The sequence below is a fragment of the Chiloscyllium punctatum genome, chromosome 4, assembly GCF_047496795.1.
Source record: "Chiloscyllium punctatum isolate Juve2018m chromosome 4, sChiPun1.3, whole genome shotgun sequence".
NCBI classification, from domain to species: domain Eukaryota; kingdom Metazoa; phylum Chordata; class Chondrichthyes; order Orectolobiformes; family Hemiscylliidae; genus Chiloscyllium; species Chiloscyllium punctatum.
In genome coordinates, this window is record NC_092742.1 from 97,221,399 (window position 1) to 97,365,577 (window position 144,179).

Below are 144,179 nucleotides of genomic sequence, written 5' to 3' on the forward strand. Positions count from 1 at the left end.
TGTGGCTTTGGAACTTTGCTTCAGAAGTCATGGAGGGACTGTATTAAATATCTTTAGGCTAAACATAGATTAATTCCTGCTTTCAATGCAATCAGACATTTTTGAGGTAGATAGAAACTTGGATTTTGAAACATAATCAGGCCAGGCTTTATCTTATCAAGTGGCACAGTAGGTTGGAAGGCCTTGCACTGAATACTTATCTATTTGTTCTGAATTGGTTGCAGAATTTGGAATGTCCACATTTGATGCTTGGATTTATATTATGATCAGTCTAGTTGTTTTCTTATCCAGCTTTGTATAGCAGGTTAGTGTAACTGTGTGGTTTGCCAGTGAATTAAAAGGCAACTGTATTGTTTGGAGTAACGGAGCAAGACATGCTTACTTAATAGTATAAGTTAACAAAATACATTTTCACAGTAATCAGATAGTTATATGGCTTAGCACGACTCTCACTAACTGAACGCAATTTCCCCAGGTGCTTTATGATTTGACCTCATAGCTCAAGGATCATTAGTGCAGGGCCTTGCACTGACATAAAGTAACAACATGTAATCCTTTCCTTTAATTAAATGCCTTAATTGATTCATTCTGTAGAATGGATTGCTTTGAAGGGACCCAAAACAAAACCCTTCAGAAACTTGTTCAATGCAAGTTTTTTGAAAGGTCAGTGCATCACATTGAGTCAATAGTAACAGTTCAATATGTCCCAAGTGAAGAACACAATTTCATTTAAATGTGTGTCTTGTAGTCCTGTTGCCTTATAGATTTACCTACATATCAAAAGTTGCATTTTGTTTCAGGCTGTACTCCTTCATATTCAAATCACAACTATCCCTTCTGCTTAATTCATTGCTATTTCTCTTCCAGGTATGCCCACCTTGAATAAGTTTTGTTATTCTCCCCAAAAGGATTTCTGTTTTCACCTTTTTGGTTTTTTCACCTTGATGACTTTCTACCTTCCAACTAGTGTTGGATAAATTGTTTAAGAAAACACACTTTCACTATGACGTCTCTTTCCTCAGAGATTATTTCTGACTTGAAGAGTAATACCAGACTCTCCATTGGCATTCACAGGCCTGGGGAGATCTTTATTGTTCTGTATTTTTATCACTCACTCATGTCCACATAAGAACACCATTCATCTGGATTAGTGAAAGTAGGCCACCAAAACCATTACAGATTTCAAAGAACAGAATGATCCAAATGCCTACTTTAATTGTTACACGGTTCCAAAATGATTACTGAGTTTCTACTTCTGCAAATATATCAGGGAATATATTTTATGTAATGATGAATATTTCCAGAAGAAAACAAAATTTGATATCAGGATCCATTGCAGAAATGTTTAGCTCAATTCACAAGAACAAAAACCATTTTCTTATTTCTTTCTTTCTCTTCCAACAATGTTGGTTTATGGGAAACCAAATATAACAAACACACTTGCAAAACTTTGAGCTGAAAAGAACAATAGATTAGTGGTACCACGCACATAGTATATGTACTGCGATTGGAGTTGAAGCAGGCTCTTATGAAATTTCCTATGAAAGAAAGAGTGCAGAGAATGTCAAAAGCAATATTAATTAAGCGAAGAGATTGTGTAGTTAAATGGGTTGGTTTTTAACTTTTGCTTTCTAAACCTGCCTGTGAAAATTTCATGTCCAAGTCAGTGAATGCAGAGATTTGAACGGTACCAAACAGACTACTTGATAATCATGATTATGAGAACCACCTACTTCATATAATTCAACTTCTGCTGAACCAGTATGTGAATGGAAGTCTCAATTAAGATATCATCTATAGTTGTGAATTTGTTCCATTATTCTCTCAGCATCACAGCTGGCATTCTCTTCCCCAGTGAAAATTTAGCTTTTCCCACTTTTATCATGCCAATGACGAAAACAATAAAAAGTTAATGGTCCGCATTCAACCACCACCCCTCATGCCCCAACTTCTTAATTCATATTTCGTCACGTTCAACCCTCACCTCATTCACAACATATATTAATGATTTTGATGAGGGATTGAAATATAATGTCTTCACATTTGGTGATGACACAAACCTGGGTGCAAAGACAAACCATGAAGAGAATGCAGAGATGCTTCAGTGTGACTTGGACAAACTGAGTCTCTGGGCAAATACATGGTAGAATGTGAAGGCATCCATGTTGGTATGAAAAAGGCAGATTATTACCTGAATAGTGATACATCAGCAAAGGGGGAGGTGGAATGAAACTTGGATTTCCTTGTATACCAGTCACTGGAAGGAAGCGTGCAGGTTCAGCAAGCAGTAAAGAAGGCAATTTGCATTTTAGCATTTATAGAGAGAGGATTTGAATACAGGAGCAGGGATGTCTTGCTGCAGTTGTGCCAAGTCTCAATGACCACATCTGAAGTATTATGTGCAGTTTTAGTCTCCTTATAGGAACAGAACTAGACTATTCATCTGCTCAAACCTATTCCACCATTCAATGTGATAATGACTGATCTGTGGCCTAACTCCATATAACTGGTTTAATAACTTTTATTGACCCTGCTTGTGATCCATCAGGGTCACAATTTTGTGATAGTCAAATTAGAATATAATGAAACTTCTATTTTAGTGGCAATTCTTTAGTTCTTAGGATAAGGAACGGGCGGCATGATGGCACAGTGGTTAGCACTGCTGCCTCACAGCACCAAGAGATCCGGGTTCAATTCCCATCTCAGGTGACTCTCTGTGTCTGCATGGGTTTCCTCCAGGTGCCCCGGTTTCCTCCCACAATCCAAAAATGTGCAGGTTAGGTGAATTGGCCATACTAAATTGCCCGTAGTGTTAGGTAAAGGGGTAAAGGTAGGAGAATGAGTTTGGGTGGGTTGTGGGTCAGTGTGGACTTATTGGGCCGAAGGGCCTGTTCCCACACTGTTCGTTATCTAATCTAATCTAACACATCATCTAACTGTTTGACCAGAATCTAAATGCTAACTGTGCATGGTCAGGTTCACTCCGATGAGTCATAGTCTTCTCTGAGTTCTGAAATCATGGTGATAGGTCTTGAGTTGTCACCTTTGATATCTACAATGTACCTTCTTTTATATATTCTCACCCACTGCTCCTAACTGTTGATGTCACACCTCCCTAGCACAAGCCCTTCATAGTTCTGAGCTCATTTGTCCCAGGCTCATATATGCGGAGACATTTGTTTCCATGGTTCGTCTTATCAATTTTATATCACAGAATTTGAAGAAACTTTAGCATTAGCCATTTTCCTCAGTCAGCGATCTAGTTTCACAGTCCCTTTTAGAGCAAGCGGATTAACCTATCTTTGTGAAGTTAGCATTAGTTCCCATCATGCATCTTAAGCATCAATTATTAGCTATGGGGCCAGTTACCCATAAGACCACACTTTGCTGAGCAAAAATGTATTTGTCTTGAATTTAAAGTTAACAGCCAAGCTAGTATCAATTGCCATTTGTGGAAAAGAGTTCCAAATGTCTATCGACCCTTCGCGTGTAGATGTGCATCTCTCCTGAATGGTCTGGCCCTTCCACCTAGACACTGCCTCCTGGTTATAGAATCCCCCAACTAATGAAAATAATTCATCTTTATCTACCTTGCCTTTTCTTATTAATATCTTGAAGACTTCAATCAGATTGCTACTTGCTCTTCTAGATTCTAGGTAGAACAGGCCTAATTTCTATAATCTCTCCTCCTAACTCAAACCCTGAAATTCAGGTATCATTCTTGTAAACTAATGTATTCCCTCCCAGGCAAAGATATCCTTCCTAAGATGTGGTGGCCAGGTCTGCTCACAATACTCCAAGTTGGGACAAACCAAGGTTCCATATAAATGCAGCATAATTTCTGCATCATTGTGTCGTGTCTGCCAGATATAAAGGCCTGCATTCCATTAGCCTTCTTGATCATTATCTGAGGAAGGATGTTCTGGCTCTGGAAGATGTGCAATGAAGGTTTACCAGATTGATTTTTGGGATGTCAGTATTGGCGTATGCAGAGAGACTGGATCAGTTAATATTCACTGGAATTTAGAAGAATGACAGGGTACCTTGGAGAAACTTATGCATTTCTAACTGGACTAGTCAGGGTAAGTGCAGAAAGGGATCCCACCAATGTACTTAGAGTCCAGTTCCAGGAGGAGGAGAACTGTCTTCACCAGGCAATGGTGAGTTGTGGAATTCTCTATTACAGAAATTGATTGTGGCCAAAACATTGAATTGTTTGAAGAAGAAACCTTAGGGATAAAACACTCAAAGGGTATAAAGTGAAAGAAGGAAAAAGGTACTGATCAGCCATGATTATATTGAATGGAAGAGTAGGCTCAAAAGGCCAAATAACCTCTGCCTGTTATTGTTTTCCATGTTTCTATATTTCTGCAAGACCAGTTGCAATGCTTTAATGAATATTTTGTTACTATGCCAAACATTTGATTATTGACATCACCATCCTCTTAGTTTTGTGAACAAAATCTATGATCCTTCAAGTTCTCTTGAGCTTTATCATTAAAGGCACATTAGTCAATTGTTTAATTACCTCCTTTTCCCCCTTCTTCCAACTTACTTTGTGCATGAGACCAGCATCCAATTTTTTTCAGTCATAATCCCACTGTAAACTGCAAACCACCCCTACTTTAAGTATCACCCACATGCTGGCTAATACTCAAATGTAAGCCATCTACTGTAGGCTTTTCCTCTTTCCTTTCCAATGTGTTGTCATTCTGCTCTCCTCAAAAATGCCAGCTTGCATCCCTCTATTTTGGCATAATTCTGCCATCTCACCAAATCTCCTTCTCTCCGAAACCTAGATCAATCTTTGCTATGAATCAATCTTTGAGCATTCCAATGAAGTTTTTTGCCTCTATCTCAGCATAAAAAATGATCTTAATCACACCCACAAAGATGCTGAGTGTAACCGTAATTGAATGATTTTATCAATTATTATCTTCCAGGCACCTCTATGGTGTTTGATCATTTTCCCTTGTGTGTGTGCTAAAGCCCTTGCATCATGAGATGCTTGATCACCAATTTACAGCCAGAGAATTTGGTGTAATCCTTCCTCATCCTTGCATGACTTTCTCTGGAGTCATATGAATTTATCCTTTGACCACTCCTGTTTCTTATCTAATCCAAAGAATTATCACATTGACAAAATGTCAAGTTCCACTTGAATGTTAATGTTACACAATGTTATCCAGCTCTAATCACCACCATCACTCTGCCTACCTCTGAGTTGTCTGTCGATCTACCTGTCATCAAAACTCAAATCATATATAAATTCTCCTAATTAATTATTGGAAGGAAGAAGAAAGGTATTTTCCTCAGTCCCTCTGTAAACTCTGCTCCTACCCCACCAAAGTCATCCTACTTAATTAACTTGAAATAATTTTTTTGTGATTAGAGTTTTAGACACATGATCCACGAGCTCTACTTTCTAATAGCCAGGTAGAGAACTAGACAGTGAGGAAGGACAGAACAAAACTGAAGGATATGATTGGATACCACACAGGTAGAGATAGATAGATAGATAGATAGATAGATAGATAGATAGATAGATAGATAGATAGATAGATAGATAGATAGATACTGTACACAAAGTAGATGGATGGGTCAGTAGTTGTAAGTGTTATATACAGTCAGCAATGTACATGATTTATTTATTACTTGTAACGTATTCTAACCTAAATAAAACTTATGCTTACATAATTGTGGGGGGATCTGAAATGTTTAATTTTATTGTCGCCTTGTTTCTTGGAGAATGGGGATTGTTTGAAGAATGGATCATGATTGCAATGTCCTGAGTGGAAGAGGTTGAGCTGAATTATTCAGTATAAAGGGAATAATTGGGTCGCTAGGGTTAGACAATGGATATTTGGTTAAAATTAAATGATTGGAGATGGGCTTACAAGAAAGTCAAGAATATATTTTTTTCATAACCACAATAGAAATTCATCTTTTATGTCGCTGTTATCTTCAAAACAATGTGCTGAAACCATCCCACTTCCTAGGAAGTGGTCGAGGCTTTGGAGAAGGGAGGCGGTAATTGAGATGGCGGGGGTAGGGGCGGTGGTGAAACAGATGCAGACATGGAAACATAAGGAAATTGAGACAAAAAGAGCAGAGGAATAATCAAAACTATGAAGGCTACAAAGAAAGTACTTCCTCAACATTTCCATATGTATTGTCATGCTCAGGGTTCCTCACATAAAGAAAAACTTCTTGAAGTAAGCTGTGTCTCTGATAGAGAAATCTCAACCATACTTGTGAGAACCTGTTTGAATTTTCTGAACTGCCCAAGTAAGAATGAATAAAAGTGGTATTTTACTTTACTGGTACCCCTCTGCCAAGATGTCTTAAATATATTTGTATAGAGCGGCATTTAGTTTCATTTCTTAAACACAAACAGTGCAGTATTGATGGCATTTTATTGGAAGTGGATGAATCCACATTATCTGCAAAATATATGCACACCTCACTTTGCGATGCCAGAATGCTGTAAAATGATTTTACTTTTATTGCCTTTACTCGTAGGTCATTACACAATAGTTCTGTTTGAAGCTGCATTTGCTGTCTTTCTTAATGATTGCAATTCAAAGCTGCCTTGTTTTAAGACGTCGTGATGATAGAAAATACCTGTAATGTTCGGACCTTCCCATCATTGAGAAATAGTTGATTTATAGAGTGTGTCACCGACTAACTAGGCATCAAGCCTTGTTCCTTGCAACTTAAACGAGTAGAAGCAGTTAGTCATCAAATGTATCTGCTGCTGGTAGATTTATGCATTCGAATAATAGAGTCATAGAGATGTACAGCATGGAAACAGACCCTTCGGTCCAACCTGTCCATGCGGACCAGATATCCCACACCCAATCTCGTCCCACCTGCCAGCACTCGGCCCATATCCCTCCAAACCCTTCCTATTCATATACCCATCCAAAAGCCTCTTAAATGTTGCAATTGTACCAGCCTCCACCACATCCTCTGGCAGCTCATTCCATACACGTACCACCTTCTGTGTGAAAAAGTTGTCCCTTAGGTCTCTTTTATATCTTTCCCCTCTCACCATAAACTATGCCCTCTAGTTCTGGATTCCCCCACCCCAGGGAAAAAATCTTTGCCTATTTATCCTATCCATGCCCCTCATAATTTTATAAACCTCTATAAGGTCACCCCTCAGCCTCTGACGCTCTAGGGAAAACAGCCCCAGCCTGTACAGCCTCTCCGTGTAGCTCAGACCCTCCAACCCTGGCAATATCCTTGTAAATCTTTTCTGAACCCTTTCCAGTTTCACAACATCTTTCCGATAGGAAGGAGACCAGAATTGCACGTAATATTCCAACAGTGGCCTAACCAATGTCGTTTTAACACTCTTCCCAATGGCCTAGTTTAAGTAGTCAGATGGGTCGCCTTCAAATACCAAAGAGAAGCACTCGTTTAACCGTTGAGTTCGCAATTTACCGGGAAAGCGTTCGTGTCGAGAGCAGCGGGACTATGCTGTGCATTCAATATCCTTAAGGTCAAATGAGAATAAAGAACACGTTATAATTGATAAGTTCCCCTCTAGTGGACTCGATAGTGAGCGACCCTAGTTTAGCACAGAGATCAGGTTCCACCATTAAGAGGTGTGGAAAATAGGGGAGGGCTTGGTTGCTTTAAGATCAACAGGTGGGAGATGGGAGAGTTGAATTTCTGTTGAGAGAAAAGCGAAGCGAAAATTGTAACGTGAACAGATATTTATATCCGTTTCTGCTGCAAAGCGCAAATGAATTCACAACCGACATAATTTCCTCTTACGCACAAGGTGCTGAAAGTGTTAACCAATCACTTAATCCATCAATTAAATAATCAAAAGGAAATCCAGTATGGCTATCTGCTCATCGGTGCAATGGGGTCGAATAACTGAAACGTTTGGGTCGGATGTCTTTGCTGTGATTTAATAGCGTGATCATTTGTGGGGTTTTATTCGGGAGAGAGCTGGATATTTATTATTTTACCTGAATGAATCACCAATATTTGAGAGAGCAAATTAGACAGGGACCAAAGAAGGATGGGGGAAAGCAATAAAGTAAGTTTCTTCACACCGACATTCGGAATATTGTCAATCTCCAGAGTGATGCAAATTGAACAAATCGATGGTCACTCTTTGGTCCGGCGTCAGGAACTCTTGCTTATCTTGTGTGTTTTTTGGTCACTTTGTAAATACAGATCATCCCGTTGGTATGCACGAGCTCACTGTTGAATTTCCTTGTTACAAGCTCCCTGTGGAAAGTCTCGGTCCCCATTCTGGCGGGCATGTTCGTTGACAAGTAAATGGTCGTGTTTTCATTGCTGCAATGCACAAGCGTCTGTATAAGACCTGGGAAGAGCGAGGGGCTGTACACAATATCCGACCCGAGAATGAAATCGTAGTCGGAAGGGAAGTCATCCTGATCGGTGCCCCAATGAAGGGCACAGACGTTTGGATGATGTTTGGAGGCGTCTGGGATGTTAGCATTGACATTGTACTGTATTTGCTTCAAAACCTCTGGTACATCCGTAATGGTAACGTGTCCACCTGGAGAAAAGAAAACAAAGAAAGCAAGATCAGCAGTACCATCTGATCGTACTGAGTACAGGGTGCAAAATACATTGTGATTAGCGGGAGTGACTATAATAGCATTGGACTAGACATTCGAGTATGGTGTGGGCTTGCCCTAAAGGGGAGGGGGGTGGTGATATCCTGTTTGTATACTGTGGCGCAAAGGGGTTCTGGTAACCTCCACATTCCTGTCCTACAGAGTGTTACAAGGGGGCATAAATTTAAGGTGAAGGGTGGAAGGTATAGGGGAGATGTCAGGGGTGGGTTCTTTACCCAGAGAGTGGTGGGGGCATGGAATGCGCTGCCCGTGGGAGTGGTAGAGTCAGAATCATTGGCGACCTTTAAGCGGCATTTGGATAGGTACATGGATGGGTGCTTAATCTAGGTTAGAAGTTCGGCACAACATCGTGGGCCGAAGGGTCTGTTCTGTGCTGTATTGTTCTATGTTCTATGTTCTATGTTCTATATAGACGGGCTGCAATATTCAATAAGAATTGACATACGCGTCATAAAATGGAATCATTCCATGCACAAATATGATGAAAGGAAGCGACATCATTTCTCTGATTCGATCTGCTTCCTCTTAGGCCTGGGTGTTTGAGTACTTATTGTCCTTACTTTAAACTGACCAAATGGATATGACTTGATTAGAATCCCTACAGTGTGGGAACAGGCCCGTCGGCCCAACAAGTCCACACCGACCCTCCGAAAAGTAACCCAGCTAGACCCATTCCCCTACCCTATATTTAACCCTGATGAATGCACCTAACACTATGGCCAATTTAATAAGGCCAATTCACCTGGCGGTGCATCTTTGGGCTGTGGGAGGAAACCGGGGCACTTGGTGGAAACCCTCACAGTTATGCAAAATGTGCGAAGTCCACCCGCACAGTCGCCCCAGGCTGGAATTGAACCCGGGTCACTGGTACGGTAAGGTAGCAGTGCTAACCACTGAGCCATCGTGCCAGCTTGTGGCTGGTATATTCAGGCTTGTTGGCACTGTAAAAAAAAGACTTTAACATCATACTGGCAGAAGTATGTTGCCGACCATTTGGAACAGATTGACGCTAAAGTTGTTCTTCAAAGTTAGCACTGCTAACTAAGTAAGCACTGCTGGATACAACTCCCATGCGCATGTGTCGTGATAAAAGTCGCCAGAGTCTGACCAGTTAGAGAGAGAGCTTAGAGTGAGACGACTGTTGATGGTTTAACCTGAGGTTAACCTCGCCCTTAAGCGAGGAGGTTGAAAAAGACAGTCCTTCGTGGTAATCTCTGCCAGTGCATGAATTGAAGGCCTAATGAAGGGAGATTCTTCCAAGCTTGTATGCAGGCTACTAATTCCTTGCCTGGCGACTGAAGGATAGACCAGATCTAAAAGTTGAAGTTCTAAATTGGAGAAAGGCCAATTTTGACGGTATTAGGCAAGAACTTTCGAAAGCTGATTGGGGACTGATGTTCGCAGGTCAAGGGACAGCTGGAAAAAGGGAAGCCTTCCGAAATGAGATATGGAGAATCCAGAGAAAGTATATTACTGTTAGGGTGAAAGGAAAGGCTGGTAGGTATAGGGAATGCTGGATGACTAAAGAAATTGGGGGTTTGGTTAAGAAAAAGAACAAAGCATATGTCAGGTATAGACAGGATAGATCGAGTGAATCCTTAGAAGAGTATAAAGGCAGTACGAGTATACTTAAGAGGGAAATCAGGAGGGCAAAAAGGGGACATGAGATAGCTTTGGCAAATAGAATTAAGGAGAATCCAGAGGGTTTTTACAAATACGTTAAGGACAAAAGGGTAAGTAGGGAGAAAATAGGGTCCCTCAAAGATCAGCAAGGGGGCCTTTGTGTGGAGCTGCAGAAAATCGGGGAGATACTATATGAATATTTTGCATCAGTATTTACTGGGAAAAGGATATGGAAGATATAGACTGTAGAGAATTAGAGGGTGACACCTTGCAAAATGTCCAAATTACAGAGGAAGAAGTGCTGGATGTCTTGAAATGGACAAAGGTGGATAAATCCCCAGGACCCCAGGTGTACCCTAGAACTCTGTGGTAAGTTAGAGAAGTGATTGCTGGGCCTCTTGCTGAGATATTTGTATAATCAATAGTCACAGGTGAGGTGCTGGAAGACTGGAGGTTGGCTAACGTGGTACCACTGCTTGTAAGGAGAAGCTAGGGAACTACAGACCAGTGAGCCTGACATCAGTGCTCAGCAAGTTGTTGGAGAGAATTCTGAGGGACAGGATGTACATGTATTTGGAAAGGCAAGGACTGATTAGAGATAGTCAACATGGCTTTGTGCATGGGAAATCATGTCTCACAAACTTGATTGAGTGTTTTGAAGAAGTAACAAAGAGGATTGATGAGGGCAGAGTGGTTGATGTGATCTAGATGGACTTCAGTGAGGTGTTTGACAAGGTTCCCCATGGGAGACTGATTAACAAGGTTATATCTCACGGAATGCAGGGAGAACTAGCCATTTGGATACAGAACTGGCTCAAAGGTAGAAAACAGAGGGTAGTGGTGGAGGGTTGTTTTTCAGACTGGAGGACTGTGACCAGTGGAGTGCCACAAGGATCAGTGCTGAGTCCTCTACTTTTTGTCATTTACATAAATGATTTGGATGTGAGCATAAGAGGTAGAGTTATTAAGTTTGCAGGTGGAGGTATAGCGGAGGTATAGCGGACAGCGAAGAGGATTACCTCAGATTATAAAAGGATCTTGACCAGGTGGGCCAATGGGCTGCAAAGTGGCAGATGGAGTTTAATGCAGATAAATGTGAGTTGCTGCATTTCGGGAAAGCAAATCTTAACAGGTCATTTAGACTTAATGGTAAGGTCCTCGGGAGTGTTGCTGAGTGCAGGTTCATAGCTCCTTGAAAGTGGAGTCGCAGGTAGATAGGATAGTGAAGAAGATGTTTGGTATGCTTTCCTTTATTGGTCAGAGTATTGAGTACAGGGATTGGGAGGTCATGTTGCGGCTGTACAGGACATTAGTTAGGCCACTGTCAGAATATTGCATGCAATTCTGGTCTCCTTCCTATCGGAAAGATGTTGTGAAACTTGAAAGGATTCAGAAAAGATTTACAAGAATGTTGCCAGGGTTGGAGAATCTAAGCTGGTGTGGTAGAGGCTGAACAGGCTGGGGCTGTTTTCCCTGGAGCGTCAGAGGCTGAGGGCTGACATTATAGAGGCTGACAAAATTATGAGGGGCATGGATAGGGTAAATAGACAAAGTCTTTTCTCTGTGGTCAGAGAGTCCAGAACTAGAGGGCATAGGTTTAGGATGAGAGGGGAAAGATGTAAAAGAGACCTAAGGGGCAACTTTTTCACACAGGGTGTATTTCCATGCCATACATTTCTATGACTCTGTGACTGCACTGGCTATTGTGCTGGATCACATTGACCTATTTTTGGTTACTCTGGCATAAATGTCTCATTTCTGGACATGAATGTGAACTTGGAAACAAATCAATAGGAGCTTATCCCATCTGGATTCATCAAGAAGGACATGCTTTTGTGTACATTGAAGTGGCCTGTTACATGGCAGGGCAGCATTTTTTGTATAAAACAAAGAGCCGAGAATGCTGCAGACCATCTTTGTCATTAATTCTTAGGATGTGAGGGCGGTCATCCCCAAAATAGCTGTCAAGGAACTCTTCGTGATCCATCTTCCTAAACCTGCGTTCCAGGGGTGAAGGCAACCCCCAGAGTGGAAGGACATTTGGGAGCAGTGATGCTGACTGGAGTGCAACAGAATTCCCAAGTCAGGATGGTGTAATTATTAGAAAATAATATGTTGGCGCATATGTCTCCGTGCATCTGCTGCCCTTCTCCTTGTATGTAGTCGAGGATCTAGTGTTGGAAGATGCTGTCAGAGGAATCTTGTTCAGTCCCTGCTGTGCATCTCTTGCGGCTGGTAAACATAGCTGACTCAGTGCTGGTGGATGTGAATAGCATCTTGAATTTTCTCAGATACTCATTCATCTTGGAAAATGCAGAGCATTTTTCGCCATCTGGTGCTTTGTAAAAAGTGGAGAATCTTTGGGTAAGAGGGGTCAGGAGATGAATTACTCGCTCGAGATTTCAGAGCTTCCGATCTGCTCTTGCAGCTAGGTTTTTATCCGGTGGTTCCAATTAATTTCTGGTCAATATCAACCCCTTGAGGATTAGTGGGGGGAGATTAAGTGGTGGTAACTTATCAATTCTTATCACATTAAACGAAAAAAATACAAAGAGTGAAATAGATGAATGAAATGTTTATAAAATATCTGTTCAGCACTTTCTCCATTTCGCATTTTGCATTAATAATTCTCCATTATCACTCCCCATAGGATCAACGGTAAAATTAGTTGTTCTTTTCCATTTTAAGTATTTATACAAAGTCTATCATTTTTAAATGTCTATTTCACTTTGGTTCTCCCTTTTTTGAGTTGTCATTGCTGATTCTAAGTTCTATCTGCTCATTTGAAAGCAACCCATCATGATAGACTTTTTTTTGTCTTCAATTTGGTGATATCCTTAACTTTTTCAGTTCTGGGCAGATAGCGCATCCTTCTTTTTGTCCTCGCTGGAATGCATATTTGTTAAGTGCTACCTCTTCAAATATGCGTCACTGCATAAAATGGGCATGTGAATGCCTACTGTTGGAAAATGAAATCAAAGACTGATGCTTTCATGGGTGTGACGAGTGCTTCCTCAGAGGATGATACAATAAAAGGTGCAGCTGGTGGCAAACTTCTACAAACTAGTGCATTTGCAGTGGGTACAAAATAACTTTGTATTAAGAAATAACCTAACAGGATATACAGAGTTGCCATCTTCAGGAATAGTAGGCAAGTCCATTGAAACTCACAGACATGAGTTTACCTCTTCCTGACATGAGTTTACCTCTTCCTGCCTCCTTGACCACGACCTCACTTCCCATCACCAAACTACCAGCTTCCAGGTCATGCAAAACCTCATCACTTCAGGGGATCCCCGATCCACAGCCTCCAACCTCAAAGTCCCGGAACCTCACACCACCCAGTTCGACCTCTTACCCAAAATCCACAAACTTGATTGCCCCGGTCGAACCATTGTCTCTGCCTGCACCAGCCCCACCAAACGTATTTCCTCATATCTTGATACCGTCCTGCCCCCTCCCCATTGTCCCAGGAGCTCCCCACAAACATTCAGGCCACCACCCATGCCCTCCATTTCCTCCATGACTTTTGCTTTCCCGGCTCCCAATGCCTCATCTTTTCCATGAGATTCAGTCCCTTTACATGTTCATCTGCCATGGTGAAGATCTCCAAGCCCTCTGTTTCTTCCTCTCCCACTGATCCAGCCAGTTCCCCTCCATTGACACACTCATTTGATTAGCAGAACTGGACCTCACCCTCAACAATTTCTCCTTTGAATCTTCCCAATTCCTTCAGACCAAAAGGATAGCCATGGGCACCTGCATGGGCCCCAGCTATGCCAGTCTCTTCGTCAGATATGTGAAACAGTCCAACTTCCACAACGAAACTGTCACTTTTCCCCACCTTTTTCTCTGCTACATTGATGCCTGTATTGGCACCACCTCGTTCTCCCACGAGGAGGTTGAACAGTTCATCAATTTCACAAACATCTTGCAAGCTGACCTCAAGTTCACCTGGACCAAATCAGACACCTCAATCCCCTTCCTGGACCTCTCTGTCTCTATCTCTGGTGACTGACTCAACATGGACACATACTTCAGACCACATGACTCCCATACCTACCTGGACTACACATCTGCCCATCCACCCTCCTGTAAAAATATAATCCGTTACTCCCAATTCTTCCACCTCCAACATATCTGATCCCAGGAGGAGCAATTCCACTCCAGGACATCTCAGATTGCCTTCAATTTCAAGGACCACAATTTCCCCACCCATGTGATCAACAATGCCCTCCAGTGCATCTCCTCCACCTCTGGCACCTTCACCCTTGAACTCCACCCCTCTAACTGCAACAAGGACAGAAACCCCATGGTGCTCACCTTCCACCCCACTGGATACAACATATTATCCTCTGCCATTTCTGTCACCAATAATCAGACCTCACCATCAGAGATATATGTTCTTTTTAAATGTTATAGTTCTATCCTGTGGTTGTAACTGGCTCTGAAAGTGCATTATAGAAGCTTGCTAGCATGTCAGAGACTTACCCGCTTGAATCATAAAATGGCATCTAAGATATATAACGTGTCAACTTTGTGGTAAATAAAATTGATTATAAGCGTAGCTGTATTTATTATAAATAGTAACTTTGATATAGAAGACCAAATAGTTATAACAGCTCAACTGAAATGCAAAGCAACTGAAGAATAGAATTGATGCATAACTATTACCAGTAGATTGCAAGAAAGAATAAAAGAGACATAAGTTTGAATAGTTGTATTTGTCATATATACTATGACAACAAGGACTGTAATATTAATAATGTTTTAGGAATATGCATTAGTATAACTATCCATCGGAATTTTTGCACTGAATGGTAACTGTGTGGGGGTGGGGTTGGAGGGGTGGGGATGGAGGTGGGGGGAGGGGCAGCATGAAACCATGTCCAAGGCTAATCACAAAGAAAAGCCTCTATCAAGAGCATATCAGTCCTCATTTTTTGCATTTTATATTGCTGTTGCAGATGTTGTTCACATCAAAGGTGTAAATGAGCTAACTTACCCAGAAGTGCTGCCAAAATTCCCACAATTCCAGTACCAGAACCCAGTTCAAGCACCTTCTTCCCTTTAAAATCAAGCTTCTTATCCTGAAAGTATTGACAAAGTACAAGTGCCTGACAAAAGAAACACAAGTGTGCAAATCATAAGGATAGCATGGGAACAGGGAGACAAAATTAGCTGGTGGGATAGACATACTGTTAAAAGGATATTGAGGCAAGTTCATGTGGTAGTTCAAGCAGGATTGACAGTGTCATGCAGGAAGATGCAATATTACTTCAGAAGAGAGTGTGGGCTTTAGAAAAAAAATCAGTAAAAGAAAGGATAGCGTGCCCATCAGTTTTGTATCACAGCCGTCCTTATTGCATTTCCACAATTATTTATTTTTCACAGCCAGTTTCAATGTAACAGCAGGATAGTGGTTGTCATGAAGATGTGTTATCCAAGATGATAATTTTTAGCATTGACTGGATGTATGTACTGTGCATATACCTTGAACTTTTTTAATGAACACTTTACAAAGCAAACGACACTGATTACAGCAGAAGCAACATTGCATTCAAAAGGAACAGGCTGCCTGCATTTTCAGATAGATGATATATGACCCAGTTTACAGATAAAAAAAAGATATTGGATTTGTGGCCAAAATATCAACTCCCCCTCCCACTCTGCTGAGGACATGCAGGTCCTGGGCCTCTTCCACCACCACTCCCTCACCGCCCAACGCCTGGAGGAAGAACACTTCACCTTCTGCCTTGGGACACTTCAATCCCAGGGCATCAATGTGGGCTTCACCAGTTTCCTCATTTCCCCTCCCCCTACCTTACCTCAATCCCGACTTGCCAGGTCAGCACCACTGTCATGACATATCCTACCTGCCAATCTTCCTTCCTACCTATCTGCTCCACCCTCCTCTCCAACTATCACCCTCATCCCCACTTCCATCCACCTATTGAACTCTTGGCCACCTTCGCCCCAGCCCCAACCCCGTCCCATTTATCTCTCCACCCCGAAGGCTCCCAGCCTCATTCTTGATTAAAGGCTCCTGCCTTAAACATCGATTTTCCTGCTCCTTGGATGCTACCTGACCTGCTGTGCTTTTCCAGCACCACTCTAATCTTGACTCTGCTCTCCAGCATCTGCAGTCCTCACTTTTGCCAAAGTGTCTGTTTCCATGATATACACCTCTATGACTCTATGATCGTAAATGATGTAATTTGCTTTCACTTAGTGGCTTCCTTTGAAAGGAACTTGCCTGACTGCAGTGTAGTGCTTCTACAATGTTCCTTGCTTCTTATTGAGAGTTAACTGTTATTCACTTTGGGTAGACAATGCGAATAACATGCAAATGTAGGAAATATACAAAACACAGTGAAGTGCTACCTTAAAAATGCTTTGGCTAGTTACATTCAGCAAAATAGAATGTATCACAGATTGACAGTAGGTATGGTCACTTAGCACACAAACTATTCATGTCAGGATAATGTGTTGGATCTGTTATGACTAGTTAATGTTGTTTTTCTAAAGACAGCAGCATAGCTTTTACATTCTCATTTTTGGAATTCTCTCAATTGTGCAAGCAAAGTTTTCCAGTGAGTTTATAGCTCACAAACTTTAATAGGGTGGAGATTCAGGAAAGAAGTGCAAAGACTATTGCTCCTATGGCAAGTTATTCTAGCGGTGGCCATGACTACCTGGTCAGATCCACACCTCCCAACAACCCACCCTTCCCATCCTGGCACTTTCCCCTGCCACCACAAGAATTGCAAAACCTGCACCCACACCTGCCCCCTCACCTCCATCCAATGCCCCAAAGGAGCCTTCCACATCCATCAAAGTTTAACCTGCACATCCACCAATGTCATTTACTGTATCTGTTGCTCCTGATGTGGTCTTCTTTACATTGGGGAGACTGGATGCCATCTCGCAGAGCACTTCATGGAACATCTCCAGGACACCCACATTAATAAATCCCATCACCCCATGGCCCAACATTTCAATGCCCCTTCCTACTCTGCTAAGGACATGCAGGTCCTGGGCCTCTTTCACCGCACAATGCCTGGAGGAAGAATGCCTCATCTTCTGCTTTGGGACCCTTCAACCCCAGGGCATTATTGTGGACTTCACCAGTTTCCTCATTCACCCTCCCCCCACCTTACCCTAGTTCCAAAATGCCAGCTCAGCACCATCCTCATGACCGGCCCTACCTGCCAATCTTCCTTCCCACCTATCCACTCTACCCTCTTCTCTGACTATCACCTTTATTCCACCTCCATCCACCTAACAGACACATTGGTCCAACCCGTCCATGCCGACCAGCTATCCCAACTCAATCTAGTCCCACCTGCCAGCACCCGGCCCATATCCCTCCAAATCCTACCTATTCATGTACCCATCCAGATGCCTTTTAAATGTTGTAATTGTACCAGCCTCCCCCACTTCCTCTGTCAGCTCAGTCCATACACCACCCCCTTTGCATGGAAAAGATGCCCCTTACTTCCCTTTTATATCTTTCCCCTCTCACCCTAAACCTATGCCCTCTAGTTCTGGATTCCCCGACCCCAGAGAAAAGACTTTGTCTATTTATCCTATCCATGCCCCTCATAATTTTGCAAACCTCTATAAGGTCACCCCTCAGCCTCCACACTCCAGGGAAAACAGGCCGAGCCTATTCAATCTCTCCCTGTAGATCAAATCCTCCAACCCTGGCAATATCCTTGTAAACCTTTTCTGATCCTTTTTAAGTTTCACAAGATCCTTCCGATAGGAGGGAGACCAGAACTGCACACAATCTTCTAAGAGTTGCCTAACCAATGTCCTGTACAGCTGCAACATGACCTCCCAACTCCTTTACGCAATGCTCTGACCAATAAAAGAAAGCATACCAAACACCTTCACTATCCTATCTACCTGCGACTCCACTTTCAAGGAGCTATAAACCTCCACTCCAAGGTCTCTTATGTTAGCAGGATATTGAGCTACCAGCGCGATCGAAAAATCAAAGGTTTTCTTCCTACAATACAAAAACAGATTCTAGGAGACCACACGCTCAGCAGCAAAAATGCCATTCCATTTAGTTGCAAAACTGGCTTTTCCGGGTTGACGTCAGAGAACAATTAAAAATTCATCGAATTGCTTCGGGAGCACTCACATATAAGTCAGATGATCGCACAAGTGAAATCATTCTTTCCTCCCTCAAGATTTTTCAATCAAAACTGATTATATTTTCTCACATCTTTTCGATTTGCTGCGAACATGTTATTTTGAGGATTCTTCCTGCAGTTTTTGTAACCTAACTAGTAAACTGCAAGATCCACTTCGGGGGTATCAGGGGTCTCATGCATCCAACAGCATCAACAGAGCCATCGCTGTAACAAACCGGAATTCACGGGAGCGTTTTCAAATTGCCAAGGAGAAACAGACACATGTGGGACAAGAGATAGGGTTTCGGGTATATTTTAAAGATTGCAAAGGAGGACGGGCAGTGGAGTAGACAGGAAAATGATGATGGGTTTTTGTCCGAAACGTCGATTCTCATGCTCCTTGGATGCTTTTGTGCTTTTTCCAGCACCACACTCTTGACTCTAATTGTAGACCCTGGGGCTTTGGTGGCTGAACTCACCGCCATCACTCTGGAAGACTTCAAAAATCATGTACGCGCAACAGGCTCAATTGGGGACGTGTGGCTGAGGGCTTGGGGAGACAGAAAGATAGGCAAGGCTGTGCTGGGGCTCGAACACAACGATGAGGAGTACAGAAGGAGATATTTTTGTCACTTTAGGGTTGGTGCAAATGGTCCCAGGAAGCTATTCAACTGTGCACAACGGAATCTATCCTGAACAACATTTATGCTAGGGTCGGCTGCACCTCAAATGAGTACAGAAATGTTGTCGACTGTTTGCATTACACATATGTGCCATGTGTTGTGGTTAGCACTGCTGCCTCACAGCGCCAGAAACCCGCGTTCAATTGCCGTCTCGGGCAACTGTCTGTGTAGAGTCTGCACATTCTCCCCGTGTCTGCGTCGGTTTCCTCCCACAGTCCAAAGATGTGCAGCTTAGGTGACTTGGCCATGCTAAATTGCCCGTCGTGATAGGTGCATTAGTCAGGGGTAAATGTAGGGGAATGGGCCTGGGTGGGTTGCTCTTCGGAGGGTCGGCGTGGACCTGTTGGGCCGAAGGGCCTGTTTCCACACTGTCGGGAGTCTCATCTAATCTTAACAAGCAGTGCTCAGCAAAGCCGCGTTAAACACTCAAGTGGCGGAACAATCCGCTCCGGTTAGGGTACAGTGCCATTTTTGACTCAGAATCAGACCGGGCACTGACTCTGGAGGTTAGCACGAATCCAAACCAGCTGCTAGCTCCAGGCAGCATTACAGCGATCGTTTGCAGAGGGGTTGCAATAGGTCCAGAAGTTATGTTTCAAATTAAACAATCAATTTGCGCGAGGCCACTAGACTTACGGGTCCCCAGACGTAAGCAGAAAGGCCCAAGGAAGATCCTTTAAACATCGTGATCTTTAATGTGTGCCCGCAATACCGGTACACCTTCTCCTCCGCCCCCGTGTTGTTGTCTTCGGCGTTGCTCATGGTCTCTGATTTGAAAGAGATTCTTGTCAAATTGCCCAGCAGCTCCCTTTTCGTCCCAAAGATTAACCGGTTTCGACTCCAAGCGTTTATCTAGGAGTAAAGAAAGATGTGAGGTAGATTCGAATGCACTGTTGAATGGGGCTTGAAGGAGAACACAGCAAGAAAACCACAGCAAATCAAAGGGAATGGATGAACTGTCAAATCAGACAATCCAGACAACTCCAACGTTAGCCGTCGATCCCAGAGCAGGGCAGCATTTCATTGCTATAATTAACACTCCCGTGCCATCTACCATATGTGAATCTGAAAGGTATGGGTCCAATGTTTAAAGTGAAGAAAGCTACATGTAAAATATGCGTGCCATTGGCAAATTTCAGCAAGTTAATAGCGGAAAGGTAAACGCGTTTTGAATGTGCAAGTCGCTGCTATTGACCTCGACAGGGTTTGTAGATATTTTCTAACCAACCCATTTCAGCGATGTTATTACACACCACGGCAGCAGGCGGGACTTCGAGCCAGGCCTCCCTCAACCACTAGATTTGAATGGCTATATGTATCCAAATTGGCTCTGTACAGACTCTAATGAGTTCAACACATGTCCGTGTGGCCGTACAGACCTCTGTCGGAAATTAAAGCGAACAGCTTCACCAACCGCTCCCCATCTTGATCCGAACCGAATCCTAACCCATTTGCTCGACTGATCGTTGTTTTCAACTGCGGGCAGTACTCGGAAACTGGAGCTCACTGGGCGCATCACCTTTTAATACAGTCTCCACCTCCCCCGCCCCAGATTTCGTACACACCGAAAGTGTGTATTCCCCATTACCCCATTTAGGTCCCAGCAGAACGGGAGACGTAAAATGGAGCACAAACTCGGGTTTTAGAATCTTTAATCAATTGGAGGTGCACTGTGTTTGAATCCATATTCCCTCATTTCAAACGTGTTGCTGCTCAATCATTCATTGATATGTTTTTTGCTCCCCACCCCCATACCTTTCCTTCGAACACTACTTGCTCTTTGGAACATTGTTTTTTTGCTTCCCCTGCAGATTTGTTCGAGTGTAGCTCAACTATTCAAGGAAATTCATTAACCTGGACCTGAGCAACATTGTTCTTCCAGCTTTGAATATGCATTTTGTTTGTCACCTGGTAATCTCGACGATACAACGGCCTGTTGTTCCATCCATGATTTCGGCATGATGTAATTGTATTTCACGATCGGACTTGCTTACTTTTAAATATCAGGTGTACAGCTGTTCAATTGATCAATGTTAGGTTTTCAATTCACGGTTTCTCTTATGGTTTATATGCCACGGAGATTGTGGAGTCTCAAGAGCCTCAGGTCTCTCACATACGATTGTTCTTAGTTGACCAGCCCCTATCGTTTGAGCCACGGCGTCTCTGGGGCAAAATGAACAAAACAGCACATGGCGAACTTTGCAACAATTCGTACCACGCACGTAAAGGGACGCCACCGGTCTTTAACTGTCTTTGTCTCCGATCGAATATCCGGAACACACTGACCAGGGGATCACAAGAACAAGTACAGTCGTAGACATTCGCACCAGTTTGCAACAAGTCCATATTTCATAATCATAGAATCCCCTACAGTGTGGAAGCAGGCTATTCAGCCCATCGAGTCACGCCGACCCTCCTAAGACCTTCCCAACCAGGCCCACCCCCAACACTGTTCCGGTATTCCCGCATTTCCCATGGCTAATCGACATAGCAAAGCCATCGCTGGGCATTAAGGGCAATTCTTTGGACCTCAACCGGAATTCACCTCACCAAATCGCACCAGAATTTAAAAGGGCAAGTTTTGTGTTCACAATCGCAATGTCCCCCGAGGTGGCCAATGAGAAAGATAGAAGGGTGAACTGCGGCTAGCAAATCAACTGAATGTTTTTTTTGGTGTTGTTGCTGTTGTGGGCATTGGTCAATTTAAATATTCTTTATTAATAACCAAGGAACAATGCATTACCATGCAATGTAATCGATCAGTTGCTTCAGAATTCGCCCAACAGCACATTGTCAACTGATTTAACTATCTTTAACTCGCATACTAATTTTTACGCAGCTTTTTTTTGAGAAAACATTTTCAAATTTCTCGGGATACTGAAGGGTGACTAATATGAAATCAGTTCACTGCCCAGTTCTTTCCTTGCTCTGATTTAAAATAAAGTATCCATTCCAGGGATATCGCTCTCACTTACTAGGCCCACAGTTATTGGCCATCCCTAATGTCCCTGCAGAAGGCGAGCTGTGTCATTGAATAATTGCAGTCCTTGCAACGTACACTACTGTCCGAGATTTTGACCTGGAAAGCTGTTGAAACTGCAATCGTAAGCAAACTACTCCATCTCTGATCTTATGATGTAGGAAAAATGATTGATAAAGTAGCTGAAGGCGTTTGAATCTCGGACAGTTTCGTGAGAAAAAAAAATCCAGCAGCCATGCCCTATGCCATGCACAACTGTCCTAACCTTGAACAACTGTCCTAACATAACCACATTGGCTATGGCTGTAACAAGTGGAAAGACTCCCTCATGATTCCCATTTGAAGAAGAATCATATTGGACTCAAAATGTTAACATTGTTTCTCTCTCTCTCTGCAGATGCTGCCGGTCTTGCTATGTTTATGTTTATTTTTGCTGTTATCTCATTGACTCGGGTTTTGCTGGGCTGTCTTGTTGCCACACTCAAGGACATCTTGCCTTGATTGGGCATCCTTAGTGATGGTCACCCTCAGTTCCTCTCTTGAGCTCATCTCTTTTGTCCAAGGTTCGGCCATGGCTGTACTGAAGTTAGAAGCTGAGTGGACCTTGTGCAACCAGAATTTAGTGGAACCTAGCAGGTTGTTAGTGAGTAAGTGATGCTTGAAAGCACTTTCTATCATTTCCATTACTGTACTGATGGGGTATTGTCTGTCAGGTATGACTCAATGAGAATCAGTATATTCAGTAGCTCGCTGACGAGAATGTGGGAGAGTTCTTCTAATTTTGTTGCAATCCTCAAGATGTTAGGAAGGAGGACTCTGCAAGATGTCACAGAGGTGTACTCCAGTATCATGAGTGTTTCCTAGACAATGCTACTTCAGCTGGTTTCGTTCATTTGATCAGGCTATGTAGCAATTAAATGCAACTGATCTGTTAGGCCATTTCAGAATCAACCCAATTGCTATGGAGTCACATGTGGGCAATACCAGATGAGGACAACAGATTTCCTTTCCTGGAGGGCATTCGTGCACCAGACGGATTTTTACAGCAAGTCTCGTGTCAACATTGGAATTGCTTTCAATTTCAGAGTTACTTCACCATCTGCAGTGGTGCAATTTGAAGCCATGTTCCCAGTATACTAGTCTGGGATTCTGCTTTATTTACTCCATTGCCAGTATAACCACTCTATCCCCTCTCAGCTGCCAACTCTTGTTGTGCCACAATTGGCACTTCAGATGTTGCGAGGAGACTCCGATATTGCGTTACCAAATGGATGTTAGCTAGTGCCGCTCTAAGGATTAAAGAGGAATTTACAGCTTCTCAATTCAAAATCTGTCCATCCACCTTCGTGGCGCACCCGGTTATTTTTTTTTCTCTCTCTGCACAGGAGGAAGGCTTGTGGGAAGGCTGAATAAACTCCACTATGGACTGGGGGCCGGAAGGTGCTGGTGTGTGGAGGGTTTTAGGGGCGGGGGAAGTGATTGACGGTTAGATGGATGGCATTGCCGAGAAGCGTTTTACACTTTCAGCAGTTATGGCAAAACTGTATGCAGTCTGGACTATGGCAATGAACAATGGTGTGAAAATATTCCGCGCCTGACATCAGTCGCACCCGAACGTTTTGCATACACGTATCCCTGGATTCGTGTCGAAAATACAGTTACATGCAATTTCCAATCACGACCAGTGAACGTGGGTACAGTGCCCTTAATTTCCTGAGACTGGTTAATTAGCGGTTCCATGAAAATTTCCTTCAATAAATGCCTGCATCAAATCCCTTCCATAGATTAAATTAGTCCGAGAAGTCAAACGTCTGCATTGGATGCCTTGCATTTTAGCAAGACATAGATGTTCATAAAGTTATTTGAAGCAAAGACCTTTCACCAACCCGGCAAAGAGAAGAATGAGGAGCTAAGCTCCTGTCATCCAATATATGACACATTAGTCACGTGTGCTTAATTATGACTCCAGATGTAGCCTGTCCCAATGCTGTTCGCCAACTAAAATAAGGACTAGGCGCATCCTCAGGCACATGATCTCAATATTGGCATTCGTATACATGTACACTTATACTTCAATATTTTTCTGTATTACTGAGTGACTACATAAGGCAAAACTCATAATCAAACAAATTGTTGGTAATTTTATGTACTGAACTTCTTTGGTTCTTGAATGATGGTGCTGTATATGCTTATGAAGTAAATGAGCACATGTGTGCATTTACAAATTAGAAAGACAATTTACTCGAACATGTTGTTCGATCACTGCAGTAGCAGCTACACTTCTTAGCCAACGATTATAGTGAACTGTAAAGTGAATGGTCTGTACACTGCAGTTTACCAGCCGCCCATTCCGCCAGCTCCCATTGGGCTTCTATGAATAATATTCAAGTTTTATATATTAAACATTTATTTCCAAGAACTTAGAAGACTGTGAGTTGACCTAGTTGAAGCCAATTGAAGGATAGTAAGCGAATATTTCTCTTGGCGGGACAATCTGATCGCAATCACATAACAAAGAATTGAGTCCATTTAGGGCTGAGATTAGGAGAAGGTTCTTCACTCAAAAATTAGGGAAACTCTGGAACTGTCAATCCAGAGAGCCGTGGATGTTCTGACGTTGAATGCATTCAAAACAGTGGTCAATAGATTTGTGGACGCGAAAGAATGAAGGGAGGTGGGAGAGCGCTGGAAATGGAGTACAAGCAGTAGCTCGGGCTTTATCTGCTTAAATGGTGGACCAGGTTTGAAGAGCTAAATGTCCACTTCAGCTCCTGTTTCCTATGTTCTTCCAGACTAATGCTCCAAATATTTGGATATACAGTAGATAGAGTGTAGCTTGGCAAAACTTCTGTTATGTAAGATTGAAAGAAGTGAATGTTGCCCCAATATATCCTATTACACAAAATTGAGTACATTCACATGATTTTAGCATTTAGCACTCATAACATTGAAACAATTTTGAGCTGAGTATATTCAGTCGAGTTGGTGCAGAGAGATTCTGCAATCATGCTTTGCATTCAATTTCTGGTGATACCACGAGCAGGTAAACGCATCATTATAACAAAATAGAGCAATTGCAACATTTCCTACCGCTGTATTAAGCTACAAAAATATCTAATTAAAGTTGATTATCGACTATTGTAGCAACAATTAAAGCTGATCTCATACTGCTACCTAAGTTGTCTCCATTTTAAGTAACAATACAGAGATAAAATAGGGATTTTTTTTCTCCTATATTATACATAGATTTGGTCGGTCCTATGTGTTATTGACTTCACATAGGTTAATTTAATTTAAATCTAATATTTAGAACATCAAATGGAGAAGCAACAGTACTCAATGTTAAATCAGTGTAAAAATGCATTTATGGGCAACTCTTGCTACTGGGTTAAAACTAGTTTCATACCAACACATTTCTTATATTTCTGATATTTCTGGTGTGTTTCAAATTGCATTGGTGTATGTTTGAATGCAAGAAAACAGGATTATAAAAGAATGAAAGAGGTGGGTAAATAAATGACTATTTACCAGGAAAAGACACTTGATATCAAGAATTATTTTTAAATTTTGCATTGATCAGGACAAATGCAAGAATGTCATGTTTCAAAGGGAACAACAATTTATACATCATGAGAAAAGTGCTTAGTTTACCTCAAATAGCAATAGAAGAATGAAGCACCTTTGTCAATTTGAGCAGGAGGTTAAACAAATTGTTTCACACTGCCCCTATTTAGAAATAATGAGTAATTATTTTTAACCAACATGATGCATACATCAAGCCACCAGGCCTTTCAGTCTACCACAGAAATGAGTAATCTTTGCCAGTGTGATGTTATTTATGAAGACTATACATCCTCATACCATAGGTAGATCGTATCAAACAGCATGTCCTTCACAACAAACAGGCCACTCACTGCATTTAACTGGCACATGTTTACAAAACTCAGACAGAAGCATTCAACATGAGCTTAGGAGGCTGAGGTGTGACCTTACAGAGTTTTATAGAATCACGAGGACATAGGTAAAATGAATAGCAAATGTCTTTTTCTAGAGGCTATACATTTAAAGTGACAGTGTAAGAATTTGAAAGGAACCTGAGGGTCAACTTTTTCAGATACAGTAACGTCTATAAGAAACAAGCTGCCAGAAGAAGTGGTAGAGAAGAGTACAATTACAGCATTTTAAAGACATTTTGACAGGTACATGGATAGAAAAACTTTAAAGGCATAGTGGCTAAATGCGGAAAATAGGACTTGGTTAGTTTGGGGAACTTGGTCAGTTGTGCCAAAGGCTCTGTTTCTGTCCTTTTTGACTCCAAGACTCTACTACTCTATAGTATTGAATGTGATTTTGTGATTGTATAGTACTTACTGAACAGCTTCAAATATGCTATGATTTTCATTACCAATTTGAAATTCAGACAGACTTTTGATAGATGATGCACACAGTAATCTACATAAGGGTGGTATCAAGGTCTTAAGAGTTCGCCAGCAAGCAGGAAGGTGGTTTGAAGTGTATCCATTTCAATGCCAGGAGCATCTGGAATAAGGTGGGTGAACTTGCAGCATGGGTTGGTACCTGAGAATTGAATGTTGTGGTCATTTCAGAGACGTGGATAGAGCAGGGACAGGAATGGTTGTTGCAGCTTCTGGGATTTAGATGTTTCAGTAAGAACAGAGAAGATTGTAAAGTGGTTGAGGTATAGTATTGTTAGTCAATATTGTATTGTATTATATTATATTGTATTGTTATCATAGTATTATGATAGCACAAAGAATGTTTATGGACTCATCTACTGAGGTGGTGTGGGCTGAGGTTAGAAACAGAAAAGGAGATGACACCCTGTTGGAGTTTTCTAAAGGCCTCCGAATAGTTCCAGACATGTAGAGGAAAGGATAGCAAAGATAATTCTGGATAGGATTGAGAGTAACAGGATAATTGTTATGGGGGACTTTAACTTTCCAACTATTGACTGGAAATACTATAGTTTGAGTATTTTAGATGGGTCAGTTTTTGTCCAATGTGTGCAGGATGGTTTCCTGATACACTATGCAGACAAGCCAACAAGGGCGAGGCCACATTGGAATTGGTACTGGTTAATGAACCTGGCTAGGTGTTAAATTTGGAGGTGGGTGAGTACTTTGGTGATAGTGACCACAATTCGGTTATGTTTACTTTAGTGATAGAAAGGGGTAGGTATATACTATACGGCAACAGGTATTGATGGGGGAAAGGCAATTATGCTGCAATTAGGCAAGATTTCAAATACATAGGATGGGGAAGGAAACTGCAGGGGATGGGCGCAATTGAACTGTGGAGCTTATTTAAGGAACAGCGACTGTGTGTCCTTGATAAGTATGTACCTGTCAGGCAGGGAGGAAGTGGTTGAGTGAGGGAGCTGTGGTTACCTAAAGCGGTTGAAACTCTTATCAAGGAGAAGAAGAAGGCTTATGCTAAGATGAGACTAAAGGCTCAGTTCAGGCGCTTGAGAGTTACAGGTTAGCCAGGAAGGACTTAAAGAAGAGCCAGAGAGGACATGAGAAATTGTTGGCAGATAGGGTCAAGAAAAACCCTAAAGCTTCCTATATCGGGAATATCAGGCATAAAAGAATGACTAGAGAAAGATTAGGGCCAACAAGGATAGTAGTGGAAAGTTGTGCATGGAGTCTGAGGAGATACAGGAAGCACTAAATGAATATTTTATGTCAGTATTCACACTGGAAAAAGACAATGTTGTCGAGAAGAATACTGAGATACTGGTTACTAAACTAGATGGGATTGACATAAGCAAGGAGGAGGTGTTAGCAATTCTGCGAAGTGGGAAAATAGATAAGTCTTGTGGGCCAGATATGACTTATCCTAGGATTCTCTGGGAAGCCAGGGAGGAGGTTGCAGAAAGTTTGGCTGGAATCTTTATGCCATCATTGTCAACAGGAGTAGTGCCAAAAGACTGGAGAATAGCAAATGTTGTTCCGTTGTTCAAGAAGGGTAATAGAGACGATCCTGGTAATTATAGACAAGTGAGCCTTACTTACTAAGAAATAGGATTTATAATCATCTCGAGAGGAATAAGTTGATTAGAGATAGTCAACACGGTTTTGTGAGGGGGCGGTGGTGCTTGAGCCAAGTTCTTTGAGAAGGTGACCAAACAGGTGGATGAAGGCAAAGCAGTTGATGTCATGTATCTGGATTTCAGTAAGGCCTTTGATAAGGTTCCCCACAGTAAGCTATTGCACAAAATATGGAGGCATGGGGTTGTGGGTGATTTAGTGGTTTGGATCAGAAATTGGCTAGCTGTAAGAAGACAGAGAGTGGTGGTTGATGGGAAATGTTCATCCTGGAGTTCAGTTACTAGTGGTGTACCGCAAGGATCTGTTTTGGGGCCACTGCTGTTTGTCATTTTTGTAAATAACCTGGATGAGGGCACAGAAGGATGGGTTAGTAAATTTGTGGATGACTGTAAGGTCAGTGAAGTTGTGGATAGTGCTGAAGGGTGTTGCAGGTTACAAAGGGACATGCATAAGCTGCAGAGCTGGCCTGAGAGGTGGCAAATGGAGTTTAATGTGGAAAAATGGGAGCTGATTGACTTTGGAAGAAGCAACAGGAATAAAGAGTACTGGGTGACTGGTAAGATTCCTTGTAGTCTAGATGAGCAGAGAGATCTCAGTGTCCATGTGCATCTATTCCTGAATGTTGCCATGCAGGTTGATAGGGTTGTTAAGAAGACATACCATGTTTTTGCTTTTATTGGTAGAGGGATTGAGTTTCGGAGTCTTGAGGTCATGCTGCAGCTGCACAAAACTCTGGTGTGGCCGCATTTGGGGTACTGTGTATATTTTGGTCACTGCATTGCAGGAAGGATATGAAAGCTTTGGAAAGGGTGCAGAGGATATGTTGCCTGATATGGAGGGGAGGTCATATGAGGAAAGGCTGAGGGTCTTGAGGCTGTTTTCATTAGAGAGAAGAAGGTTGAGAGGTGACTTAATTGAGACATATAAGATAATCAGAAGGTTAGATGGGGTGGAAAGTGAGAGCCTTTTTCCTTGGATGGTGATGGTTAGCACAAGGGGACAAGGACTTTAAGTTGAAGAGTGATAGATATAGGACAGATGTCAGAGGTAGTTTCTTTACTCGAAGAATAGTAGGGGCATGGAGCGCACTGCCTGCAACAGCAGTAGATGCGCCAACCTTAAGGGCATTTAAATGGTAGTTGGATAAACATATGGATGATAATGGAATAGTGTTGGATAGATTGGTTCCACAGGTCAGTGCAACATTGAAGGCTGAAGGGCCTGTACTGCACTGTAATGTTATATGTTCTGTGTGTCCTCTGCAAGCAAACAGAACATGTCAGGCATTGTGCCTTCCTCAACTGAACAAAAATGTCATGATAAGCTGTTCCCTGGTGTGTTCCCCGATAAAACAACTTTAAAAAATTGAAGCCAACTAAACATTTTGGAAGTTAACTAAGATCTTGGGGCAATTCTTCGCTGGTGAATTGATCATGGTACTGATACTGGATTAGTGGTGCTGGAAGAGCACAGCAGTTCAGGCAGCATCCAACGAGCAGCGAAATCAACGTTTCGGGCAAAAGCAAACGTTGATTTCGCTGCTCGTTGGATGCTGCCTGAACTGCTGTGCTCTTCCAGCACCACTAATCCAGTATTTGATTTTCAGCATCTGCAGTCATTGTTTTTACCATGGTATGACTGAACCAATCACAGTAAATTTTCCAATGAATCAAGCAGCTTTTTGGTATGCTTTACAAATTATTATTACCTCTGAATTTTGATATTCTTGCATTTGTCCTAATAAATACGTGAAGAAACATTTTGGCAGCATTTCTCCTTTTTCAACTGCTGAAAAATAAAGACTTGCATTTATGCTTTCATTATTTTTTCATTATGTTTTCATTATTGCAGAATATCACAACATTCTTGGCAGTCAAATAATTACCTTCGAAAAACCTCATGTAGGAAACACGACAGATATTTTGCAAACAGCGAAGATTGGCATTTGGGGCAAATGATCTGATAATCTATTCCCTAATTTTGGTTAAGAGTTAAGTGTTTTTTTTAACCCCATACATTCTTCTCATATATCAGAAAGAACAGATCACTGTTCGATTTAATGAAAGGGGTACTTCTCTCAAAATGTCACTGAATGTCTGCTAGCTTTCTGGGGGCAAAATTGATGGTGAATTTCTGCATTAATTGCAATAATGGATCTGTGTTGCTTAAGTATTTGTTTGTGGTACTCCAAAAAATATCATTTTTTCATGAAAATGATGGAGCACATGTCCTGTGGCTGATCCTCTAGTTCAGCATACCATTTCCCAAAGACACTTCAATTCCCCATTCAATTGGTGTTAAAGTAAAAGTAAAGTACACATCAAACAAGTGTACACTTGTTATTGGCTCATATTTATTTAAGAATAATGAAATTTGCTTATTGTGTTGACAATGTCTACATATGACATGCAATTATTGATCAGCAAAATAATTAGTCCAAATGTATTCATACACTTTTCCTACACCCTTCCAGCAGAGCATTCTCTTTTATTATTTTAATTATGACTACACTTAATAAAATCAATACTCCTGTACCTGAAATAGCTTTCTGCTTTCAACTTTCTGTGCTGGTGTGAGCATCTAAATTTGTGAAAGCTTCTTCTTCCTCATTTGCTGACATCTTCATTAAAGCTCTTATCGATCACTCAGTCCCGGTACTTTCTATCAGTTCATTCTTTCCACATCCTGGGCACTTCTGTTCTTGTATGTAAGCTGCTTAAGGATAAGCTGACTTATTCATCAGGAAGGCATTACATTCTGAGCTTTTCAACTGCTTTGTTACAAATGTTTTCGCTTTCGTCAGCAAAACATGATATTCTACCCAAGGGACATTTTCGTGGTCAAATATGCTGGGGTGTTTGAATATGTCTGTTCTGATGGAAGTTGCCAGGGAAATGTCAGGGTATAAGCATGGTCAGGGAGTAGACTGCTGTAGCCTGCAAAGTGTTATGTGCTATTTCCCAATCCAGAAATCAAATACTGAAGGATCATGCCAACTGCATGTTAAACTTGGTGGGGTGTTTTATAGGATAAGACATAGGAGCAGAACTTGACTATTCAATCCATTGAGTCTGCTCTGCTATTTGATGAGATCAAGGGAGACCTGATAACCCCCAACTCAACACCCTTACCTTACCCCCATAAGTCATGAACATACTTTATCCCTCAGTCTAGATAGTCTTCTGTGGTAAACAATTCTTCGTACTCACTACCCTATAAGAGAAAACAAAAATCTTCATTATTACTGATTGAAATTGTTTATTCTGAGATTGTGCACTATGGTCCTAGACAAGGAGAAACAAACTTTCTCCATCTGCTTTGTCAACCCCCCAAGAAGGTTTACTCTTATTCTGTTAAACACCAATGGGAATAAACTTAACATTCACAACCTCTCCTCATAAGAAAATCTGTGCTGTCAGCCTAGTGAACTTTCTTCTGACTGCCTCTAATGCCAGTATATTTTTCCTTAGATGAAGGAACCTTAACTGTTCACAGTATTCCATGTGTGATCCAAGCACTGCCTTTCATAGTTTCAGCAAACCTTCTTATACTTATAGAGTCATAGAGTCCTACAGCACAGAGACAGCCCCTTCAGCCCAAGCTGGTCTATGCTGACCAAAATTTCCATCCACGCTAACCCCATTTACCTGCACTATCCATGTATTTGGCCAAATGGCCTTTTAAATGTTGTTAACGTATCTGCTTCAACCACTTCCTCTTGCAGCTCATTCCATATGCGTACTACCCTCTGTGTAAAAATGTGCCCCTCACATTCCCTTTTGGTCTTTCCCTTCTAACCTTAAACTGATGTCTTCTAATCATCAATACCCTAACCCTGGGAAAAAGACTGACTGCATTCACCCTATCTATGCCTCTCATGATCTTATACACTTCTGTACGATCCCCCCTCAGTCTCCCACACTCTAAAGAAAAAAAGTCCTCGCGTGTCCAACCTCTCCCTACAACTCAGACACTTGAGTCCTGGCAACATCTTTGCAAATTTCTTCTGCACTCTTTCCAGTTTAATAACATCCTTCTTATAGCAAGTTGACCAAAACTGAACACTCCAAGTGCGGCCTCCCCAATGTCATTTATAACTACAACAATAACTTCCTAACTTCTTCACTGTCCGACCTATTGTGACTCCACTTTCACAGAACCATACACCTGAACTCCAAGGTCCCTCTGTTCCACTACACACCTTAAGGCCCTACCATTCATCATGAAATTCCTACCTTGATTTGACTTTCCAAAATGCAAGACCTCACACTTATCTAAATTAAACTCCATTTGCCATTTCTGGGCCCACCTCCCTAGCTGATCAAGATTCTACTGCAATTTCTGGTAACCTTCCTCACTGTCCACGATACCATCTATTTTAGTGTCATCTGCAAACTTACTAACATGTCTTGTACTTTCTCATCCAAGTTATTGATATAGATAACAAACAACAATGGGCCCAGCACTGATCCCTGAGGTGTACCACTAGTCACAGGCCTCCATTGCTTCCTATCTTCAAGCCAATTGTGCATCTAATTGCCAGCTCCTACTGGATTCCATGTAATCTAAGCTTTCAGAGTAGCCTACTGTGCCTTTTGAAATAACCACCAACAGTCCATTTGCCTCCCTTTTTACCCACTACACTTGGATGTCAGCTTTTTGTGATTCACGCATGAATGCCCCTAAATTGATCTGTGCTGCACTTCCCTGCAGTATGCAACAATTTTTCACTGTGATGGGACACTTCCTAGCTTTGCTGCCCTCACCTGGATTGAATACATTCCTCAGTGATTAGTTAATCTGAGCAGCTTCAAACTCAACACTCGTGTCACAAATGTAAAGATTGTCCTGTAGTAATCCCTGGGAATAATTGCAGTGCAGAATTCCCATTATAGCTAAACATGCATCGTACTAGTACTCCTTGACCAGGACCTAGTAAACACTAGAAGCAGGTGAAGGGGTTCCGGGATCCAGGGGATGAGGGGTACAGAGTAGCGTGTTGGTGATGGCGTAACCACTTCCAATCACCCTCTTCTATCAGACACCATAAAGTGTTAAATGCATCCTGTGTTCATTTTCTTCAGCAGGACCAATTTACAACATTATAGCTGAGCACCTGAATGCCTCAATCATTCAGCCGATGGATGGTGGATGTTGGGGATAAGGGGTAGGTGCCATTCAGAAACTGCTGCTTCCTCAGGCCTACTCAGTGTAGCCATTAAATACCACTTTGGCAATGACAAGTTAATGCAAGCTGTGAAGTTATGGCATGCAAAGAATTGCTGAGTCCAGTGGGCCCTCGGGACGTGTGTAACAGCAGCTGAACTGGGAGTTGCTTGTTAATGATCGTTGAGCATGGTGAAAATACCAAGCAGAGATAAGTTCACGACTTCCACACAGCAGAATGTGTCAGCAGAGTTGACTTTACAACCAACTAAAATTACAAGGCCAAGCAGCCTTGACCTTTGGTCTTAGTATAATTAGGTTGTTTTATTTATTGCAACCCGAGCTGCTGCCTTGTTTATTTCTCTCTAATCTCAGAAATATATTTCCCTCTGCAGGTGGGCCATCTCTTCATTTCCATGTGTTTTAATCATTTAACATTGTACTTTCTTCATTTTGTCTGACTGAGAATTAATGAGGGAATGAAGAAAGTTGAAGAGAGAACAGGGTTTGAGCAAAAACATCAGACTCAATTGGAACCAGGCACCAGTATCGGGTAAATCGAGAGACATGTCGCTCGCTGCATTATTCAGAAATGTTGTCCTTCAGCAGACTGTGGTAAGAGAGGCCTAGGTTACACTCACTGATGAACATCCACTATTCATGTTTGGTATATTTAAGGCAGAAATTGATAAACCTATAAAATATAAAAGGAAATGATGATAATGTGAGGTAAAAGATCAGCCATGGTTTAGTTAAATAGCAAAGGAGGCTTGAGGGGTCAAGTAGCTAACTCCTTTCCTTCCCTTTCCTTGTTTTTACATTCATATGAATGAACAGTGAGCCACTAGCAGTGCACATCATGCTGTCTTTACCATACTGGTCACAGCTGCCTGCTCACACCTCAATGTTCATGGTTCATTATCCATATTCACTGCACACACCCACTGTCCAAAAAGCAAAGTCCACAGGTCATTCCACCTCACTTACTACACTACAGTGTTAACAGACCATTGTCTACAACTTAACAATCACACTCAACTGTCTATATTCCACTATTCACACTGCACTGATAACAACTCATTCTTCTGAACATAGGAGGTAGGAAAACAAGTAGGTCAGTTACCCCTCAAGTCTTCTTGGTTATTTAACTAGATCATGGTGACCTTCTTCCTACATATTTCAATGCATTAACCCCATTTCTCTTGCTATTTTAATTCCAAATATTTATTGATCTTTGTCTTCAGTATACCAAATAACTGGACATGCAATGATCTAAAGATTTATAACTCATGGATGAAAAGCTTCCTTCTCATCTCAGCTATAATCCACCAATGATTCTGAGACTGTGTCCTTCTCCCCTAAGCAAGGAAGCATCCTGCATCTATCCCTTTGAGCATTATAAAAATGTTTATGCTTCAATGAGATCACCTCTCATATTTTAAACTCTAAAGATTATAGGCTCAGTCTCTTCAGTTTGTTCTCCTGCATTAATCCAGCATCCCAGATATTAATCTAGAGATCTAATGCTGGACCTCCTTTATGGGATGGACATCCTTTCTTAGGGAGGGATACAACCAGAGAATTTCAACTGGAAGCAAGAAATCTTAACATCTGCACTCAAATCCTCCTAATTATTGTCAACCTGCCATTTGCCATCCCAATTTTTCACCTACATTATAGCTTACAGTGATTTATTAACATAGACTCCCAGGTCCCTTTGAACATTTTGAACTCTTTGAAAGTAAGTTTTTTCATACGCAAGTGAGGAAATTTGCATTATACACAACATGTGCCATGTGTTGGGGCAGCATGGTGGCTCAGTGGGCGGCACTGCTGCCTCACAGCACCAAGGACCTGAGTTCAGTTCCCACCTTGGGCAACTGTCTGTGTGAAATTTCCACATTCTCCCCATGTCTGTGTGGGTTTACTCTGGATGCTCTGGTTTCCGCCCACAGTCCAAAGATGTGCAGGTTAGGTGAATTGGCCATGCTAAATCGTCCATAGTGTTAAGTGCATTAGTCAGTGTGTGGGTTACTCTTTGGAGGGTTGGTGTGGAATTGTTGGGCCGAAGGGCCTGTTTCCATAATGTAGGGAATCTAATCTAATCATGTTCTACTTTTTTCCATTCGCATTGCTTCTTGAAATCCATTTGCAATCTCTTCATGTCCTTCTCACAACTGACATTCCCACCCAGCTTTGTGTACCAGTAGAATTTAAAATATTGCATTTGGTCTCCATATCCAAATCATTGATATAAGTCATGACTAGCAGGAGCCAATAACTGCTTTTATTGTGACACACTGCTAGTACTATGCTGCCAACCTCAAATTGATCGGTTTATTCAAGCTCTGCTTTCTATCTGTTTATCAATTCTCAATCCATACCAGCATATTATCCTTAGCCCATGTACTCTAATTATGCTTTCTAATCTACTGTTTATGAAATTATTAAAATCTTTCTGAATAACCAAAATGCATCACATCCACTAGTCCCTTATTATCTATTCAGCTAATCCTATCTTCAAACACTCCCAAAACGTTTGTCAAATAATGTTTTCCTTTGATTTATGATGACTCTGAATAGAATACCATTGTTGTCTAAGTATACAACTGTTACATGCTTAATAACAAATTCTATCATGTTCCCTCTTGCTGATGTCAAGTTAGTGGGTCTGTTGTTCCTCAGTTTTGTTATCAATCCTTTCTTAAACACTGGAGTTATATTTATTGTCTTCCCAAACTGAAAGAACTGCTCCAAAGTCTTTTGACTTTGGGAAGGTAAGCATCGCCTTGTCAACTTTCCCTACGGCTACCTATGGCAACAGTCTGGGAAGTGGATTTACCAATTTTTATCTCATTCAATCTTCCAATATGTTTTCTTTGTATAAAGTTACATTAACTTCTTTCAGTTTCTCATCCCTCACTAGTCTCTTGACCCTCTAGAATTCCTATTGTATTTTGTATCTCCCTCCATGAAAACACACAGAACTTGTTTAGTTTTTCTTCAATTTCTTTATTCTGTTAAAACTTTTCCTACCTCTGCCTGTATCTGTATTTACTTTTACTTATCGTTATCTTTTTATATGTCTACACAACCTTTTTTTCTGGATATCTTACTTTTATTTTCTTTATTAATTCCACATCATAATGTTCCTTTGTACAATTTACTGTAGTGTACTGATCTCATTATCTATTATTGGTGTTGTCTCTTTTTGCTTTTTGCCTACCCTTCCTAAATGTTTAATATAGTTGAACATTCAGTTCTTTGCGTCATGCATTCAACTCTCTAATCTTACTTACTTAGTGCCAGTTTTCTTGTGGTCAGGCAATAATCCAGTGAATATTACATTTGAGGTTTTAATTTACTACCTAGTTGCTCATACTCTCTAAACATAACTTCTTTTGTTTTGGATTCCCTACAGTGTGGAAACAGGCCCTTTGGCCCAACCAGTCCACACTGACCCTCCGACGAGTAACACATCCAGACCCATTTCCCTCTGACTAATGCACCTAACACTATGGGCAATTTAACATGGCCAATTCACCTCACCTGCACATCTTTGGATTGTGGGAAGAAACCAGAGCAGGCAGACACGGGGAGGATGTGCAAACTCCACACAGACAGTCACCCAAGGCTGGAATTGAACCCAGGTCCCTGGTGCTGTGAGGCAGCAGTGCTAACCACTGAGCCACTGTGCCACCCACAAACAAAATGGGCAACTTAGCATGGCCAATCCACCTGACCTGTACATTTTTGGACCTTCGGAGGAAATCCATACAAACACAGAGAGAATGTACAAACTCCACACAGCCAGTTGCCTGAGGTTGGAATCTAACCTGGGTCCTTGGCACTAAGAGACAGAAGTTTTAATCACTGAGCCATCGTGTCTAGTCCTGTTTGTCAGTTGTACCGATGCCTCCACCCACTGCAAATTTCTCTCTAGCCCAGAGCAATGTCCCAAGCCCTGACACTGGACAGGCACTATCACCTTCTTGTTCCTCACTCTTAGATGTGGGGAACTGTATCTTTCCTTTTGTATATATACTCTCCCCTAACACAACTACATGCCTTTGTTTTATTCAGTCATGTAATGTGAATGTTATTGGTTCAACTGGCATTTATTGTTCATCCCTAGTTGCCCCTTGTGATTGTGTTAATCAGATGTCTCCTTGAATCAGTATGCTGCAGGAACACCCAAAATGTACATAGGTGGGTAGTCCATGATTTTGACTTAGTTATGTTGAAGATGAGGTGATATATTTCCATGTGAGTATATTGACTGGCTTGGTGAGTAACTTGCAGTTGGTGATGCTCCATGTTTCTACTGCCTTGTCCTTCTTGAAGTTTGGGATAATTGGGTGTGGCATACTATCTCAGAGGCTTGGTGAATTTCTGCAGCCCATTTTGTTGATGGCACACTTTTCTGCAGTTGTGCTTTGGTAGTAGAGCGAAAGTGAAAGATTGTGGATGTGGTGACTGGTTCTAGATTATATGCATTCTCTCGAGTCCTTTTGGAGTCATGTTTATTCCTGCAAGTGGGAAATATTTCATCACATGCCCACCTAGTAAATGGTGCACAGCTTTTCAGGATGAGTTGTTAAGTTGCTAGTTGCAGGATTCCTAACCTCTGACCTGTTCTTGTAATGGCAGTATTTATGTATACAGCACAGTGTTCAGTTTTCATATATATTCAATACTTATATTGTTTACATATTTCCTAAATTATTTGCTATTTATTTATTATTATTTATCATTAGTAAAGTTCCATTTCTGGTCAATGGAATGTTGACGCTGGGGATTCAGCAATGGTAATACCACTGAATGAGAAGGGGTGATGGTTAGATTCTGTCTTGTTGGAGATGAGTGTTGCCTGCCACATATTTGGTGTGAATGCTACCTCCCATTCATCAGCCCAAGCCTCTGTATTGTTCAGGTCTTGCTGTATGTGGAGTGCTTCAGTATTCTCCAATGAGCCTTTCTCTATCAGAAATAGGGAGAGAAAGCCATTGATGGAAGAGTTGAGGAAGGTTGAGTCCAGCCATGCCCATGGGCTGAGACTATTGACCTCTAACAATCACAAATTTCTTGTTATGCTATAGATGCCTTCAAACAGTCCCAAATTGATTGGCTTCTTTCGACACATTTCACAATGGTTACATACCTGGCTGGTAGATCATGCAGTGTTTATTTATTTATATACGCGTGCAATCCATGTGACTCTTTAATTGAAAATGAACATGAAAGTAACTGAGAGGGAGTGCACTCTTTGGCTTGGCAGTTAGTTTTTGAGTGCTAAAAGGTGGTCCACTCCCTATAGTTCCCACTCTGCCTTTATTTTGTACCAAGTCACATTCCTCCATTCTTAACCATCACAATGAAACCAAATATCGTTACAAAATTAATTCAGCCATCTTGAAGGGAGTTGCACCAAAGTAGCTAATAGGGATATACGGTCTAGCGTTTTGGATCTAGTTGTTCAAAGCCACCAATAGCTCCACTGATGATAGGTAGAATTCCTATGGATAACCCTTTTGGTAAATTGTAGTAATAGATATGATGTGTTTTGGAAGTGCTGAAAGACCGTCTAATGGGTTTATCAGCGATAGGCAGCATGGTTTTGTACAGGAAAGGTATGACTTACAAACCTAGTAAAATTCTTTGAAGAGGTGACAAAGTTAATTGATGGGGGAAGGGATGTAGATGTCATATACATGGACTTTAATAAGGCATTTGATAAGGTTCCCCATGCTAGGCTGATGAAGAAGGTGAAGTCACATGGGGTCCAGGGTGTTCTCTCTAGATGGATAGAGAACTGGTTGGGCAACAGGAGACAGAGAGTAGTAGTGGAAGGGTGCTTCTCAAAATCAAGATCTGTGACCAGTGGTGTTCCGCAGGGATCCGTGCTGGAACCACTGTTGTTTGTGATATGCATAAATGATTTGGAGGAAAGTGTAGGTTGCCTCATTAGCAAGTTTGCAGAATACACTAAGATTGGTGGATTAGCAGATAGTGAAAGGGTCTGTCAGAGAATACAGCAGAATATAGATAGATTGGACACTTAGGCAGAGAAATGGCAGATGGAGTTCGACCAGACAAATGTGAGGTGATGCCTTTTGGAAGATGCAATTCCTGAGTGAACTGTACAGTAAATGGAAAAGTCCTGGGGAAAATTGGTGCACAGAGCAATCTGGATGTTCAGGTCCACTTTTTCCTGAAGGTGGCAACACAGGTCAGTAGAGTGGTCAAGAAGGCATAGCACATGCTTTCCTTCATTGGACAGAGTATTGAGTACAAGAGTTGGAAGGTCATGTTACACTTGTATAAGACTTTGGTTTGACCACATTTGGAATACAGCGTGCAGTCCTGGTCATCACATGACCAAAAGGATGTGGATGCTTTGGAGAGGGTGCAGAAGGGGTTTACCAGGATGTTGCCTGATATGGAGGTGCTAGCTATGAGGAGAGATTGAGTGGATTAGGATTATTTTCATTGGAAAGAAGGAGGTTGGGGAGGGGACCTGATTGAGGCCTACAAATTTATGAGTGGTGTAGACAGGGTGGATAGCGAGAAACCTTTTTCTCAGAATGGAGGACTCAATTACTCGGGGTCATAAGTTCAAAGAGAGAGGAGAAAAGTTTAGGGGAGATATATGTGGAAAGTTCTTCATGCAGAAGGTGCTTGGAATGCATTGCCAGCAGAGCTGGTAGGAGCAGGAATGATAGCGTCATTTAAGATGTATCTGGACAGATACATGAATGGGCAAGGAGCAAAGGAATACAGATCCTTTGAAAATAGGTGGCAGATTTAGATAGAGGATCTGGATCAGCACAGGCTTGGACGGCTGAAGGGCCTGTTCCTGTGCTGTAATGTTCTTTGTTCTTTGTTCTAATTTACAGGGCTAATATCAGGCCACTTAACATGGAACCTTTGGTCCATTGTGCCTATGTCAGTCCTCAAACACTTTGAGCACTTGGACTGTAGCCTTGTGTGCTATGGCATTTCAAGTGTTCATCTAAATATTCTTAAATATATTGAGGGTTTCTGCTTCTACCCACCCTTTCATCATTTCAGATGCCCACAACTCTGCAGGGGAGGGGGGGGTGGCATGTTTCTCTCTCAAATTCCCTCTAAAACTCCTGCTCCTTGTTTTAATGCATTGGAATTCATAATTGAACAATGTAGCATAGAAGACATCTTGGCAACGAGGTTGTGCAAAGGGACAAAGATGATGTTTTGAATAGGGTCTATCTCTACCTATCATTTACTCTTTCTTCCTGCCCACATCCTATCTCCTGCATAAAAACCAGATTTTTCATAGCTACCACCAGTTCTGAAGAAGGGTCAGACCTGCTGAGACTTTACAGCAATTTCTGTTTTAGGTTCTGATTTCCAGCATCCACATTTCTTTCAGATTTTGTTTTTGAATAGATCTCACAGCTTTTCCATTCCATTTTCTATTGCCTTTCAGCAATTGCCACGAATTTTTAGGCAATCATGGGCAGAACTGCGGTCGGGTGTCTGCCACTCAGTAAACTTTCATTGAACATTGAGGCTTGAAATTATCTCTCTCCTCATGCATAAATTGTACAAAGCAACATTGTAGGTCAACAGGCCTTTTCATCCTTTGCATATGCTTGATGTCTTCTTTTTTTCATCATACGCAAGTCTCTGTCCCATCACAAAATGGAGGGGATTGGACATGGGAGGTGCTTTCAACATACCATTAACATCTATGGTGACATGCACCATTCCTAACATATCTTCCTGGAAAACTGCTTTCTTTTAAGGTAACTTCTCAATGCTTTGCAAGGACCATATATGTGCCACCTTTTCAACATGAACTTTGTTCATCAAACTACCTACTCTTTGGTGAAATGAAACAAATTGATGTGACAGGAGTTATTTGCAGGAGCTATACTCTACATCACCACTTGCCTACTGCTTACATCAAGTAAATAGGGGATCATTTCACAATTAATTGTGAATACTGGTGAACTACAAGCTTTCCTCCAATCAACAGAATAATCTCAGACTTCATTGCTCTATTTCTATTTCTATATATAAACAGCTTTCTGTCTTAGCACAGATCTAATTTCATTAGGTAGTCTGAATGAACTGCAACTCAGCTGACCTTTGTTCTTTGAAGCTGACATCTTCAACATTATCAAACCATTGAACACAAAATGAGTATTGAGCACGGTTTTGGTGCCAGATATCATTTTGACAGCATGCCTGTCCTGGGAATCCAGCCTATCTATCTTGAGGGATACTTTGATGGCCTACCTCATGTTTTTATTAGCAATGACACTTTGAAAAAAATAAACTAATTTCAAACTTTGGCTAATGCGACTACAATTGTCGATAACTTTCTTTCCATTGATCTTTTGACCATTCTAATGACAGCTTTGATGATCACAATGACTACCTGTATTTCACTGGAGAGTGGGAGTTTGGGGGATATCTTGCCTTACATGGCATAAAACAATTTCTGATTATGTCTGAGTAAATCGAACATACAAACAAGTAATCCTTTTACCTGGTAATTTCTTGGAAACTTCCTCTGCGTTGGGGCCAGCAGTGGTTCCCACCTTCTGAACAGCTATGGGTAATATTACACTTCGGCAGGAGCTCAGATCGGTCAACCAGCTTGTCAAATTTTCTTTTCGTTATTTACAGAAATTTTTTTTGTGTAGAGATGAGAAGTTGAGTTAAATGTAACATTCTGAGGGTATCATTTCAGCTACAAAAGAACAGTGTATCCACCTTTGCTAAATATATTTCAGAAGGTAACATTGAACTAACAGGGGTCAGTGGATATAGAATGATAGGATATAATGTTTCATTGAGAATGGATCTGCATATAGCTATTTATAGGATTTCCATGCAAAAAACCTCATTTGTCTTCTGTTAATGGCTTATATGATTAATACTATGACCGATCAGATATAGATTAAAAAACCCTAATACACAAGATTGCATGAAATTGAGTTCTGCTAAATCTTTAAACTGACCTCATTGTCATTGTCATTGTTATGCCGAAACAGATGAGAAGACGAATTGAAACAAAGTGACTCTATGTAACACAGTACTAGTGTCTTATCCAGTATGTATTCTCGTTAGAGTCAAAAAATAGATAATGTTATTGCAGCGCTGCAGTTTACTCACATGGACATCTGAGCTTGTACAGGTTTTTTTTAGGCAGTTTATTTATGGCTACCTCAAGGCCAAATTAGGTATCACAGTGCACGCAAGGAGACAACACACACTCCAAAGTGATTTCTGCCTTAAGGCAATAATATTGCAAGTACCAAGAGGAATTAAAATGAATAATTCTGCTTTTCACTGTTGTATATGGCTGTGAACAGGTAATTTGCTGGATGTTTATTGTTTCTGAGTGCATGCTATCTGCGCTCTTCTGAATGGGTTTATCCAACGTCATGTAAAGAAAATTATCCAGACGTTTGACGAGTGGCAGGCACAAGGTAGGCAAGCTTTCTGTCCTGTAATCAAAGCGACATAATTTACAACTCTTCATGAATGTCCGCTGCATATGGTGTTGAAGTTATTGAGGAGCCGCACAAGGATTATTTCAGGCACTGATAGATAGCTAAGTTGTTTGAAGGTGAACTTGTTAGTCAAGTTCCAAACTATATATCAACCTCTTGTAAGTATGTAGTTTGCAATTTAATCCTAGCAGAGATATATTGTAAGATGATTGACCCATTGGTTTAATTTGCTCGTTTAAATAAATATGGATAATTTACAGAATCGAAATTTGATTCCAGTTATGCTGTCTCTTGTACTAAAATGTGTACCAATTGAATCAATGTTAAATTAAAATATAGTAAAGGTGACCCGCTGAAGGGGTCAATCCATCTCATTGTGTCTGTACCAATGAAAGATTTCTCCAATTTATCCCACCTTCCAGCTTTTGGGTCATAGCCTATAGACTACGGTACACTAGTCATGAATCTAAGACCTTATTTTCTAACATGATAAGCGTTTCTGCCTCCATCAATGTCTCTGACACTGAATTCACACCTCCCACTCCACTCCAAGGGAACTGTTCTCTAATCTTTCTCTTAATCAATATCAGTCTATTGCCTCTGTTAATTCAGCTCTTAAGCTAAGGGAAACAGGTCCCTCTTATTGAATCTGCATCTCAATTATACTCCCCAAGCCTCCTGTATTCCCAAAAAAGGTTCAGCCGAGACAATGTTTCTTCAAAACTGACATTCACCATTCCTAACGACATCATTGCAAATTTCCTCTGTGCTCTCTTTAGTGATATCATATCTTCGAATAATGAGCTAACCACATATATGCACATTACCTTAGCTGCAGTCTAACTAGTATTTAACATGATTCGAGCATAACCTCTCTGCTTGTATGCTCTCAGCAAAGTCTACTATACTGCTTCCTAATCACCTGCTTTATCTGACCTTTAACTTCAAGAATCTATTGACAAACTCCAAGGTTCCCCTGTCTCTCTAATTTCTCATAATCCAACTCATTTTTCTGTCTTAGCAGTCTTATTTGTCTCCCTAAGTGCCTTATCAAAAATATTTTTGGGATGAACTCCATTTGACACACTTTTGTTAAACTAACCATTCCATTGATATGTCTCTTTAGTCTATAAAGTATTTTCTTATTATCCCCCAAAAAGCCGATTTTCATATCACCTGTAAATGTCCTACTCTCCTCCTCCACATTTATGTCTCAAGCATCGATATGTATCAGAAACAGCAAGTGACTAATATTGAGTCCAGTATTTGTTGTGACAAGAGAAGGGCTTTGAACAACTCTGAATTTGTATGGGTGTCTCATGAGAAGGTGGAGGCATTCTAATTTCTGACCAATGAAGCTAGCCATGGTTATCTATCATAGCAACAGGATAATTAGCTGGGTGAGTGATTAGGTTATTCAATGAGCCAGAATGCCATTTCTACTTCTTGAATGGGATCTTGAGAGATTCTATCCCAAACCAAGAGAAATGGCGAATGGCATCCACCTCAAAGTCAGTTCGCTAACTTTGAAGGTTGTTTTATGACAGTTTTAGCTCAGAATGCCTAAATTTTCTCAACCAGTGTGAAAACTGTCTCCTCCTTTAGTGAAGTGCTTATGCAGTTATTTATCTACCTAATCACATCTAAAAAGATATAGTTGCCTTGATCCACAGCAAATTCCTTTGACTCACAGGTCATATCAGAGACTTGGCAAAGGCACAATATTCTTCCCTTATATCTCTGATGCATAGACATGAACACATATGACATACTATGGATTTAGTCATTCATTACCAGACTTGGATATATAGCATCAGTCAAGCTCTTGTTCCTTTGTTCTTAATTTTTGTAAAACAAAGTTCAAGCTATGACTGCCACCATAAGACCAGTATTTCCTGAACACTCACTCACTAATCTATAAAATATATTTGCTTGCAATTTCTGCAACACATTGGAATGCCAGGACACTTCACTTATTGTGAGGGACTGTGTATTCCGCAAGTGTCACCAGCTGCTTCAAGTTGATTTCAGCATTTAGAGTCAAAGAGTCATACAGCATGGAAGTAGACCCTACAGTCCAACTAGTCCATGCTGATCATGTTGCCAAACTAAACTAGTCCCACTTGCCTGCATTTGACCCACACCCCTCCAAACCTTTCCCATTCATGTGCTTGTCCAAATGTTTTTAAATATTGTAATTGTACCTGCATCTATCACTTCCTCTTGCAGTTCATGCCACATATGAGCCTCTCTCTTTGTAAAAGAGTTGTCCATCATGTCCTTTTTAAAATTTTCTGCTCTCACGTTAAATATGTGCCCCCTAGTTTTGAACCCCTGTACCCTAGAGAAAAGACCCTTGCAATTCACATTTTCATTCTTCCTCATGATATTATAAACCTCTATAAGGTCACCCCTCAACCTTCCTATGCTCTGATGTCTTTGTGAATGATGTTGGAGGATGTCTGCTTCCTGGATCACATGTTGGAGGAGGCTGAAACCCCATTAGGCAGTAAGGGTTCAGGGTCATCGATGTCTATACATCAGGAAGTATAAGAAGAGACTGGAAGTACAAGGATTGCTAAAGTGTGGACTACTTTGAAACAGATATTCAGATTGGAGACTGGTGGAAGTGACAACAAGTTGAAGAAGTACACGCCAGAGCATGGTACTAATGGACAAAGGTCTGCTTAATAAGGAACAAAAAACTGAGTGGTGCAGTTACTAATTGGCAACCGACAATTAAGAGAGCACCAGACATGGATGTAAATGTCATTGTGAGTCCTGCATAGGGGCTGCTTTCCTGGTACAAGGGTAACAGATGTAAGGAACTTATTGCAGAATATTTTGCAGGAGAAGGCAGCGAGCCAGAAGTCATGGTACACTATGACAAAGAGAGGATAACATGGTGATCCTAGTCAAGTCTTTTCAGGACCTATGAGATAGTGAAAAGTTGTAATTGGAAGATTGTAATCACTAAGTCATTTCCACAACATTTTGCTAACAAGATGCAGAGGCACAAATTGTACTCTAACATGTGGTGAAAGAGGGATGATATCAGATTAAAGTCATAGAGGTAACAGCATGGAAAAAGGCCCTTCAGCTCATCTTGGGGCATACAAAATAATTCTGGAGCAAGAAGTTTCAATTCAAAAGGGATAAGATAATTGAGCATGGTGGACATCAGAATGAAGTGTTACATGGTACATAGACGAAGAACAAGAAGGTATGGAAGGCAGAAAGATTGCAGTGCATATATGCAAATATTTAAAATCTGGCAAACAATATGGGTGAGCCACAAGCAAGGGAACATGATGAAATGGGAGTAATGGATTGTGGTACTGGAATTTTCATATACAAGGATATATATAAACTGTTCAGAAAAAATTGAAAAGCAAAACAGAACAGATGATGGAGTAGAGGTAGTGATGAGCAAGTCATTCAGTGTTAAAAAGAGGGGATTTCGTTAAGCAGGCAAAAACCGAATCTCCTTGGTCACATTTGAGAAGTTTAAAAGAGAAGCGCTCTACTTGGGGTGCTTAATATGCCTCGAATGGCAAAAGGAAGGTTGAGAGGCAAAACTGCAGGGACATTACTGAGCCATGCAAAGTTGTAGTTATGATGTTGGAGGACTATTGGAAGCTACCGAACAAGCACTATGACAGCCAAATATGTATATTGTTAATGTAAAGACATAGAGGGGAAAGAATTTCTGTTAGGTATTCATCAGAAATTCCAGTATCCATGTCTGCAGTCCAATTAGAGAGTAGGTATTTCTGGATCTGTTGCTACAAAATCAAGTGAGCCAAGTGAAGTAAGTGTTGTTGGGGAACGGGATTCTTGGCTAAGGGTGACCATCAAATCAAAAAGTTAAGACTGGAATGCAAACGAATGATCTAAACAAAAGGTCTAAATCAAGAGGGGTTAATTTTATTGGATGAGAAGTAACCCAGTTTTGGGAAGATGGAATCAAATCAGGAGAAATTTTAATTGAATAATTGGGGTTCATTGGGGAAGACATGCTTCAGGGAGAGGTTTGGATCATTAACAGCAGGGGCAGCACATACGAAATCAAAAAACAGTGCTCCAAAATGACAAAGAAGGTAGAGAATGTGAGAAACTAAAAGAAAGAGGGTTTTTGCAGGCAAGCACTTGAAAATAGCAAGGTGCGATGATTGGCATTTTTCCAGACATGTGGCAATATTGTTCTCTTTCGCTCATTCTTTGTAATAATATTACATTGGAATAAAGTGTATCATCTAAAATGTTGCTAATCATACTAAATTTGAAGGAATGGTGAACAACTGTGACAGCCTATTGATTGGTTTGGAGAATGGAAAGACAAATGGCACGTGGAATTCAATACCCATGCCGTGAATTGTTTTAACAAAAGAGTTAGGACAGGCAACATAGACTTAAGTGTGGTGTCCTAAATGGTGTGCAAAGACAAAGGGCACATGTGCATTGCTTTTGAAATTGGCAGGACCTGCTGAAAGTGAGGTGATGTAAGTAGGTTGTCAGCTTCATACGTAGAGGAAAGCAGAGAGGTTTTTGCGGACCTTAGATGAAAGAGCACTACCCAATTGTAACCCGCACACCTTAGAGCATAGAACATAGAACATAGAACAGTACCGCACAGAACAGGCCCTTCAGCCCACGATGTTGTGCCAACTATTGATCCTCACGCATGCACCCTCAAATTTCTGTGACCATATGCATGTCAAGCAGTCTCTTAAATGTCCCCAATGACCTTGCTTCCACAACTGCTGCTGGCAATGCATTCCATGCTCTCACAACTCTCTGTGTAAAAAACCTGCCTCTGATATCCCCTCTATACTTTCCTCCAACCAGCTTAAAACTATGACCCCCTCGTGTTAGCCATTTCTGCCCTGGGAAATAGTCTCTGGCTATCGACTCTATCTATGCCTCTCATTACCTTGTATAATTCAATTAGGTCCCCTCTCCTCCTCCTTTTCTCCAATGAAAAAAGTCCAAGTTCAGTCAACCTCTCTTCATAAGATAAGCCCTCCAGTCCAGGCAGCATCCCGGTAAACCTCCTCTGAACCCTCTCCAAAGCATCCACATCTTTCCTATAATAGGGCGACCAGAACTGGATGCAGTATTCCAAGTGCGGTCTAACCAAAGTTTTATAGAGCTGCAACAAGATCTCACAACTCTTAAACTCAATCCCCCTGTTAATGAAAGCCAAAACACCATATGCTTTCTTAACAACCCTGTCCACTTGGGTGGCCATTTTAAGGGATCTATGTACCTGCACACTCTGTTCTTCCACACTTCCAAGAAACCTATCCTTAATCCTGTATTCAGCTTTCAAATTTGATCTTCCAAAATGCATCACCTCGCATTTATCCAGGTTGAACTCCATCTGCCATCTCTCAGCCCATCTCTGCATCCTGTCAATGTCCCGCTGCAGCCTACAACCGCCCTCTATACTGTCAATGACACCTCCAACCTTTGTGTCAGCTGCAAACTTGCTAACCCATCCTTCAATCCCCTCATCCAAGTCATTAATAAAAATTACAAACAGTAGAGGTCCAAGGACAGATCCCTGTGGAACACCACTCACCACTGACTTCCAGGCAGAATATTTTCTTTCTACTACCACTCGCTGTCTTCTGTTGGCCAGCCAATTCTGTATCCAGACAGCTACGTTCCCCTATATCCCATTCCTCCTGACCTTCTGAATGAGCCTACCATGGGGAACCTTATCAAATGCCTTGCTGAAGTCCATATACACCACATCCACAGCTCAACCCTCATCAACTTTTCTAGTCACATCCTCAAAGAACTCAATAAGGTTTGTGAGGCATGACCTGCCCCTCACAAAGCTGTGTTGACTGCATTTAATCAGATGGTCATAAATCCTATCCCTCAGAATCCTTTCTAACACCTTGGAGACAACAGATGTGAGACTTACTGGTCTGTAATTGCTGGGGATTTCCCTATTTCCTTTCTTGAAGGGAGGAATTATATTTGCCTCTCTCCAGTCCTCAGGTACGACTCCAGTGGAGAGCGAGGATGTGAAGATCTTTGCAAGTGCCGAAGCAATTGCATTTCTCATTTCCCAAAGCAGCCGAGGACAAATCTGGTCCGGGCCTAGTGACTTGTCAATCTTAATATTTGACAAAATTTTCAGCACATCAACTTCCTCTATCTCTATCCATTCCAGCATGCACACCTGCTCTTCAAAGGTTTCATTCACTACAAGGTTCGTTTCATTCATAAAGACAGAAACAAAAAACTCATTTAGGGCTTCCCCTACCTCCTCAGACTCCACACACAAGTTTCCTATGCTATCCCTGATTGGCCCTACTCTTTCTTTGACCATTCTCTTATTCCTCACATAAGTGTAAAGTGCCTTTGTGTTCTCCCTAATCCGTTCTGCCAAGCCTTTCTTGTGCCCCCTCCTGGCTCTCCTCAGATCATTTTTGAGGTCCTTCCTCGTCTGCCTGTAATCTTCTAGAGCTGAGCTTGACCCTAGCTTCCTCCACCTTATGTAAGCTAGCTTCTTCCTTTTGATGAGAAGCTCCACCGCTCTCGTCATCCAAGATTCCTTTATCCTACCCCTTCTCACCTGTCTCAGAGGGACATATTATTCATCACTCGCAACAACTGTTCCTTAAATAGTCTCCACATGTCTATAGTGCCTTTACCATGGAACAATTGCTCCCAGTCCATGCTTCCTAACTTATGACTAATCGCATCATAGTTTCCTCTTCCCCAATTAAATATCCTCTCATTTTGCCTAATCCTCTCCTTCTCCATAGCTGTGTAGAATATGAGGCAGCTGTGGTCACTATCACCAAAATGCTCTCCCACCACAAGATCTGAAATAAGATGAAAAAATATAAGACCCAGATGAAGTATGGCTAGTGCCTGAGAATTGATGAGGAAATCTTGCTGCTTTGCAACTGAGTTGAGATCCTGACCCCAACCACAAGATCTGATACCTGCCCCGGCTCGTTTCCGAGCACCAAGTCTAGAATGGTCTCTCCCCTCATCGGCCTGTCAACGTACTGAGTTAGGACACCCTCCTGACCACACCTTACAAAAACAGCTCCATTCAAATCTTCTGCTTGAAGGAGGTTCCAATCAATATTGGAAAAGTTAAAGTCACCCATTACAACAACCCTACTACATCCACACTTTTCCAAAATCTGCCGACCTATGCTTTCTTCAATCGCCCTGCTGCTATTGGGGGAGCCTGTAGTAAACCCCTAACGAGATGACTGCTCCCTTGCTGTTCCTAATTTCCACCCATACTGACTCGGTAGGCAGATCTTCCTTGACAATGGAAGCTTCTGTAGCTGTGATACCCTCTCTGATTAGTAGTGCTACACCCCCCTCCTCTTTTTCCCCCCTCTCTATTCTTTTTAAATGTTCTAAACCCTGGAACATCCAGCAACCATTCCTGCCCCTGAGAAACCCATGTCTCTCTTATGGCCAAAACATCATAGCACCAGGTACTGATCCATGCTCTAAGTTCATCACTTTTATTCCTGATACTCCTTGCGTTAAAGCAAACACAATTTAACTGATTCCCTTGGTTCCTTCCAGGAAAATCCTTCCCAGTAGCTGGTCTACCTCTTGCTATTGCCTCATCTGCATCAACTCTCACCTCCGGTATACAGCTCAGGTTCCCACCCCCCTGCCATACTAGTTTAAATCCTCTTGAACTACTCGAGCAAACCTTCCACCCAGGACATTGGTCCCCTTCCAGTTCAGATGCAACCCGTCCTTCTTGTACAGGTCCCACCTTCCCCAGAAGGCATCCCATTTATCTACATATCTGAAGCCCTCCCTCCTACACCAGCTGCGCAGCCACATGTTAAGCTGCGCCCGCTCCCTGTTCCTCACCTCGCTATCTCGTGGCACCAGTAGTAAACTAGAGAACACTACTCTGTTCATCCTGCTTTGCAACTTCCATCCTAACTCCCTGAAATCACTTTTTATATCCTCAATCCTTTTTCTAGCTATATCATTCGTGCCAATATGTAACACGATTTCTGGCTGTTTGCCCTCCCCTTTTAGAACCTTATACACCCGATCGGAGACGTCCCGGACCCTGGCACCAGGGAGGCAACATACCTTCCGGGAATCCCGATCCTGACAACAAAATCTCCTGTCGATTCCCCTAACTATCGGTCTCCTACCACGAGTATTTTTCTATTCTGCCCCCTTCCCTTCTTTGCCACAGTATCAGGCTCAGTGCCAGAGAACTGACTCCTATGACTTTCCTCTGGTAGGTCATCCCCCCAGCAGAATCCAAAATGGTATACCTATTGCTGAGGGGAATGTCCACAGGGGATCTCTGCACTGGATGTAATTTTGTTTGAGACAGTGCAGAGTAGATTGACCAGAATGGTTCCAGGAATGGAGTTTTTGGTAAGTATTCAGATTAGAGATGCTTAGGTTACCGTCCTTGGGAGAAATAAAGATCCAGGGCAGATACATGACAGATTGGATGATGTAGGCAAGGAAAAGCTGTGCCAATTATCTACTGGTGAAAAGCCTGTGAGACACATATGTAAAATGTTGGTCACGGAATGCACAAGGGACCTGAAAGATGCAAAGTTCACTAGATAAGTAAAAGGAAAATTTGCTGATAGGTTTAGTGCATATTTTCCACATGGATTTCTTTTTAACTATTTGACAAAGTAGCCCTTCAAAGACTGATAATGTAAGTTGAGGTTTGTGGAGTAATCAGGCAGTATCAACTTGGATCCAAAGAAATACACTTCAAGACTGAAAATATCATGTCACGATAAATGGTACACTTTCAGACAGGTATAACCAGGAACTCAGTGCGTATGAGAGTGGTTGAAGAAAAGCTGATACCTAGTTATGAAAGGAATTTGGAAAGGCATTTGTGGAAGTTAAAACTACATGGCAAGGGGTTTAGAGAGAGAGAGATAGGACTGACTGGATTGAACCACAGGGTACTGGCATAAACTCAATCGAACTAATAGACTCCTTCAATGCTGTGGAATTCGATGTCTGTGCAACTCTGTATCATTCTGTCTCTACCTCCCTTTCTTGGTTTAAGATCCAATTTAATATCACTTTATTTGATGCGTCATGCTGTTGCTTTTTCAAATGACTCATTATATGGCTCAGAGTCAAAGTGTGGTGAATCACATGAGATGAACTTATATTAATGGAGCAACATACAAGTAGAATGCTGTTGCTGATTAGCAACACATGCATTAGTGATGTTAACTTCCACTATGCAAAGGTTTGCTGATCCCAATGAACCCATGGAATGCGAATGTTGAGTTGGGAATTGATTGTTGCTGATCACTGCAAATTGCAGAAATTCCTGCCCCAGAACTGGAGTCAAGAGACGTTGTCGACAGAACAGTCTTTGCATTCACCTTATATGATGTTGCAAGCATGTCTTGGTTTGCAATGACAATAATATTTCATTGACTGTAAGATATTTTTCTTTTATTGATTTTTTTTTCAAATTATTTGTACATTTTTATCTGGATGCTTGATTAAATGTTATATCCATTTATGGTTTCGACGTTGATGCAGTTGCCAAACAATACATTTTCATTTTTGATTTTTTAGATGAGTCTGTTAAAGGGTATGGAATGTCGGAAAAAAGAGAACCTGGAGGTTGAATAAAATCAAACTGAATTCGAGATGAGCGACTCATGGCATGAATGCATCACCACAGTTTCATATTTTCAACATCATTGCCAAGTCAACTCATCAGAGGAGCAGTGTTTTGTGCAAGGCCATGACTGACAAAGGCTTTCGACACAGTTTGTCAGTTACATAGTGATAAAAAACCTCATCACCCACAAGTTCTGTCATCATCTCACTGTTCTCACACCATTGTCTGCATTCCATTAATCCACTGCCTATAACCTGTTGTACACACTCTCCTTTCTTACTTGCCCTCCACCTAGCCAAAGGACCACATTTAATCTCTGCAGTCCTGCCACATCCACTCATGAATAGTGGTGGACAATTGAACACACACTGGAGGAGGAGTGTCATCTAACATACCATTTCTCAAGGGGTGCCTAGCACAGCAGGGTAATGAAGAATGTGCAATAACCTTCATTCAGAATTATCGAGCGGATGATCCATCTTCGCCTCCTCCAGAGGCTCCCAACATTACAGGGTCCCAACGTTACATGGTGACTCAGTGGTTAGCATTGCTGCCTCACAGCACCAGGGACCCAGGTTTGATTCCAGCCTCAGGTGACTGTCTGTGTGGAGTTTGCATGTTCTTCCCGTGTATGCGTGGGTTGCTCCGGGTTCCTCTGGACATATGAATAAGAAGGGTTTAGAGGGAATGGTTCATTCTACATGAGATCAAGGAACAGATGGAAACAGTGGATATTACAAAGTATATGGACACTGACAATGTTTTGGCAGCATTATTGAAGACTTGTGCTTCAGAACTTGCCATGTCCCTAGTCAAGTACAGTAAAGCACTAACAATATGGAAAGTTACCTGGGTATTTCTTGCACACCAAAAGCAGAACAGGTGCAAACCAGCCAACTACCACCCCATCAGTCTACTGTTGATCATCAATAAAATAATGGAAGGTGTCATCAAGCCACCACAATCCCGTGGCACCTTCCTCTGCAACCGCTGAAGGTGTAACACCTGCCCATTTACCTCCACTCTCCTTACTATCCAAGGTCCCCGAACATACGTTCCAGTTGAAGCAGCATTTTGCCTGCGCTCCTCACAATCTAGTTTTTGGCATTCACTGCTCATAAATGTGGTCTCCTCTACATTGGGGAAATGAAGTGTGGACCGTGTGACCATTTAACAAAACACCCCAAAAATGAACTTGAACTTCAAGTTACCTGCCACTTTAACACAACACCCTGCTCCCTGGCCAACATTTCTTTCTCCGGCTTGCTGCAGGGCTCCAGTGAAACTCAGTAAAGCTGGAAGAACAACACCTCACTTTCTGCTTGGGGACTTTACAGCCCTCTGGACTCAACATTGAGTTCAATAATTTTAGGGCCTGAACTCCCCCATGTCCTAGCTCCCAATCCCACACACCAGGCCTTGTTCCCACATAGTCTGCCATCACACACTACCTATTTTTAGCCACTAACAGTCTCTATTAACAGCTACTCACTCTCTCAGCCAGATCGCTATCCACTTCTTTGTCTGTCTAATGTTCTTCTTTCTCTTTGGGCTGTATCTCCACCTATCATTTATTTCTTACCTCCTCCCCCACCCTATCTTCTGCATATAAACCAACATTTTCCTAGCTGCCATCAGTTCTGAGGAGAGGTCACCAGACCCAAAATGTTAACTTTGATTTCTCTTCAAAGATGCTGCCAGACCTGCTGAATTTTTTCAGCAATTTCTGTTTTTTTCTTATTCACAGCATTCGCTGTTCTTTCAGCTATTGCATGGTAATGTAGAGTTCAAATTAAAGTCAAGTCAGCCATGATACAATTGAATGTAGACAAGCAGGGGGCTGGAAGGACAAAGCAAACCAGGCAGCATCAGGAGGTGGACAAGTTGACATTTCAGGTATTACCCTTCTTGAATGTTGTTGAATGGCAGAACAGGCTTGAAGGGGCAATTAGCCTATTCTTGTGCCTACTTGATTTGTTTATATGTGACTGGAAGCCTGTGTCCAGTGGTGTACTACTGGGTCAGAGCTGGGTCATAGAATTATAGAAGCCCTACAGTGTGGAAACAGGCCATTCGGCCCAACAAGTCCACACCAACCCTCTGAAGAGTAACCCATTCACACCATTTCCACTACATTTACCCCTAACTAATGCACCTAGCTTACACATCCCTGAACACTATGGGCAAGTTAGCATAACCAATTCAGCTAACCCACACATCTTTGGATTGTGGGAAGAAACAAGAGCATCCAGAGGAAGAAGCCAGTGCATCGGGTGATTGTTTTTTTTTCAGTACAGTAATGATCTAGACATGAATGTAAATAGTTTTATCAGTACATTCACAGATGACATCAAAATTGGTGATGTTTTAAATACTGAAAGGAAATCCTAGGACTAGTACATTACAGATAGGCTGGTCTGATGGGCAGGACAGTGGAAAATGGGATGTAGGAATATTAGCAAAGTTTCTCGGTTAATAATGCAATGATATCACTGAGTCATCACATACCCCCAGAAGAGATTCATTATGAAGTTATCTGGATCAGAGCAATGCACCCACGAAGAGAGACTACATAGGTTGGTGTTGCTTTTTTCCTAAGAGAAGAGAAGGCTGGGGAGGATCAGAATGAGATGCACATAGTTCTGAGTGGTATAGACAAGGCAGAAACTTTTCCCCCTTAGCAGAGGAATCAATAATTGGGAACACTGTTTTAAGGCAGGAAGCAGAAGATTTGAATTTGATTATTTTTCTGATTTGAGTGAACGTTTGCTTTTGCTTCAGAGAGTTGTCAGTATCTGGAACCTACTGCTTGAAAATGTAGTAGTGGCAGGAATCCACAAAGTGTTTAAGATACAGATGGTGACATCTTGAAAAATGCCCATATTATGGAGGAGGAAGTGCTGGATATCTTGAAATTCATAAAAGTGGATAAATCCCAGGACCTGATCAGGTGTAGCCTTGAACTCTGTGGGAAGATAGGAAAGTGATTGCTGGGCCCCTTGCTGAGATAATTGTATCATTGATAGTCACAGATGAGGTGCCAGAAGACTGGAGGTCGGCTAACGTGGTGCCACTTTAAGAAAGGTGGTAAGGAAAAGCCAGGGAACTATAGACCAGTGGGCCTGACATCAGTGGTAAGCAAGTTTTTGTTTAGATTAGATTCTGTGCAGTATGGAAACAAGCCCTTCAGCCCAACAAGTCCACACCGACCCTCGGAAGAGTAACCCATCCTATCCTATATGTACCCCGACTAATGCACCTAACACTACAGGCAACTTAGCATGGTCAATTCTTTGGACTGTGGGAGGAAACCAGAGCACCCGGAGGAAACCCACACAGACACGGGGAGAATGTGCAAACTCCACACAGACAGTCGCCCAAGGTGGGAGTCGAAACTGGGTGCCTGACACTGTGAGGCAGCAGTGCTAACCACTGAGCCACCGTGCAGACATGATGAACTGAAGGGTTGTAAAAATTCCAAAACTCTAGCTCTATGACACCTACACTCCCCACCATCTACCTAACCTCCTGCCATCAAAGCCAATTTTTCCTACTTATTCAAAACTTCCAAAAGGCTATATTGCTTACCTTATTAACTTATCACCTTTGTACCATACCCACTTGACAAGTAATTTCTTCCCACTTGGCATGTGACCCTCACCTGGCACACTACCCACACCCTACTGGTACCATATCCAGCTGCCACCTCATCAGGCACCTTATAGATTGGGCATTCTATGGCCCCCAACATTTATCCCACCCACCCACCCACCTGCCTGGCATCCTACCCTCAAGCCTCTCAGCGCCCTAACATCACTCTTACCATACCTACTTACAGCTACTGACAAAACAGCTGTCAGAATCTTTACATTTCAGAAAAAGGCAGCAAAAACTTTGATACAGAGTTTGTTAAACTTTGTGAAAGATCGTGATTTGTGTTCAGTGAAATTGGGGTTGTTCTGCAGGACTTGGATATTCAGTCAACTGAAGGCCAGGTTACAGTGTTTTGCACCTTCACCCTATGTGAATGATACTATTGTACTTCGCCTAGAAATAAATACCAAGCTCAGTGTATACCATCTACAAGTAACACATCGAACTTCAATCCGGAGCACACATGGTGGGCGAGTATTATACAGAGCTTGCGATATTGTACCAGCCATAGCTCTTTCTCAGTTTACCTCTTTCTCATTTACCTCTTTCTCAGTTCCGTTTGCAGGGTGGTATGTCTGGATCCAAGTTTGTAAAATAGCTCTTATCTCTGCTCGAGCATAATTTCGGCCTACCGGTCTGCCTCTGCTCTTCACACTCTTCACGTTCATTCAGTTTTATGTTTCTTTTTCACCAAATGTCAGATGGACAGTGTCCACTACAGCTCGAAGTCGTGTTGCGGAGCCCCCAGATTGTTCAGGAATTCGGTTGTAGTCCCCTAAAATCCGCTTGGTTAATAGTCTGTCTTGTGAGTTACGCTTATTCTCTCATAAAAATAAGGAATCCTTGTGGTGGGCATGTGTTTTGCTTAAGAGTAAAACACTCCTCTTGTCCACCAGGCGTTACTCTATCATGCTATTCCTACTTGTTGACATTTGCAATATAACTCGATTGAAAGTTAGTGGGTGCCTATTTTCACTCCTTATGTTAAGTAATTTGATACCGCGATAGTTGATTCCTAGAGGCGCATAGATATTCTGTCCAACGAACAGCAACATTGCAATGAATTTATTATTTAGCTGTCATCAGCGATTTGCTCAACTTAATTGAAACACGTACTGCAGAGAGCCAATTCCCTGTTTTAATTGTATCTGTGCATCCATTTGTCAACTCAATCGTCAGCAACAGAAAAGTAAATTGCACTTTTTGAATGACAACGGTATAACATTGCAACGTAATGTTACCAAAGGGGACTTCAACATTGCAATACCTTGTCAAATTGAATCAGATTTATGCAGTGCTTTCTGTGCGATGGTACAGAAAATAAATGATGCTGATTTTAACTTCCTAGAACAGTAAACTCTTTGGGAAATTAGCTTTCACAGGTTGGAACACCAATTAAGTAACTGTAGAATTTAATGCATAATTAGTACACAATTGCAGAGTTTACATAGAATGTAACTAGACTAGTGTGCACAGTTGGCAATATGATAAATATATGTTGCCCTATTTATATAATTGAGTTAGTTAGTTAGCTCGAAAACCTTGCACTTGTGTAGAAAACATAATCTTTTGCGGACAGCTGGAGTCTGAGGTGCGCTCTCACGCCTCTCGAAGGAAGCGTGAGGTGAAAGCTTATCCGAGATACTAACTTTGAATCCTGGGAGAAGATCGCTGACCTAACTAAACTGAAAGGGGTGCAGCCTCTTTAGAAAGTAAGTGCAGAGAGGAGCAGAGAGGAATGAAAGGAGAAGAAATTGCAGTTGCAAACCGACCTTAGCAGTCACTTATTTACCACTGGAACCCTGCCAAACACCCCAGAGAGGTAAACATGGTCATCGCCGCCTCAAAGGATGATCAAGATTAGCAGCGTGCTCCCCCCCCCCACCTCCAAAAAAAAATGAAGTAATATGCTCCCTCTACAGTTCATTTCACTTGATTTTGTACATTTCTTTCTACGATGATTTGGAGTGAAAATTGCGCAAGTAACAACATCTATTTCACCTGCAGTTTAACTCCGAGATCTAGAGATAAAATTGACAAAGCTAAGCAATTTCTTAAACACTTACATATGTGAATCAATCCAATCTTTGCTAATTTGATTTGTCAGTCTAAAGCAATGTACATATAGTAATTGAATTCACATATACAACAAAGTTAATATGCTTCACGATCCTTTTTATCTGTTTGTCACGTAAACAAAATCCATGCTATGCTAAAGAAAACATTCTCAACGTTAATTACAGAGATTTTTCTAAGGCAGGAACAGAAATGGTGGAAGGCCGATCCTGCCTGGTTTTATTCATGACTGTCTCTAGACAGCATTTAAAATTCAAACCTTCCTTTGAATGACTAATTTGTGTTTAAAAACCTGTAGCTGTGACGTGCTTGATTTATTCCAGGCTATTGATGATGGTAACGGCAGCAATGTGCGGGCTTGTCCTATTGCTTACAGTCTAGAGAACCAAGTTTGGTCATTTTGTAGACAGCTATGTATTTAGTCTCTAATCTGTCCACAACCTGGCAGTTAAAATAGCCAGGGAGAGTCACTTCATGGAAGGAAAGAGATCCATTCCCACTTCGAAATTCGGAAGCCAGGTAAATCGTTGTTCGTTGGCTGCAGAGATGCCTCAGAGTATCTACAAGTGCAGTATAAGAAGATGAAGAATAGACAATATCCGATCCCAGGACGACATCATAGTCGGTATTAAAGTTATTTAGATCTTCACCCCAGGTCAGGGCACACACTTTTAAACGGTGCCTGCAGGCAAAAGGGACGTTAATGGAGATGTTGTTGTTTATTTGCCTCAGAATTGCTGGTTGGTCTGTCATGGTAACATTTCCACCTGAGAACAAGAACATACAAGGAGGGTTTATTCATAATATGCTCTTGATTCCATTTTGATCTCGCATTAGGTTCATCGAAACAAAATATAACCGCCTTCAAGGAACAATGTACGTCCATAAGAAGTTAGGAAGAGCAAGCTTTCGGACCCACTATTAAACTGATACTCAGACCACCTCTCCAGAAGTTACTGACAACAGTAATGTGAAAGCAATCGACACAAAGTATATTGTGCTATCGGGTACCCAGGAATGAGATTGATTTAAAACGAAGATTTTAAGGCCACATTTGCTTTAAAGTATTTTAGTACATGTTGATAGATGAGGAAATTCCAGCACTCGAATGTTTCAAACTTAATAACATGAGGTCTTCAATAAGGTGTCGGTACTTAGAGTCATAGAGACGTACAGCATGGAAACAGACCCTTAGGTCCAACTCATCCAGGCTGACCAGGTATCCTAAATTAACCTAGTCCCATTTGTCAGCACTTGGCCCATATCTCTCTAAACTTTTCCTATTCAAATAACTATCCAGATGCCTTTTAAATTGCAATTATACCCACCTCCACCATCTCCCTTGACAATTCATTCCATACACACACCACCCGCTGCGTGCCTCTCACCTTAAACCTATGCCCTCTAGTTCTGGACTTCCCCATCCTGGGGAGGGGGGGGGGGAACCTTGATGATTTACCCTATTCCTCTCATGATATTATAAACCTCTATAAGGTCGCCCCTCAGCTTTCGATGCTCCAGGGAAAACAGCCCCAGCCTATTCAGCCTCTATCTATAGCTCAAACCCTCCAAACTTGGCAACCTCCTTTTCTGCATCTTTTCAAGTTTCACAACATCCTTCCAATAGAAGGGAGATGAGAATTGCACATAATATTACAAAAATGGCCTAACAAATGTCCTGAACAGCCATAATATGACCACACAACTCTTATACTCAATGCTCTGACCAATAAAGGAAACCACACCAAATGCCTTCTTTACTATCCTATCTACCTCTGATTCATTTTTCATGGAACTATGAACCTGCACTCCAAGGTCGCTTTATTCAGCAACACTCTCCAGGACCTTATAATTAAGTTTAAAAGTCCTGGTCTGATTTGCCTCACATTTAACTAAGTTAACATCCATCTGCCACTCCTGAGCCCATTAACCCAGCTGATCACAATCCCATTGTACTCTGAGGTTGCTGTTCACTACACCCCTAATTTTGGTGTCATCTGCAAACCTACTAGCTATACCTCCCATGTTCACATCCAAATCATTTACATAAATAACAAAAAGCAGTGGACCCAGCGCCAATCCTTGTGGCACACCACTGGTCACAGTCTGAAAAGCAACCCTTCACTTCTCACCTCTGTTTCTATCTTCCAGCAAGTTATGTATTCAAATGGTGAGTTGACCCTGTATTGCATGTGACCTAACCTTGCTAACTACAAGGAACCTTGTTGAATGCCTTACTGACATCCATATGGATCACATCCACTACTCTGCCATTATTAATCCTCTTCATTACTTCAAAAAACTCAATCAAGTTTGTGAGACATGACTCCCCATGCACAAAGCTATGTTGACTATCCCTAATCAATCCATAAGTTGACACGGAGCTGGAACTGGATGAGATACATTGAAGGATACTGAAAAAAGTGAGAGTGCAAATTGCTGAGTCTTCCTGAAATTCATGGGCAGTGCCATTCACTCTGGATAATTGCAAGTAAGAAAGAGAGGGCAAGAATACGCCAAGCAACTACAGGTCAGTAAGTTTAATTTCTAAACTGAGAAAATGATTAGAAATAATAAATTGAGATAGAATTAAAGACTTTGAGTTCAATTCGAGTTTGATTTATTGTTATCCCATGCCAAAGTACAGTGAAAAGTGTTATTTTGCATGCTATACAAGCAGATTGTAATGTACAAAATGTATCAGGCTAGTAGAAGAGAGAATAGAATGCAATATTACAAACACAGATAAGGTGCAGAGAGAGAGAGAGATCAACACTAAAATTTAAGCAGCCCATTCAAACATCTGACAACAGTGGGGAAGAAGCACTGGTCAAACTTTTATATCTTCTGCCCAATGGAAGAAGGTGGAAGAAAGTATAACTGGAGTGGTTTTATATTGGTTGTTTTCCAAGACAACAGGCAAGTATAGATGGAGTCAATAGATAGAAGATTGGCTTAAGTGATGAACTGGGCTGTATTCACAACTGTCTGTAGTTTCATGCACTCTTAGGAAGTGCAGTTGCCATATCACACTGTGACGCATCCAGATAGGATGCTCTCCATTGTGCATCTATAAAAACTAGCAAGAGTCTTTGTGGATATGCCAAATTTCTTAGCTTCCTGAGGAAGTAGATGCATTGTTCTGCTTTCTTGACCATCATACAAATTGATGTAGCCTCAGAGTATCTACTAGTGCAGTATAAGAAGATGGGCCAGGTGGACCAGGACAGATTATTGGCGGTCATCACTCCCAAAACTTGATACCCTTGACCATCTCTTCTTCAGCATCATAGAATCCCTTCAGTGTGGAAACAGGCCATTCGGCCCAACATGTCCACACCGACCCTCCGAACAGTAACCTGCCTAGACCCATTCCCCTGACCTATTTCTCCACATTTACCACTGACTAATGCACCTAATCTACACATCCCTGAGCACTATTGACAATTTAGCATGGCCAACTCACCTAAACTGCACATCTTTAGATTGTGGGAAGAAACCAGGGCACCCAGAGGAAACCCATGCAGACACAGGGAGAACATGCAAACTCCACACAGACTGTTGCCAAAGGCTGGAATCGAACCTGGGTCCCTGGCGCTGTGAGGCAGCAGTGCTAACCACTGAGTCACAGTGCCACTCATCATTGATGCAGACAGGGGCATGCACTCCACTTTGCTTCCTGAAGTCAATGTCCAAATCCATCATTTTGCTGATGTTTTTAAATCTATGCTGCTAATCATTCAATCTCTTTACTGTACTCTATCTCAACATTCAGTTCCAAACTTAACAGTCCCAACCTCCAACCTCCAACCTCATAGTCAGAGAACCTTGCACTGCTTGATTCTATCTCCTACTGAAGGTTCACAAACCTGACTTCCCCAGTCAACCCATTGTCTCAGCCTCCTCCTGTCCTACTGAACCCATTTCTGCATACCTTGACACCATCCAGCGCCCCCCCCCCCCCACCACCACTTAGTGTAGCAAATACCCACCTATGTTCAGGACACCACCCTTCACTTCATCCAAGACTTTTGTTTCCTCAGCTCCCTACACCGTATCTTCACCATGTATATCCAGTCTCTACACACATCTATCCACTATGATGAAGGCCTCCAAGCCTTGCATTTCAACCTCTTGCACGATCACAATCAGTACCTTTCCACTGACACCCTCATCTGCATGTCTGAACTGGTCCTCACCTTTAACAACTTCTTCAAATCTTCCTATTTCCTCCAAACCAAACAGGCATCGTCCCCAGCTATGCCTGCCTCTTTTTCAGGTAGATGGAACAGTCCATCTTCCATAGTTACACTGGCTCCACCCCCCACCTGTTCCTCTGCTACATCAATTGGTGCTACCATGTGCTCCAGCAGGCAGGTTGAACAGTTCATCAACTTCACTAACATCTTTCACCCCGACCTCAAATTCACCTGGGCCATCTCAGACATGTCCCTCCCATTCCTGGACCACTCCATCTCCACCTCAAGTGACCGACTAACTATGGACATCTACTACAAACCCACCGACTCCTGCAACTACCTGCACCACACTTCCTCCCACCTGCCTCTTGTAAAAATGTCATCCCTTATTCCCAATACCTCCGCTTCCTCTGCATCTGTTCCCAGGATGACCAATTCCACCATAGAAAATTGCAAATGGCCTCCTTCTTCAAAGACTGAAATTTCCCCTCCCAAGTGGTCGATGATGCCCTCCAGTGCATCTCCTCCACTTCCTGCACCTCTGCCCTTGAATATCACCCCTTCAAATGCAACATGGACAGAACCCAACACCCCCCCCCCCCCCAACGTCCTTACCTTCCATCCCACCAACTTCCAATATTGCATCATCATCCGCCACTTCCGCCAGCTATAAACAGACCCCACCAATAGGGATATAATTCTCTTCCACCCCTATCAGCATCGCAGAGAGACCATTCCTTCTGTGACTCCCTTGCCAGATCCACAAACCCCACCAGGCCACACCGCACTCCCGGCACATCCATCAGAGATTCACCTGCACTTCCACAAATGTCATCGACTGTATCCGTTGCACCTGATTGTGGTCTCCTCTACATCGGGGAGACAGGACGCCAACTTGTGGATGGTTTCAGAGAATACCTCCGAGACACCTGCCCCAACCAACCCCACCACCCCATGGATGAACACATAAGACCCCCTCCCACTCCATAAAGGACATGCAGGTCCTGGATCTCCTCCATCGCCAAATCCTAACCACCCAACAACTAGAGGAAGAACACCTCTTCCACCTTGGAACCCTGCATCACACAAGATTAATGTGGATTTCACCAGTTTCCTCATTTCCCCTCCCCCCACCTTATCCCAGACCCAAGCCTCCAACTTGGCACCGCCCTCTTGACCTGCCCATCATCTGTCCCAACTATCCATTTCACCCTCATCTTTGACCTATCACCTTCTCCCCCAAGTTCATCTACCTATTGCATCCTCAGCTACGTTTCCCCAGCTTTACGCCTCTCTCATTTATCTCTCAGCCCTCTTGTCCCACATGCCTCATTCCTGATGAACAGCTGATGCCCAAAATGACAATTCTCCAGATCCTCAGATGCTGCCTGACCTGCTTTGCTTTTCCAGCACTACACTCTTGACTGTCTCATCATTGTTGTGACCTATAATGGTGTCATCAACAAACGTGTAAAGGGAGTTCAGGCAGACTTTGGTCACACACTCGTGAATGTTTAAGTAGTATAATAAGAGGCTGAGTATAAAGTCTTGCAGAGCAGTAGTGCTGAGGATTATCATGGAGGAGGTGTTGTTATGTCTTCTTACTGATTGCAATGTATGGGTCAGGAGGTCAAGGATCCAGTTACAGAAGGGGGAGCTGAGACTGAGGCCTCACAGTTCGGAGATGAGTTTGATTGAAATTATAGTGTTGAAGGTATATCTGTAGTCAAAAAGTAAGACCTGACATAGATGTCATTGTTGTCTAAGTGTTCCATAGATGAGTGTAGGACCAGAGAGATGGCATCTGCCATTGACCTGTTGCAACGTTAGACAAATTACAAAAGATCAAGGCAACATAGGAGGCTAGAGTTGATGTGAGCCATGACTAATCTCTCAAAGCACTTCATAACTGTGGAGTTCAGTAACACTGGGCAGTAGTCATTGGGGTATGTTGCATGAATTTTCTTTGGCACTGGGATGATGGTGGTCTTCTTAAAGCAGGTAAGGACTTCAGCTCATAGTAAGGAGCGTTTAAAGATGTTAGCAAATACTCCCACCAGCTAGTCCACGTAACATTCATATAGGTAAATCCAGATTAATGAAGGAGGGAGAGAATGGATGTATTAAGGGAAATTGTGATTAATTAAATTGTTTGACTTTTTTTGAGGAGGGAATAGGGAGGGCTGATGAGGGTCATACTGGCAATTGTGTGCGCACTGACTGTAAAAATAATTTGATGCAGTGCAGTGCACATTGTGAGACCAATGAGCAGAATTAGAGCTGTGGAATGAAAGCAATAGTAGAAATGGAGGTACAGTATTGACTCAGTATTTGAAAAATTCCTATAATTTTGCTAAAGACTTGTGTTGCAGAACCTATCACCACCAGCCCACCAACAGATCCACACACTCCCCACCTCCCCCCCCCCCCACAACCCCACACACACACCGAGCCAAGCTGTTATTAGCTTGACAATATGCAAGCATGCCCAGTAATATCTTCTGCACAAAACAAAACCTGTGTCCTACCAATAATAGCCACTCCATTGGTCCACTTTCAATCATCAGTAAAGCAATAATCTGCTTACTGATGCTAAACGTGGGTTCTGTTAAGGCTACTTAGTTCCTAACCTCTTTACATCCTTCATTCAATTGGACCAAACTGCTGAATTCCAGAAGTGATTTGCACATAATTGCACTTGATATTAAGGCCACACATGATGGAATGTGGCATCAAGTAACCCTGGAAAAGCTGGAATCAATAAGAATCCAGGGGAAAGCTTTTCTCCTGTTTTGAGTAATACCTGGTGTAACGGAAGTTGATTCTTTTTGTTGAAGAACCACCATCTCAGTTCAAGGATATCTGTCAGATGTTCTTCAAGATTATGTCCTAGGTTTAACCATCTATGGTTGATGGAATAATGACATTCCCTCTATCATAAGATCAGAACTGGAGATGGCCACTGATGATTGCACAATATTGAGCATCTGCAATACTGCCTGACTCTGCAAAGACTGAAGGAGTTCATATCCAAAATCTTGCAAAATCTGGACAATATCCTGGCTTGGACTGACCAGTGGCAAACAACATTTAAACCACAGAAGTGTCAGGCAATAACAATTTCCAACAAGAAAGAATCTAACCATCGCCCATTGACAGTCAATGACATTGCCAAATCTGAATCCTCTACCATCAACATCCTGAAGGATGCCTTTGACCAGAAAATGCATTGGATTAGCCATATAGATACTGTGGGTACAAGAGCATGTATCTTGCAGTGAGCAACTAACCTTATCAAAAGAGCCTGTGGTCTACCTATGAGACACAAGATTGGAGTGTAATGGTATACTCCCAACTGCTTGGATAAGTATGAGCCTGGAATTGAATCTGAAGTATAGTTCCAACAAAACTCAAGAAGTTTGACACCATCCAGCATGAAAAAGGCTGCACAATTGGCACCAGATATCCAATCCCTACATTATTCAGTAGCATTAGTGGGTACCAACCATAAGATGAACCACAGAAATTCATCAAAACCTTTTAAACTTCATCATAGATACCCACCGCTATTTCTGGCATTAAATACATGGAAGCATTACCACTTACAAGACTCCTCCACACTCCTAACCATCCCATTTTAAAATATATCGTCATTCCTTCAGTGTTGCTGGGTCAAAATCCAGGAACTCCCTCCCTCGTATCATTCTGGCTCCACCTAAAACAAATAGTCTATAGTGAATCAAGAAGGGAGCTTATCACCACTCTCTCCATGGCAATAAATAAAGGCCCAGCCAGGGATGGCTGCAACCCATGAATGAATAGACAAAAAAAAAATACACACAGGCAAGATCACATTCAGAATGCCCAAGTGACAATTAAATTGCCAGTGTAAATCTTCCCTGGAATTAGCATCATTATATTCAGGATTATCAGGATACTGTTGTCCAATTGTAGAATCTCATCTCGCATTGTGTGCTTTGTAAGCACGAGCTCATTGATAAATCTCAATATCTTGCTAGCAGTAAACAGTTGAATTGACATGATGATTGATATGATCAACCAGTCTTTGAGATGTATGACCTACATTATTGGGGATATTCTCTATCACAAAGATTCTGCCAAATAAAGTTAACTTGCCAACACTCTCCTTTCAAGCAGTACGAATGTTGGTTCCAACATGAATTTGCATTCTGACATAATGTCTAGATGTATGCAAAACAAAATTTTGAACAAAATGTGTATTTTCGTCAGCAATTCCCAAATATTTAATTGGATGAACTCTCCACTCATGCGATGCTCAATTTATTTTTACAAAAACGGCCTGGTAATTCTGCAGTGGTTAAGGAGCCAAGTGAAGGTGCAGTTGGGAGTCATCAGCATGCATTTACAAATTAATGCCATATTTTGGACAGTGCTAGTGAGGCTGTATGTCAATAGAAAACAGAAGGAACTAAGAATAGACCCTCAAGGGACACCCAGGTTTATGCTGCAGGAACTGGAAGAAAACTCTTTCTAAATGATTAATGAAAATAAAATACTGTGTGTGCTGCAACTCTGAAATCAAAAGAGGCTTGCTTGAGAAACCCAACAGATCTGGCAGCATCTGTGGAGAGAGAAACAGAGTTAATGTTTTGACTCCAGCATGATTTTTCTTTGAAGCTGAAGCAAGATGGGACAATCAGGAATATTGAGCTGCTGAAAGATGGCAGAGACAAATGGAACATAGGGTTTGTGAAATGATAAGGGACGTTTAGAGATTACAATTGTAGGATAAAAGGCAAAAGGAGTGATAATCGTTAGAGAGAAAACAAGGATTAGATCCATAGTAAGTGACAATAACATCTGTCTCCAGTTCCAAAAAACAGCTGAGACTTTTGGAATGTTACTGTTGTATTATTGTAATATGTATTCTGCCTACCACTGGATTGTTAAGAATCAAACCAGGTAAGAGCAAGATGGAAACTGTTGAAGTCCACATTGATGCCTTGGGGTTGAAGTGTTCCGAGGTGGAAGAGGAAGAAGAATGCCTCATCTTCCGCCTCAGAACACTTCAACCCCAAGGCATCAATGTGGACTTCAACAGTTTCCTCATATCCCCTTCCCCCACCTCACCCTAGTTCTAAACTTCCAGCCCATGACTTGTCCAGACTTGTCCTACCTGCCTATCTTCTTTTCCACCTATCCACTCCACCCTCTCCTCCTTGACCTATCACCTTCATCCCCTCCCCCACTCACCCATTGTACTCTATGCTACTTTCTCCCCACCCCCACCCTCCTCTAGCTTATCTCTCCACACTTCAGGCTCACTGCCTTTATTCCTGATGAAGGGCTTTTGCCTGAAGCGTCGATTTTGAAGCTACTTGGATGCTGCCTGAAATGCTGTGCTCTTCCAGCACCACTAATCCAGAATCTAACATGGGAAGTGCTGAGTGAGTTTTGGTGATGTGCAGTTTAGTGGGAATTATGGTCAAGGAAGCAGGTGGTGGGTCTAATGACAAGCGAAATGGGAGATGAAATTAGGGTGAATATGGGAGGAACTAAAGATCACAATTCTAGGGAAGGGGCATCCTTATAGGACGCTTGACCTGGTAGGTCTGTCGACAAAAAGGACATGGCAGAGACCACTTATTGGATGGTATTGACCTTTGTGGAAAATGTAGACCTCATTCCTGTCACAACTTGATATAAATGAAAATGAAAGAGACAGGGCAGGGGACATGATGCAGATGGTAAAGGAAGATAGGTTAAATCATTGGATGTTAGAAGAATAAGGATTGACTTCATGAAACATATCAAATTGCAATAGTTTGAGCAAGTAGGTGTGGAGAAACCTCCTGTATGGGGAATGTAGAAGACGATTCACAATCTCAGAAGTAAGGGCTGATCATTTAGGCACGATTACGCAGTTCATTGCATGCTGAACTTTGAAATTCTGTATTCTAAAAAGTTGTAGTCTTTCAGTCATTGAGTTTATTCAAGAAAGATCTGGGTTAGACAAATGATTGCATAGTACGGTCAGTAAGAGACATGGGGTTAGTGAGGAAAAGGGAGTTGATGTACAATGCCATCCGTGATTATGTTCACTGACGTAGTACTCTCGAAGAGCCAATTGACTGCATGCTTCCCATTTCTTATATTCTTACGTTCATCGCACAGTAGTGTAAATCTCTCGCACCCAGACCACTTTGTGATTGATATTGATGCGCCTTACTGTTTCTTCACTCGCCAGTAAAATGGCCTATTTTTGCTTCAATTCCATGATATAACTCACCGAGCAAGGTTGCTAGGATCCCCACGATTCCAGTGCCTGATCCCAATTCAATCACTTTCTTCCCAGTAAAACTGACGTTTTCCTTTTCGAAGTACCGGCAAAGCGCAACCCCCTGAAAATAAGAGAGAAAAAATGCCGCTCACAAGCTTCTGTCTAAGAAATGTTTGCTTGGAAGAGGACGTGCCGTTGCAAGCAAGTTTGCAGAGTGGATTAGTCTCGACAAGTAGGATAAGGGAAGGTTCTATGCGCATTTCATGAATCGTTCATTGGTTGCAATACCATTTCGATTATCTCTGAGTAGCACCTTAAGACTGCCCAAAGCGTTTGAGTTCATTTGAGTTACTGTTCATGTCAATTCGCGCAGGGCAAAATGTTTTAGAGCGACAACAGACACCTATTTGAGTCCTCTCCATTGAAGGGGTCGGCAGACAGAGTGAAGCGCATAGAGTTGTGGGGTCTTACGTTCTCACTGGATGGCAGAACCCAACCTGACTTGAACGTTTATCGTGATCAGTGTCGATCACAATGCAGCGTTCCTCCGCGCTGTTACTCTAGATTGTATGACTATAGTCTCCGGTAGAGATTAACTCCACTAGCCGCTGACAGAGCAGTCAGAGTTCTATCATCCAGCTATGGCCTGACACTGCAATAAATGAAAAGTATCAGAAATTCCGCCGTGCATTCACCAAACAAATAATTTTCAGTCCTGCTACGTGTATTTAAAACTGCGGGGTGAACTCAATTCGAAAATATAACACTCTGTAAATCGCATCTTCAAGGTAAGGCAGACAATTGGAACGTGCAACTCGTACTTATTCTATCATTTAAACCTCTGAATCCCAGTTTAGTTTTGAAAAACGGATATGCTAGTATGTAAGAGGCATCGGTTACATTAATGCATTAAAATATGTGAAAGAAACAATTCACATTTATAGAATGAACTACATGTAAATTATGCTTGACACCTGAAAAATGTTCAAAACTCATCTTCCTAAGATTTCAAATAATATGCAACTAAGAGTGGATCTTTTTGAAGTTAGTAAAATGCAGTTTCTCTTCTACTCCATTCTACTAACGCAGTTCACTCACAGCCTCCCAGACATACGAGGAGACGCCCAATTCAGCATCCATGAATCGAACGATCTTTAGATTAAATCCGCAAAATTCGAAGTTGCTCCTGCGAATTGCAGCAGTCGGGGTTCGATTCTCACTCTCGCGAGCTTTGGAGCTACATTGCTCTCGACTCTGGGTCGCCGCCATGTTTTGTTTTCTATTTGAACTCCTGAACCCGTACACAATGGTTTGCAATGAGGTTGACGCCGGCTACAGATTGGCAGCAATTGTTGGAACTGGAATTATATATCGAGTTATGAGGCGTCATGGCGCCTCAGATTGCGTCACAGCCAATGACGTGTCATCATTTCTCAAGCATTCGTACATAGCAGTTAATTTTGCCAACAAGGATTTGAGTATTAGTAATGATGGCCCCAACAACAAAGGACTATCTTAATGCACAGAGGATCGTGGAATGTCGAACTTTCTTGCGTTTGCGTTGAATTATCAAAACAACTAGGCCCCAATGTCTCCATTAGTAAATTATCCGACTCCGCAAGATACCCCAGAAACAGAATATTGCGGTTGACGTCTGGTTCTAATTCCTGGAGCACAAAGTCTATTCTTAACGCAGTACTGAGGGAATACTGTTGTGCCCATAATGCTGTCACGTGCTGGCCAAGTGGAAAGGGCTTTTGTCGCATGTGGACATTCACGGCCATTTTGAAGTTGTACTTGGGACCTAGCCTTGTGGTGTGGCCAATCGCCACCACTCAATTACCACCGAAATCAGAAGATCTGGCGCGTGCCTCTTGCTCGTTTGCTCCGAGCGAATTAGTCAGTCCTCTCCTGTATACTAACAAATATTGTTCTTCAAAATAATTAATTTGAAAATACTTCAACGTTCAGTAATGGCTAAGGATCTATCTGCTCTTCCAAACGTAGGTGAATCCAAAAGCAATTTTCAAACAACCTCTTCTGAAAATCAAATGATCGACTCTGAAATTCCTGAGAAGAATCATATCGAACTAGGAACGTTAACTCCCTTTCTCTCTCCATAGACGATGCCAGAATGACAGAGTTTTCCAGCTTTATTTTTAACCGCAGATCTCCAACATCAGCGCTAATCTGGTTTCATCCGTTTTTTTAAAATTCTCTTGTTGCAGAAGCTGCATCCATGGTACCGTCCATGGTGTCTTGTCTATTCTCTTTCTTTGATCGTGAAAACTTCAGTAGTAGTTCCAAACGCAGGACGGAGCTATCTCTTTTCCTGATGAGAAAGTCTCCCGGGAAACCTGGGCGCATTTCAAATGGTTACCGACATCGTTATTTACTTAAGAAATTCCCAATGAAAAATTCTCCCTTAGATATTCGGAATGATAAGCAAATCTCCAATCTTTCAAATGGTGTCCCTTTACCATTTTGGAGGGCAAAGCACTAAGGGCAGCACCAAGACAATAAGGCACATATCCTCCCGGCTTACTGCTATACAATCATCCATTGTCATTGGGCCAAAAACCCTGAACTAACTTCCGAACAGCAGCGCGGCTATACCTGAACTGAAATGAATGGCTCTGATCAGGACAGGAGCTCAATACATCCTACTCATTGAATATTATGAACCACAACTAGTATTGTTCTTGTTGAGACAACCTTGCCTTCTGTGAAGTATTCACTTCACCATCCTGCGATCGTATGTGATTAACAACTAACTAATAACTTGAGGGGCATAAAACAGATGTTCAGTTATCCCAATCGCCGTGAACGAAGTTTACAGCACAGTAGAGATAAGCATCCGTGTTTCAGAGGGGACCTAGGGGATAAGCGGCAACGCCGAGCCAATAGGCAACAGTAACAAGTCGACTTCAGAATGTTAGATGACGAAACACTGGGATGTGTAAGGGCATGGAGAGGGTGGGTGGGCGGGGGCGGAGGGGAGAGGGGGAGAGAGACAAAGTGCCACAACGTGGCAACTATTGCATTTTCATATTGATGGAAAACGTTTCATACGCAATTGAAAGGATATTGAATACATTGAAACACGGTGCTTTGCAGCTCAAAATTCCTTTAGAGTTAATTTTGAGCTACATTTCTTTCAGTGACGACATAACAAAACATCAAAATATGCGCCCTTGAATAAATTATTACATTTCATTACATTGTTTCCCGAAGTTTTTGCATCTAGGTTAATTTAACTGCTCCTCACTTTATTAATCCAGTGACGAAAAAATAACTTAATTTTTTTTAGATCCAATGAGAAATGTCCTTTCAGACTTGGTCCAGTCGATCAGCAATGGTGCTCCCATGACAAGGTAGCGTCTTGGTAATATCAATTGAACCTGCCGTCCCCCATCTCGAGTACATTCTGTGTTGTAACCACCCTCAAAGTTTCTTGAATTTGGTGGACTATCTAATTTATCGCGAGGCAGGGACAGTTGCGGAGACAGGGGTGCAGGTGGTAGTTTGTAGACAGCAACTGGTTCCCTTACCCATGTTTGAAATGATAACACTAGACTTCCATGGGCTCCGAGTCAATGTTGAGAACCACCAAAGCAAGTCCATACTGATTATATGCCAGGACATACCGAGGCTTTTGACGGTGGTCTTGGGAACATTAGTTGTAAGCTTAAATTCTGTGAGCATTTCTATCAGGTTGCTGCTTTATTAGTCTGCAGGATCTCTCTCCCAATTTTGGCATTAGACCCTGGATTTTACTAAGAATCACTTTGCAGGGTCGATTGCTCTCTGTGTGCAAATGTTCCTCTCAGTGTGTAGGTCAATGCCGGGTGGCCCTTCCACTTTGTGTTTGTAATTGCAGACCAATGGAATGGCTTTCTGTAACATTTCGGAGGACTCAACCACATATATCTGAAATCGTATGTTGGCCAGATCAGGTAAAGACAGACCTTCAGAAGGACATTAGTGAGACTCACTCTTCTACTTCCTCCTCCACCAAGGTGTTGGGCAAACTCATCCTAACACACAGCTCAGTTGTTGGCAAGTTGTGCAACATCCAGTGCACCAGCGCAATTCCAATTTCGTACTGGTGGATTGTACCAGAGCTTTCAAAGCACTAGACTGTGAACTTCGGATGCACAGTGCCAGTTTGATTGGAGACATAAGAGGCATTTAGTATTCCAGCGCCCCTGATCCTCTCTTATTTCCTGCGTGTCAACCCCAAAGTCACCCAACAGCCATAAATGAAGGCCTTCTAATGGCCAGAACATTTGAAGCACTTGCGACTGTCTCAGTCTCATCATTGCAATCACCAGAGAATCACCTGGCATGTGCACTTCAGCAATGTTGCAGAACGGCAACTTCTCAACACCAGTTATTTGTCTAATGTAAGAAATCATCCTTGCTCTTTCACTTCTTATGCTGCTTATTACATTTCAATGTTATGGTCCTCTTAGCAAATATGGGAATATCAAACCTTTATCGGCAAAATAAACAAAATCCGGAAATATCAACGTACATTCCCAGAGCTGTTCTTAAAAACGAGTTTAAGTAGACATCCCTAATGCTGATGGAGGCTGATAATTATTGCTAAGAAACATAATCAGTATAGCAATAGCACTAACAACAGAAGAAACAAGGGCAGGGGTGCATGATATCATGTTCCAGGCTGCTATACTATACAATGAGATAATAACTAACCTTATTCCCTGCTAATTCCACAAATCGCTTTATTTGCTTAGTGCCCAAAATGCAATCAGTTTCAGTCTTGAATAGTAGAATCCATTGAGCCTCCTCTACCCTCCTGAGTAGAGACCTCCAAAGAATCCGGACACATCAAATCTCCTTATCGTTTAATCGGATACTGGGAAGATATTTTCTGTGTGGTGGGTGTTTAGGACCAGGGATTTCAATATTGAAAGAAGCAACTGCTATTTAAATCAAAGAATAGAAGAATTCCTACGTTCAAACAGTTGTGAATCTGTAATTTTCTTGTCTAGATAACTGTGGGCGACCTGTTGTTCAGTATCAGGTCAGAAATCAACAAATCTTAGAATGCTAAGAAAATTCTAGGATTTGGGGGCAGTGTGGGAAATGACATGAGAAACGTCTGAGGACTCTGGGACTGAACTCGATGGAGTTTAGAAGGATGAGGGATGATCTGATTGAAACTTGCAGAATACTGAATAGTCTGGACAGAGTGGATGTTGGAAAGATGTTTCTATTGGCAGGACAGATGAGCATCTGAGGTCTCTCCACCCTGGAGGCTCCCTGCCTCATTCTTGATAAAGGGCTTTTGCCCGAAGCGTCGATTTTCCTGCTCTTTGGATGCTACCTGACCTGCTGTGCTTTTCCAGCACCACACTCTCGCCTGATGTCACAACTTTTCAGGCCTTTAGAGATAAGGAGAAACGTCTTTAGCTATAGAGCGGCGAATCTGTGGAATTCATTGCCACAGAAGGCTGTGAAACCAGGTCATTGAGATTATTTAAAACAGAGATAGATAAGTTTTTGATAGCCAAGGGGATCAAAGATTTTTTTAAATGCATTTGTACGACTTATAACTCGCTGGTTGGCCAGTATTGATAGCCCATCGCTATTTCCCTTGAGAAGATAGTGGTGAGCTGCTTTCTTGCATCGCTTCAGTCGCCTTGCTGTCGGTTGACCCACAATGCCGGTAGGGAGGGAATTCCAGGATTTTGACTCAACCGGCCATACTGTTTTAGGCATTGGTGTACATGATTCCAGGTTGGAGGATTTGAGTTATATGGGGAGGTTAGATAGGCTGTGGCTGTTTTCCCTGGAGCTTCGGAGGCTGAGGGGTGGCCTTACAGAGGTTTACAAAATCATGAGGGGCGTGGATAGAATAAATAGACAAGGTACTTTCCCTGGGATGGGGAAGTCCAGAACTAGAGTGCATAGGTTTAGGGTGAGAAGGGAAAGATATAAAAGGGACCTAAGGGTCAACATTTTCACACGGGTTTTGATGTGTGTATGGAATGAGCTGCCAGAGGAAGTGGTGGAAGCTGATACAATGCAGCATTTAAAAGGCATCAGTATGGTTATATGAATAGGAAGGGTTTGGAGGGATATGGGCCAAGTGCTGACCAACGAGACTAGATTGGGTTAGGATATCTGGTAGGCATGGATGAGTTAAAAGTGTCTGGATCTGTGCTGTACATTTCTATGATTCTATGACTCAGCTCTTTTTGTTTGTATAAAAAATTGTGTATCCATGTGTTACTGCAAAATAGATTAATTCGCACCGACTTGAATTCAGCTTCCTTGGAATTCAATGTTGACGGCCCCTTCTCGTGTATCATCTTCCATGCTGTAGTTAGTTGGTGAGAGGTCTTTGTGCCAAGCGGGTAAGAAAGTGATGCCAGACGATTAGGTCAAAGAAGGTTGGATGGAGATCACAGAAGAAATCAGCACCCTTGGGACCTTCCAAAGTAGCTGAAAGCAGTGTATTACAAGACTGAGTGGTCTCTTGCGATAGGAAAGCGTAAGTATGGAGCAATTCTGTAGATTGTAATTCCAATCATGGTGTGTGGATGTGAAAAGTGTGGAAAATAGTTACACCAGGCCCAAATGCTAAAATAGACACACCATGTTGAATGGCACTGAGGAATTCTGAGACAGAGCTCCCAGAAACGCAAGATCTGTTCATTTTAAATGCCGTTAGGAAATGGTTGCAGTAAGAATGGATATGTTGGCTACCAGCGTGAACTGGTTTCCCCTAAAATTTCATTACATTGCTGCTTTCCCTTAGGAGAGGAAACGAGGTTAAAAAGCCTATGGACAGAGCAAGGCCTGGAGGAGCATCTCAAAACTTGGCCATTGAATTTCACTACCCTGAACGAGGGAACTCTACAGCTCAGGAGAAACTAATGCTATGTGACTGTGGGTCATCAAGACACTGCCTGACAACCTCGGGTGATGAAAATATGGAGCCACAAGTGTCTCCTGCTAAGATTGTGCTGAGTTGGTGGGTCGAAATTGAGAAACGGAGACTGGAAGGGAGCATTGATGGAATGATTTTGGTCGATGTCAGCATTCGGGGAGGCATGAGAAATAGATGTTTAAAATCTAGGCATCATTTGTTTGTGCACCCAGGAGTGTAGGGCATGTGTGTGTTGGGGGGATGGGGGACAGCAATTGTGTAGCTCTGGACTAATTTCTCCAACAGATGAAAATAAGGGTGCATTTTTTCATCCGGAGATATTTAAGACCTAGACTGCAATTTATTTAAGATTGGAAGAAGACGATTCCTTGTAAACGTGCAACAGTCATCTAGACGCTTATGTGACTGGGACCAGTTTGCAGGGCAACATAAAATTGAGTTCTGAGATGGTTAGATTCGATTCCCTACAACGTAGAAACAGGCCCTTCAGCCCAACCTGTCCACACCGACCCTCCGAAGCGTAACCCACCCAAATCAATTCCCCTACCCGACACTTACCCCGACTAAAGCACCTATCACTATGGGCAATTTAGCATGACCAATTCACCTAAACTGCACACCTTTGGATTGTGGGAGGAAACCGGAGCACCCGGAGGAAACCCACGCAGACACAGGGAGAATGTGCAAACTCCACACAGTCAGTCGCCCGAGGCGGGAGACGAGCCCAGGTCCCTGGTGCTGTGAGGCAGCAGTGCTAACCGCTGAGCCATGAAGTCGGACAATTTAAGTAAAGAACGGCCATAAATATGATAGTACGACTGACCTCTTTCTGCGTTGCAGGATTCGCTGACACATTGACATTTTTCGCGACAGCGAGCAAAAATCATTGTGTTTTATTTTGCACTGAAAATACCTTTGGAAATTCCCCCGTTTCTCACGCGCATCAGCGGCTGCCACAAGGGTGGAAAAATTAGATGCACGGGCGAACAAATTACAACGTTGCAATTTTAATTCTTCCAGTTATTATCCACTAGCCTGCGTTGAAAGTAATATGCCTTCGCCAGAAAACAGTTTAGCCCGTGGCATACAATACATTTATTTCATTCCATCTGTGCATTAAGTTGTCACTCAGAAGTAGCACGACTGCATTTTTCACAGTCACAATGAAACATATTGACAGGGTTCAACTTAACCATTCCCAAATTCAATTCAACACTAAAACCGTTCTGCGTCTGACGTAGGTGTTCTATGTATTCGACGCTTTGCAGTAGAATATATGAGAAGGGTGCTCATTGTTTCCAACTTCATGCTTGTCAAAACGCCTGCAATCTATGCCGAGGCAATTGATAACTTGGTTGTTATTTGTCGAAGATGGCGGACATTAATTAACATCGACAAATGACGTCACTGGCTCTTTTGCCATCGATCCTGTGTAAACTGACAACTCTGTGGGCAAGGTTGGCAGACGTAATTGTTGCGTCGAACATCTATGATGACTATAACCGATCTCTGGGTGGGAGTATACAGTGACATTCTTACATACGAACGGTACTTTACAGTAAATTTCGCCAACCTAAACATAAATGTACTACAAAGTGCACAAATGGGCCAATTACGTCGATGGTTCCCAGTAAAGCAGTGCGAATATATCCATTAACGTCAATCGACCGACAATGACAGAGTGCAGTGGCTTTCACGTGGGGAAGCAGCAGGTTACCTGTAAACTTGTCTCTAAGTTTTACACCGACAGCTTTTATCATGACACATATTTATCTGTATATGTTATATTACTAAATATTGTTTGAAATATGTTTCAAATAGAGGTCACACGTCGTTGTGTGGAAGAAGGGCCATCGAACCCACACCGACCTTCCTAAGAGCACCCTTCCCTATTCCCTTAACCGTGCATTTCCCCACGGCTCATCCACCTAGCCTGCACATGCCTGGACAGACTGGGAAATTTAGCATGGCCAATTCATTTAATCTGCACATCTTTGGACTGTGAGAGGAAACCGGAGCACCCGGAGGAAACCTACTCAGACACGCAGAGACGGGGAGGATGAGCAAACTCCACACGATCGCCTGGGTCTCTGGCGAAATCGAACTCGGCGCTCTTGCGCTGTGGGGCAGCAGTGCTAACCACTGGGGAGCGCGCATGACATGCAATTTAATTATTGGCTCACTATGTTGATTTAGTTATTTGGATACTCATCATGACAAACTGAGCTATTAGGAAAAATTGAATGCCTGGAAGATTATGACCCACATGATAGAAGAAGACAATCCATAACATAGCCTTGAAGAATCTAGATTCTGAATTATATAGAACGAACAGGGAAAATGAGCCCCTTATCACGACCCCCAGCGTCAGTGTCTTTAAGCTAAAGTTTCCACATTTACATTAGGAACCAGTCCTCAGGACCTCTTCCAATTTTGGTCATTTTGTACACAGTAATATCCTTGTCCGCTAACTTGTCAACAACCAAGCATTTAAAGTACACGGGTAAAAGCACGTCGTGAAAAGATAGGGAGCCATTTCCTTTTCGGAAGGCGGAAGCCAGGTAGATGATGGTATCTGGATGAGCGAGATAATGCAATGTTCTGATCAGTGAGGAGTACGAAGCTGAGCTGTAAACAAGATCCGAACCCAGAATGAAATCATACTCGTTGGTAAATCTAATGTGGTCTTCACCCCAAATCAGGGGGCGGACATTTATACGGTGTCTACAGGCAGCAGGGATGTTGATGGTGATGTTGTGTTCTATCTGCTGCAGTGCGTTCGGCTGATCTGTAAAGGTAACATTTCCACCTGACAAGACGAAGAGAGAAGTTATTCATCCACGTTGAAGGTTGGCCCTGACAGCACGCTACTATGCTATTTGATCACAGTACTCAGTGATGTCCTGGTGAATTCCGGGATTCACTCACATTGAGTAATTGTGCACCGAGTGGCCCTAACGCAAATGCTCAGACATTGATCTAAACAAGGAACACTTCACCGGAACGTAAATTCCTGTCGTTTAAATAAGGAAGTCTAATTTATTTTAAAGTGCGCGGGGAAGGAAGTTAATCTCGTCCCTCCAATGTAGAGGAGACCACATCGGATGCAAAGGATGCAGTAGGTGATGTGTGTGGAAGTACAGATAAATTTCTGATGGATGTGGAAGGATCCTTTGGGGCCTTGGACAGACCTGAGGGGTGAACCCAGGTTTTGCACTTCTTCCAATGGCATGGAGGAGAGGGTGAGTTGGTGGGTGGTGTGGACCTCACAAGTGTGCCAAGGAGAGAATGGTCCCTCTGAAACGCAGATACGGGTGGGAAGGAAATATATCTCTGGTAGTAGGGCATGTTTGTAGGTGGCAGAAATGTGGACAATCATGTCATGTCTCCAGAGGTTAGTGGGGTAGAAGGTGAGTATGGGGGGGGGGGGGGCGGGGGGGAGGTTCTGTCCTTCTTACAGTTAGAGGGGTGGTGTTTAGGGGTAGAGGTGCAGGAAGTGGAAAAGATGCACTGGAGGGCATTGTCGACCACGTGGGATGGTAAGAAGGAAGCCATCTGGGATATTCTACGGTGGAATTGGTCCTCCTGGGAGCAGATACGGTGGAGTTAGAGGAGTTGGGAATAAGAGATAGTGGTTTTACAGGAGGCAGAGTGGTGGGGGAGGTGTTGACTAGATAGCTGTGGGAGTCTGTGGGTTTGTAGTGGTTATCCATGTTGAGTCAGTTGCCGGAAATTGAGATAGAGAGGTCTAGAAAGGGGAAGGAGGTGGCTGAGATGGTCCAGGTGAACTTGAAGTTGGGGTGAAAAGTATTTGTGAAGTTGATGAACTGTTCAACTTCCTTGCGGGAACATGAGGTAGCGTCAATACAGTCATTGATGTAATGGAATAAAAGGTGGGGAATGATGCCAATGAAGCTGCAGAAGATGGACCCATTCCACCTACCTGATGAAGAGGCAGGCATAGATGGGGCCCATGCGATGGCACATGGCTATCCCTTTGGTTTGGAGGATGGGGGAGGACTGGAAGGAGACGTTGTTGGGAGTGAGGACCAGTCCAGCCAATCGAATGAGAGTGTCAGTGAACGGATACTGGCTGGGTCAGCGTGAGAGGAAGAAATTTAGGGTACAGAGGCCTTTGTCATGGTGGATAGATGTGTACAGTTATTGGATGTTCATGGTGAAGATAAGGTATTGGGGGCTGTGGAAAGGAAGGTCATGGAGGAAGTGGAGGGGGAGGGCGTGGCTGGTGTCCTGAACATAGTTTGGGAGTTGCTGTACTAAAGGGGACAGGATGGTGTCAAGGTATGCAGAGATAAGTTCGGTGGAGGAGGATCAGGCTGAGACAATGGGTCGATTGGGGCAGTCATGTTTGTGGATGTTGGGTAGGAGGTAGAATCAGGTGTGGTGGGGTTCCCAGACTATGAGGTTGGAGGATGTGGGTTCCTGAAAGTCATCATTGACACTGTTTCTACCAGCTTTTCATGTGATATATTGTGGAAAGGAAGTGAGGTAAATGTTCCTAATATCTCTCGTGATTTTTGTCAATTATCCTAAACATGCGCGTTTTCGATAACAACCATTCAGAAGAATCAGCTCTCCCCATTTTACTCTGTCAAGACACGTGCATGATTTTAAAGATATTATTGGATCGAGTGAAGTTCACAGCTGTAAGAAAAACGGTGGCTGTTCATCTCATCTTTCTGAAGTTTGCCATCTCTGAAAATCCCACAATGCAATATCCAACATGTACATTAAAATATTTGGTTATCATCTGCACTGAGACTGAACGTCGCTCTTCTTTACTACTTTTCTTAACTCCAATTTAAAAGCTCAACGCGTTCGATGGCCCCAAACCATATCACTGGTATTTGGATATTGTTTTGTATTCGACATCAATATTGTTCCTCTGGTGTCACATGCAGTATACTACAAAGGCAGGAGTTTTCATCTTTGAAATGGTCAATGTTAAATGTATAGAAGCGAGTGGGCAGGTTGTTAGAATGTACTGTGGATTTACTGTCACTCTGAAACTTGCCATAGAGTAGAGGAGGGGGGCGGGCTAGGAGGTTTTCCACCTTTGAATGATCAACTGCAATGTTCTATTCTTTTTCATTGTCACCCTCCAACACACACAAGTGCGCCCGTACAATCCTCCTAACACGCTTTCCCTCCTTCACAAAACTAATTTTATATGGCCAGCATTCAACAAAATGGTAAAGGTCGTTTACAAGCCATCTGTTACTCACCGAGCAATGTTGCTAGCATTCCCACTATTCCAGTGCCCGATCCCAGCTCAATCACTTTCTTCCCAGTGAAACTAATGTTCTCCTTCTCAAAGTAGCGGCAAAGGGCAACACCCTGAAAATATTGAACAGAGAACACACTTTTCAGAATTAACCCATTTCACTCATTTGTGATTCACTGCTTACCCCAAATCAATATGGGTCATGGATGCGAGCGACTTCCTCTGGAGATAGGGGGACACTGGTAACAAATGTTATCACCTGGCAACTTTCATCGAATCAGGTCTAACCCGCTTGACTTGATGTGTCGCTTGCTGCAGCGCTGAGTCAGGAAGTACATATTTTCCATTAATTGTGTCTTTTTAAAGTTAAGATTTTTTTCCAATCAACTTTCCAATCAAGTTGTGTTTACACAACTCTGGAGCAGGTGGGACATGCACCCGGGCCTCCCGGTCCAGCGGTAGGGACACTACCACTGTACCGAAGAAGGCACTTGTATATGTGCTGCTTAACCCAACCCCGTGAACGCTAGCTGGACGTCATGACACAAAATGATGCCGTGGTGAAGATAAAAGCGGATTTGTCATCGGTATCCTTGGATTCCGTAGGTGTTTGGAACCGGGGTTTCCTTTTTAAATAGCTGCTCAGGGCATGTCACCAGAGACTGACTGTAAGACAGGTTGCAAGAAAAAAAAGCCGACACTTCTGAGCTCAAGTTATTTAACCAGTTCGAAAAGTCTAACCTTTGCTATGAGCAAGACTTGTCAAATGTCTGTGAGGAATTCATGCACAGCAGAGACAATGCATTTGGGGTTGGCTTTTACCGGAGCTACGGGCGTTAGACAGCAGGTTGGCGGGACAGCAAAATCCATTACTCCTCCCCATTTTGCGCCACACAGACGGTTCACAGTCCAGTTGGGGTCAAGGGCACCTGGGGTGAAAATCCCACGATCTGCCGCCGTCAGCCATCGCGAGGATGGCAGGCCCTTTGGCCTCATTAAGAAGCTGAGCTGATGCAGGTAGAATCAAAAGGAGAATCCAAATGGGAATGATGAAGAGAACGTGGCTGGAGAGGGAGATCAAAAGCACGGTGGCGTTTCAATTATTCCCAAACGCCCCACCGGCCCTACCTCCCCTGCCCCCAACTCTCCATCCTATCCATCTCCTTCCCTTTGCTATTTCAGCCATGGCCTTAGGGAGGGTGCCCGGGAAACCCCGCAAGGACACATGGTAATGTTTGCTGGCTATGGTCCCCACACCTAAGGTCCTCAATTGCCGTGAACGCCTCTTCCCGATCCGTATGTACCGGGGTGGAGATAGGAGACCGACAATTCCCTAGCTGCGACCATACCTCCCTTGGAGCCTGCACCCACCCAAATTCAACACGCCAAGGCGCTGGATTCCAGCAGACATTACAAATTGCTGAACTCTTTGTAAATCGAAAGTTTCTGAGCAATTGAAAAGTAGGTGGCAAAGTCTTAAAATTAACTCGCACATAAGGGTGACAGACCGGCCTTTCTTGGATCTGACCAGTTAATGAACTCACCGCGTCCCAGACATAAGCAGACACCCCCAGGTTTGCGCTCGTGTTCCGAGCGATCTTTAAGCAGTAGCCGCAGAACGCGAAATTGTTCTGATTCATGTAATAGGTCGAGGGCTGAATCTTGTCCATGGCGTCGTCGTCGTCGTTGTTGGAATTCTGCGAGGAACTAGCGGTGGTCATGGCTTCCAATCTACTTCCAGACATTTCCCAGCCGATGCTGGAGATTCTCTTCAAACGTCTGACTAACACAGGGAACGAGCATTTATATCACGCCCCACCCACTGCAAATCCGCCCCGTCCTTGAGATGTTCCCAATGTCCTCATAGACAATCCTGCGCAATTGCAGTTGCCAGTCAATGAAACATCCCGTCTATTTTGTACACCGCAAAAGAGTCGAGAATTAATTAATCCGATAATAAGCATTGTCGGGGTTTGAGGGAGAACGGTGCTGCTAAGTTTGGTATAAAGATAATATACTACTTTGCGCTTCGAAAAAAAACTTTCTGTTCAACATTTAAGAATGTCATAATCGACAGAGTATTCATTGTGCACGGAGGTGGATTCTGTGCCAAGGCTGTGTATCTCAGGCTCTGCCTGAATCGGAACCCATCACCGAAGTTGGTCGGAAGTTGGATTACCCCGACTCAGCCGAAACGTCACGTCAACTTGACCGAGCCAATACTTCATATCAGTTCCAATTTTTCAATAACTCGCAAAGAACTAATATAATGGTATTCGTAACATTCAAATGAGTTCGACTTATAGCCAATTAGAAAGCCGCAAGAGTACTTTAACATTGAACCTTTGGGAGTGGAGTGTGGAGGATAGTATGTTTATTAAAAACACATGGGATGCAACTAGATCTTTGTGATACATGTGGTCGCCACTTATTTGTAGTGGCCACATTGCACCATAACCTTTGCACCCATCTCTTAATATCTTATCGAGATGGTCATTCACAGCTCTCTGTAAATTCTACACTCACTGCCTCCCTCGAGAAACAATCTCTTGCACTAGATACATTCTATTTTAAACTTTTTAAAGCTATATCATCATGCTCTCCCTCCCCTATTTCAACCCCACAAACATTTTGTGTATGTAGCTATTATGGATTCCATGACTCGATGAATCATATCGGTCTTGAAATTCAATTTTGCGTCCCTGACTATCTGTACGGCTGTTCGTTATGTCTTACTGCATCTTTGTCAGACTGCTTCAAGTATCAAGCATTTTAAATGAGGACCTCCATTGCCCCTATGAAACAATTGTTTGGACACTCGTTATGAAAACACTAAGAGAGTTTAAGAAGGTTTCTTTGGCAGCCGTACTTATATCGATATCTTCTGCCTTCTGGTATGGAATGACTCCTATAAAATGATTTAGGCGTTATCGTGTCGACTCATGGCCGAAGAGCTCTATCAATAGTTCTCGATTTGGAAGTTAAACAACCGCAAATCGACTTTAATGTGAGCATTATTCCAATAAATAGGAAGAGGAATTGAGCATACTTTACTAGCCACCGTGCTCTGGCATTCGGTAAGATCAAGGCTGAACTCTTACATTAAAATTCTCACCCCATTTATCTGCATATCCCCTTGTTATTCCGAAGTGTATCGATCACACACTTCTATATAGCATTGACATAGCTCCTTTGAACAAAGAGTTCCAATGATTCATGATACTCTGATTCTGATCAAATTTCATGTCGTCCTACATGGTCCGCTCTTTACCTGAGATGGTGATCCTTAGATTGAGTCTCTGCTGCCATTAATCAGCACTTTTCTTGTCAATTCCTCTGTCAATCGCATGTTACGACCGGTCCCATTTCCCGTTTCCAACCTCCAAAGAATATTTCTACTCAACTCATAAAGCAGACTTTTCATCCCAGGATTCAAGATAGTTAATCTCCATTGCAATTAGATTACTTAAAGAGCGAAAACAGGCCCTTCGGCCCAACAAGTCCACACCGACCCTCCGAAGAGCAACCCACCAAGACCCATTCCCCTACATTTACCCTTGCACCTAACACTGTGGGCAATTTAGCATGGCCAATTCACCTAACCTGCACACATTTGGACTGTGGGAGGAAACCGGACCACCCGGAGAAAACCCATGCAGACACGGGGAGAATGTGCAAACTTCACACAATTCTTCTGAAGAAGCACCTTCTTCCTTATTTCAGGAGACTGCAAACGGACTGTGTACTTGGGCTGCGGTATCTTTAAAATCCTACATAATTGACATTAGATTTCAACATTCGTGCACTCCTACAATAAAGTTCTAAATATAATTTTTCTCCCTAATTATTACATTTTCGTCATAAAGAATAATCTGTGCTCTGGGTACACCAGTAACCAAATCCCTGTTAACACCAAACTTTACTAGTCTCAGACTTTCCTAAAACTATTATTCTTCTTTCCGGGTCTCTGGCGCTGTGAGGCAGCAGTGCTAACCACTGTGACACCGTGCCGCTCAGCTATAGTTGCCAGTTTTACATTGGCTGCTCGGACGATCGGTCATTTTTGAAAAGTTGATGCTAAGGACTGTAAGTAATCCTGCTGTACCCTTCCCATAAAATTATGCGTACAGTATAGGAGTAGATCATATAGATTGCTTGGATACCTGAAACAATAGATCAGATGCCCGGAATGACATAGATTTGAGCCTAGATATTAGTAATTTTAGTAAATGTTAAAAATAATAAATTCTAAGATGCTTCAATATAAGCGTCAGCACTAGATAATGGTAAAGCGTCACATCAACATTGCACGAACATAATTAAAACGGGAGCAGGGATGAACAAAATCGAAGAGATCAGCTCGTAACAAGTATCAGTTTGTTACTGCAATATATTTCATACACAAGTCATAGGACATCATAAATTGCAACATTATACATGGCAGAACAAAAGTCGTTTAATTAAAGTTAATGTTGCAATACATTTCTTCCTGGGTAAGAACAGAACAAAGTAAGCAACTCTCAGACCTTGAACAAAGTTTAAATTTGGTTACATTATTTGGCTGAGGCTTTCGTCTATGTAAACCTCTAACGACTCCACACTTCAGCACTCAATTGACGAACTTGACAATTGTACCACATTTTGGTGTGGAGGATTGAAGTCCGGCCTGCAAGAAACGACAGGTCAAATATCTTTGACCATAAAATCGGATGAAAAGTGGTTCATGTGGCCATTGTAGCCTGCTCCAGAGAGGTAACTTTGCAATTGATTGGTGAGGGTGAGGATAAACAGGGTTCCCTAACCACCCAGCACAGGCACAATTGGGAGATACGTCCTTAAGATTTGACCAGCATTTTAATCTCTTATCCAAAGTAATACCCATTCAAAGCGGTGTCTAGAATTGAAGAGCACTGATTCCTCGCCTGAGAAAGGACAGAGGCGGTTAGCTGAGATCTGATGCCATGAAGATCTAGAGCCTAGATTAAGATCTAGAATCAACGTGGGTGTCTCCATCACGCTTGTGTTGAATTATGCTGCGACCTCTGGTGACGTAGCCTACTGGTGTTTCAGAGTGCAGTAAGACATGTTGCTGGAAATGCCTGAAACATTGGCTATAAGTTATGGTTTGTTTTGCTACACTGTGCGACAGCCAACCCAGTGTTGGCACAATATTCAGTGAAGTTCGTAAGCAGTACTTTGCTTAATCTAATAAATGGAGTGTGCTATCTAACTTTATTTCTTGCTCACATTTATGTTTTTTTTTATTACAATGGAGTTGTTCCTCTTCAAAAATGAGGATATGACGTTAAAAGGTCCTCAATGTCGTGTCCTCAGTCCAACCATCTTCAGCTGTTTCGTTTTGTGCTCTCCTCCATCCGAAGTCAAAAGCGGGGTGTTGGCTGATGATTACACAATATGCAATATCATTTGCACTTCCTTAGATGTTGAAGCAGCCCGCACTCATGTGCAACAAGACCGAGCCAGAATCTTGGCTTCTCATGATAAATGGCAATTAATACTTTTGTGTTACCCAAATGTGAGGCAATGACAATCTCCAATGAAAGAGAATGTAACCATTGCCCCTTGACATTCAATGGCATTACCAACGGTGAATTCTCCATTGTCAACCTGGAAATCAACATTGACTGTAAAGTGAACTGGACCAGCCATATGTAAATTGCAGTTACAAGAACAAATCAGAGACCAAGGCAATTAATTACGTGTAGTTCGCCGCCTATCCTCCCAATTTCTACCCACTATCTAGGTAGACATGTCAGGAAGGGTCACCGGACCCGAAATGTAAAGGTTGACTTCACTTTCCAGCAACTTCTGTTTTTCTTTCTGATTTACAGCATCCACAATTCTTTCGATTTGTATTAATACCTGTCCAGGAGTTCGATGGAATACTCTCCACTCGCCTAGATGTGTGTAGGTCCAGCAGTTAGGGATGGACAATAAAATGCCGTCCGAGACAATTATGCTCGAATTGTCTTGAGCAAGGCAAAAGGAATTACAGTGAAAAGGGAAAACCCGTTGCCTTTATCTCGCTTTGTAAACTCCACGAAATCACGATTAATTTCATCTGCATCTTGGGCAATTACCTGAATCTGAACTAGAATATCAACAGTGGGTGGTTTCCATTGTTGAGCATACAGATAACGCCATGTTGTAATTTCACCAAATAATGCTTGAGCACTCTTAGTCCTCTTGCTCATACGTTTTCCTCATTAAGAACAGTGTTGATCTCCCGGGTCATAGTAATGAAGGGGTGAGGAATAGTTTGACCATGTGATTGAAGATTATTTGATTGCACTTCTGCTGCTCTTGCATACCAACTCAGTTACACATGTTGACAATGGCACAGGGGTAGAACCCTTTGCCGTCATGTTTTCGCACCAACTGCTGCAGTATGTATTTCAGGACTTGTCCAAATCGGCCAACCGTGTAACTAGCAAGCGCAGTTCTTTCTATGGGCATGTTAGTTGATTATGTGATATTTCACGGGCTGCACATACTGACAGTGACACAGAACAAAACCAGGCATGCTGATAGAGACATCAGCTGAAATGTTTGCCCACTTTAAATATCTTCATGTTCATCTCTCTCGGAGGATGGTGCTCAAAAGATTTTGCAGGCATGGATGCTGCTTCCACGGTCAACAATTCGGAGGTGGAACTTACATCTGAGACCTTCCAGCTCGAACACATAATCGCTCCCAGCTGAACCACTGCGGTTGCCTGACTGAATTGTATGAAGCTGTGACTATATCAACAGTTTGCTTGACGAGCGTGTGGAGCGGCCATCCCCACTTTGGGGTCTTCGTGAAAAAGCTGTTTCAACAGGCATTTCCGGCATTGCTGCATAAATCGGAAGTTAGCAGTTCACAAACGCATTGCAACTTCGCAAAACGTTGGCTCACAGACTTGTTGCAATGAGCACCTGGAGCTTGGATCTCCAACCAGGAGTAGCCTGTTTCATGCTCACGTGACTGAACGACGCATCGATCTCATCGCGCGCACTGCGGTTGTAGACAGCAGAGTCTTCATCTGCATTCAGGAACTGAACCATTGATCTCAATGGAGGCATGAACCTTGGTTTCAATGGAACCCCACAGTAGGCCCCTAATAGTAAAGAGAACTTTAGAGCAGTTGTTAGATTCTTATTTCATCAAGGACCTATTACATAGACACCGAGGTTTCTCTGCTCATCTAGACAACCAAGAATGTTACCATTAGCCCAGTACTCTTTACTCCTATTGCTACTTCCAATGTGAATAACTTCATACGTTTTCACAGTAAACTCCACTTGCCACTTCTCAGCCCAGCTCTGCAGTTTATCTATATCCCTCTGTAACCTGCAACATCCTTCAGCACTATCCACAACTCCACCGACCTTCGTGTCATTCCCAAATTTACTAACCCATCCTTCTACGCCTTCATGGCACACAGCAGTGACCCCAAAACAGATCTTTGCGTACACCACTAGTAACTGGACTCCAGGATGAACATTTCCCATCAACCACCACCCTCAGGCTTCTTTCAGCTAGCCAGTTTCTGATCCAAACCGCTAAATCACCCTCAAACCAATGAAATCGCCCTAATTCTTAGAAAAAACTATTCTGCCAAGGCTTATATGATGTGTTATTTAGTGAAAGGATGGCTCAGTAGGATTCCCTTCGGGAGTAACCAAGATTTTAATAGCCAACACGATAGCCAAAACATTTCCTACTATAGTGAATTCCACAAGCGATCGGGGCTTATACGTGGGGAGAGTGAGACTGAGAAAATATTGTGTTTGTATCCTGAAGTTGCGTGGATGGAAGAGCCTGTCAGGGAGCACACGGAGGTCTCATCAAAAATTCAAAACATGGAAACGTTGTTAGGTGAAATGTTGACGGCGCAGATTGAGCTGGTGGGACGTAATGTGTCGGAAGAATGGCCAAACTTGCTATGAGCGATCGATTGTTCTTATATCCCAGCATATGTAGCGGTCAAACTGCCGCACCAGATTTCGAAATTTGGCCGGCTAATGGTATTGGATGTAGGTGAATCGAGATGGATTGCATTTTAAGGAAACCATTAGTAAAGCTCAAAATAGTCCTGAAGCAGGTAATTGAAGGTGGAATACAATCAATTTCGCTTCCAATTTAAGTGACCTTTCGGCTCAGGAGAAAAGCTCTGCTTTTTCAGCAAATCATTGCAGGCTCAAACTATAGCAGAACAGAGTCTACAACAAGGCAATATTGCAGAGGACAAGGGGTATTTGAAGGAATTGCCTTCTTCATCATAAGTCTCTTTTAGGTGTTAATGGATCCAATCGCGTTACTTAACACTGGGCCGCTAAGGTCTTTCCTGTTGCCTTCACTGTTTAATTTCCTGGATATTGGTGGGATATGAGGATGGAAAGACGATGATGGTAATGGTTAGACTATAATGCCATGATTGGCTCGACGAAGACTAAGGACCTCTAGTGGGCTCGAGAAGTGTTGCCTAAATATGACATTCAGCCTCAATCCGAAGTCTGGAGCCCATCGCACATCGCTGAGGAATCATTGGCGGATTTCTAGAAGTGGACGAGCGACTATGATTAAAGAGCTGAGCTTCGAGGGTTACGAATCTAGAATAAATTTGGAGAATTCCACCCATGCTTTGACATTATCCACAACCACTTCCAATTCTGCAAATTCAAATGAAAGATCACCAGTAGCCCGTGATGGTCGGTGGTTGCCTCGGTGCATCCGCATACGTCATAGAAACTGCATTCGTCAGTTAAAGGAAATCCGGTCCCTCGATTTTTATACGTTTTTGGGATAGCATGCAAGTTATTTCTCTGTTCTCATTGATTTTGTTTTGCAACATTGAAACATTGAAAACTGATCACCTCTGTAACTCATCTCGCCCATAACTGTTCCAGTGCTTAGTTCTCACGCACAATGAAATCAGAACATTGTAGTTTTAACTCGACTCAAGTTGGGTCACATAATATTATGCGGCATGTCAAAATTTTTATAAAGGGACCTTCCAGTTAATTGACATTTGGTGCCACACCAACGTTTAGTTCTTTGTGCAGATTTGAAGATTTAAACGAAATTCCTTCCCGAACATGGATGGAGAACCAGTTGACAAAAAGAAACAAAGAGTACGAATAAACGAGTCTTTTTTTTTCGAGTGGGATTCTCGAGTGCTTGGACCTTAGCTGTTCATAAGATATATGAACGATTTAGATGATAGAACTAAATATAACATCTCCAAATTTACAGACGACACAAAGCTGGGTAGGACGTGAACAGTGAGGCGGAGGCAGAGATGTTTCAGTGTGATTTGAACAAGTTGAGTGAGTGGGCAAATGCATGTTAGATGAAGTATAATTTGAATAATTGTGAGGGTATCCACTTCAGTAACAAAAACAGGAAGACAGATTATTATCTGAATTGCCATAGGTTAGGCAAAGGGGAGGGTGCAACGCGACTTGGGTGTCCTTATACAGTAATAGCTGAAGGTAAGCATGAATGTGCAGCAGGCGGTGAAGAAGGGAAATGATAGGTTACCTTTAAAACAGGAAGATTTGTGTACAGCAGTAGGGATGGCTTGCTACAATTATATAAGGCGTTGATGAAACCCCGAAGGTTTAAATATTTTTGCTGCACTTGTATTGCTTTCAAGGTTATGATCAGCTACGCCAACTTCATTTAGCAGCTTTTTGGAGGCTCATGAGACGGTTTAAACCAAATTCTCAGTGGTGGCCATTAACTCTTCCGCACAGGTCCTATTCTTCATTCACTGCACTCATTACAGTCCGTCTAATTTTATTTCTATCCGGCTATTTTATCTTAACAGTCATATATCTTATCTTTACAGGAAATTGTTCTTTGCAAGTTCATTGAGAAGGAGAACATCCGGCTTTCCAGGAAGACGGTGATTCAGTTGAAATCGGCACTGCAGTGACGGGGGTTTTAGCCACCCTACTTGGTGAGTGAGAGGTTGGAAACGCACAAGCCGCACCATCCTGCCACATCAAAAAGGAATATGGATGACAATGAGCAGCCCTGTCCGTTTTAGGGTAGAGGATTATTAATCCAGCAGAAAATATGGTTTCGCCACGTTCTCTTGTCCTTGGTAAACATACATTGCGAGTTCGTCAGTTGCAACGTTTTAGTTGTCACTGAAGTGAAAGTAAACGGGACCTAACGAAGTATATCAAAGGCGCATCCTTCTGGATGGCAATTAGAAATTTCAGGGCATGCTGAGAATCTAAAGCAGTATCTGGCGCACATATCCGCACAAGTGGAAGGGGATTAGAATCTTCTTATCTATAAATCCAATGCACAAGCTCAAAAAATTGGCATCAGGTGTGTAAATCACTACAACTGACATTAAAAAATGTAACATCATTAATAATCTCATGGCGTTTCAAGGTGATGTGATCAGGCAGCGCTAACACTGAGGGGAACTGAAAGGTAGACAGACTTTGAAAGGGACAGTAACCAGATAGAAAGGTTGAAGGTCGGAAATCTAGTTCGGAGGCCTGAACGAATCCTTGTCGTTCCTATACAGGTAGAGATATGGAATCACTACAGATTCTTAAGAAAGCAGAGCTCTGGCAGTGGGGAAGGGGTGGAACACGCCTATTGTGAAGGACGCAACAAGTTCAGAATTCTCTTGCATAAGCCCCGCTTAAACAGCACTCACCAAGGGAGCAGTTTAGGATACAACAATTCCGTACAATGCTCAAGACTGTGTAGAGAAAAGTTGGCAGATGGGTCACCTTTGAAGTTAAGGCTCTTTTGCTACCATGATCTCAATAAAGGGTCGATGATCAAGGGCAAACCAAAACATAATTGTTTTCTCTCTCTTATCAGATGGAAATGTTGCCACGACAAATCAGCTAAGTGTCCTGGAACAAGTACAAAACAATGCCATAATTAACATTCCCGGGTGTGTAGACCACATGCACAAATCCGCCGTTTGACACTGGGCAAGGGTCACACTAACTTTCTTCGGGATCATGACTTCATCCTTGCTTCGATCGGTGCGTCTTCCTTTCAATCCCACACCAAGTTATTGCAGACAATGTGCGACCACTCAAACCAAGGCAATTTATTTTGCTGATGAATTGAAACTTTCGGATCAAAGCGATCTTTTCGACCAAAATCCGTATATTTTGATTGCAGCGTTGTTGACAGCATGGAAGACAAGGAAATCTATGTATTCAAAATGGCCAAACGTGGGTTGGCCTTCTAACGTAAAGAACGCAATTCCCTACCTCTAAATTTGGTATTATGGTTTCTGAGCTTCTCCGTTGTTGGCTTGACATTGAAGTTATACATGATAACTAAGATTCGCTTTCTTAAATTAAGCTTAATTTATTGCTTCCTAATATGTCACATGATTTCTCTCTCGCCGGTTATTTCTCTGCTATCGAGAATGACAAAGTCCAACTATCACAATTCGCTGGGAATCTGGTAATCACAGCAGGACCCACACACCGATCTTCAAGTTTCCTCCCAACATTATACATTAGGGTATTCTTTACAATAAATATATAATTACTGAGCTGACTTGAACAAAATAACCAGCGGATGATGAGTCGATGATTGTGTTGAAATGTTCAACTCTTTTGCAATGTCTTGCGCCCTACCTACCCGCTTGTCTCTTTAATGATGTCTGAACGCTTCGTCTTGTGTGAGTGTTGAACATTAACATGGGCGGTCCGCGTGAGCGGTAGGAGGTAGAACGCAACCTTTGGCATTTGAAGTCCACCGAGCGCTGACGAAATTAAATTATTAACTGAGTCATTCACTTTCGACATTGCATTCTCCTTTAGGAGTGAGAGTAAGGGGAAAGGTTGACAGGGAGCCCAGAGGTTTAAGACCCAACAACTAACAGAAAACGAATTCGGTGTCCATCATATATTTTCGAGTAATTATGGATGGAGTTGCAGAAAATTGAATTTCGGTTTTCTCAATGACAAACAGTAAAGCACATCGTCATTAATTGTGCGAGTCCAATACTCCAATATTCGCAAGCGTGTGCAAACACACTATAGTGGGCGGCACGGTGGCACAGTGGTTAGCACTGCTGCCTCACAGCTCCAGAGACCTGGGTTCAATTCCCGCCTCGGGCGACTGACTGTGTGGAGTTTGCACGTTCTCCCCGTGTCTGCGTGGGTTTCCTCCGGGTGCTCTGGTTTCCTCCCACAGTCCAAAGATGTGCAGTTCAGGTGAATTGGTCATGCTAAATTGCTCGTAGTGTTAGGTAAGGGGTAAATGTAGGGGAATGGGTATGGGTCGGTGGCGGGTCGGTGTGGACTTGTTGGGCCGAAGGGCCTGTTTCCACACTGTAATGTAATTTTTTCGTGAAGTGTTTTTTTTGTTCGAATGTGGGAGTACGCCAGTCAGTTTTAACGCCGTTAATACAGTAACTTAAACGTTGTTCCATTCGGCACACCCACCTCAAGGCAACGATTTCGTCGGAAGGTCTTGATGTAAGATATATCATTTAGTTATGGTAGATTGTCCCTAGCAACAGAAAATGGGTCTCCTCATGAACCAGCATCTGACAGCCTCGACAAGCGACAATCATAATAATTCCCTACTGTTTACGCAAAAGCTAATTTGAAACGGATGTGGGGTAGGGGCCAGCCAACTTTGTTTTAACATATACTATTGCGACAGGCCTGCTATTTCATCAAAACTTTAACTAATGTAGCAACATCACAAAGGCGGTATGAGGGAAGATAAGGCCCAGTTCACTGAGTGGATCGGTCTGCTTTTCTACATTGCTCTACTTGCCATTTGCAGCATCACCTTCATGAGATGAATGGAATCCTGAGCACGGCCCGTCCATAACTGTCATTGGCAATGTTGTGGTGAACCAATGAAGCTAGCGTGGGAATGTGGCGGTGAGCCAATGCATCTCCTAACATGCTGTCGTCTGTGAGTTCCAGGATTTGTTAGTACAGAGACAATGAAGCAATCCTGGTCTACTTGTAAGTATCGAGGGATCATATCTTATCCAATAATTATTTTACCTCAATATTTACCCTACAGACTGTGATTTTACGTGAGTTTTACTGCAGATCCGTTCACTCCTCCGTAGCATTGGGGGAAATTGGTGATGGTTCTCACCACTTATTGCTATTCTCACTCTCATATAGAAGACGTCCACAGCTCATGATACTCTTCTACTAACGGTCAGAGCATGTAGCTGAGTACGGGACACGGTGGCTCAGTGGGGGCGGCACGGTGGCTCAGTGGTTAGCACTGCTGCCCTACAGCGCCGGGGACCAGGTTTGATTCCAGCCTCAGGTGACGGAGTTTGTGTGGAGCTTGCACATTCTCCCCGTGTCTGCAGGGGTTTACTCCGCGCGCTCCGGTTTCCTCCCACAATCCAAAGATATGCAGGTCAGGCAAACTGGTTAGGCTAAATTGCCCATAGTGTTCAGGGATGTGTAGTTTAGGTGCATTAGTCAGGAGTAAACTGTAGGACACGGTAGTGTGGTGCTGGAAAAGCACAGCAGGTCAGACTGCATCCGAGGAGCAGGAGAATCGACGTTTCGGGCATAAGACCTTCATCAGGAATTGGGAGTGGGTTGCCTTTCGGAAGGTCGGTGTGTACTTGTAGGGCTGAAGGGCCTGTTTCCACACGTTAGGGATTCTTAGCCTTACAGAATGATAGGGCGAGATAAAATCAGTATTTGCCTCTTGTTGGCTCTCTCAGCACTTGTTCCAAATAGACAGTCAGTGGAATAATTAGATTTTTATGATAATCCAGCAGTTCAGTGGTTCAAAGTTACTGAGACTAAACTCACAATTCAAATATATTAGCGAACTTTATATAATATATAAGTGGAAGCAGAAAATCGTCTTCAGCCCCCTAGTTCCCAGTCCACGATTCACAAAGAATATGATTGATTTGATTGCCGCTTCTGTTGTGTATTTGTATAGATATGGTGAACTGGAAATTTAAGCGCCCGATTACGCAATGGTGACGTCGCTGGGACACTTTTGGGCCGAGAAACTGCTTCGTCGAACTTTGCTGCCTGTAGAATAAACAACTCCTTAATAAAGCACTTGCGGTTTAACATTTCGGCCTCTGTTCTTGTAAATTAGCTTCGACCTCACTTTCTTGTCTGCAACACCTGCAACCAATCTTACCCTTCCCATAACCCTAGATGGCTTGTCTAACTTGCCAGGATTGGAGGATTTGATGTATCGGAAGAGGCTGAAAGGCTGAGGCTGTTTTCCTGGACCCTCGAATGCTGAGGGGTGACCTTATGGAGGTTTATAAAATCATGAGTGGCTTGGATAGGGTAAATAGACAAGGTCTTCTCCCTGGGGTGGGGAGTCCAAAACTAGAAGATATAGGTTTATGGTGAGAGGGGACCTAAGTGGCAACTTTTTCACGAAGAGGGTGGTGTGTGTATGGAATGAACAGCCAGAGGATGTGGTGGAGGCTGGTACAATTGCAACATTTAAGAGGCATTTGGATGGGTATATGAATAGGAAGGGTTTGGAGGGATATGGACCGGGTGCTGGCAGGTGGGACTAAATGGGTTGGGATATCTGGTCGAGATGGACGGGTTGGACCGAACGGTCTGCTTCCATGCTGTACATCTCTATGACTCCAAGACTCTATGATCCGGCTTTCCATTGCTCGTGGGCATGAAAAAAATTCCAAACATTAATAATCATCTGAGAAAAGAAATTACTTCTCATCTCCATCGTAAATTGAAGACACTTTATTGCTAAACAGCTCTTGGTTCCACACAATTTGAAACATTCTCTCAACATTCCCTCAAACAACTCCACTTAGAATTCTCCAGTTTAACAAATTCACTTCAAATTTTTCTAAAATCCACCAGCATGCTCATTTTCTCATGATATAACTCAATCATCTCAGGAATCAACCTAGCTAGTTTTCTCTTAACTCTATCCAATGCCAGTGTATTGTTCCTTTAAAAGATATTGTAAAGTTGGGATATATAATCGATGAGGTCTCACGAAAATCGTTTACATTCCCTTTGCAATAAAGGCCATATCCTAGTTATCAACCTATTTCATCATCATGCCTGTTTGCTCTTTGGCTCATGTACAATGACAGCATGATCCTTTGGACCTAAGGCAGAGATCAAACACGGAATATGGTCTTCAGGCGAAGAATGTTAATTGTATCAAATGGATTCCACTTCAGTGAGGAGTAGCTGTATGTCTTCTCTGAATAAAAATCGTAAAGTAGTAATTCAAAATATGCATTTCTACTCTAACCTCTGAAGTGCAGCATCGACTCCGCTAATTCTATGTTACTGCTAACAATGCTTTACGAATTGAACATCGCTTCCCCGTTTCAGTGCAATGGCACAAGCGTGCAACTGAGTTGTCCAGTGGTGTCCCGCTGTTAAGAATCATCAAACGCACTTTTAAAAAACTGTGTAAATAGGGTCGTGTTTTAATGAACTTGCACCTGTTTAGGTTTAGTATTAGAAAGTGCAGGAAATGGTCCACATATTGCAAAATCAAGCGTTAATTTGCAAATTTAGTCATTATTATTGTTCTGTTTATAGTTAATCGATTCGAACCTTTGTTTTTATTGCAACAAATGTAAAGCTGCCATTATTTAATCTGCACCACCTACTCCAATTAAGCTCTGGAACACATTCAAAGGTTATTATCTTTGTTGATGATTGTCAGTATAATTAACACTCGTGGATGAGTTGAAGACCAGAATATGTCAACTATTTTCCCATCTCTAAACTACTATTGAGTGTTTCTATCAAAGTCTAAACATGTGCACTGCTCACGTATGATGCCTGCTCATCTTGTAATTTATTTCTGTCAACGAAAAATAAGCTCCTGCAGTTTTACTTTGTTTGTATCTCAGTTAATGGTACTTATTTGATGCAGCAAAAATGAGCACGGCCGCAACATAAAGCCCAAAACAAAATTATTTCAGTAAAAAAATTGCCTTTGCAAAATTTCTCAGGTTCAGCTATGCAAAAAGAAAAAACGACAGCAAGGATTTTGCTTACTGAAAAACATCTTTTTTCACAACAGAATGCGGATTCCAATCCTTAGCAGATTAAATTAGGAAACTTCATTCCAGAACCGGATAGAACTTCAATTTCACCTTCACTCAGATAATTAAATTCTCACAAAGCTAAGTGAGTAGAATGCACAGCTTGTGGGTTGCAAAGTGAGGAAATAAATATGCATCAGAAACTAGTGCCCATGGCGCGGGTGTTTTCTAGTCACTTTGTAAATGCAATTACTTCCACTTGTATGAAGTATTTCGCTGTTAAACTGCTTGAGTAAGAGGTCCTCGTGAAAATTGATGGCGCCTTCTCTGGCCGCCATGTTAGAAGACATATAAACAATAGTTTTGTCCGTGGAGAGGTACAACAGTGTCTGCAAAAGACCAGGAAATTGCGAGGGGTTGTACACAATATCTGAACCCAGAATATAATCAAAGTCGTTTGGAAAGTTGCACTGGTCGTCACCCCAAGCCAGGGCCCGGATTGATGAACGGTGTCTGCTGCTGGCTGGAATGTTAGCTTGCACGTTGTATTCTATTTGGTTCAAAACATAGGATCTGTCCGTTAACGTGACATCTCCACCTGGTAAAAACAATAATGTCACATCATTATCTGAGCACTGCCTCGTATTAAAAGGTATTGTAATGCAGATTTCTCACTCAATGGATTGTAACACTGTTGGCTATGGGCTCCTAATAACTTCGAACCAAAAAGCCAGACAGAAGCTGCATGCACCTACTCTGTGTGTCATAGCTGCAAATTAAGCTTCAGAGGAAGATCAAGTGTAATCAGATCTTTCCAAAATCATATCCCTAACAAGAAGAATCAATTCTTCTCGAAAGCACTGTCCACTCGCCTTACATGCGAGTATCAGCGCGTTGGATAACTCATCCGTTTGTTTGACTTATCCCAGCATTTTATAATACGCTCATCGTGTGAGTATTTCATAGCGTGTGTCAAAATATTAGACTACAGCGGTCTGCCATTGTAGGCTGCTCAGCCCTATCGACCCTAAAGAATAAAACGGACGAAGAACATTACAGGGCGCAGGAACACGACTATTAGAACATCCACTAGCCGCACTAGTATCAATTGTAAGATTGCTCCAAAGCCTTGAAATTGGATAACAAATTAGCTTTCCCTATCGAAATTAATACAGAAATTGATGAAGACTCAACAGGTCATGGCGCCAACTGTGGCGAAAGAAATGGCAAAATTTCAAAACCTGAGGCTTTTGCCAGAGCCTTTTACCAATATTTGCATGAATAACGAAAGAAACATCGCCAGTTTTATTTTGTTCCTGATATTTAAACAGCGAGAAGGGACGCCTTACCCAGCAGCACTGCTAAAATGCCGACGATTCCAGTGCCAGAACCCAGTTCAAGCACTTTCTTCCCAGTGAAATCAATTTTCTCGCTCTCAAAGTAGCGACAAAGGACAAGACCCTGAACGAGAAACAAAACGCATTAGCGCAAACGGATTTACACATGGATATTAATAGAGTTGCAATGATCAAAACACATTGATGCCAGTGGGTTGACAATCTTTGCAAATCAGTACAATAATGTGGGAATATCATCACAGCGCAAGTAAAAACAGTGGCACTCCTGGCTTTGTAGATTAGAGATATGGAAATCCTTTCCAAAACATGGCGCAGTTTTGACCGTGAAAACATACCACGTTAACTCACGGTTCTGATGTCTCAGTCAAGCTGCCATCACTTTTATTGCTACCAAAGAGATTCAGCTGAGTTCGGAACCTCATAATCCCGTGAGACCTCAAAGTCTAAAAACATCCGAATGGCATATGGCCCAGGAGATTCGTGATACCAAACAAAGCAGAGATTGTCAATATCCAAGCGTAACGTGCACAATTCTTACAGAAGTAGGGCGTTCTGTTTCGGTTCAGCCCCTGCTCTGTCTTCAAATTGGAACAGATCGAAAAGGCAAAAAAGGGAAGGAAAATTGAAGACGAGCTGCAGAAGAAATGGGAAGTCTATTTGCAGTCATCAATGTTGGAGCACATGATATGGGCGATAATGGATTTTACGGGGTGGGGTAGGGGTTATTCCTGTTACAGAAATTCCAGAAGTATGAAACAAAGTAAAAAGACAGTATGACAGATTACATGAAGCAAGTGTTAATCGTTACATAGGTAGCAGATCGAAAGCTGATGCAAAATTCCCAATACCAACCCCTTGGAAATTCCAATTCACACCTTCCTCGAGTCTAAGATAGCCATTAACCATTTTTTAGCTGATTTCCTATCACTCAATCAATTTCCTATCCATATTTCTACATTCAATGAACTGGGATAATTATGGGGGTTAATAGAAAGTTAAACTAGAAAGGAGAATGGTCGTGTGCAGATTGAATAGTCTGGAGAGGAAAGAATTAGGAAATGAGATAAAAAATCAGGTCAAGGTAAGGGACAAGGATGCGGTAAATGTACATGGAATATTAACTTATCTCATAGAGGAATAGGGTGTTAAAAATGAGAGTGCAGGAACAACTATAAAGATAAGATTAAACTGCCTGTATGGCACTGCACACAGTATTCAAAGCACAATCGAGGAACCTGACGTAATAAGCTATAGTGACTAACTATATGTGGCAGCAATAATTCTATGGAAGGTGGTGATGTAACCATAAAGACAGGAGTGGAAGAAGTGTAGCGCACCACTAATTAAAGCTAGCATGACTAAAGAAATGACACAGCAAATTGAGGGTCAGAAGCAGAATCACTATCGATGACAATAAAAGAGTTAAAGGTATCTTACTTCCTTAAAAAAGGTTTTTCCACGGAACTTAGGTGTCAGCGGCTGCTAGCATTTTTTGCCCATCCCACTTGCCTTCGAAAAGCTGCCTTCTAGGACCGTTGCAGTCCTGGTTGTGCAGGTGAACCCATAGTTCTAGTCGGAAAAACGTTCCAGGAATTTGAAACTGATACGGAAGAAACAGTGATAAATGTTCGGATGAGGCCTGTAGGAGAACTTGAGATGTGTTTAGCTCCATGCTGCCCTTGGATTTCTAGGTGGAAGCAGTCGTGGGTTTGGAAGGTGGTGTCAAAGGAACCTTGGTGAGTTGCTGCAGTGCATTGTGTTGGTGGTACAGTGTTTCATTGTTGGCTAGTGGTGGAAAGAGTAATGTTTAAGATAATGGATGAGGTGGCAATAAAAGTTTCTGCTTTGTTCTGGATGATGTTGAACTTTTAGAGTGCTGCTGGAACTGCGTTCATCCAGGCAACTGGAAAGTTACCCATACCATTTTTGGTTTGTAAATGATGAGAAGGGTTCAAAGAGCGAAGTTCAAGTTTCTGACCTATTTCAGCCATAATAACTTCAATGATGTTGATTGTGGAAAATTCAATTATATTAATGCCATTAATTGTAAAGGGAAAATTATTTGATTCACTTTTCTTGGAGCTGGTCATTGCCTGGTACTTATTTAGTGTACATGTTACCTGTCACTAACCAGCACAAGTCTGAAAATTATCCAGGTTTTGTTCCATAGACTTGAGGAGTCACGAATACTTTGGAATACTATCGCATCACGAATGAACAATTCTTCTCCTGCCCTTATGACGGAGGCACGCCCCATGACAACCCCACTGAATATATTTGGGCAGAGGACATTGTTCTGAAGAACTCTTGGTGCCTTGTCCTAGGACTGAGATGACTTCGTTTTCAACAAACTGCAATCACCGTCCTTCATGTTAGTAATTATGCTTACCAGTGGGACATCATTCTCATTGACTGCAGACTTTCTCTACCTCCTTGACCTCATATTCGGTCAAATGCTACCTGGCTGTTGGAGTTGGTCAGTGTCACATCGCCACATAGTTTGTTCTCCCTTCGTGATATTTGCACAAGACTATAACTTGATCAGGAGCTGAGTGGCACTGGCAAATTATTCTTTGATGCGAAGCTCTTGATAGCACTAATTATGGTCCTTTCTATCACACTGTTGATAATCAAGAGTTGACTGATGGGGCAGTAATTGGCCAGGTTGAATCAGGCCCTTTCTTTGTGGCCAGAAATTGCCTTGGAAATTTTCTGCAATGCCTGGTAGATTGCTGTATTGTGGCTGTACTGAAACACGTTGGCTAGGAGACGGATGTTCTGGAGCGCATGGCTTCATTAACACTCAGAATGTTGTTTGAACACAGGGCGAACTTGCCAAACATTTTGCATGGAAGACTACATTTCAAATTTTCTCTTTTTGAGGGTGAGAGGAAGCAGAGACAAAGTTTCATAATGACAAAGTTTGACAGAACATTGAAAATTAACTTAAATTAGATAATTGCAAAACAATAAATTGACAATGTAAATAACTGAGTAATTAATGAAAATAACTATTAAAATGCCAAGAAGCAGAAACAGTTAATTAAAACTGGCCTTTTTAGGAAACAAACAGGATTGTGAGGAGATAGACTAGAGTCCTGATTATCAGGAAGGGGAGTGGGAGGAAGCTGCGCCTAAGTTGTGAGTTGAATTTAATTAACACTGGCCTTGCTTTCACCTCTAGTGACACACACTCCAAGACTGTCTCTCTGGAATTCATATAAAAGTGGAAATTGCAAACAAGCGGGCTTTCAGTTCTGGTGTTTATTTTGTTCACTCAGTACAAAGTTTCCAAACACACTCCACACCCCCGCCCCCAATCCATCCTTCAAACGTAAAAACACTCACAATCCTTCATTTACCTTCTCTAACATACACACACCCCAGCTCACTCCTTTTCCAGTCCTTTCTCTACAGATAGTCTCACACCCGACTATCACTCCCCATTCGCCCACACTAGTTCTCCCTCATGCATTCACACTCCCACTCCCTCATTATCTTCCCCCCACCCAAGCACTCTCATGTATTTCTCCTTCCCATATAAATCCCCACTCCATCTGATTAACTCAGTCATCCCTGATGCACATGCACATCGCTCGCATGCACCTTTACTCACCTTACCCTCAATCACTCATTGCATATTCCGTGCTCATTCGCTTGCACCACTCATTCACGTATTCCTTCTCACTTCATCCACACTCATTCTACAATCCACTCACTCTACGCGACCTACTCATTCACTCACATCCCTCTCACTCACTCAGTCCTCACTTTTCACCCCTGTTTGCTCATTCCATTGTCTTTCACTCACTCCACCCTCGCACTGACTCTCTGTCCTGCACTCTTTCTTCCGCTCGCGCACGCACACACACACATACACAGACCCCCACACACACAGATACAAGCGCACATACACACACACAGATCCACACACAGAGATACACGTGCACACACAAACAGATCCACACACAGAGATACACGCAGATACACGCGCGCACACACACACAGATCCACACACAGAGATACACGCGCACACGCACACAGAGATAGGCGCGTGCGCACACACACGTGATCCACACACGCAGATACACGCGCGCACACACACACAGATCCACACACAGAGATGCGCGCGCGCACTCTCACACACACGGACACACACACACAGATGCACGCGCACACACACACACAGATCCACACACAGAGATACACGCGTGCGCGCCCACACACAGATACACGCGCGCGCACACACAGATCCACACACACAGATACGCGCGCGCGCGCACTCACACACACACAGACATACACAGACCCACACACAGACCCACACAGGTACACACACACACACACACAAGCACACACACAAACAAGCGCGCGCACACCTTAATCCCCCTTCCTTAACTCTGACCCAGATCCATGCTGAACTCGGGAGCTCTTCGCGGAACAGTTCAGCACGTCAACTAGGGATCCTCTCGACTGCGTGCAACCTCACCCTATCACTGAGAGGAATGCTGTCACCCCGGTTTCCCAAGGAGAGCGGCATTACCGCCATCGGCGGTGTTCAGGGAACGCAGGCAGGCAGCTTCGCGCACTCACTGCTGCCCTGAATCAGAGGCCACTTCTTTTTGGTTTGGTTGCAGTAAGGAATCGTTATATGCTCAAACTGCCCTTTTTATTATTTCAAGTCTACTTAGATCATTAGGCTTATGAAATAAGGAGAGAAAGTGAGGACTGCGGATGCTGGATATCAGGGTCAAAAATATGTGGCGCTGGAAAAGCACAGCCGGTCAGGCAGCATCCGAGGAGCAGGAGAATCGAAGTTTCGGACATAAGCCCTTCATTAGGGCACACGCCTTCGCTAGCACCCACTTTGTGAAGGTTCTAAAGAAACTACCTTTAGATCTCTACAACATGGAAGCAGGCCATTCAGCCCGTACCGACCCTCAGAAACGCATCCCATCCAGACCAGTCCCCCATTCCCTGTAACCGCGCATTGGCCATGGCTAATCCAGCTAGCCTGCGGCAGGAAACCCACACAGACAATCGTCCGCGATTGGAATTGAACATGGATCCTTAGCACTGTGAGGCAGCAGTGCTAACCACTGAGCCCACCTCATTGACCATTGCTGTTTTCAGTCATCCGTTCTGATACCTGCTGAGTGCCTTGATCTCTTTTCTATTGATGAAAAGGTTTTAACCATATTTGGTCACTTTTCTGCATAGAAGCCGCTATTTAAATGTAACTTGTTCTGTCCTTTAAAAGGGCAAAGGTTACCCATCAAGGAATCGAGCACAAAAAGCTGGATAGATTGCCTCTCCATATCTCAAAGAAAGGTAGGGAAGACAGGGCAAAGCATTATTACAAGCGGAATGTTTAACCAGAAGATGAGTAGCGTAAACTGGTTAACAAATTGGCATTTGATTAATGTGAGTTATTTTCCAAAGAAGGAACGGGAACATATGCAGAAGCTGTTGCTTAACATCGGATATGTGATTAGAAAACTAATCTGGCCCCCGCCAATCAGGTATGATATTAAAACAGCTTTAAAAAGTCAAAATGTAGCAGAGTCCATAAATCCATCTTCCTGAAAGAGAGAAAAGGAACTAAGGTAACACAGTAGCCTGAAGTGTCTATTGCTTACATACTCTAAATGGTTTGGAATCGAGGATCAGAATGTATGGTTAAAAATTTGTGGGATATGTCAAATTGTGGGTTGCATTGTAAAGAAAGGAGAATTTTGAGACAGTACAGGGTGACGTAAATAAATTTCATACAATAGGAATGCAACTGTCAAATAATGTAGATGAGCGCCCGACCATGCATGTTGGAAGAATACAAATAAGGAAACTGTGTACTCCTTAAAGCAAGGTGGATAAATTGAGAGGTGTAAGGGTGCAGATGAACAAGTGATTCAAAATATCGATACAGCACTGTAACAGAAAAATGCACAGGACTCTAATGTTCATTCTTGGAGGAGGATAGAATTGCGAAGGACAGAGGTCAGGGTAAAACATGCACAGAACTTTCGAGACCACGTGTTAGGCCTCCATGAATTTAATTCTACGTTAATAAAGGAGTAGGTTTTAAAAAGGATTTTCAGGGATTATATCAGAATGAAGAGGTCCAAACTGTCAAAAAAAAAGATCTAGCCGGAAAAGAGCGAAGTGAGTGGGAACGGAATCTGCTCAAACAGTTCACTACGGTAGGCTTCGTCAGGATGTTCTTACTTGAAATGTATTATTTACACGACCAGAGCATTCAAGAGAAAGCAGGTAAACCCGCGAGGAAGAAAAGAAGAGCCGATGTGTTCAGTGGGTGAGGACGAATGAATGACTTCTGGTCTGGACCATAAACAATGGAAATGAATTGAATTTATTGTCACGTGTACCGAGCCACAGGGAAAAGCTTTGTCTTGCGAGCAATATAGGCAGAACCAGTGAATGGTCCTCCAAATGCTCTGCACATCCACGTCAAATCATCCAGCAAATTAGTTGCACACTGGTTTGGAAGTATGCTTTCAAATCCAAACATTGTGTTGCAATCGGCTGCTACACTTACAGGTTCCCAGACAAAAGCCGAAACGCCTAGGTACGCTCCTTTAAAGGTGGAGATCTTCAAACTGTGTTCACCAAAGTCATAGTTCTTCTCCTCCAATTCCAAAGGGGGGTTGCTTTCCGCCAAGCTACTCATTCTTTCCGATTCTCAACGGATCTTCTGCGATTCCCACGCAGTTTCCTTCCGATCCTGACTGTTTCAGGTCTCCCTGCTCACTCCAAGTATTATCTCTGTTTCAAAGGAAAAGAAAGATGAACAAAACTTGCATGTGGAAACAGCACGCAGAAGAAAACAAGAGATTCGTACCAAGACCTCTCAAACTGAACATGGAGATGGCTACGGTGCAAGCCACCAGATTCATGATGAACTCACCATTGGCCTCGGGTCATAACAATGAGCAGGGTTAATTAAAATCGATGGCACAATTCAATGCCCGGGCAGACCTCAATATTCACGGGGCACTTCGTACGAAATGCAGTTTGTTTGATTGACGGTCAATAAGCCGACTTGCAAATGGCTAAAGGGGAAGTAATCTGAGTGCCAAACAGCCGATGGAATCACCGAAAAAAAGGAGCAGCGAGAGAACGAAAGTATGACTTTCAAGCAAGCGAAGGCCATTGGAATATTCAAAGAGACATCAACATATTAAAATGACGGCAGAAAGTGGAGTCAGAATATCAACTGACTTTCTGTTGTTATGTACACCTCCCCAGAGCCTGCTACAAATGTTGTTTCTGCCATTGAATTCTTCGAGGAAGGAACAAAAAATGGGATGGGTCAGTGTTCTACTACAGTGAAGCAGCGACTCCCAGGTGGCATTGCTCTTTAGAAATCTAAAGGCTGAGATTTATCGGAAATGCGTAGGATTGGGACCTCACAGATTAACACTGGGGACAGCAGGGGCGCTGAATAAGCGCAGGATTCGCAGCTGACAGTGTTGATACATAAAGCAGGCCTGACGCCCCTCTTTAAGCGGTAGGACCCTGCCAAGTTAGACGCTTGCGTTGCTGGAAGACGGGTTGAACAGATTTTGCGACTTCCTATCCCAAAAAAACTAATTAACCAGCGAGTCTTTGGAACATGGAAAGCCAATATAATGTCTCAAGAGAACTTGGTTTCCTTTAAGAAGATTTAATAATTTTTTTTCTTAGTTGCTTTTGTTTTCTGTTTCTGGCGAATTTACATGTTATTTTAAAGAGTGGTGAAAACTATTTATCTTGCGTGCAAAAGTTCCATGGACTCAATTTTCACATAAATAACGCCTAGAAAAATCCAGAACGAGGAAAATAGATGTGACAATGGCGAGTAATGCGCCAGACGTATTTTCAAATACGTGGAAATTCCGCCTTGCGGCAGGGAGGGGAAGCTACAAGTGTCATTCGGTGTCACAAAAGAATAATTCCGGGCCCGGGTGTCCTTGGAGAAGGAGCACGCGGTGTCCACCAACACCCTGGAGTTGTGACTGGCCACTTGAGTGTTTCAAAAGAAAAAAAAAGAAAAAAATAAATAGGAGATTCACACACAACATGGGTGCTGGGGGAAGAAAATAAAAAAAAAGAGAAAAAAAAAGAAAAAAAAAGAGAAAAAAAAAATAAATCCCCCCCTGTCTCTCTGGGGAAGAGGGGCTGGCCCTTGGTGGGGGGAGACAGTCCTGCAGCGCGCCGGCGGCGCTGCCCCTCTCCAGGGGACGGGCCCAAGGTACCCCCTGACGATCCCGCAAAAAAAAAGAAAAAAAAAACAAAAGAATAATTCCCACGCAAAGAAAGGTAATCATAATTCAACGTGTGATATGCTTACTCACACTGGAAGGAGCTCTTAAAATCAATTTGACCATTCTAAAACGCTTTCCTTCCCTAATGCTCACAATTGTTTCGAGGTATTCATAAATTCTTTGGTAGTAAATTCAAACTTCTTTCCGTTTAGGGAGATGCACTTGTTTTGCCGATATACATCTACCAAGCATCTAATCCTCGTACCCCTAGCCCACCTGACTACCAGAACATTTCCAAACTTGTAATTTATTAGCTGTAGCAATTCGCCACACAAGCATCTCTCTTACCGAAACTTGCCTAAATGCAGCACAAACCAGATGCAACGTCTTGATTATTTCTCTGGAAAACAAAAGGGTAGATGAATCTAAACAGGTCGGCTAAACGCGGAAAACTATGATGATAGACAGCGATGACACACACTTTACTGTTCTTATCAATAAAGAGGTAAGTATAAATATGAAGTTTTCCAGTCCCTGTAACATACTACAACTCGGGATTGACTATTTAGAATGAACTTGGTTTATAACAAATGCCTTGTTTCGGACTCATCCATTTATTAACACTGGGATCAGTTACAGAACACAGAAAGGGTCAGTCATTTGACAGTAGTTAGCTCTCGACTTGCCCACAATAGAAGTCCTAGTCACAGTCATTATCATAATTTGACAATATTATTCTTCCGTTATAACCCATACCCTGGCGCTGAGAGGTCGAACCTTGAAGTCTGTTAATATTTTAAGCTTTTACTGCCGCCGGTGAAAAGTTGCGGATTGTATCCTGTTCTTTATGCGTAATGTTACGAGAGTAGCGGAGAATGTCAATGTTTCACGATCTGCCCTTTATCTAATCAACTGATAAAGCCACAAGTTTCCACTTGTAAAAAAATACATGAGCTAAGCAGCGTAAATGCTATTAACGAGACACCACCTCAGGTTATCAGTCATGTATTACACTCAGAGAGAAGCAACAAACATGATCGTTTACTTTAAAACTGAACGCGTCAACTAAAGAGTTTCTTTTGACATTAACTTTCCCTCCGAAAGTTTCTTGCCATTTTTCTATCTCCCAAAGATTCCGTCACTTCCTGGATAAAAACAGAAGTGCTGACACGCTCGGAGATCAACTTGATGTCCCCGCGCAGTTCCTGCTTTCCCCCGAAGCAGGAGTTTTCCTGTGGTCTTTCCACCAGCATCCCCTTCATCTTCCCTCCACTTACGGTTCGGCACTTGATTATAAACGTCTCAGTTCGAGCATGGACTACATTACACTCTGACTAAATGCGCTGTAGTTAGAAATTCTACTGTTTTCTTACACCCCCCTTTGCTTCTGGTCAACCACAATTTCCATTTATCTGTCTCTTTTTCTATGTCGTCTGAACTCTTGGTTGGTACCCACCGATGTTTTTAGATCCAACTCCGACACCCTTATTAAAAAAAAAGGCAAACATCTTGCCCGACTTCCAAACAAAGCCTCGCTCTGAACCATTGAAAGCTTTCAACAAGCGTTTTTTGAGCTGTCCACGAAATAGACAAAACCAGGGCTCCTAGCCCTGACATCGGCCTGAATAATTGAAGTATCTAGTGAAGATAGGACAATTCCCATTATTCTCTGCCACTCCACGGTTAAGTGAAGGGAAACTGCCATTTTATGGTCTTCACACCCTTAACTCTGAACTCATAGTTACATTTGGGAACTCATTGAACTGCCGCTACTTAAAGTGTTTTGATAATTTTATAAGTGCAGAATTTTAAGGACCTTACTCATGGACCTAATCTATAACAAACACAATATACCCTTATACACCAACAGTTCAGCTATATATTTCCTAATCAACCTGTTCAGAGATGTTATTGCACATCTCAGGAGCAAACGCGGCATTGTCCCAAACCTCTGGTTCAGGGATCGGGGCACTACCACTGGGCTACAAGAGCTCCAAGCAGGAACTAGATGTGCTGATTGGCAATGTCCTCGACGACACGGTCCTCTGTTTCGAATAGACCGAGCGGGATGTAGAAGTATGTTCATCGTAAAACAACTTTCAGTTCTCTCTAGCGTTGATAAGGTGACTTCTTATTAACCGGCCCCAAACACAAAAATCATTTAGGTGGTTGATTCCCCAGCTGTAACAATTCCTTTTCTCGAAGACGGGAAATCCGTGCTGATGATTATTCTAACAATAAGAGCGGTAGTGCAACGAACTGAAATAATAATAGCACTGGTCATGATAAATGGTTAGCTTAATAAAATGATACAAGGATTGTTTAAATTAAGTCAGAAACAGCAACGCATCAAACTCACTTCAAGATGCCTAACCGCACCTCAGTGGTCGTTTCGCCTCTCTTTATTGCAGCCTCTTGTCCTTCACTAAATGACAAGATAGCACTGCAACTACCGCACCGTGCGCTTGCCTTTCCTTTTCGTCTGGCAGCGATGCACATCATGGAGCCCGTCGCTATTTATAGGCTTAAAATGGCCAGGTTTTATCGCAAATTGTCAATTGCTGGCCAATGAAGGGGGAAAAAAGCGTGAAGCTGGTGGAACGGGTTTGGCATGTTTTCTTTTTCAGTGGGCGGGGCTGAATTTCTATTGCTCAACTAAATCCCGCGAAGCAATGTACAATTAAGTGAGCAAGTGATTAGTTCATTCTAATTGTAATAAAGTAGAACCTCTAACTTTTCTGAAATCGTGGAAGCCAGAGTTCATCCGTCCTCTGGCTTCCACGATTTCAGAAAAGTTGTCCCGAGTTACATAAACTCTTTCATAAAAGCAAAATAATTGTAGTTGCTGCCCCGGCACTCATCTCAACCTGAAGACTCCTACTTATACCCTTCTTATGTTACCTTTGTCGCCAGTTCATTGTTTTCTCCCGTTTTAAAGGAGAGAAATTCCAGAAGACAATTGATGGAGGGGATCTCAACCACTGTTCCTCCGAGACTGGCAGAAGACCCCGTAACCAGAAGATACAGATTTAGGGTGATGATCAGAAAAATTAGAGTAGACATGTTCCTTATTAACACTGCGAGCTATGCTGATTAGGATGGTTCTAGCTGAAAGGCAGCAGATTTTTTAATAATTTATTAGATAATTGGATAAATATTTTAACAGAGAAAAAGACCATTGAGATAGGAAGAGAAGTGGCAGTGGGATCAATTGAGAGGCTCTACCAAGCAGGAAGGGCTGAATGATCTCGGTATTTGTTTTCTGACTGTTTTCTATATTAAGAAAACTCCTGTTGCCTTTAATACCCTCATTCGATGAAAGAAAAAATTGAAATTATAAATCATGAACGATTCATTTGTTTTTAGTTTCTTTTAAACACGCATACTGACCGTTTAGTGGCATCAGTTAGAAATAATCAGCGCACTGCTCCACCAAACTACGCTATTTTGCAACACAGCAAACTAAAGAACATTTGGATGAATGGAACATACGCTGAGCCGAGTCGCTCTCTATTCGCCATAATAGGTACCATATGTACTGAGTCAGCCTATGCATTTACTTATCTGTTTCGTAACTGTTTTGATCATAATTGTTACCTTTCAGGCCATATGCTCTAAATAAAACAATGTGAATATTTTGACACTTCAGCTTACCAAGGGATGCCCCAGTCTACTTTACAAGACTTTAAATGAGTTCAGGTGTAAATTAACTCCCCAGCTTAGATCAGCGGAGAGTGCTATCATTGCATCTCCCGTTTATGCTATTTTTGCAGTTCAAAACGCTCCTACAAACAGACTCGGCATCCTAAGTTGGGCCTTAATGTTCAATAGATTCGTGTAAGAGAGTACTGCACGGATGTGTAGCAATTGAATACGGCACTGCTGTGAGAGGTCTTGAAACGAAGTGGTAGCGACCCTGCCTCTGAGCCAGGTGGCTCGAGTTCAAGTCCCACCTGCTCCAGAGGTGTGTAATAATATTAACAGGTTAATTAGAAATCATTCATGTGGTACTTGTGCCACAATACAGAGTAATGAAAGCACGGGCTTCCCCGTACCCTTGGGTCGTCTCATTTTGATTTCATTACAGTCACTCATATATTTACTTGTTTTTTTGTCTTTCCGAAGGTTTGTAGAAATTGGCTTTTGCTTGAAGTATTTGCTCTAGGTCTGGCTCTAGTTTTACGTGCTCATCTGTTCTACCACATCGCATCCTTTAACACTTAAGCTGTCTGCTTTACTGTGGTATTATTTCATTCTCGAGCTGTAGAAAGGAATCCGCGACTTCTCAACAGACATGAGCAATCTCTAGGGATTCCCATTGTTTATAGTCTGTGGAGTATTCGCATTTTTGTCACCCCGAGACTCTGCGTTAAAATAAACCATTTAAATGCAGACAGTTTAAAGTGCAAGGTGAAACTGAACTCTTTCCGAATAATTTATTTAAGTATGTGTGTCTGTCTGTCTGTCTGCCTGTCTGCCTGTGCGCGTGTGTGTGCACCTGTATGTGTATACCATGTGTGTGTCTGTGTGCGCGTTTGTGCCTGAGAATGTGTCTGTCAGTGTGTCTCTGTCAATGTGCACGTTAGCGAGCGAATATATATGTGAGTGAGTCTGTGTGTGCTTGAGTTTGTATTTATGTCAGTGAGTATATGTGTATGAGTGAGTGTACGCATATGTGACTGCCTATCTGTGTCTTTATTTGCGTGTTTGTGTGTACATATTTCTACGTATGTGTCAATGTGTGTCAGCTGTTTAGGACTAAAATGAGGAGGAATTTCTTCACTCAAAGGGTAATAAATCTGGAATTCGCTACTCCAGAGAGCTGTGTAAACTCACTCATTCCGTGGGATCAACTGATACATTTCTAGTTAGTAAGGCCAGCAAAGGATATGGGGATAGCGGGAAAATGGTGCTGAGGTAAATGATGATTCCTCTAGAATGACAGAACAGGCTCCATGGCAATGAGACATAGATAGAGCAGTGGTATATTTGACAAAATTACCATGTTTTTCCTCACTCACATAGCCAGGCCGCATCCCTCTGTAGACTTTCTGTATCATTCTCACCACTTGCCTTCCCACTTATTGTTTGTGGCATTCATAAACTTAGTGATAGTACATTCACTTACTTCATCGAAGTCGTACATGTACATGCAAAAAATTCTGACTCCAACACTGATACTTGTGACACTCAACTAACTACAGTTTTCCATCCTGAAATTTCCCCCTGTATCCTATCCCTTTGTCTTGTATTAGTTAGCCAATTCTCTAACCGTGTTTAATATATTACCCCAACATCATGGACTCGTCTCCAATAAGCTAATCTCATGTGCAGTACATTATAAAATTATTTTTGCAAATTTAATCCATTCCATCTACAGGTTCCCCTTTATGTATCCTGCTTGTTACCTGTTCAGAAAATTTTAATTCATTTTTTCAGGCATGATTTTCCCTTCATGTAGCTATGCTGACCCATTTTACCATATTATGCGATTCTAAATGTTCTGTTATTACATACTTCACAGACTCTAACATTTTCCCTAACGTCAGGTTTTAAGACAACTGGCCTATAGATTCTTGCGTTCATCGTCCTTTCTTTAAAATAAGAGTCCTACATTCGTAGTTTTCCAATTCTCTGGGACTGTTTCAATATCTAACGACTCTTAGATCATTACTACCAAAGCACACATTTTCTCTGGAGCTACTTACTTTGTTTTTCTGGGATGCAACCCACCAGGAACATTAACTCCATTAATTTCCCTAGTCCATCTTCTGTAGTGATAGTCATTGCACTTACTTCCACTCCCATTTTTCCCCTGAGGGCAAAATGGCTTAGCCTTGTTTCGATGTTCCTAAATTGGGAGTTGGTTTTATCCAAAATATGAGTTTTCATTCAGTATTAGCATACAGGTTACATTTACAATTTGATTAGTGGTGGAATTGGATGAATTCAAAAAATCGTAAAAGAGGCAATGCCTCAGAGCGAGTAAGATTAATTTCATTGGTAATAACCACATTGTTTAGGATGGCTGATATTGCTTGATAGCCCAAAATGGCTTCCTTTTGTACGGTAGACATGCTGAGTGAAAAGAATGTGCGTTACGCAACCTCAGCACAAAGCGCTCAATGATTTAGGCGTGAAATTAGGAGAAACTCCTTCACTCAGAGAGTTATGAAATTTTATAGTTGTCCACCTCAGAAGATTGTGCATGTTCCACAATCGAGTATTTCACGGCTGGGTTGAATGCATTTTTAATCAAGGAATTAGCAAACAAGTGGAGTTGAGGTAAAAGATCAATCAAGGTCCAGTTGTAAAGAGAACAGTCGACGCATGGAATAGTTGCTATTTCTTATTTCTTCTGTCAGAGTCGGGAGGGGGCTATAAAATGGGAGTTTCGGGGATTTGATTTGTCCTGAGGTTCACTTGCCACAGTATTTGAGGAAGGGACTAGGACACCGAAGGGACCTGACCTAAGATATTTATCAATTATTTTTGTTATCTTAACACATTCTGAACACTGGAAAGTCTTGTTATTCAAAAGGAAATGCCCCTGGCAGCACATATGGGTTACAGCTTTCATTACTCATCTGAGAGAGAGAGACTGGGCTACAGATTTAATGCCAGCAAGTAGATTTCCAAGATAGTGGATAATGATACAGAGTGAAATAACCAACTACTTGTTTACAACTCAAGGTTTCAAGCTGATCCTAAGTAATAATCCCATCTGGGTTATACAGCGTCAGTTTTCTTATCAAATGAAGCGCCTTATCTGAAAAAAAAAACAAAATGAAACTGGTGTTTTCTTGCATGTTGAAAACATAATTGTTTCTTTGAATGATTGTCATTTTTTGAATGACGCACAGCCATTGAACATGTTTTTTTTCATGCCGAGGTCACTTAGCACTGTTCTCGGGAAATGTTCTGTGCTCTTAGTACTAGTTGTTCGAGGTTCTGGCATTTCCAAAGTGCATGCGTTCACCTTGTTTCGGGTTTGTGAAGTTTTCACTTTTCATTTACCACCGTGTCTCCTGTCATATAAGCAACATCTGTGATCATTTTGTCTTGTTCCACTGCACATCTCAGCTGTTATCAGTGGTTGTGAAATTTGGTGCAGTGTTCCGAAATGTTCCTAAATGACTAAGGTTTCATCCGGACAATGTAACAATGGCAATGAAGTTATGAACAGTAAGCTGCTTCAGAGGAGTGTTGACTCCGACAGATGGCTTGACGGGGGTGGGGGTGCGGATGCTCCAAGGATATTGATGTGCTTTTCTGCAGTGTTTTGCCCCGTAATTGCTTCGGAAACTCATTTCATAATGTCTCAGCAAATTGGTCACTATCTGGCGCTTAGTCCACTGGGCGAGATGAGTAAATCTGAGATGTAACGGCCCTCACAGATTGGAAAGGCGTGGGGTGAGGGGAGTGATAATTTGCTATTTGTAATCAGAATTAAGACCTAGTGGCACTATTTTCCAATTTCACAGAAAGAATCAGAGCTAAGGCAGAATTAATGTGGGTTTTCTATACTTGCAGTTGTCCTCAGCCTGGGCACCAAGACTACCATTTAAGTACACCCGAACGCTGGCAGAACTCCACAATCAAAACTGACGTCAATTCTATTTCTTCACGTAAATGCATTTGAGATATCGTCCTCAAGTCTCCGTGTTTTTTTTTAAACATCCAGTCCATGTCTTAACAATCTACCCGTTATTTCAAGCTAAGTTAAATCTTCCAAACGCAGTAAAAATCCAACTTTATTTTTGACGATGCCTTGGGAACTCTGGGCAGCGACAATGTGGTTAAACTGGTAATTCAGAACCGCAAACTAATTCTCTGTGGAGATGGGTTACAGCTGCCCAAGATAGGTGCTAGCGTTTGAACTCAATAAACTACAAAATAAATTAATAGCAAGTTTAATGCCGGCCGTGTTTTGAGGCGAACAGTTGAGATTTGTTGCAAGTTTAGGTCTTGACAGAGAAGTTGCGGATATGCTCAAATCGAAGGTAGGAAGCTTACTAGAACAGCATTACAATAGTATTGTTCCAAAAAAGGCAACAGTCAAGCTAAGTCAATGGTGGGCACAAGTTGTCAAAGATGGAAGAAAGCAGTATTATTGATGAGGTCAATGTAAGTTTGTAATGCACCTCTGTATCGAACAGAAAGCCATGATTCCAAGTTGTACTCTTCAGCCTCAGACTTGCTGGCAAAGAGAGGAGTGGAGTTGATGACTAGAGAACAAATAGTTAAGGAAACTGAAGCCTTAATATTTCTTAATATCTACTTTGATGAAGTTTGTTTTCATCCAGTGCGTGCTTGTGGAAAAAGCAGTGTGGCAACTCAAAGGCGTGATATAAAGAGCTGTTTTCAACACTGGTCAGGTAAAATATCCGTTGTATTTTTGGAAAATATCATACAGTGGCAGAAGGTGGGGAGGAGTGATAGCTTGATTCTTGGAATACTCGAGCAGTATTGGTACAGCAGAGGGAAGAGAAGCAGTGTAGGTCATTCCCTGACTGTCGCTGGATATGCAGGGATGGAGCATGGTGCGGCTGTCTGCCAGCTGGAAAACAGAGAAGACATTGAAGGAAGATCGTGTGATTAATCATCTCAATTCTGTGGCTTCTTCATACTTTCAAAAAGACTGTGTATTGAAAGAGGATCAAAGGTTAGCAGGAGGAGACAAGAACGTTGAATTCAAAACACAATCAGATCAGCCATTGAGTGGAGCAGCAGGCCGAAGGAGGGCAAATAGTTCATTTCTTCCAATTCATATCGTTTATTGTTCAATGAATTCATTTGTTAGTTAGATATAACTCAACATCATCAATTTTGATAAGAATTGCATCCAGATCCAGAGAGCCACAGTTAGAAATCTGGTAACATTGCTCAAAGTAAGCACAATTTTTTAAAGACCTTGGCATTAATTATAATATTGCACTCTCCCCGTACCATGCTAACTCAAATGTGCCTGAGCTGAACAATATGTTGAGTTCGGTCTCAAAATGTTTCTCTTCTTTCTTCGACCCCGTTTTTTGACGACAGAAAACTCACCTGCAACAAGGATATCTATAATATCTATCTTTAGCACGGATGTTTACTTTCTGGACAGGAGTGGTCGCACGTTTGTCTGACTCTGTGTATAAATATGGTGCTCCTTACTTTGTGAAAGAGCCGGTATTGGACGGAGATGTGGGGGTAGCTGGAGTAAATGAGCTTTGGTTGCAGTAACTGCCCATAGTTTTCCTTCCCTACAAAGAGAGGTGATTGGACTGGCTTTTCTCAGATATAAAGATAATATGCTGCACTACTTCACACCTGTTTCAATGACGGTGACTTCTCTGAACGTCCAAGTACTGACGATTAGAGATTTATAGTGGAGGAAAGGAACCTGTTGGCCTGAATACATTTCTTACTGAATTGCTAAGAAACTGCATCAATGGTATGGCACACATTCCTGCATTTAGATTGGAGGTAGCTTTCCAAATGTGACTTTCTTGTTTTACATTTGGTTCAGCTGTTGTCTTCAAAGCCACTTTTGTCTGTCACTACCAACCCCTCCGTCTCCCTAATACAAGTGAGATCAAGGACAGAACTGGAAATTCACCCTATTCTCCCCCTACCCCCTTATATGGAAAATAATGACGAACACTGTCTCCAACGGTTAGTGGACGCGAACGTTGACTTCTTGTCCAAAGATTTGTGGTTTTTCGCCGTTGCAAGCATTTTGACCAAGATAAACTGAATTTATGGACGAGAAGTCTAAGGGGGGATGGTGATTGCTGCAGTCAAAATATTCACGATCACGACGAATGCCAGCATATTACAGACCATCTCACAGTTCACAGGACACGAGAATAGAAAGTTGTAAGTGGGTGTCTGAATTACTTAGTGCAGAGTGTAATGAATGAATTCAATGGTCTACCAAAGTAGGCAGTGAGATTGATTGGCTCACAAAATGTAATAGAGTAATACATGAACAAAATCTTGAAATGGCATCAGGATGCGTTGTGGAGCATAATACTGGGCACACAGGAGCTGGTCAAAATAACGACTCTTGCTATTTCTTAGTACATATCCCTAGTAAATGATTTCGTCCAATGAATGTGGAACTCATTCCGAGTCTTTGGAACCAGATCTGAAAGGATTATTTTATGAGCATCATTAAAGCGATCCATATAATGTTCAATTCCGTACCGTCTCTACCGATTAGTAAAGACAGTGACGGCGCGGTCCGACCTCTGCGCGCTTAAAGGGGGCGTGCTTTGTGGCTGGCGGATCACATAGGGTGTTCTCGAGCAATCGTAAAGGAACAGCTAGCGGTGGAACAGGAGCTTGGCGGGCCGCCTGGCTGCCCCGTCTATATGAGATCCTTCGCCTCATCACTGTTGCTACTACCTGGCGGGCTGCGGCAATGACGGCCTTGTTTATTGCACAACAATAGGCAGCACGTGTGATTGGCTGTGGGGAGCTCTGGGACGTCCGGAGGGCACGCTGGGCGCTTTCCCAATGCAAGTGGACACTACTTTCGGGCGGCCCGGCCCCACGACAAACATTGGACAGGATGACAACTACGACGATGCAGTCCTCCGAACCTTCCAGAAACGACGCTCCATACGACGAGAGTTACTCTCCGAGCTGCTACATCACACATAATAACTTTGAGTTCTGCGGGTATAATCTGAAGATCGCCCAAATTCTGGGCGTTAATCTGGGCGTGTCGGCGTATGTCTGGGACGCTGTAAGTTTGCAGCATCGGCCGCTCGGAAGAGCGGCAGCGCCTTGCATCTCACATGAAATCAAAAGTAACGTCCCCACTCTGTCTTTGTTCTCAGATTTCTAATAATCCTCCTCCCTCCCTTCAGAGAGTAAACATCTCCCGACAGTCCCCAGACCCTGGAGGGTCTGCTTGGGATATATTTCGAGCATACGCGTTTGAATACGAGCAATTTCGCTTCCACGCGCTTTCTTCCACCCGGGTGGCTTCCACGCGAGTTAGAAAAGTGGTGAAACTAACGAGGCCATCTGACCCGTTGCATGCGGAGTGCTCGATATGACTTTCTTGCCGTAGCCCTCTCCTCTTGGACTTACTGATCCATGCTGCCTGCGCCTTCGCCCGGAATGCTGTTTTACCAACTGCTGGCTCAGGGGTTCACCATAGCAAGGGGGAGAGGGGGATGGAGGGAGGGATGGGTGGAGATAGTGCTGTTCTCACAGTGTCGAAGCATTAGGCGAATGTGTTAGAATGACATCTCTTTGAAACCCGGTGTTTTGTTTTACAATTCTCCCCCAAACTCGGTAATAACGGTGTGTGGCGAGAGTGTGTGGTGCTGGAAAAGCACAGCATGTCAGGCAGCATCCGAGGAGCAGGAGAATTGACGTTACGCTTATGCCCGAAACATCGATTCTCCTGCTCCTCGGATGCTGCCTGACCTGCCATGCTTTTCCAGCTCTACACTCCCGACTCTGATCTCCAGCCTTTGCAGTGCTCACCTTCTCCAAATAAGAGTGTGTGCTGCAGTTTGAGCCAGAGATGCCGCTTGCTCCCATTAGTGAGTTGGATGAGGCACTTGGTAGGACTCCCAATCCTTAAGCGTTGGGCGGCGCGGCAAGCTCGGCTCCTTCTTTGTCCCAGATTGTGCAGTTTCAATTCAGCTTCCATTCAGAGAGGACCTGCAGGTCATAGAGTTATACAACATGGAAACACACCCTTCTGTCCAACCCATTCACGCCCACCAGACATCTCAACCTGACCTAGTTTTATTTGCCTGTATTTGGCCCAAATCCTTCCATTTATGTACCCATCCAGGTGCATTTTAAATGTTGTAATTGTATCCTTACACCATTTTACTCAGGTAGATCCTTCCACACACGCAAGTCCTTTTCAGATCTCACCTCTCGCTTTAAACTTATGCCCTCTAGTTTTGGACCCCCCGACCCTAGGAAAAGGGACTTGGCTATTCACACTATCAATGCGCCTCATGATTTTAGAAAACTTTATAAAGTCACCCCTCAGTCTCCCATGCTCCAGGGGAAAATGCCCCAGCCAATCCAGCCTCTCCCTTTAACACAAAACCTCGAGTTCCGGCATTGTCCTTGTAAGTGGGGCGGCACAGTCGCTCAGTGGTTAGCACTGCTGCCACACAGCGCCAGGGACCCGGGTTCAATTCCCGCCTCGGGCAACTGTCAGTGTGGAGTTTGCACATTCTCCCCGTGTCTGCGTGGGCTTCCTCCGAGTGCTCCGGTTTCCTCCCACAGTCAAAAGATGTGCAGGTTAGGTGAATTGGCCATGCTAAATTGCCCATAATGTTAGGTGCATTAGTCAGGGGTGAATGTAGGGGAATGGGTCTGGGTGGGTTGCTCTTCAGAGGGTCGGTATTGACTTGTTGGGCCGAAGGATCTGTTTCCACACTGTAGGGAATCTAATCTAAAAAAAATCTTTTCTGCACCCTACCACGTTTATGAGCATCCTTCCTATAGGAGGGCGACCAGAGTTGTGCGCAGTAATCATCAGGTTAGATAGCATCTATGGTGGGAGAAGAGGGTCAATGAATTTTCATCAAAGAAAGTGGGGTGGAGCTGTTAGGAGTGAGAGAGGTGCCAGGTTTCCAGCAAGGAAAAGGAGTAAGGTGGAGAATCGAACCAGAAAGAAGGCCGGTGATAGAGTTGGTGGGCTGGAGATAGGAAACATCGTGATGATACGATTCTCCCCAATAACTTACGCCTCATTTTGTTTCCTTGCTATTTCAGCTACTGACTTCAGTCTCGTTTCTTTTTCAATCGATTTCGCTTTCAGACTGAGGCCTATGGTCATTGGCTCCCTATCCAGGCACTCCTCATTCCGTTCCTCGCCGTATTCCCACTTTCATTGGTCTAGTAAGACCGTCAGGAGGCGGGAACCTGTTTGTCCACAGAGCGCACACCACGCAGGGAGATTCCGCCAGGAGCACGGGGTCTGAGATTGGGCCTCGAGTGCTGAGCTGAGGCCTTCCTAGTTGGGCGGTAATGTCCGGCTGACAATCGTCCCAGGAGCCTTCCTTACACTTTGCAAGCAATTATCTGAGAGTAGAGCTCCCCGGCTCTTTGGTATGCAGTGTCAGGTCCAAACGTTTTAAATAACTTCATTCTAATCTCTTTGACAGGGGCTGGCCCTTTGCCGGTATTTTGAAAAGAAAAACATCAACTTCAGCGGGAAGAAAGTGATTGAATTGGGATCGGGCACCGGAATCGTCGGGATTTTAGCGACGCTACTGGGTGAGTGGAGGGTAGCAGGGAATCCTGTCACTTTGTTGACGCCAAACAGGAATATGGGCGATAAAGGCCCTGGGGATCTCCAGATCGGGGGTTGTTAGGGCTCCAGACAAGCTTGAATGAATGAATGAATGAATTATTGTCACATGTATCTTGAAGATACAATGGAATGTGTTTTGTCACCGCAATACGGCATCATTTTGAGTTATAATAAGGATAAAAAGAAATTACTCGAATAAGACTTCATCTTCTTATGGAGTGGGTGGGCTCCGGAGATCCCGAACACTGCCTAACTTGCCGGCGGCAGCTTGGACCTTCCTTATGTTGGACTAGTTTGCATTCGAAGCATTTGTTTTCTTGGTATAACCTTTCATTTTTCGTATCATGGTCAACAAGAATGTAAATCAGGTCCGCACCAGAGACTCGTTATTGTTAACTGATTCAATTAGTTAGGCGAAGAATATTCTAGAGAAAAAAAAATCGAGCTCTGACTAGAATTCATTCCCTCAATCAATATTATCGAAACAAAGGCGTATTGTCTGGCTAGTTAATCCAGACTTACTGCATTGGACATGGTTGGGAAGAAATGAGGCTATGAACTGTCATAACACCTGACCCTCCAAGCAGACTGCTTTTAACACATTTGAATTTTCGCCAAATCCAGACAACAATCGTTTCATCTTCTAATCAGAGGTTAAACAGAGTCCCTGAACAAATTGAAACAGCATTATTAAATGGAGCAGGCCGTGTCCCCATAAAGCAAGACTTCAAAAAGATTCAGGTTTGGACTAATGACCATCTCTAACAAGAGACAACCTCCCCTTGGTAATCGATTGCATTGCTGTCGCTGAATGTCTCACTATGAACATCCTGGATTTACCGCTGACCAGTAGCTGAACGGGACCAGCATTTGAATGCTGTGACAAAACGTCCAAGACAGAAATTTGGAATTCTGCAGGAGGTCAAGCTCCTACTTACTCTCCAAACCTGTCGAACCCCTAGAAGGCATGAGTCAGGAGTATGAGAGCATATTCCCCGCTTATCTGGCTGAGTCTAGCTCCAACAATACGCGAGGAATTCGACATCCACCAGCTTAGATACCCACTCCGTCCATCACTCAAGTACAGTGGCAGCAATGCATATCTCCAGATGCATTGCCAACTCGCCTAAACCCTATTACACAGCACCTTCCAATCGTATGGCCTCTAATACCTAGAAAGACGAAGAAACGTGTGGGAACACCACCACCTCTAAGTTTCCCACATAGCGCATCCTGAGTTGAAAGAATGCCATTGTTCCTTCACTGTCAGTGAGTCAAAATCCAGAAACTCTCTTTCCAACCGCCTTGGGTTGCATGTACATCAAATAAACTGCAACAGTTCAAGAAGACAGCTGACCACTACCTTTTCAAGAGGAGCTGGGGGTGTGCAGGAAATGCTACCTTTGCCGGCTTAAATAAACAACGCATTACTTTGTTCTGTGTCATTTCGCGGCTATTACAATTACAGCAATATGACTTAGTAACAATAACTGTTGAGCGTGTAAATGGCACGATAGAAAGCAAAATTAAGTAAAGAGAAGAATAATTGTGTTTTGGGATTTTTGACGTCAATGCTCACTTTGCAAAATGAAAGCATAAATGTAAACATATTAGGCATTTAAGATATCAAACCCCGGACGATCAGACCGAGCAATAGTACAGTTCCAGCAGGAGTACAAGGATATGTGACGAAAAGGAACACCTCGACGGCAGAGAGAAGGAGGGAAGATGCAGAGGTATAGAAGGAAGACAAAGCTGAGGTCCAATAGGTTAAAGACACGGCCGCTAGTGTGATAGACAGGAGGTGAGGGTGACAGAACATAACAGGGCTGAACGATGTAGAATTCCATGCGGCATTGTAAGAGAAGGATGTGGGGATAATACACAGCAGCGCGCGGAAGGTTAACGCGCGAGAATGAAAATTGTGGAACGAGCTGTTGTAGGATTGTTAAGAATAACTGGGTAGGTCGAGGACGCTCTAAAACTTGAATCCAGGGAATCAACCTGTGTGTGTGTATGTGTGTGTGTTTCGATGGGTGTGTGAAAACTGCTTTTTGACACAGAATAATGCAAAGACTGAGTTGTATTGAACGTTTTCACAATGTCAATCAGTGCATCAATTTGCCCAAGATGTTCATTGAAAATTAAGTAAGTTTTAAGTTTTGTCGGTCCAGATGATACTCCGGATGGAGCTTCTGAGCTGCTGCACCATGAAAGTGCACAAACATTGCTATTCAGTGACCCCTCCTGACAGAAATTCAGTACACTGCTGTATAAATTGTCATTTTCTTTCCAAGGGTGGTTTTCTTGCATCTTAATCCTGATGCATAGAGAAAAAGCTTCGACCTCTTTTTTTTAAAGGAATGCTTTAAACCTAGCACGGTCCAGTACTGTGTGGGTTAATGCCTCGCCAGAGTTCTCCCCGCGCGTTGTTTCTTTTTGATTATGTGATCACAGTGTCCAATCAGTTCACGAGGGCAAAGTAAAACTAATGTGGCTCTTCTCCCCTCGTTAGGTGGCGATGTAACCATAACGGATAAACCGGAAGTCCTGAAGCAAATCGAAACAAATGTCCAAGTAAATGTTCCCAGTGCCTGCAGACATCGCTTGCAAATCCGTCCGTTGACATGGGGTGAAGACCACACGAACTTTCCTGCTGACTATGATTTCGTCTTGGGTTCAGATATTGTATACAGTTCGGTTACCTACCCGGCTCTAATGGAGACCTTTCGTTATTTCACCAGTCAAGGGGCTACAATCTATCTCTCTTCAGAATTACGAAAGAGGAACGGATCTCCTTCCTTCCATGACGAGAGTTTGCCCCAGTATTTTAACTGCCAGATTGTTGACAGGTTAGAGAACAAACATATTATTCTATACAAAATGACTAAAATCGATAAAAGTTCTGAGCAAGACCTCCCAAGTGATGATAGAAATCTGCTTTTGACTGAACCCGACACTGGGGTTCAGCCAACCTCCCTATCACTCAGTAACTAAAATCCAAAAGAAACATTTAACATCCCCTCAATATTTTAAATTCATTCCTATTCCTCCGTATCTACCATCTACCAGCTGACATCATTTGTCGGGATTCAATAGTTTTCTAAAATCTTGGCCAAATCATGATGATAGAGGGATCAAGTTGGTGAACGTTCTCATATTACCCAGGGAAAGCAGTAATAGCCACAGATTACCCCCACGTGTAGCTTCCGATGGATACTTTGAAATGGTAAATTATAGCATTCATTTCAATGAATCTGTTATTTTATGAGCTTGTACTGCTAAAAGAGCAGACAAGTTGACGGTTTCATCAACATCGCTAATACTACTACAATCAACTCTAGCTCCAAATTGCACCACTATCTCCTTTGGTCACCAGTAACACTCGTTCAAGTGATTCAAGCTTTGGCCCTGCCAGCATCATAGGCATCACAATTAAATACTGCGGCTATAAACGTCTGGTTTGAGGTCAATCCTACCGAGTGAGCTAAGAAACATCCTATAGCGTAGTTGTGTAGATCCTACAATTAAAGTGAACTGTATCCTGTTGTGTGGGTTATGAACTGCATCTTATATTATGGGTTGTGAGCTATCTCCCATAGTGTGACTTGTGCTACGTGCTATAGTGTGGTTAAACTATAATCTACAGTGTGAGTTATGAGCTACATCCTATGGCATGGGTTGTGATCTACATCCTATAGTGTTGTTGTAAACTATATCTGACTGTGTGGGTTGTGAGCTACATCCTACAGTGTCGGCTGAACTAGTAACTATCGAAAAGCAAGTTTAGGATCCTCCATTATCCCCATGGTCATCAGTCCTCTGCTGATTACTTTCTGCGCAAAGAAATTACTTTTAAACTCAGATTGTTTAAAATAACTCTATTAATAATTATACATAAATTGATTTTCAAGGTAAGTATGAAACCGTGTGTTGAGATTAGTATAGCTGGATGACTAACCTTTTCGGTCCTGAATTCATTGCATTAGTTAAACCCATTACTCTGGAAACGGAATCCCCCGTCCGGGACGTTAGCTTTGGCAAATTAAAGTACTTGAATCTGAGAGCTTGTCCTGTTTACTTTAAATGTGTCCGTTAGGGGAACTGGATTTTGCTGCTAAAGAATAGTGTCCCTGCCTCTGAGCCTAAAGTTCAATGGTTCAATCCCAATCTGGGATTGGAATACTAAGGATACAACCCGGCAATCAGCAGATGGTCAGGGTTTGGCCACGTGCTGGAAAGAAGGTTGCAGCCTCCACCTCCATTGTCCATGGTTCGAGCTGCCAGCATCACGCGCACTGCGAAAACACACCCGAATGCACCACTTCTTGCGGGATCTGTAACAAATACGGACATAATCGCTGTTGAAACCCCGCATAAATCGGGGGGAAACCGTACGTCAGCGGGTCTGGTACAGTAACCACATGAATCTAATTCAGAATTGAGATGTGGCCAATTGAGTCACTGACTAGTGTAACAATATGCACATCGTCATTGAGAGAGAGAGAGACGCAAATGCACTTTCTTTAGTGCGGGATTTTATTTCGATAGACGAAAAGCAGTTATTTTTTTACATATACCAGTGCTTTCGTTTAATCTCACCGAAAACTGGTGTATGTTGCTTAACTAGTAATTAACTAATCATAAGTACTTAATGTATTGAAGTGCCTTCCAGGCGGTTTTAATGAAATTATACGCACAGTTTAAACCGTTTCCGCTCATACATCGGTGATTTCTGACGAAAACTGCTGAAAAACTGACATTATATGGCCGAGCTGAGTGATTGATAAACGGTTGATATCCCGCCTTATCAACGGACTTCCTTAAATAGCAGCCAAATGATACACCTCTTGTCTCCATTTATATATTCAAGTGTAAGTGCAAAATGTTTAAATAAGCAAAATTATCACAGTTCTGCGAGTTTGAAACCAACTAACCCCGCTTAATTAGCTCCATCATTATAACATGTAAAATGTACCGTCTTATTTAAGCCAGGGAATTCACAGTGACTTGGAGCCTTGAACAATGAGTCAGTTGCTATTAATGTCAATTGCAAACTCGAATTTTCTCCTTCTAACAGTTATATTTATCAGTGACAGAATAATTAAAGTAGCAGAATGTAGCAGAGCTAATTATGTCCGCATCTCTACATGTTTCCTTAAGTTGCACGAACAATAAGTGTTGAGTAACATTGAAATAGCACGTTTTTTTCACGACTTGGAGGTGCCAATGTTGGACTGGGTGGACAAAGTTAAAATCATACCAAGTTATAGTCCAACAGGTTTATTTAGAAGCACCAGCTTTCGGAGCGCTGCTCCTTCATCAGGTGGTTGTGGAGGATAAGATCATGATCACAGAATTGCTAGCCAAAGGAGTCCAGTGTCACGGAGATGTGATACATTAAACAATTTTAGATTAAATCTTTCATCTTTCAAAATGGTGATGCTGGACTCTGTTCTTTGATATGTAAATCTCAGATTCTTTTAAATTACATTCGCAAGATAGCTCAGCTTTTCTCACAATAGTTGTGAAGTCTGTTTGTGTCCCAATGTTATGTCAGACTGACAAACCCTCTGCATCGTTTTACAGTTTTACATGGAATCGTGCAGTTTTTGAGCAAATAAAATGCAATTCTGCAAAAACAAATTCACCCCATAAACGTATATGTGCGCGCGTGTAAATAAACCTGTGCTCTATGACCTGGTGTTGTGTGTTTTTTTTTACTTTTTTCGACCGTTTCCCGAGCCACCTGTGAATATTTAGATCTTAGTCCCTATGTCGGGAACAAATTAAATTTCCCTTTTAAAAAAAATCCAAGTATACTTTTCTTTCGTAGTGTACTTTGAACCAAGCTTACTTCGAGACAGTTTAAGCGGCTGCCATGCTGCGGGGGACAGCGTAGACGGGTTTTCTATTGTTGGAATTACGACGATATCAGCAATCAAATACTTTAATTTGGAAAATATCATTTCTGCGATAATGCCTTAAACGGGGTTTACGTGAGGACACATACAAGTTGACAGTATTTTTCTCACAAGAACATAATCTACATCAGACTGTAATTTCTTTATGTTTTAGCTGCGGGTCCCCCTCACATTTTTCGTTGTCCCCAGAACAGATAGTGATAAATGAGCATTGCAGTCTTTTCCTTCGGCCAGTTTTTTTTTAAAGTTCAGTCACGGAATGAGGGCGTCATCATTCAGTCAGCATTTATTGCCCATCCCTAATTGCCCAGAGGGCATTCCACCGCATTGTTGTAGGCCTGGAGTCACATGTAGACCAGACCAGGTAAGGTTTGCAGTTTCCTTCACTAAGACATTAGTGAACCCGATGGCTTTTCCCGACAATCAACAATGGATCCATGGTCATCATTAGATTCGTAATTCCAGACGTCTTTACTGATTTCAAATTTCACCATCTGCCGTGTTGAGATTCGAACCCGTTAATTGTAGATGGAGGAAAAAAATGTTACAAAATGTTTGTAGCCTATGCATTTTTGCACCTGGAGGGTGTAATACCATAGGCTAGCAATCCAGAAACCCAGGCTAATGTCTGGGACGAGGGTTCAAAGGTCCACCGTCTCAGCTAGTGGCATTTAAATTCAGTAGATAAATCTGATTGCTATTTTTAAAATAATCTGGTTCACACATTCCTTTTATGGAAGAAATCAGCTGTTCTTACCTGATCTAGTCGACATGTGACTCCAAGCCCACAGCAAAACGGGTGATTTTTAACTCCTTTCTGATCAGGACAGTCAGTTCCAAGAGAAGTGGGAAGAAATGTATTTTGCAGAGTAGAATGTGTGAATTTAATATAAACCATCTGGTACAGGTTAATGCTGTGCAGTAACAGACAAATCCGTGATGTATACAAATCTTCGTAAGATGCAAGGCAAATTAAGAATGCCATTCAAACAAAATATATACACGGATCACTGGCTATATAATCTAATGCTGAAAAAGGGAAAATATGTTTTTAAAAAAACATGCTCAAAGTTACTGATTGGTGTAACTGGGTTGTGAAGCCCAATTCTCCTGTGCACGGAATAATGATAGAATGTTAGAAATCGGGAAGATCTGGATTGTACTAAGTACCTTCTGCGTAGCATGAGATGTCATTTGACTGGTGTTGTTAAATTACCAGTTTTCCAGATTCTTCGTAAATAATGACAAGAAAGGTCATAAGAAATCTTCCATTAAACTGACGTAATTCCTGGCGCTCTATGTAGCCTGTTATCAGGCAGTGTCTTGGCAAAATGGGATGTTTTGGTCTCAAAGAGAATGGCAATCTAACAAAGAGACACCCTGTCCGATATTCATCAGTTGAAACGAATCAAGTGGGTATTTGACCCAGCCTAAACCAGCCCTTCGACATATGATACATCAACAAATAATCAAGGTCAGGGAGCATTCCTCATCTGGGACCCATCTTGTTCAGAAGCAAGAACCATCAGAAAGGGGGCGGAGGACTCGGGAACAATTCCCTAACGCATCGTTTGGAGAGCAAGGAGCAGCCTTGACATGTGCAATGAGCTCAACATATTCACTACCAACAGTCTGCATCAGTGAACCATCCACAATTGTGTTTTCCTGTCTAATTAATGCATCATACCTAAACTACTGCTTAACAAATATAATTAGCTATCTGAAAATTCGATTCTATATTGAAGTTTCTGTCATTGCACACCCCCAAATGGGAATAAATTCCTACCATGGAACGGTTCCATAGAATAAATGTTCGCTGTTCATCCTTAGGTCTCCCTGAAAAAGTCACTCAGCTTGTCACACTCCAGACATTTTTTTCCTGCATTGTTCCACATTAACTCGTTTTATATTATTGTCCAAATGTCTTTTGAAAGCTCTGATCGAATCTGCCCCAACCAAACTCACAGATAACATATTTCAAATATTCCTAATCTAGAAGGTTTTGTTCCTCCTCTTGACTTTTCTCAGAGAAACTTAACAGTATCTGTAGACATAGAAACGGGGTAAACGTTATGAGTCCAATAAGACTCATGCTCATCACTGAAGAGTAGCCGCAAAAGATTTTGCTTGGAAAAAGAGAATTTCACTTCCCCACTAGCGTTTCTGTAGAAGAAATGCTTCTTAACACCAATCCTGAGCAGTTTAGCTCCAATGTTAATGCTACGTCCTCTTGCACTGAACTCTTACACTAGAAGAAACAATTTCTCCATATATCTGCTATCATGCAACGTTAGGCCAAAGTGCGTTAACTGATTGTTTAAGGTCTGATCAAACTAAATACAAGAAATCGCGTGTGCTCCGATTTAAGTAGATTTATTTTTTCATTAGCTATAATTAGTGAATGCCTATTAAACGTTATTATCAGGTTCATAAAGTGATTCATTTAAACTACTCAGATATGTTCAAACAAGTGAATTTCACGTTGGGGACCCCTTGCTGATGGCTAATATTTGGAGCTTGATATTGACCTGTTAATTTCCAAGGCACCGATTGCACCCAATGGTTAAGTCGAACGAATCATGATAAATCGCCGAGATTAGTAGTACATCGGAGTTGATGCTGCGTACTGAAATTGTAATTTTTCCAACCATTCACGGAATCCTTTCTATGCAGAAAGAGACCATTCGGCCAATTGGGTCGGCACCGACCCTCCGAAGAGCTTCCCATCCAGATTTAAGCTTATCCCTATCCCTGTAAAGCTGCTTTTACATGGCTAACCTGCACACCCTGAATACTTAGGGGCAAATTTGCATCGCCAATCACCTAACCTAATCGAGGGTGGAGTCGATTCCGGGTCGCTGGTGCTGTGAGGCAGTGCCGCCACTGTGCCTCAGTACCGCCCTCTGCTCCTCTGTGCCTGGACAAAAGCAAGTCCAGATTTGATTTGGAGATGCCGGTGTTGGACTGGGGTGTACAAAGTTAAAAATCACACAACACCAGGTTTAATTGGAAGCACACGAGCTTTCGGAGCGACGCTCCTTCATCAGGTGATTGTGGAGAGCTCGATCGTAACACAGAATTTATAGCAAAAATTTGCAGTGTGATGTAACTGAAATTATACATTGAAGAATTGATTGTCTGTTAGGCCTTTCATCTGTTAGAATACAGTGATAGTATCACTTCTTTCATGTGTAAATCACAAAACCCTTTTTTTTAAAGTTGCATTCTCGGGTTAACTGTTAACAATGATGATAGCTAGACAATATGTTGAAGGTGTTAGCCCCCGTGTTCTCTGTCTATGACCTGATGTTTAGATTGATTCTGATCTAAAAAGTGAGATAACAGAGTTTTACATAAATTCATGCAGGTTTTGAGCTCAGAGTTCTACATGAATGTATGCAGTTTTTGAGCAAAGTGCAATGTAACTCTGCAAGTACAAATTCACCCCACAAAATATATGTGTGCATGTGGGTCTTTGTCTGTGTGTGTGTCTGTCTGGGGTGGGAGTTGTGGGTATGAGAACGTGTGTGTGTGTGTAGTGAGTGCAGAGTGTCTTAAGTCTGTGAGGGGGTGCATGTGTGGGAGTGTGTGTGTCTATAAGGGTGTGTGTGTGTCTGTGTGCGCGTCTGTGCGTATGTGAGAGTGTGTGCGTGTAGGAATATCTGTGTGTGTCTGTGATCACCTGTAATGTGACATGAACCCAAGGTCCAGATTTCGCTGCAAAACAGTCTGTTTTCAAGCCAATGCCACCTCCTTGCTAAGCAGTCTGTTTTCACATTCTTTTCGATCTCCAGCAATTATAGGGTCATAGAATCATAAAGTTGCACAACATGGAGACAGATCCTTCGTCCAAATTGTCGACCATATATCCTAAATTAGTCTAGTCCCATTTGTCAGCATTTGGCCTATATTCCTCTAAACCCTTCTTATTCATATACCCATTGTAATTTTTGTAATCGTACCAGTCTCCACCACGTCCTCTGACAACTCATTCATATACTGTACACGCTACCCTCCGCGTGAGAAAGCAGCTCCTTAGGTCCCTTTTAAAATCTTTCCCCTCTCACCTTGATCTTATGCCCTCTACTTTTGGGCTCCTATGTCCAATTCACCCTTAATTATCTGGCTTGGAGATGTCAATTTTTGGTAATATACGCCCCACCCATTCACATTCTGAATCATCTTAAACAACTCAATTAAAGTTGTATTTTAATCTTTTACACCGACTCCAAAGTCAGCATTTCCTTTCAGAAAAGCAGGGCCTGGATGCATTAGTCCAGGTGTAATCCAACCGACTTGCATGACGCCCACCTCTTGGGTTTACCAATGTATTGAGATGCAAAGTAGTATTCCATCGGATTGCATGAGCATGTCACCACTTCCCCAACAGATTTAAACGATTTCCGTATTTGAAGATTTTAAATATTTCTTCACCATCATTGATGCTAATTTGCCACCTTCTTGAAGATTCTCTGTTCTATTTTTCTCTGTTCAACGTGGATGAACTCACGTTGCTCCACGTTGAACTCCATTTATCATCGTTTCACTTGCTGATTATGTGTGTATGGTGATGTGTAGTTCTATATCTGAAGCAGGATTTCACTGGCGATCATAAGCCTTCATTTTATAGTTTTTGAATCAGGTCAATGTAAAGGACAAGTACAGTAACTCCACAGTAAGCGATATCAATCTGCAAACTAATACATATTATTGTAATTTTTATTATTCAAGTTTCTGTTTGCACAATAGTATTGTTTCAAACCACAGATTTTGGGAAAACTAAGGCAAATAAATCGCCATTAATTTTGCAGGACCAGATTATTCAGTTGCTGGAACAATTTTAAGCTTTATCACCGTTTTAATGCTCCAATAAAAATAAACTAACAATTACAGATGACATTCAAATTTCCAGAAATGTAAGCAAATATAGCAGCAGAATTTAACTTGTGGCTTTGCATTCAACAGTAGTCTATACTTCAACCTAGAAGAACGCATTACAGTTTTAAAGGTTGCTGATCTTATAGTTCTGAATGGAAGAAATGAGATGGTCGCATTTAAGATAAAACAAAAGCAGACTGGACATTAGGACTGGGTTAGTATTGGTGTTGGTGTTATGCTAGAGAGGGTGGTGAAGTTTAAGGATAATTTCATAGCATTCCAGAATTGGAAATTGAAGCCAGATTTATTTCGATCAGTGGGAACATGCGTACTCTGTGACTGGCCAGGAACTGAATCTATAAAGAGCAGGTAACTCTTGTTTCAATAAAATGCCACCAATTAAATTGCGCCCTCTGTGAATTTTTTTTGCATTCATTAAGGGACTCAGCCAATTTACTTTAAATATTCTTAACTGTAAGGGGCTGACTGATAGTCATAGCAGTGCCATTGTAGGTTCATCACTGATACCAAACCGAATGATTTCTATCCTGACATCTTACTCTGCTCCTGGAATTACATGTAAACTATGCGCCTGTCCGGGGTGGTCTACGCGACGTTAGGAACAGTAGTGTCCCGTATTCAGTCCCTTTACAGACTGTTGCTGATATGTGATGCTCCAGCTAAATCATTAGCTCGCAATCTCCAGTAAGGGGACACATGTACGTTTAGCATTTTAATGGGACATGACGGTATGTATCACCAACATTTGCGAGATCCGGGAAAGTGAAGGGGGCAGAAAAGCGAAGGAACAGCACGCGATATTTTTCCAATGAAAATGTTAGTAATGCTCGTTCATTCACCTGAACGGTGAGAAGTCAAAAGTAGATGGTTGTCTGTCTTCCGATCCTGCATCGGAAACTAGTCTTCGTCGTCTGAGACTTTTCTGGTCACTTTGTAAATGCAACAGCTCCCGCTGGTATGAATGAGCTGGCTGTGAAATTGCACCGGCAAGAGCTCCTCGTGGAATTCAGCCGATCCCTCCCGATACTTCACATCCGAACACAGAAAAATTACGGTCTTGTCTTTGCAGAAATACAGCAATGTCTGTATAAGATTCGGAAATTGCGACGGGCTGTACACGATGTCCGAACCCAGAATGATATCAAAGTCGGTTGGGAAACTGTTCTGGTCGCTACCCCAAGCCAGGGCGCGGATCCTCGAACGGTGCCGAGAGCTGACTGGAATGTTAGCCAGTATGTTATATTCGATTTGTTTCAAAACGTACGGTCTATCCGTCATGGTGACATCTCCGCCTGGCAAAAAATAAAACGTCGTTTGAATCCACCGGATCCCCTCAGCATGAGTTGATGCGTATGCATTATTTAATTTCCTCAAAACAGAACGCACACACATTACTCCACCACCATCTACCCCACTCACTGGCCTCACATTCCGAATACTCAATAGTTACTTGGATTAGCTTAATATTTTCCCTCGCAACTCGATGATATTTCATGGGGCTGTTCTGTCTTTTTTTTTAAGACGGAATGCGCAATAGAAACGAAGAAGCTCCTTGGATGCTGCCTGAACTGCTGTGCTCTTCCAGCACCGCTAATCCAGAATCTGGTTTCCAGCATCTGCAGTCATTGTTTTTACCAATAGAAACGAATGCTGACCGGAGCGCGCCCCATCCCTCCCAACCCTCCTCTCCTCCCCATCCCCCATTCCTCTCCACCCCCCCCCCTCCCCCTCTCCAGGTTCTGAATCATCCACTGCCCATCCAGTCGGGTCTGCGGTTCTAGCGAAGTGATGGAAGAGTAGAATTCTGTCAAGTAACAATTACCTGGGCAAGTTGTTGCTGTGTGATATTGAGTTAGGCATCAATGGAATAGCACACGGAGTAGGGAACACATGCCCTTAACAGGATATGTGAATGGAGGCATTGTGAGCGGGAGAACTATTGTAGTAAAGGACCCAAACATAAAATTTAATATCAGGAAAATCGAGGTGAGGCTGTATACGATGGCGCTAGAATTCTAAAAGAGGTTCTGGAGCTGAGGGATCTGGAATAGATGCCTCAGCTCTAGTACAGGTTGAGAAATTGTTTGATAAGACAGACAGCATCCTGATCTCTATAAAACGAAGCATGGTCTACAAACTTCAGGAAGTTATGGCGTATCTTTCTGAAACAATGGCTCAGCCTCCGTCGAGACATTGTGTCCAATTCTGGAGGGCACAATCTTAGAAAGATGTGAAGGCGTCAGTGAAGGTGCAAACAAGGGTTGACCAGTATGTCCCCAAGAACGAGTGACTTCACTCACATGGATAAATGAGGGAAGGCGGAGCTGCTCTCTTCAGAGAACAGATTCGATAAACTGATGAAGTGTCGAGAGAGATGAAATACAGAGAGCTTGCTTCCATCAATAGAAGTTGTAAGGCTATGGGGAAATGAAGGGGAGTAGGATCAGCAAGGCTGCTCATATAAATAGGAGGCATAGCTACTATTGGCCGAATGATTTTTTTTTAAGATTCCCTGCAGTGTGGAAACAGGCCATTCGGCCCAAAAGTCCACACGAACCCCCCGAAGATCAACCCACACACACACACACACACACCGCCCCCTCGGACTAATGCACATAACACTATGGACAATTTAGCATGGCCAATCCACCTGACCTGCACATCTTTGGATTGTGGGAGGAAACCGGAGCATTCAGAGGAAACCCACGCAGACACGGGGCAATGTGCAAACTCCACACAGACAGTCGCCCGAGACTAGAACCGAACCCGTGTCCCTCGCGCTGTGCCCTTATGCTCTGCGCTCTGAACATTCTACAGTTCTGTGACTGCACCACATGGAGAACTATAGCATTTTAATTGGAGCTAGCCCAGTGCTGTCAGCACAATACCGGGAAAAATTATAACTATGTTATATGGGCTGGTTTTTGGAACTGTGGAAATTCTACATCACGCTGAGCCACGACATGCAGCGATAGGCCTAAGTGGGAACATCATCACATGTTGGCTGTGACTTTTAACCCCGAGGAACTTGGAAGGAGAGAGCACTTAGCTCTGACTCGGTCCTCGAATGATCAGGCAGGTCACTCAGCCACAAGACAGCCAAAGGGGCAAATGCCTTTACCCCTTATCAGCAGTGTAAAGTTAATGATCAGCAAAGAAGTGCCCTGCACCTCCAACTCTGTACCACGTTCAAAAGCAGGTGTCCCTTTCAAACCCCTGGAGGCTATATTGAAATGGCATTTTCATTAACGAGGACAAAGTTGGTTCGAGAACCAAGCGACAAAAGACAAAGTCCTCAGTCCCGCAGAGATTTTGAGAAGCGGACATAGTTTTGCAGTTTGTTCATGACACGTTGTCCTGATAGTTATATTTAGTGTTTGTTGCATGTTGTTGTTTTCATATTAACAGCATTTGGATTTTCCTTTACGATGTCGATAATAAGGCAAGTGCACAAACGCCTCAGATAATGCACAGAGAAACCACAGTTACAGTCATCACGGGTCGTGTTCTTGTTGGTGAAGCTACGTGGGTTTCGTCGACTTGAAGGTTCGTGACCCACAACTGTCGGGGATTGCTCGGAGAAACTGAGGATTGCAGATGCTGGAGATCAGCGTCGAAAAGTGTGGCGCTGGAAAAGCGCAGCCGATCAGGCAGCATCCGAGGAGCAGGAGAGTAAAGATAAAAAAAAGAGCTTATGCTCGAAACGTCGACTCTCCTGCCCCTCGGATGCTGCCTGATCGGCTGTGCCATTCCAGCGCCACACTTTTCAACCACTGTCTGATTGCCCCTTCATACCAAAATCGAGGCTTGTGAGCTTGGCAGTGGACTTTGGCGAGAAAGTCACTGCAGGGACCAGATCTCGTAAAAGCCTCTGATTGGGCGCTATCCACTCTGTGGCGTTATGAGGAGCTCCTGCTGGATTCACTTACCCAATAACACCGTCAATATGCCCACAATTCCGGTGCCAGAGCCCAGTTCAAGCACCTTCTTGCCGGTAAAATCAATCTTCTCAGACTCAAAATAGCGACAAAGGACAATCCCCTGAGGGAATAAGAAAACACCCACACTCTGATCAAGATATTTATTTGTAAAGGGCACACGTTTAAGGATAATTCTGAAAAATGGGCAGGTTTGTTAAGGTTCACTCAAACACCCTGTAATGGAGAGATTAGAGAAACCCTTTGAACAAACTCCAGACTCTTGGCTTCATTTAGGAGAGGACTGGTAACTTAATAAGTAGTAGGGTTTTCAAGGCCCACTAACCTCTGCGTCCCCTTGCAAACAATTGGCTGTGTAAGCATTGTGGATGCCTAGGGGTAGACATCAGAGGTTTTTTCTTCCTAAAAGTTAGAGTACAATTTTACTGCATTGCAAGTCTGAGGTGATGACTGCAGACTTTGCGCAGAGAAAAATGCCTTATGACCTGAATCACACTTAATGGAACTTGTTGAGTTAAAGGTGTCACTGAACAACAAGGGGTTACTTCCTGCAGAGGTGCGTGTTCATTGCGCTATTTCCTTTTAATGGGCCTTAAACGTCCCTGTTATTTCAGTGGGTCGAAATCTGGAACTTTACTCCCTAACAGCACTGTGTATGCAAGGTTTGTGAAGGTCTGTGTATGTTCATACACCCCAAGGACTTCAATAAGATGATTCACTCCCGGCCAATTAGAAATGGGAAATAAATGTTTGCCCAGCTGGTGACGTCCATTTCCCACGTACAAATATAAATACTGTCTGATACGCGTGTGCTCAGCAGCGCCTATTCTGAGTCAGAATGCCATAGGTTCAGTGTATTACATGTTTTCTCAATTACAGCAGTGATCAATGTCTAACAAAACATCGCTTTAACAAGGCTCCAGTGTTGCACCACATATGTGGTGGGGCTGGGATGAAAAGGAAGCCAGTCCAGGGTTTGGAGGCTGGTGCAATTACAACGTAGAAAAAAAACATCCGGATGGGTAGATGAATAGGAAGAGTTTCGAGGGATATGGGCCAAAAGCTGGCAAAATGGGGTTAGGTGAAGTTAAAAATCACACACCAGGTTATAGTCCAACAAGTGTATTCGGAAGCACGAGCTTTGGGAGCTCTGCTCCTTCACCCTCCGATGAAGCTCCGAAAGCTATTGCTTCCGAATAAACTTGTTGGACCAAAACCTGGTGTTGTGTGATTTTTTAAACTTATTCCACCCAGTCCAACACCGGCACCTCCAAATCAGGATTAGATTAATTTAGGATATCTGGTCGGCACGGATGAGTTGGACCGAAGAGTCGGTTTCTGTGCTGTAGATGACTCAAATCAGCTTCTGATCTGCCCCAGTGTAGCCAAATTGACAAAGGCGTCGCAGTGAGGGTCGGAGTTCGTTTATAATTCCGAAGAGAACTTTTTGTAACAGTCCACCAGACTTACAGGTCCCCAGACATAAGCAGATACGCCCAAGGAAGCTCCTTTGAACATCGTGATCTTTAGAGGGTGACCGCTGAATTCATAGTCCTTCTCCTCCAACTCCAAGAGGGGATAGTTTTCCTCAATGCTGTTCATCCTCTGTCCTGTCAAAAGGGTTTCTCGCCGATCGCCAAACAGACGTCGCCCAGTCCGAGACACAGCCCTATCAGTTCTCGCCTCCACGGATCCACTCCAAGTTGTTGTTGCTTTCTTTACCTAGAAGTAACAACAGAATTTACTGAAAACTAGTATAGAAAAGAAAAGCAACACCATTGTAGCTGAGCTTTACATCTCTGCATATAACAGGAGGACCCACATTAGAACACAGGAGGACTATCTTCGGTTTGAAATGGATGCAACAGGGGAGTAGGGGTATTTACTAAATGAGGAAATGGGATTGGAATAATCAGGTGGTCGGACAGAGACTCAGTGGATTAGTGGTGCTGGAAGAGCACAGCAGTTCAGGCAGCATCCAACGAGCAGCGAAATCGACGTTTCGGGCAAAAGCCCTTCATCAGGAATAAAGGCAGTGAGCCTGAAGCGTGGAGAGATAAGCTAGAGGAGGGTGGGGGTGGGGAGAAAGTAGCATAGAGTACAGTGGGTGAGTGGGGGAGCCTATCACCTTCATCCCCTCCCCCATTCACCCATTGTACTCTATGCTACTTTCTCCCACCCCCACCCTCCTCTAGCTTATCTCTCCACGCTTCAGGCTCACTGCCTTTATTCCTGATGAAGGGCTTTTGCCCGAAACGTCGATTTCGCTGCTCCCTGGATGCTGCCAGAACTGCTGTGCTCTTCCAGCACCACTAATCCAGTATTTGCTTTCCAGCATCTGCAGTCATTGTTTTTACCTCAGAGACTCAGTGGGCCGAAGAGCTTTTTGTTTCTGTGCTGTGGACTTCTTTGTACAGACACGATCCCCAGATTGCTCGAAGATTCTATGAACAACGCAGTTTAACCGGAGATACATTTTACTGATACAGCAGCAAAAAAAAAGTCAAAATTTTAAATCGAAAAGAACATTAGGAGCAACTTCACGCTGGGACGTTCTCCAGCATTGAGCTTCGCAAGTCAGATAGCGATGTATCATTTGCAAGTTCGGGAGCTGGAAGCATGTTCGCTCGTTAGACCGAGTGGACGAGAAAGGAACACCCCTGTTCCGTTTGGCCCATAAGTCGTGCTGCGCAGGAGCTTGCTTAATGAATTTGGCCTTCCCCCGGTCAGGAGCTAGAATGCACTCCCACCCACCCACTTCCTAAAGATAATGGATCCACGTCTGAAAAAAAAACAAAACATTGAGGCGGTAAGAGTGAATTGTTTTCGCAGAGGGATGGCACAGACAGGGCGGACATCATCGCAACCATTTGTGTTACTCAAAGAACACAGAAAGTTACAGCAACCTTATGCCTTCCAAGCCTGCGCCCATCTAGATCCTGTATTTAAACCTGTCGCCTATTTCCCAAGGATCTGTATCCCTTTGCTCCCTGCCCATTCAGGTTTCTGTCTGGATACATCCTAAATGACGCTGTCGCTCCCGCCCCTACCAGCTCCCCTGGCAACGCGTTCCAGGCACCCACCACCCTCTGCGTGAAGAACTTGCCATGTACGTCTCCCCTAAAGCTTTCCCTCTCACTTTGAACTCGTGATCCCTAGTAATTGAGTCCTCCACTCTGGGAAAACGTTACTTTGTACATTTTTTTTGAAAGCTTAGATTCCCTACAGTATGGAAACAGGCCCTTCGACCCAACAGGTCCACACCGACCCTCCAAAGAGTAACCCACCCAGACCCATTCCCCTACGCTGCATTTACCCCTGACTAATGCACCTATGACTATGGGCAATTTAGCATGGCCATTTCACCTGATCTACACAACTTTTGGATTGTGGGAGGAAACCGGAGCACCCAGAGGAAATCCACGCAGACACATGGAGAATGTGCAAACCCCACACCCATCGCCTGGCGCTGTGAGGCAGCAGTGCTAAACACCGAGCCACCGTGCTGTATAGTTTGCTTTTGTATTGGACTTTCCAAAATGCATCACCTCGCATTTGTCCGGATTAAACTCCATCTACAATTTCTCTGCCCAACTCTCCAATCTATCTATATTCTGCTGTATTCTCTCACAGTCGGCATGGACAGGTTGGACTGGAGGGTCTGTTTCCATGCTGTACATCTCTATGATTCTGACTATCTGCTACTCCACCAATCTTGGTGTCATCTGCAAACTTACTAATGAGGCAACGTACACCTTCCTCCAAATCATTCATGGAAAAGTGCAGCAGGTCAGGCAGCATCCAAGGAGCAGGAGAATTGACGTTTCGGGCATGAGCCCTTCCCGAAACATCGATTCTCCTGCTCCTTGGATGCTGCCTGACTTGCTGCGCTTTTCCAGCAACACATTTTCAGCTCTGATCTCCAGCATCTGCAGTCCTCACTTTCTCCTCCAAATCATTTATGTATGTCACAAAAACTAGTGGTCCCGACACTGATCCCTGTGCAACACCAATGGTCACAAGTTTCCATTTTGAGAAGCTCCCTTTCACTACTCTGTCTCCTGTTGCCCAACCAGTTCTCTATCCATCCAGCTAGAACACCCTGGGCCCCATGCGACTTCACCTTTTCCATCAGCCTACCATGGGGAATCTTATCAAGCACCTGACTAAATACCATGCATGTGACATCTACATCCCTTCCCTCCTCAATCAACCTTGTCACCTCCTTCAAAGAATTCTGTTAGGTTTGTAAGACATGACCTTCCCTGTACAAAACCATGCTGCCTCTCACCAATAAGCCCATTTTCTTCCATTTACTCATCTCCTCTTAGCTCCTTGATTTTGAAGGGGTCAGGAAGTACAATAAGAATTGCTTAAAAAAAACACAACGTCCTGGGTTTTCTTTTTAAAAAGATGTCATCAGTCCCCGACATAATTTACGTTTTACGGCCCGGATTTGACAGCCACCCGCTCTAAAAGTGGATGTGGGCGGGTTGAAGGCGATGGTCTCTTTTTTTTGCTTAAATGTTAACTTCACATTTGACTCAGATCCACCATTTTGAGATAGAGTGGGGAGTTTAAAACAGCTCTCTTTGTTTCTTAAGGAACTGCATTAGTTGTTGTCATTGTCATTTTATCATGAATTCAAATGTCCTTAAAAGAGATTGGCGATATCTTGTTATAGACTCAGAGACATACAAATGGAAAGGCATCCTTCCGTCCAACTCGTCCATGCCGACCACATATCCCAAATAAATCTAGTCCCATTTGCTAGCATTTGGCCCATAACCGTTCCTATTTATGTACATATTTGGATGTGTTTTAACTGCTGTAATTTTGCCAGCCTCTATCACTTCCGCTGGCAGTTCATTCCACACACGCACCACCCTCTGCATGAAAAGGTCACCCCTTAAATCCCTTTTACATCTTTCCCCTCTCACCTTAAACCTATGCCGTGCAGTTTTGGACACCCCTCATCTAGGAAAATGACTTTGGCTACTAATCCTACCCATGACCCTCATGATTTTATAAACTTATATAATGTTGCCCTTCAGCCTCTGACGCTCCAGGGAAAACAGCCCCAACCTATTCACCCTCTCCCTGTAGCTCAAACCGTGCAATCCTGGCGACAGCCTTGTAAATCTTTTCTGAGCAATTCCACGTTTCGCAACATCTTTGCTAAAGCAGGGAGACCAGAATTAAACGCAATATTCCAACCGTGGCCTCATCGATGCCCTGTCCCACCGCAAAATGATGTCCTTTTTGCAGAGTCAGGTATCTATGAATGCGTCCTCCACCTCTAACGGGGAAGTTATAAACACTGGCACAATCCCTGCAAAATGTTGCCTCAGGATCGACAGAGGCAGCGTCAAATGGTCGAACTATATAGGTGGAAAATATAAGGCTCAATATCTTAAAGACAGGAAGTAACGGATGATTGAGCCATGATCCCAACCAAAAGATCAGGCACTGGATTGAATTCAAAATGTAGAAGAAATCCATCAGTTCCAGTTGGGTAATCGAGGTTCAGTCCTGGAGTTTGTACATACCCCTACCCTACATTTACCCCTGAGTAATGCACCTTCCACTATGGGCAATTTAGTATGACCAATTCACCCGACCTGCACATCTTTGGACTGTGGGAGGAAACCGGAGAACCCGGAGCAAACCCACGCAGACACGGGGAGAATGTGCAAATCCCAGTCCTGGAATAATTGATCTCACTATACTCAGTAATTTGTAATCGTTTAAACCCACGCGTTTTCAAAGATTCCTGTGGTGCCAGTGGTGGTGTCCGTGAGTCTTGGCTAGGAGTCCTCCCCTGCTCCAGAGGTGTGCAATAATGTCTTTGAACAGGTTGGGCGGGAAACAGAAAGTGCGCACGTTTCCGTCATTAGCCCCGTCCTGATAACAGAGGCTAAACTTTCAATACAATCCTAACAAGTTCCTCAATCCGTGACTGGAAAGTGGTGAATTCCATTCTCTCCTCTAGCTTAAAATCTCTGTTTTCTTTCTTCATAAATCAGAGTTCGTTAACAATAGATCAGTTATTATACGTATCTACTGGCATTGAAGACTGTTCTCACAGACGATAATAACAGCTATTATTTCCAATAAGAACATGACCATTACTTTTCTGTCTATTTTTACACTGCTATATCGATATCGCTCAATGATTCTGATAAGTATATTGCATTTCGTGTTAGTTTAAATAGTAATTTAGAAATGCTTTTGATAGTTAATAAGTATTTTTTAAACCATTTCCAATGCTCTTTACAACATGAAGATTGTCCGTTATCAGTCCTGTCATTAAAGCACAAATTATTTCTTTGTACTGTTAACCATTGAGGCTCTGGGCTCTCTAGGCTTCCACCTCAGCGTGATAGGATGAGTTTGTTCAGCACGGGAGACACGGCAGTGTCTGAGGTGGAGAGAGAGGAGCCGATTATACGGAATGAAATAACAAAAAGGAAGGAATAGAACTCACTTCAAGCCGCTGTTCGGTCGGGGATCTGTTGTTCCAGCCCACGCGTCTCAGGCACTGAACGGAAGTGCACTGTTGCACTAAACCTGGGCTCCACTTTTAAGCTGTCAAAATCTCGCCAGAAATAATGGCGATCAGGTTATTATCGCACGATGACAACTGTTGACCAATGCGGGGGGGGGGGGAGAGAGAGAAGGCGCGAACCGGAATTGCCGACAGAATAATTTAACTTTATTTTGGAGGACGGGGGGTTGGATCAATTTAAAATCACTCACTGGCGGAGCGGTCAGGTCCTACCCGCAGCTGAACTGAGCTCATTCGCGGCCTGCTTTTCCGTCTCCCCGTTTAGAGATATCTCGAGCTCGTTCTGCCTAGTCATGAGGGTCATTGGTCAACCGACATTCCATACATCTGTAAGAACCTCAACATATTTCCTTTGCAGTCACTACCCCCCAAAACTTCACCTAGACTCGTCTTAAAACCATTGTTGTCATCAGTTGCACAAAGGAAAAATTTGCAAATGCTTTAAAATTATTTTAAGTGTACATGTTGTACGGGCCTTGCTGATATTTTGGGAAGGTGATTTAGAGTTCCTGTGCCTTTTAGCACTGAGCTGATTTGAGGCGTGTTTGAAAATGATGTACCGTTTAAATGGGAGATCCATTGCCCTGTATGGCTCTGCACTCTTCATCGCTGGCACAGGACATCTGATGCAGCGGATTATGCGTTCCACGTGGTGCGATATCCTGGCATTGGTTTTGAATAAAGGTGGGGTGATCCCTTATCTGTGGACCCAGTTGAAGAAATAGTTTTGCCTTGTATATAGATGTCCCAAGATCCAATTTAACCTCTGTTCATTTCAGATCCACATGGTATACAATTGTCTCAAGTCTGGTTATTCATTTCGACACCCTCTTGAAATCAATGATGTTGCTGGTTCCTGTAAGTCGTTTCAACATATTGAGTCCCTACTGATATACAACAGCAATTGTACATCCCTGGGTGCGTACAATCGATGATTTTCCCTTCAAAAACGTATTGTATTCTTAACGCCTGTTAAGTACATTAAGTTGAATTACCATTAAAATTTGACACCAGCAAGCTGCATTAGACTCCAGTTCACACGTGCTTGCAATACTTAAAATAACAATTACAAAAATCCAGTTCTGAAGAAGGGTCACGGGACCCCCAAAGCGTTAACTCTGCTTTCTCTTCACGGATGCTGCCAGACCTGCTAGTTTTTTCAGCAATTTCTGTTTTTGTTACTTACACGTTGGGTTTACAATGATATTTACACGTCTTGTCGGATTCGCCCTGAGGTACACAACTCCACACTGATGTTTTATCTCAAAGCATGTTTGTTCATAAAATTTTGCTAAGGTACATTACAAAGCAGTTCACATTTAGATTAGGTTCCCTACAGTATGGAAACAGGCCCTTCAGCCCAACAAGTGCACACCGACCCTCTGAAGAGTAACCCACCCAGACCCTTTCCCCGACCCTATATTTAACCCTAACTAATGCACCTACCACTATTGGCAACTTAACATGGTCAATTCATCTGGCCTGCACATCTTTGGACTGTGGGAGGAAACCAGAGTACCTGGAGGAAACCCAAACAGGCACAGGGAGAAGGTGCAAACTCCAGATAGTTGCCCGAAGCTGGAACTGAACCTGGGTCCCTGGTGTTGTGAGGCAGCAGTGCTAACCACTGAGCCACTGTTTCAGCGCGATATAGTTCGGGGAGGTAACGGTGCCACGATAATGTCACTGGGCTAGTAAAGGCTGGGTTAATAGAGTCATAGAGATGTATAGCACAGAAACAGACCCTTCGGTCCAACTTGTCCATGCCGACCAGATATCCTAACCTAATCTGGTCCCATTTGCCAGCATTTGGCCCATATCCCTCTAAACACTTCCAATGGCTCCACTCCCTTGGCTCACAAGCCTCATTCCTGATGAAAGACTTTTGCCCGAAGGGTCGATTTTCCTGCTCCTCCAATGCTGCCTGACCTGCTGTGCTTTTCCAGCACCCCACCCTGGAACACTGATCTCCAGCATCTGCAGTCCTCACTTTCTCCTTCCTATTCATATACCCATCCAGATGCTTTTTAAATGTTGCAAATGTACCAGCTTCCACCACTTTCTCTGGCAGCTCAAACCATACACGCATTACCCTCTAAGCGAAAAGGTTGCCCCTTAGGTCCCTTTTAAATCTTTCTCCTCTCACCCTAAACCTCTGCCTTCTAGTCCTGGACTCCCCCACACCAGGGAAAAGACCTTGTCTATTTATCCCATGAGGCAGCTGGTAAAATTTAAATTGAATTACTAAATCCAGAATTGAAAACAAGTGTTTATAATAATGATTGTGGATTGTCATAAAAACCTATTTAGTTCACCAATGTCTTGTATTGAAGGAAATCTGTTGTGCTTACCCAGTCCTGCCTAACTGTAAATTCAGATCCACAGAAATGTGGTTGACTTTAGCTGCCTTCTGAGATGGCCATGAAAGCCATTCACTTCAAGGGCAAATAAAGTTGGACCAACAAATGCTGGCATTGCTGGTGACACCCACAGCACAATTTCTTTCAATGCAGTTGTTGGCAGTCTGAGCTGTCACTACTCTCAGGATTACATGTTATATAGACAATGTACATATCATGTCAAAGGTTGACTGAGGCATACAATCAAGGAGGTTTGCACGAATTACAGGCTTCTGCATTACCCATTGAGCCTCTGAAGTGGCTGCCCAAATTTGCAACCAAATTGCCCAAATTTCCTGGAACTTCATTTCAGTGGAAGCCTCTCTACCGCCAGTTATTTGACACACATCATGCCCTATACCGAGGTGATTGTTCTCTGGCGTCAGTTGTTGCCTGGTGTTTCCTGGGCATAGCGGGGAGGGTACATAATCATGCATTACAGAGCTTCACAGGATGAACATCAACAGAACCCATTCCCAGACCTCCTCTCCCAAAGGCACAGTCCAGAAGGAGCTGGAAGACATTTGTTTCCTCCACTTCAGTGGCTCTGCAATGTAACCTGGACTCTTTGGTGCCAATGTTCCTTTAAAGGAGGGAAGGGGGGTGAGAAATCACTTGCTAAAGGAAGATGTGCACTTTCTTAGGCTCCTTTACTGCCCAAGTTCATCAATTCTGATCAGGTTTGTTTATTTTATCAGCTCACTCTTGTCTTTATGAGTCAGTAGTTTTG

The 144,179-nt window shown here is 42.7% G+C and overlaps 6 protein-coding genes across 6 annotated transcripts; 1 reads left to right on the forward strand and 5 right to left on the reverse strand.

Annotated features, from left to right (window-relative positions):
• Positions 1–7,324: 7,324 nt before the first annotated feature.
• LOC140475954 (EEF1A lysine methyltransferase 3-like) lies at positions 7,325–21,044 on the reverse strand. The gene is made up of 4 exons (XM_072567868.1): positions 20,986–21,044; positions 19,714–19,929; positions 15,256–15,367; positions 7,325–8,545 (listed from the first exon to the last, which is right to left on the reverse strand). Exons 2-4 carry the CDS (start codon positions 19,837–19,839, stop codon positions 8,160–8,162), a joined length of 624 nt encoding a protein of 207 aa, XP_072423969.1. The 5' UTR covers positions 19,840–19,929; positions 20,986–21,044; the 3' UTR covers positions 7,325–8,159.
• A 37,489-nt stretch (positions 21,045–58,533) lies between these two features.
• LOC140476002 (EEF1A lysine methyltransferase 3-like) lies at positions 58,534–69,900 on the reverse strand. Its single transcript, XM_072567905.1, has 3 exons — positions 69,730–69,900; positions 68,641–68,752; positions 58,534–58,937 (listed from the first exon to the last, which is right to left on the reverse strand). The coding sequence occupies exons 1-3, from the start codon at positions 69,898–69,900 to the stop codon at positions 58,534–58,536; spliced, it is 687 nt and encodes a 228-aa protein (XP_072424006.1).
• An 8,049-nt stretch (positions 69,901–77,949) lies between these two features.
• LOC140476003 (EEF1A lysine methyltransferase 3-like) lies at positions 77,950–82,519 on the reverse strand. Its single transcript, XM_072567906.1, has 3 exons — positions 82,343–82,519; positions 80,800–80,911; positions 77,950–78,362 (listed from the first exon to the last, which is right to left on the reverse strand). The coding sequence occupies exons 1-3, from the start codon at positions 82,517–82,519 to the stop codon at positions 77,950–77,952; spliced, it is 702 nt and encodes a 233-aa protein (XP_072424007.1).
• A 5,194-nt stretch (positions 82,520–87,713) lies between these two features.
• Positions 87,714–104,857, reverse strand: LOC140476004 (EEF1A lysine methyltransferase 3-like). Its single transcript, XM_072567907.1, has 4 exons — positions 104,726–104,857; positions 98,161–98,272; positions 97,065–97,409; positions 87,714–87,919 (listed from the first exon to the last, which is right to left on the reverse strand). Exons 1-4 carry the CDS (start codon positions 104,855–104,857, stop codon positions 87,714–87,716), a joined length of 795 nt encoding a protein of 264 aa, XP_072424008.1.
• Positions 104,858–117,009: 12,152 nt separating this feature from the next.
• Positions 117,010–122,718, forward strand: LOC140476005 (EEF1A lysine methyltransferase 3-like). Its single transcript, XM_072567908.1, has 3 exons — positions 117,010–117,171; positions 119,573–119,684; positions 122,237–122,718. Exons 1-3 carry the CDS (start codon positions 117,010–117,012, stop codon positions 122,716–122,718), a joined length of 756 nt encoding a protein of 251 aa, XP_072424009.1.
• Positions 122,719–131,441: 8,723 nt separating this feature from the next.
• On the reverse strand, positions 131,442–141,354 carry LOC140476006 (EEF1A lysine methyltransferase 3-like). Its single transcript, XM_072567909.1, has 5 exons — positions 141,264–141,354; positions 139,700–139,863; positions 135,953–136,204; positions 134,474–134,585; positions 131,442–131,836 (listed from the first exon to the last, which is right to left on the reverse strand). Exons 1-5 carry the CDS (start codon positions 141,352–141,354, stop codon positions 131,442–131,444), a joined length of 1,014 nt encoding a protein of 337 aa, XP_072424010.1.
• Positions 141,355–144,179: the final 2,825 nt, after the last annotated feature.

Bases quoted from the DNA above. Each gene is read 5' to 3' on its own strand.
- LOC140476003 (XM_072567906.1), bottom strand. From the start codon at position 82,519: ATGACCACCGCTAGTTCCTCGCAGAATTCCAACAACGACGACGACGAC. The intron at 80,912-82,342 runs GTGAGTTCATTA...CAATATTTTCAG, and splicing joins CTGCTTATGTCTGGGACGCG to GGTGTTGCCCTTTGCCGCTA. The intron at 78,363-80,799 runs GTGAGTAACAGA...TCGTCTTGTCAG, and splicing joins AATGCTAGCAACATTGCTCG to GTGGAAATGTTACCTTTACA.
- LOC140476006 (XM_072567909.1), bottom strand. From the start codon at position 141,354: ATGACCCTCATGACTAGGCAGAACGAGCTCGAGATATCTCTAAACGGG. The intron at 136,205-139,699 runs GTTGGAATATTG...TGTTACTTCTAG, and splicing joins AGGGCATCGATGAGGCCACG to GTAAAGAAAGCAACAACAAC. The intron at 131,837-134,473 runs GTAAGTGAATCC...ATTTTTTGCCAG, and splicing joins CATATTGACGGTGTTATTGG to GCGGAGATGTCACCATGACG.
- LOC140476004 (XM_072567907.1), bottom strand. From the start codon at position 104,857: ATGAGTAGCTTGGCGGAAAGCAACCCCCCTTTGGAATTGGAGGAGAAG. The intron at 98,273-104,725 runs GTAAGTGTAGCA...TTTCTCGTTCAG, and splicing joins CGGCTTTTGTCTGGGAACCT to GGTCTTGTCCTTTGTCGCTA. The intron at 87,920-97,064 runs GTAATTGCATTT...CTTTACTATTAG, and splicing joins AATACTTCATACAAGTGGAA to GGGCCTACTGTGGGGTTCCA.
- LOC140476002 (XM_072567905.1), bottom strand. From the start codon at position 69,900: ATGGCGGCGACCCAGAGTCGAGAGCAATGTAGCTCCAAAGCTCGCGAG. The intron at 68,753-69,729 runs GTGAGTGAACTG...TCTTATTTTCAG, and splicing joins CCTCGTATGTCTGGGAGGCT to GGGGTTGCGCTTTGCCGGTA. The intron at 58,938-68,640 runs GTGAGTTATATC...TCTTGTTCTCAG, and splicing joins GATCCTAGCAACCTTGCTCG to GTGGAAATGTTACCATGACA.
- LOC140475954 (XM_072567868.1), bottom strand. From the start codon at position 19,839: ATGAGCAACGCCGAAGACAACAACACGGGGGCGGAGGAGAAGGTGTAC. The intron at 15,368-19,713 runs GTAAGTCTAGTG...TTCTTTTGTCAG, and splicing joins CTGCTTACGTCTGGGGACCC to GCACTTGTACTTTGTCAATA. The intron at 8,546-15,255 runs GTAAGTTAGCTC...TCTTTTCTCCAG, and splicing joins AATTTTGGCAGCACTTCTGG to GTGGACACGTTACCATTACG.
- LOC140476005 (XM_072567908.1), top strand. From the start codon at position 117,010: ATGCAGTCCTCCGAACCTTCCAGAAACGACGCTCCATACGACGAGAGT. The intron at 117,172-119,572 runs GTAAGTTTGCAG...TCTCTTTGACAG, and splicing joins CGGCGTATGTCTGGGACGCT to GGGCTGGCCCTTTGCCGGTA. The intron at 119,685-122,236 runs GTGAGTGGAGGG...TCCCCTCGTTAG, and splicing joins GATTTTAGCGACGCTACTGG to GTGGCGATGTAACCATAACG.